The 139,433-nt window shown below is 43.6% G+C and overlaps 1 protein-coding gene across 1 annotated transcript; it reads left to right on the forward strand.

Moving 5' to 3' along the window:
* Positions 1-25,469: 25,469 nt before the first annotated feature.
* Positions 25,470-121,305, forward strand: LOC128901902 (uncharacterized). Its single transcript, XM_054184050.1, is given in 4 exon segments — positions 25,470-25,613; positions 26,669-26,833; positions 120,344-121,094; positions 121,097-121,305. Coding segments are annotated over 4 exon segments (1,269 nt in total).
* The last annotated feature ends 18,128 nt before the right edge of the window (positions 121,306-139,433 follow it).

Raw genomic sequence — 139,433 nt, forward strand, 5'->3', positions numbered from 1 at the left:
CCTCTACTCTGCTCTCGTGAGACCCCACCTGGAGTTCTGTGTCCAGCTCTGAGGCTCTCAACATAAGAAGGACATGGACATGTTGGAATGGCAGGGGGTTGGAACAAGATGATCTTTAAGGTCCCTTCCAACCCAAACCATTGTATGATATGATTCTATGATCTTTCCAGTATTAATAATATATTTAAAGAGGAATTCAAAGAATAGTGGTGTATAAATGGCCATCATCATCATGAGTCAACTCTTAGAGCATCTCAAATGGACCCATCCTGTTTTCCCTTCACTTCATGATCTAGACTTGGAGAGGTGATGAGATGAGACTGGCCCTCTTGATGCAGGTATATGGATGACAGTCATTTATGTATCTTGTTTTCCACAGATGTGACTAACTACTACAGGGATCTCAGTGTCCAGATAATGACAGCTGGTATGACATCCACTGCCTTATTTCCGATTAGCTCAGAATTAAACTGTGTAAAACTGAAGTAAGGCTGGTCAGAAGGGAAGGGTTGCTTTGAAATATAAACTGTCTTAATTTACCATTTCTATTACTCTTACATTATAGGCTGCTCCAATAAGAGAATTAATGATGAAAACTGAATTTTTGTGGATTTAGGATATTCCTCCTTAGAGAGGGAGGTGCCTAAAGTCAGGATACGCAACATTCCGCCAATGTTCCTACTATTGGTATGGGGCAACTTTTCAGATTGTTAATGGAGCAGATTCCATTTACATCAGTCACTGAGTGACCCACGTGGACTGCTGCACTACTTAAGAGGTGACAGTTCGCAAAACCCAAAAAAAGGATGGAGTTAAAAGGATGCTGCAGGTTCCAAGCAGAAGACATTTGATTCATCCATAATTTAATCATTACTAGGGGCTACTCCTACAGTTCTTTGACAAGACTTGCTTGTTGTTAATGACATCATAATGAAAATAGAAAGAAAATACAGAAATAAAATTTATTCACTGTTCAAAAATCCAACCTTTTGTCCTGGTTCCGGTGGGGATAGGGTTAACTTTTCCTGGTATTCCATGCCATGTGAGCCACGCCCACCCTGAGCTGCCGGGGGAGGGGGCAGGAAGTTGCTGCTTAAAAGCGGGCTGGGGCGGCCCGGGTCCGGCCGGCGAGCGGCGGCGAGCGGCAGGGGAGCGGCGGTTCCGTAATCGCGTTTGTATATTCCCCTATCCGTGTTGTTGTTGTTGTTGTTGTTGTTTGCCTGTTCCCTTTGCTGTTCTATTAAACTGCCTTTGTCTCAACCCAAGAGTCTTGCCTTTTCTTACGATTCTTCCTGTGTTTGGAAGGCACGAGCGAGCGGCACGTGGTTCTTTGTTGCCGTCTGAGGCTAAACCACGGCAGTCCTTTTTGGCGCCCAACGTGGGGCTCGAAGGGTTGAGATAACGACAGAATCCAACTAGAACGTGGAAAAAACGGTTTTGGTTTTTTTTTTGTATGCATTTATTTTATTAGGTAAGTAGTCACTGGTCATCATGTTGCTTGGTTTGTTCTCATGGCTGTGTTACATAAATTCCTATATGGCTTATGTACTCCCTGCGATGCTGTTTACCATGTCTGGAACAGGGATGAGGATTATCATTCTGCTGTCCTGTGCGATATCTGTTTATGATATGATAACATCACTGTTCAGACGGCTATTTTGGGGTGTTTATGCAGTTTTGCTGTCCTGTCCGTACATTGGACACCGTCTCTCAGAATTTGTTAATAATTTCCCCAGCCCTTTTGCCTCCCTTTTCTCCTTCGGGTCAGGTATGACAGCTTTTGAGAATTTTGAATATCCTTGGGATACTCAAACTAGCGTGTTCGTAGTGCTATGTCTCCTGAATACGTTCCAGGTCTTGTTTAGGGTTAAGCGACTATTTAAGACTACCACCCGGAGATCTGCTCCGAGGCTGGATAGTCAGGGGTGGCATGGCATGTGGGAGAGCATGGGCAGGTACCTAGAGAACTACTCACCTCCAATGGTCTGGGACTTCACCCCTGAACAATTACAGGACCCTGATAAAGTGGTAGAATATTTGAAGGGAAAATGCTGTGGCTATTCTAGAGAGGCACAACTCACCGCGCTGTGCTGGGCCCTGGCCAGTATCTACCAGGCACTGCTCAGAATTATGCAGCACCCTCAAGGGGAAGAGATGGAAACCAGACCTGCGGCGGCCCCTGCGGCTGCTGCAGCCCCTGCTGCAGCCCCTGCGGCGGCCCCTGCGGCTGCTGCAATCCTTGCGACGGACACTGCGGCTACTGCAGCCCCTGCGACAGACACTGCGGCTACTGCAACCCCCGTGGTAGCCACTGCCACTGAACCAGGGAACCAACCCATGCCAGTATCAGTTGCCCCCATACAGAAGAAGAAGTACACAAAGAAATCAGTTCGCTTAGTAAGAGATGATGATGAACCAGGGCCATCACGAGAGCAGGAGGAAGAGGCAGAACCAGAGATAATTACTCGATCCCTATCCTTGAGTGAGCTGCGGGATATGCGAAAAGATTTTAGCCGACTTTCAGGCGAGCACATTGTCACCTGGCTGCTCCGGTGCTGGGATAATGGGGCCAGTAGCCTGGAATTAGAGGGTAGGGAGGCCAGGCAGCTGGGATCCCTGTCTAGGGAAGGCGGTATTGACAAGGCGATCGGGAAAAAGACCCAAGCCCTCAGCCTCTGGAAACGACTCCTGTTAGGCGTGAGGGAGAGGTACCCCTTCAGCGAGGATGTTGTATGTCAGCCAAGCAAGTGGACTACCATGGAAAGAGGTATCCAGTACCTGAGAGAATTAGCCGTGCGGGAGATGATTTATTATGACTTGGACAATGCAGACTTACCCACAGACCCTGATGAGGTGCGATGCACAAGGCCCATGTGGCGGAAGTTTGTACGGAGCGCACCATCGTCATATGCCAACTCCCTGGCAGTAATGGAATGGAAAGGTGAAGAGGGACCAACGGTGGATGAGGTAGCTGGCCGGCTCCGGCGATATGAAGAAAGTCTCTCTTCCCCCCTTGTCTCAGCTGTGGAGAAACTGTCGCGGAAGGTCCAGCAACTTGAAGAGAATATGTCCTACTCCCCACCTGCACGGGCCAGCATCTCAGCTATTAGAAGCAGGCATTTCCCCACTCAAGAGAGAGAGTACGGAGGGTACACACCACGAGGCACCCTGTGGTTCTACCTGCGGGACCACGGAGAGGACATGAGGAAGTGGGACGGACAACCTACTTCGATCCTGCGGACACGGGTACAGGAGTTGCAAGGAAGGACAACCACAAAAGGGGATCCCTCCAGGAAAAGTGCCGCCCCAGTTTCCAGTGGGCCGTTCCCCAGACAGAGCAGAAGGCTTGATCTTGCTTCTGATCCTCTTGAAGGAACTTCCAAGTCATTTCTGCAAGAAGTGAGTAATGGATACTATGACCAGTATTAGGGGGGCCCTGCCTCCGGCCAGGTGGAGGAAAGGGATAACCGGGTTTATTGGACGGTGTGGATTCGATGGCCTGGCACATCAGACCCACAGGAGTATAAGGCTCTAGTGGACACGGGTGCGCAGTGTACTTTAATACCATCAAGCTATAGAGGGGCAGAACCCATTTGTATTTCTGGGGTGACAGGGGGATCCCAAGAGTTGACTGTACTGGAGGCAGAAGTGAGCCTAACTGGGAATGAGTGGCAAAAGCATCCCATTGTGACTGGCCCAGAGGCTCCATGCATCCTTGGTATAGATTACCTCAGGAGAGGGTATTTTAAGGACCCAAAAGGGTACCGCTGGGCCTTTGGCATAGCTGCTTTGGAGACAGAGGAAGTTAAACAGTTGTCTGCCTTGCCTGGTCTCTCGGAGGATTCTTCTGTTGTGGGGTTGTTGAGGGTCAAAGAACAACAGGTGCCGATTGCTACCACAACGGTGCATCGGCGGCAGTATCGCACTAACCGAGACTCTCTGATTCCCATCCATGAGCTGATTCGTCAACTAGAGGTTCAAGGAGTGATCAGCAAGACTCGCTCACCCTTTAACAGTCCCATATGGCCGGTGCGAAAATCTAATGGAGAGTGGAGGCTAACTGTAGACTATCGTGGTCTGAATGAAGTCACGCCACCGCTGAGTGCTGCTGTGCCGGACATGCTAGAACTCCAGTACGAACTGGAGTCCAAGGCAGCCAAGTGGTATGCCACGATTGATATAGCGAATGCATTTTTCTCAATCCCTTTGGCAGCAGAGTGCAGGCCACAGTTTGCTTTCACTTGGAGGGGCATCCAATACACCTGGAATCGACTGCCCCAGGGGTGGAAACACAGCCCCACCATTTGCCATGGACTGATCCAGACTGCACTGGAACAGGGTGAAGCTCCAGAACATCTGCAGTACATTGATGACATCATTGTATGGGGAAACACAGCAGAAGAAGTTTTTGAGAAAGGGAGTAAAATAGTCCAAATCCTTCTGAACGCTGGTTTTGCTATAAAGCGAAGTAAGGTCAAGGGACCTGCGCAGGAGATCCAGTTTTTAGGAATAAAATGGCAAGATGGACGCCGTCAGATTCCAATGGATGTGATCAACAAAATAGCAGCTATGTCTCCACCAACTAGTAAAAAGGAAACACAGGCTTTCTTAGGTATTGTGGGTTTTTGGAGAATGCATATCCCAGATTACAGTCAAATTGTAAGCCCTCTGTATCAAGTAACCCGGAAGAAGAATGATTTTAAATGGGGTCCTGAGCAACGACAAGCTTTTGAACAAATCAAACAGGAAATAGTCCATGCAGTGGCCCTGGGGCCAGTCCGGGCAGGACAAGATGTTAAAAATGTGCTCTACACTGCAGCCGGGGAGAACGGCCCTACCTGGAGCCTCTGGCAGAAAGCACCAGGGGAGACTCGAGGTCGACCCCTAGGGTTTTGGAGTCGTGGATACAGAGGATCCGAAGCCCACTACACTCCAACAGAAAAAGAGATATTGGCAGCATATGAAGGGGTTCGAGCTGCTTCGGAAGTGGTTGGTACAGAAGCACAGCTCCTCTTAGCACCTCGACTGCCGGTGCTGGGTTGGATGTTCAAAGAAAGGGTCCCCACCACACATCATGCAACCGATGCTACATGGAGTAAGTGGATTGCACTGATCACGCAGCGAACTCGAATGGGAAACCCCAGTCGCCCGGGAATTCTGGAAGTGATCATGGACTGGCCAGAAGGCAAGGATTTCGGAATGTCACCAGAGGAGGAGGTGACGCGTGCAGAAGAGGCCCCACCATATAATAAACTGCCAGAAAATGAGAAGAAATATGCCCTGTTCACTGATGGGTCCTGCCGTATTGTGGGAAAGCATCGAAAGTGGAAGGCTGCTGTGTGGAGTCCTACACGACGGGTTGCAGAAGCCAGTGAGGGACAGGGTGAATCGAGCCAGTTTGCAGAGGTGAAGGCTATTCAGCTGGCTTTGGACATTGCTGAGCGAGGAAAATGGCCAGTACTTTATCTCTACACTGACTCATGGATGGTGGCAAATGCTCTGTGGGGATGGTTACAGCAGTGGAAGCAGGGCAACTGGCAGCGCAGAGGCAAACCCATCTGGGCTGCTGACCTATGGCAAGATATTGCTGCCCGGATAGAGAATCTGGTTGTGAAAGTACGCCATGTAGATGCCCACGTACCAAAGAATCGGGCCACGGAGGAACATCAGAACAACCAGCAGGTGGATCGGGCCGCTAGGATTGAAGTGGCTCAGGTGGATCTGGACTGGCAACATAAGGGTGAACTATTCATAGCTCGGTGGGCCCATGACTCCTCAGGCCATCAAGGGAGAGATGCGACATATAGATGGGCTCGTGACCGAGGGGTGGACTTGACCATGGACACTATTGCACAGGTCATCCATGAATGTGAGACATGCGCTGCGATCAAACAAGCCAAGCGTTTGAAGCCTCTTTGGTATGGAGGGCGATGGCTGAAATACAAATATGGGGAGGCCTGGCAGATTGATTATATCACGCTGCCACAAACCCGTCAAGGCAAGCGTTATGTGCTCACAATGGTGGAAGCAACCACTGGATGGCTGGAAACATACCCTGTGCCCCATGCCACTGCCCGGAACACTATCCTGGGCCTTGAAAAGCAAGTCCTGTGGCGACATGGTACCCCAGAGAGAATTGAGTCGGACAATGGGACTCATTTCCGAAACAGCCTCATAGACACCTGGGCCAAAGAGCATGGTATCGAGTGGGTGTATCACATCCCCTATCACGCCCCAGCCTCTGGGAAGATAGAACGATACAATGGACTGTTAAAAACTACACTGAGAGCAATGGGTGGTGGGACTTTCAAACACTGGGATACGCATTTAGCAAAAGCTACCTGGCTAGTTAACACCAGGGGATCTACCAATCAGGCTGGCCCTGCCCAATCAAAACTTCCACGTACTGTAGAAGGGGATAAAGTCCCCGTAGTGCACATGAAGAATATGCTAGGGAAGACAGTCTGGGTTAGTCCTGCCTCAGGCAAAGGCAAACCCATCCGTGGGATTGCTTTTGCCCAAGGACCTGGATGCACTTGGTGGGTGATGTGGAAGGATGGGGAAGTCCGATGTGTACCTCATGGGGATCTGATTTTGGGCGAGAATAGCCAATGAATCAGATTGTGTGCTGTTAATTGCTAAGTAACACTGTCACTGTATGTCCTCATTGCTATCAGTTGTACTACAAGTAAGGCACAGGGATGATGGGATAAGAACTGATCTCAGCAGCCGGCGCCCAGCAGTTTCCTCAAGATCTACATCTTCAGCCTACAGACTGCGTGCATGAGCCACACCAGGTGCACCAGTCACAAGCTCCGAAAAATACAGCATGCAACAGACCAGCACCACCCAGCATCTCACCTGCCCTGAGAGACTGTTCTAACAGATGGAGCCCAAAGCCGTGGATTAAAAGAACTCAACGGACACTTTGGAGGGATGACCCATAAACTAAGGGTATTATATGTGTGTATATATATATATATATATAACAGGGGAAAGTGGTGGTAATTCATTGGAACCTGCTGGGCATGGCATAGATGGTATGGAATAAGGGGTGGATAATGTCCTGGTTCCGGTGGGGATAGGGTTAACTTTTCCTGGTATTCCATGCCATGTGAGCCACGCCCACCCTGAGCTGCCGGGGGAGGGGGCAGGAAGTTGCTGCTTAAAAGCGGGCTGGGGCGGCCCGGGTCCGGCCGGCGAGCGGTGAGCGGCGGGGGGAGCGGCGGTTCCGTAATCGCGTTTGTATATTCCCCTATCCGTGTTGTTGTTGTTGTTGTTGTTGTTTGCCTGTTCCCTTTGCTGTTCTATTAAACTGCCTTTGTCTCAACCCAAGAGTCTTGCCTTTTCTTACGATTCTTCCTGTGTTTGGAAGGCACGAGCGAGCGACACGTGGTTCTTTGTTGCCGTCTGAGGCTAAACCACGGCACCTTTAAATGACTTATTCTATATTCTTCCTTACTGACTCTGTAAAGTCACAGAGCTCTTTTGATATAGGGTTCACGCTTTCACCAGGGCACTGCATCATTTAGGAAAACATGTGATTAGTTTATACTACTGTTTTATGGAATTAAATACTCACTGTTTTTTTCAAGCAGGAGGTAATAGTCACTTTTATCTCATTTTCAGTTATAAAAAATGAGTTCTAAATGTTTTAAACTCTGCTCCCTGTTATCCACCATTCTTTGTGTTACAGTTCAGAATTTTGTCAAGTGCTTTCTCCAATCAAGATTTCATGGCTTTTTATCAGATAAAATGTCCTATATGAAGTAGAAAAGTAGCACTCCTCTTCCCATGGCATATGCTGGTTCCAGATATGTGACTATGTGCTTACCCTGTAATTTATCTACAGCTAAGTCTCACAGGAAGAGCTGCTTTCTCATATTATGGGAGAAAGTGAGTTTAAAGAAATATTGATTATAATAGTAGTCTTGCTGAGCCTATGCTTTTCTTTTCCCTTTACTCATTTATTAATGTGGACCTTCTTCCTGTAAGTGTTCAGTTTCTTCTGAAATGCACAGAAGAAATACTCTCCCACATGGTCCTGTTGCATTCTAGCTCCATAGTTCTGTCTTCATAAGCCCAAAGTCTTGTTCAGGAAACTACTAAAGCATCTCAGTAGAAGGAGAGGCAAAAGTGCCAACCTAAGACAATGTCTGTTGAGCACCTGTCACTTTGAATAAGGCTAGCAAACATGTTTTTTCAAAGGAACAATTTTCAGACAATAACAGCTAGATAGAAATATCAGTTTTGTGTGGTTTTGGTGCAAGCCGGGTGGATAGGCCATCTGACTCTTGCCATTTCATCTGTTAAGCTCAGAGAGTTTCTGCTTTCCTGACAGTCATGAACTTCCCAGTTCCCTGCTCCTGGCAGCTTGCCCATCCTCCTCTAGCTTGGCCATCCCCTATGCCAAGTATTTTGTGGGCAGGCAGCAGGGACAGGGTTCTGGCTGGCTCTTGGCTTATGGCTTTCTTCTTGTCCTGGCTCTCAGGGCTTGCTCAGTGAAGGACCTTTACAGGCCAGGTGGTCAGACTGCTTGTTCCAAATCTCCTAAACTGTAACAGACAGCTGTCAAGTCTGCTGAACACCTTTGGAGCTAGACAGAGGGTTTATGCACCATTTCCAAAGCACCATATATCTAGCTTTCTACCCCAGTCTGTAATTTCTTCTTTTAAAGGAGAATTTTTCCACACAGTGGAAATATTTGTTCTCTCACAATTATACTCTTGTTCTTTATCATTCCAAATGAAGTAATTTTACCAAGGTACTGAAAGAAAAAATACTCCTCATAGCTGAAATATGATTTCAAACATATCATAGATTATAGAATCAGAGAATCATAGAATCATTTTCGTTGGAAGAGACCTTTAAGATCATCAAGTCATAGAATCATAGAATCATAGATTGCCTAGGTTGGAAGGGATCCTTCAGATCATCCAGTCCAACCATCAACCTAACACTGACAAAAACCATCACTAAACCATGTCACTCAGCACTACATCTACTCGTCTTAAATACCTCCAGGGATGGTGCCTCAACCACTTCCCTGGGCAGCCTGTTCCAATGCTTAATAACCCTTTCAGTGTAAAAATTTTTCCTAATATCCAGTCTAAACCTCCCCTGGAGCAACTTGAGGCCATTGCCTCTTGTCCTATTGCCTGTTACTTGGGAGAAGAGACCAACCCCTACTTCTCTATGACCTCCTTTCAGGTAGTTGTAGAGGGTGATAAGGTCTCCCCTCAGCCTCCTTTTCTCTAGGCTAAACAACCCCAGCTCCCTCAGCCGCTCCTCATAAGACTTGGTCTCTAGACCTCTCACCAGCTTTGTTGCCCTTCTCTGAACACATTCCTGTACCTCAATGTCTTTCTTGTAGTGAGGGGCCCAAAGCTGGACACAGTACTCAAGGTGGGGCCTCACCAGTGCCAAGTACAGGGGGACAATCACTTCCCTGGTCCTACTCACCACACTATTCCTGATACAGGCCAGGATGCTGTTGGCTGCCTTGGCCACCTGGGCACACTGCTGGCTCATATTCAGACGGCTGTTGACCAACACCCCCAGGTCCTTTTCTGCCAGGCAGCTTTCCAGTCACACTTATTAGACCTGGAAGCTATGCTCATAAGCAAAAAATGGCAAAGACTCATGAATCATGGAGATATTAGAGAATGAAATAGCAAAAATACTGGACTGTGTGGTAGTACTGCTAAACAAAACAGGAACCTTAACTAAATTGTAAAAACTTATTATCTTCCATATAGGCTTTGCTCTAGATTAACTTATAAAGCTGTATTTCACTCGGAAGAGATCTGATTTATAACCTTGTGTGAATTGCCCAGCCTGATCAAAATGACTCATGACTTATGACTGAACCATCCAGCTACTGCACCTCTTCCACTAGGGAAAATTGCATTTAATACCAGTTGATTGGGATAGGTCACATGGGAAAACTCTTATGGTACTTTGTTGTCCTGGTTTGAGGTAAAACAAAACCAATTTTCGGTTCAGTAATTTTACTTTTTAGCTAAGCCTCTTTTAACTAACTAAAGTCTCTTAAATTAACAGCATATTGTGCAGAAATTGTTCACTCTCAAAGTGATAAGACCTAAGTTTATAATTTATGCCAAGGGATGCTATGCAGAGAGGATCTTGCTTATACTTATTGCTATAACAACCAAGGTCAGCTAACTTTGTTTTGTGCCCCATTAGAGGGTCAGAAGTGGAAAAGCGTAAGGGGTCCCACCTGCAGGGAGGAGCAGACAGGACAGGGGACCCAAAACTGACCAACAGGGTATTCCATCCCATCTGCCTCATGCTCAGTATAAAAGCTGAGGGATCAAAGGGTCAGCCCTCTTTCTTCAACGGCTGGTGTCCAAGGAGGACTCTGTTCATCTGCCTTTGATCCCAATCCGTGCATTCCTGAATCCAGATCGGGAATCCAGTTCCCCTGTGTTGCTGAGTCCAGTCTGGGACTTTCCCTGTGCCTGCTGGTGACTTGATCACCATCCTGGGAGCTTGATAGGGGTTTGTATATACTGTATCTATTTAATTATTTTATTTTTATTATTAATATTTTAATTGAAGTAGTTTAGTTTCTTCTAAACTCATAAGTCTCTTTCTCTCTCTCCCTCCTCTCCTTTGAGAGGGACGTGGGGAAGAGCATCTGTCATTCATTTCAGTGGCCAGTCCGGCCCAAACCACAACAAATACAAATGTCATGGTTTGGGCCGGACTGGCCACATTTGTATACATCCTGATTTTCTTCTTACCTACATGTGACTGCATTGGGTTTGTGTAGCAAGGTTTTGGTAGTGGGGGGCTGCAGGGGTGGCTTCTGTGAGAAGCTGCTAGAAGCTTCCCCTATGTCCGATAGAGCCAATGCCAGCCACCTCCAAAATGGATCCACTGCTGTCCAAGTCCGAACCAATCAGGAACTGTAGCGTCTCTGTGATAACATATTTAAGAAGGGGGAAAATAACCTGTGCAACTGCAGATGAAGAGAGGAGTGAGAATATGTGAGAGAAACAACTATGCAGACACCAAGGTCAGTGAAGAAGGAGGGGGAGAAGGTGCTCTAGGCACCGGAACAGAGATTCCCCTGCAGCCTGTGGTGAACACCATGGTGAGGCAGGCTGTCCCCCTACAGACCATGGAGGTTAATAGTGGTGCAGATATCCACCCTGCAGACCATGGAGGACCCCATGCCAGAGCAGGTGGATTCCTGAAGGAGGCTGTGACCCTGTGGGACGCCCGTGCTAGAGAAAGCTCCTGTGGACACATGGAGAGAGGAGTCCACGCTGGAGCAGGTTTTCTGGCAGGACTTGTGACCCTGCAGGGGACCCACGCTGGAGCAGTCTGTTCCTGAAGGACTGCACCCTGTGGGAGGGACCCCACACTGGAGCAGAGGAAGAGTGTGAGGAGTCCTCCCCCTAAGGAGGAAGGAGCAGCAGAAACAAGGTATGATAAACCGACCGCAACCTCCATTCCCCATCCCCCTGTGCCGCTTGGGGGGAGGAGGTAGAGAAAATCAGGAGTAAAGTTAAACCCAGGAAGAAGGGAGGGGTGGGGGGAAGATGTTTTAAGATTTGGATTTATTTCTCATTATCCTACTCTGATTTGATTGGTAATAAATTAAACTAATTTCCCCAAGTCAAGCCTGTTTTGCCTGTGACAGTAATTGCTGAGTGATCTCTCCCTGTCCTTATCTCGATCCATGAGCCTTTCAGTATATTTTATCTCCCCTGCCCAGTTGAGGAGAGGGAGTGATGGAGTGGATTTGGTTGGCACCTGGCATCCAGCCAGGGTCAATCCACCACAGTCACAAAACATGTTACACTAACTGGCTTTCTAGAACCTAGAGATTTAATTTCATTTGAGCTTTTTATCCCTTTGTGATAGTGTTATCAGTGCTTGACTGACCTGAGGATATTACTACCCAACTCTTAAATTTTAGACTGTATTTATGAATTGCTAATTTTTTATATTATTAAACATTTCAGTGTGAAGCAGTGGCTCTCACAACTAGTCAGGACATGTCCCTTTCTTCCCACTGTTAACTGGTCTGGGACGTTACTGCTGGTTTTGAACCTGATACAACATAGGCAGCAGGAACCTTCTGCTGCTGCAATCACTGCAACCACTGCCTTTGTGGAAGATGAATGTAATTCAGGAATGAACACAGACTAGCTCTGAGCTTGGGGATAATTCAAACTGCACTGAGGCAACTCTGCAAAGCATGAGCTAAAGGAATCCAGAAGTGCTGGAGTGGGGAAGAAATAATCAGAAGTTGAATTATAGGGTCCTTAATGGAGTACTTTCAGTCACAGCTAATTTCATATGTAAGAAGGTGCTAAAACTTCGAATGCTTGGGAAACTCTGTACAAACATCACAGTCAATTAATTAACACTAACCAAAAAACAGGTCATGATATACCGTGAATGATTCCATGTTGTTCCATCACAGAATTAGCCTGGTTCTGATTGGAATATGAATTAGCCCTGATCTTAACACAAGAAAGCCTCATACAAAATAAACTCATTTACAATGGCAGGCCCTGGAGTTTTGTTTCAAAACAAACACCCTCATTTTTACAACTAACACAGTATTAATCCTCTGAATCCTATGATAATTGAAGCCTTGGGAAATACTATAGATTTAAAGGAGCAGAGAGACAAAAGGAAAAGTATGGTATTTGTTGACTATACCCCTAGCAAACACACAGTCTATATAAATATAGAGGGCTGGAAATTGCTTCTTGATAGTGAAGCTTTATATAATTGTATCTCACATTAATTTTATTTTACTGCTCACAATTAGCAATTTTTCAGTCTTAAATATGTGAAATTAAAACCATAGATTATTTCTTAATTGTGCAACTCCTCAGTACTCAATTAGCATCGCTCTCCTTTCCCCTAAAAATGTAATACTGTACTAATGAAAAACAGGGCTTCTTTATTTGCTATGGCCTTGGGGTAAATTAGCAGTTTATCATTGTATCCTGCATGTTTAAAATAAAATACTCTGTGCAGTGTAACCATTGTACAAAATTGACATTAAGTAGATTCTGCAATTATGGACTTAATAAAAAATACAGAGTGCTGCCTAAAAGGGTTCTACGCCTATAAATTCTATTAGGCTGCTTTTAATATAGGACAGTAAAAAACTGCAAAACTAATTTAAAGGTTTTTTTTTTCTTTTACTGTCTCTGTATATTCTGTATGAGAATAATCAGGAAAGAGGTAAATTAAAAATAGCTTCAGTTGTATTTGAAAGATTTCTTATTATTTCAAACTGAGCTTTGGTAATAAAAATGTAGCTGTTGCTCTTAGTGAATGATAAATTTAAAGGCTCTATCTTATGTCTGTTAAATACTGCTATATATTAATGTAGTCACAAGTCAATGAAAAATTACTTAGATATGTGAAGTATTAAAACCATCCTCTTTAAATTAGACAAGCAGAAAGTAATTAATTAGAAATAACATTTCTTATTAAAGTAAACACCTGGTTAGGAAGTTCATTTGTAGTTCACTTACTGTAAAAACTCCATCCCTATAAACTCCAGAATTGCCCTTTCTTTATATAGCTCTGGTCTAGGAAGGTGGATTGACACGTGCTACTACAAGGAACTTGGGTGCTGCTTCTACAAAGAAGTGTTCCCAGAACTAAGATTTAATCTTGTTGGCCAATGCTGAATCTTTGTGGGACTTATCTATTAACTGTGACATTAAGCCTGGGGCCCCATATTTCAGCACCTAGCTTGGTCCATATCTTCATCCAAAATCTTCTCATCTTTGCTTGCTCTGTGAAGAAAAATCTAATTTCAGCCCTCTTAAATCTCAGGACAACACGTATTTCCTTTTTGTTTCACAAGACAGCAGCAAAACCTGACTGTCACCTTAAAGAAAAGAAGCACTAGGGAGTTTGGCTCAGGACTGAACCTTTAGACTTGAGTCTATTAGCAGATTCCCTCTGCTCTTTCCTCTTACTGACCAGCCTTTGCCATACAGTCCAGCCTGTCTTCACACATTTACATAAAATACTCAGGTACCCATGATAGCTGGTAAAATATCAGTGCAGCTTTGCCACTGGTGTGAGTGCCACTGCCTGCCTCTCTACTGCACACTGAGCCATTCCCTGGTGATGGTGGTTTTCTGTGTGGGTCAGGGATGCTCTCCCAACACCGTCAGAGTTGAAAGATAGAAAGTACCACTGAAATTGAAACAGTAGCTGGTGATACAGTAGCCTTGAACAGCTCAAAATGCTGGGGTGGAAGGCTCCTCAGGCCTTACTGATACTGAGTTAAAAAGAACATATAGTTCCCTCCTTACTGGAATAATGTAGCTAAGTTTGAAATGCTTTGTAAGCAGATGGGTTAAACATCTGCTAGGCTTAGTTTGATAGAAGGAAGCCTTGAGACATCGTATCCTTGAGTAGAATAGATAGGGAGAGATGCTAGAATAAGCTAGTTTTGTGAAAACGAGAGTTGCAAACTAGGCCAAAAGAAGAACTGAGTATGCACGAAGACCGAATTCAATCAGCGGACACGGTGAGGAAGACTATTGACGACCACCAGAGGACCCTGGAAGACCACCAATGGACGTGGATGCGCATGCGTCAAGGACATTTACATATATTAATGAGTTCTAGGTGATAACACAAATATGTTAATCATTTCTGGGAAATGTAATGAATATGTATATTCTGATTCCTTATATCCTTTGTAGTTGAGCAACTCGGTGTGCACAATAGGCAGAGTGATCCCCTGTGCACTCAGTGCTGCAATAAAGAATGCCTGCTTTCTAACACTCCAAAATTGAGTCTTAGGAGTCCTTAATTGTCGGCTTATGGTAACAAAATAATAAGACTTTGTCATGCCTTTCTTTTCCCCTTTCCTATTTTTAATCTTGGAGCCAACTATAATTAATCCTGTTTTCCTCCTACTCTCCTGGGATGCTTTTCTGCCCCTCCATTATGCTATGGCTAACTCTCAGTAAACTCATCAGCAGCTACACAAGTACAAAGAGGTGGTGGAAGAGAGGCAATGCTGAGAAGTAGTTTTTCACACCAGACAGGTTTTCCCACCATATTCTCATAGATCTAATTCATGCCTCTTGTGTCAACAAAAGCTTGAAGTGTATATCAATATTTTCATTCTTGAAACTAAACCAGCAAATATCAAAAAAGGATAGTAATTTTTCAACTGACACCTTCTTTTGTGGCAGCACACAATGTGGCGTGACTGAGATACAGCCTGTTTGATTCATGCACTTGAGAGAGGGCTGGTTATGGTCCGGTACAGATCATTCTAAACATTGACAAATTACCACCTTTGTGTGAAATGGTTGAGGTGGGACCACTGCCCTTTGACAAAGCAGAAAATGAAATTATTACTATTAGATTCTATTGATTTGTCTTGTTAGAGCATTTGTACTTCTTCCCAAAGGTTAATTGGACTTGAACTCAAGAAATTAAGAGGTCAGCTAGGGTCACAATGACAGCAGGCAAACATTTAACTTACCACTACTAATATTCGTCGGGGAAAGTACATACTGGAGTTCTTCAGCTCAAGGATTTGCTATAAAAAATAATTGTTTGTCTACATTATTATATAAGCTGTAGGTGTATGTGGTAAATATGCTCATTAACATTCTGATTTTCATCAGATACTGTAACTCAAAGATCAAGAGTATGACTCTAGGCTCAAGACAATTTGTTTTAATAACTTGCATGAATATGTCAATGTGGGTCACAAAATTTTCCTTTTAGAAATGTTAAGAAATTCAATGCAAAATGACCTGAAAAAAATTTCAGTGAGTATAGTGTCTGTGGCATGATTTTAAATCTCTTTACTTTGGGAATTCTTATGTTAACTTTGTTATTGTCGTGATTTTCTGTGTTTGATTCTTTCTGAATTTGCAAGTGCAGATTAAGAGTAATTGTAGTAATTCCCTAATATTCTGTTGGTGAAAAAATCAGCATTAGTTATGACAGGATTGAGCTCTTCTCTCACACATTTTCACTGTTTTAAAATATATTATAATAAATAAATATATTATTTAAATATATTATTCACATATACTTCTACATCTATGTCTCACTCTCTGTGTATATATATGGGATATGTGCATATATATACATACACTTCTTTTTCAAAACATGTTATATATTGTTTATATTTCAAGATACATGAGGATTAATACTATTTAGTGAAAGGTCAAAATTATACTCTGATGTGATATGCATTTATTTTAGTTTATCAGATTAACGGGCCAGATTTTTTTACTTCATCAAATTTATCCTTAGCACAAGAAAAGAAGAGTATAACAGTTTTGTGGCCTTCACAGGCTGGAATTTATTGTGAACTGGAATAGTTGTATATACATATAACTGCAGAACATTTTCTTTGTATATTCAGCTGATTTAGAGAACGGGGGAAAGATTATGATTGGGATGGAAACTGAGTATGAGTCAGAAAAAAAAAAATTTATGATTCATTAAATACTAATTCCATTGTTTTTAAGTGTGTGGATGTCGTGGTTTAACCCCAGCTGGCAACTGAGCACCACACAGCTGCTCGTTCACACCCCCCCAGTGGGGTGGAGGGGAGAATCAGAAGGTTAAAAGTGAGAAAACTCATGGATTGAGATAAAGACAGTTTAATAATTTTTTTTTTTAAATTAAAAATGTAAGAAAAAAAAACAAACAACAAAAAAGAGAGAAGAGAATAAACCCCAAGTAAAACAAGTTATGCAAAAGAAAACAACTGCTCAGCACCAATCAAGCAATGCTCAGCCAGTCCCTGAGCAACTGCAGCCCCTGCCAACCTCCCCTCCCCCCCCAGTTTTGCTGAGCACAATGTCAATATGGTATGGAATATCCCTTTGGTTAGTTGAGGTCAGCTGTCCCAGATGTGTCCCCTCCCAACTTCTTGTGCACCTCCAGCCTACTCCCTGGCTGGGCAGTCTGAGGAGCAGAAAAGGCCTTGACGCTGTGTAAACACTGCTCAGCAATAGCTAAAACATCCCTGTGTTATCAACACTATTTTCAACACAAATCCAAAACACAGCCCCATACTAGCTACTATGAAGAAATTTAACTCTATTCCAGCCAAAACCAGTACAGTGGATTTGGTAAATGGCAAGGTATGAAACTATATTATATTGCTTAGAAACTGACATAATACTGAGCTGATTAATTTTCCTGGATATATTTGTAGTGCATGCAATGAAACAGAGAGTCGAATATGGTGCAATCTGACACCATTCCATTGAGAAAATTGTCCCAGAGATTTTCAGATAATTCTCTGAAAAGACAAAAATGTGATAAGATTAAGTTAATTAAGGAAGAGTATGATGCTCTCCTGCAGAGATTGCTTCATTGTGTATACAGCCAAGGAGACGCCTGCATTTTGGGTGTTAATTGATTTTTTTTGTTTGTATAGCAAGCCTTTTTCTCCATGACTGATATAGGCAGAAATTACTAAAACGAACAAGAGCTGGGGGAAAAGCAGGCAGAGATGCTAACAAAGATCCACTCAATCTCCTTCTTTCAAATTGAATATTAAATCATATCCACAATCTTACTTTCTACTTCTTCCAGTAATGTTATAAAACAAAGGCATCAGAAGAAAAAAAAAGGCTGAAAAAAAAAAGATCTGATAACTAGAAAGGTATAGACTGAATTTGGACACTAGTAGTGACTGCTGTGGTACCGATTATAATCAACTTTTCTGGAAATATAAAGGCACCAGAAGAATTAGTCTAGAAACACTTGGCCTTTGCTTATTTACTGCAAAGCCTAAGAAAAAGATTTTTTTTCAATTAATGGTTTTAATGCCTTTTTCATCAAAGATTTTTCAAATGTCAGAAAATAAGGACCTGCAAAACAGGCAGAGGCAATCAAGTTTGAAGACATTTGTTGGGGAGGCAGTTGCAGGCCCCTCATGTAGCTGGATGTGAGTCAGTCAAGTGCAGACAGAATGGAATCAACTGATTTGGTGAAAAGGCCTTCATGTCAAAATAAAATATGTGTATCTGTCTCTTCAATAGATACACACGGGTGAGCAGGCCACATGCAAGAATTACTAAAACAGAGATCTAAGGAACAAGAGAAAATTTTTACACATTCTGAGACACGTTCCCTTAGGGTCTTTTTTCTACATAAATTTGGTTAAGGTTTTAACTTGTCAATGTAAATCGTAGCATGGTGCATCATATGAATGGCAGTTAGTGACCAAATTATGTCTCCTGATGTCAATATAGGAGACAAAATTAGTTTGCATTCACACAGAAAAAAATAACCTGTTTATATATAGTTTAATTAGTTTTGCAAATCTCCCACAAACAACAAAATCATTGGTTTTAAGTTTTGTACATTTTATTTGTAAAAGCTTTAAGTAAAGAAAGATAAAACAATCATAGCAGATTGTGAGTATTCTGCTCATGTATAACAGGTTTTTTTTCTGAATGAAACAACATTGCGAGTATAGTACTGAACTATTTATGTATGCATTTATTTAATGTGACTTCTGCAACTGTCGTTTTTGATAAAAAAATAGAAGCCTTCACTGTAAAAGCATTTTTCTTCACTCTTTCTTGAAGAAGATTTGGATATATTTTTTGAAGAAGCGATTTCCTTATTTCCCTCTTTTGCCTTTTTCACATCCTGTCTTCTTTTCTAAATTCCTGTTACCTCAGATTTTCCTGAGTTTTGGTCTCATGTTCAGACTCAGGTTTAGACACATGAAAACTGGGTTGTTCCACATAGTTTCATCTCATCCATTCAGAACAACCAATTCTGACTGTACTTAAATGAAATCAAACTGTTATATCACAGATTGTGCTGTGAGTGGTGGAAGTGCAGTCAGAAAGAAAAGCTAACTCAAGATCTTAATCCTGCTATTGACATCTCTCTGGACATCTTTTATAAAATTGACTTCTCAAATCAGATTTCCAATTCATAGTTTATGATGGTTTTCATAGTCAAATACCATTAACACTTTAAAGATGCCAGGATGCAATCATGACACACACAGGACAGAAATTACTAAAATTATTAATAAATATAGTAGTAGCCCTGGGCCTACTGTCAAACTTAGAGCAGTAGGGACAGGTATTTGTGTTCACCAGACCTATCCATTACAAATGTTTCCTGAAATATTTTTCAATCTAAAGTGAGATTAATAGTACTATATAGAAGTTAAAATGCATCTGTGGTGTCGTATAAAAACCACAATGAAAGACTATGTCTGTGTGCCCATGGTGGGTCAGGTGCTCTCAGCATGCTGCTCCGAGCCTTGCCACACATTGAACAGCAGACCATGGGGTTTCCTTCTCGCCGAGGAGCCCAGGACTACCTGAAGCGTGCACAAGGGGCAGGCCTGTGCCACGGTCTGGCACACAAGAAACTGCTTTAACCATTTTAGTTTGATATACATAGCAAATATCACTTCAGTGATATCATGAACATATGCCAATGAAATAAGGAGAGAAATAAGCCTCATAACTGACCCCATTTTGATAATATTGTAGGGTTATTCTTTCAAAAAGAAAAGAGTCTCCTATGACAATAACCCATCTTTATGGAAGTGGTTTTGATGCAGGGTGTAGGCTGACTTAACCTTGGTGACACCTCCAACCTAGATGGACCATTATCCTCATCATTGTTTGGTTCCACTTGCAGAGCCTCATACCTATTGTACAAGGGCACCTGGGAAGGTGAGGTAGTCACAGTGGAGATGCGCCTGCTGTGTCAGGCAGGAAGCTGTTGCCATTCCCCCCTATCCCTTGACTTACATCAATAAAAGGTAGATATTATCACCATTCAAAGTATTTTCTGAAGGGTTGAACACTCAGTAAGCCCTACCAAAAAATTAGTGGGTAGCACTGCAGCCAAAGCTTTTCTGAATCACATATTAGGAGATCAATGTAAGTTTTGGAAATCTTGGCTTAGAATGTGGGAAATACAAACTGAGTTTACTGACTCAGTGACGAAGCCTCCTTCAGTCTTTTCTCTTTGGAATCAAAACTTCTCTAAGGCTATAAATCTCCCTTCCCTGTTGCAACAAAACATACAGTCCTTCTGGAAAGGTTATAGACAATTCACTGGATTTAATGGCTATTCTTCCTGGGAAAGGACTTCCAAGTCTGAATATCATGTATATTCCTGAGTAGTATCTCTAGCAAAATTTGTGGATTTTAATCCATTCTCACTCTAAGCAGAGGTTTAGTGCCTTTCCCTTTCCCAATTGTAAGAGTTATATTAAAAATTCTTGTCTTTTTTTCTTTTTACAAATGGCACTTCAGCACTTCTATGGCAAAGTGTTTCTTGCAGTGCCGCTTATCCCGGTGTCAGCCATACCATTCCCTTCTCAGGACAAGGAGAGGCAGAAAGAGCTGGCAGGAGGATCAGGGGATGCTTATTTTTTGCTCTGAGTCTTCCTACACTGCTATGTGCATGGTAGCACATCATTTCAATCTGTGAGCATCCCCTGAGTGATACTCAGTCAGCCATAAGCCTGTGTGTTGGCAGAGGATGTCCTTTAACAACACCCAATCACTCAGTCAAGCAGACTAAATGGGGTAGCAGGCAGCACCTTCACACCAGTGTATGCTAACTGAGCTCTCTGTTGATGTGTCTTGACCTCGTAAGAAGACACAGCAAAAAGGCCAGAGTGAAGAGTAGAGAAAGGCTAACCTTGCCTTGTCTGCTAAAAATGGCAGTTTCCTTTACTCCATTCAGTCAGAAACAAACATATTTTATATATGTGTGTGTGTTTACATGAGAGTGTGTGTGTGTATATATATATAAGAAAAATAAAACTTCACACACAATTTCCTTTTTGCAGTATGGGAATGTAACCACTATATGACACCAAGAGATAGTTCCTACAGACCTGATTTTTTATTCTTTATTCATCTGCCTGTTCAAAAGGTGACATTCTTGCTGAGATTGTAATTAAGATTACAGAGCTAGGCAAATTAAGTGATCTGGCAAGTATTAATAGTTACCTTACTTTAATATTACCAATTACTGTCCTAGTGTGCAAAGAGCTTGGAATTTATGATCATTTGGACAGTAGATCTCAAACATCACCTCTCCTTCCCTGCTGTGTTTACCTTTAATTGGTTATTACAGAAGCATCATTTCTATTGCCACAGCCAAGAATCTGCCAGTGCTCCTACAGCAAACTTCCCAGTTGTGGTGGCTTACAATTCATCTCTGAGAATCCACCCAAGGTGAAAACCTGGTTTTGTCAAACCTCGGTGCAGGATCATGTATTTATACCAGTCCTTCTTTGCCCTTCTCTATTACCTTCATCTTTCTCTCAAAATGAGCTAAAGCTTCAAGGTTTGATAATAAGAATTAAGAAATGTTTTTCCTTGCTGAAAGGAACGTCAAAATTATCAGTATGAATTTCTGAGATTTATTTTTTGGTAATGGAAAAGAGGAAGCATGTTTGAAATTATCCTCTTCTGTTATTTTAATAATTGTCAGTTACACTACCTTTTCAACCAAAAAATTTATAAGTATCCAAGGCTGACAGGTCTGCATGGATGTTACATTAACACAAGATGGCCCAAATCTCTAAGTGGTGGACAGAAATTTAGTCCCATCTGTCTGTGTATAAATTCATAAAAGCAATATCATATGACTAATGTCACCCATTAATGTCAATTAGAGATGTAGAGCCTGCTTGGTAATACAGAGATTTGGTTTGGTCATGCAAAAAATATGCAAGTCTTTCTTAGAGAAACAATACTCTTGAAATCTTTTAGTAACTCCTTCAACCTCCTCCCACCATCTCCAAGTACTAATATAACTAAGCAATAACCTTTCAATGAAAGCAATCACTCATAAACATTCATTGGATTACAACAACAAAAAAATGGAGTAGAGTAGTTTTTCTCATATGAGCGTGTTTCAATTATGCCCATGTGTTTCATACACCTCAATATTATTACTGAGAAATTTGAACTAAGGGTGGTTGTCATTAAAACTTTAGCAGTTCCCTGCTGTGTATATTGTAGTCATCACAGTAGCAATAATAACTGGACGACAGTACTTATGAAGATCTTACTGGTGAACTCTACATATATAAGCAGCAACAGAGAATACAACATAAACTCCTGTTGAGAATATTAACGGGTGTGGGAAAGCAATGGAAGATCAGCGAGGAGGATTGTAAATACACTCAAGGGACTCGCACCTGGGGTACTGGAAAACACATATATCACACCAATTGTTATTCAGTCCTGGGTGCTTGCAAGGAAAACACTTGCACTTAGGTAACAGAAGTCTTCGATGGACTCAGGGACACCTTATCTAGCCACTTGAGAATCCTGGCCTGTTGTGGAAGAAGATCAAAGCACAGTGAGAAAACTATGCCTGTTTGAACCTTATAAATACCAGCAAGAACAGGGAGTCCATGTGTGCTCTTGCTAACAAGGACTCTCTCGCTGACAAGGACTCTTGCTAACAAGGACTCTCTCTCGCGCTACAGTGCCCGTGGTCCCTGCTTGCGTGCCTCTGCCCGGGTGTTGCTTCGGAGATTCCCCGGTCTGCAAGGTATCAAGATTAAATTTGTTCTTTGCCTTTCATCTGTGGTTTTGCGGTTGTTCCTGTGTCCTGCCTGCATTGGCTCACACATTTGGCGTAGTTGGCAGCTCCAGGAGCAACTATGCCATGGCTGAGGAAAAAATGGTGGGCTGGGGGGGAAACTGAGATGTCTTCCTATATTTCAGGATGGCCCAGTACTGAATATTGGACTCCCATTGCTGCTTTTCTGGGTCAATTGACTCTGCCGCAGGCATGGCCTGAATTAGATGACAGAGCAGTGATTACCCCCCAGGCAATTGAAACAGCTATGCATCGGTTGGCATGGAAAATGGCATCGCATTCTTCATGTGAATTAGCAGGGAAATTAGGATGTGTAACCAGTTCTTTTTACAGAGATTCCAACGTACAAACCAGAGCTCACACAAAGAAAAAAAAAGTTAACTCAGCTTTATTGTGAAGCCTTGCTAAGCAGTTCCCAAATGTCCCAAAAGCTGCTTAAGAGAGTCTTACCAACCCATAGATCATAGTAGCACCAACGAGCAGCAGGATAATGAGGAGCCACATCAGTATGGCAGAGGGAGGTAGGCACAGTGCCTTCAGGGCATCCCATGTATCTTCAAAGTGCACTCATGTCTGTCTCTCTCTCCGGCCCGAGACAGTCCCCCTTATATCCCGCACCGGATTGAGTGGAAAAGTACAGGCTAGAGTTGCTGCACACGTGGCCAGCGCATGCAGCGAGCCCCACCACACTCGTGATCCAGCTTTGCTAACGGCAGCTGTCTGATACGTGACTACATTGTTGCACTCCCTTCTTGTTGTTTTCTTCTTTGAAAGTCAGGTTCTCATGGATACGCACGTAGTTTTTGCAGCAACAGTACTGAGGTCCTTTTTCTCGGCACGTATACTGGGTTTGGTTCAACTAGTAATTTTCCATTGTGTCTCACTCGGACCATCCTCTATTATCCCTTACACAGGATGGCTTTTAGCTACTGGACTTAGAACTCTTAATCGTGAAGTTGTTGCATTACGTAGTAAAGTGAGAGAATTGGAAAAGGAATACAGGAGTTTACAGGATGAAAAGGTGATTGCGCAAGAAGTAATTACTGTTCAAGCAGAGCGGTGCCAGGAGCTGCAAGATAATGTAGACCGGTTGGTAGCATGTACTGTTAATAAACAAAGGGAGAAATATGGGAAAAGTAAGCTTTCAATTTCCCAAGTTTGTGCTCTCACCACAAAATGGTCATGGGATCCTGAGGAATGGGATGAAAATATTTGGAGTGAGCCCTCAGACTCCAAGACTGAGTTTGAATTTGATGTGGACTTAAAAAGCAGTGAGGTGGTGGTAGCACGACCCCTCATTCAAATGAGGGGGGAGCAGGAACAAGCAGACAGGGGAGTGCAGATCACGCGTACTGACACTCCGAAAGAGTTAAGGGAATTTTTAGAGATTTAGCAGCAAATCTGGCATGGATTCTGCCAGCTTGGGATAGTTGTTGCATGAAAGGGGCAAAGCGGTTTTGGCAGAAGATAAACCCCCTTGCGTTCTAACACTCCTCACCGAGGTGGGAGGCTAGGTGCAGCTAGGTTTAAATTCTGAGTGATGCCCAATTCAGCACTATCAGTCCAATCGCGTTTAATATGTATTAAACTATTACAATTTGGATACATTAATAGTGGACTGCACCTTCAGTCTAGTCATGCTCATGAACTAGCACGGCCACTCTCCAGTCTTTGGTCACGTTCAGTGAGAAACCGAAACGACTAGCTACTTAAACAGTGCAGTTTATTTAAACAACAGATATATAGGTTCTCAGGATTGCCGGTGATAAATACACTGTCTGCAAAGCACGTGCAAATGAAAGTATTGTTACATATACAAAACGCATGACAAAGTTATAAACGATACAGCCTGGCTATAAATGTAGGAAAGAGATTCTCTAGAGAAATTTCTAAGTTCCTCGAGAAAGCACTCGGTATAATCTAAGTCTTACCCAAAGGCATCCCTATTGGGGGGAAGAGAGGCTCAGCCCGTCGACTGATCCCAGAAGTCAATGATGGAATTCTTTGAGATGGTGTCTTCCCTGGGTATCCCCCCTCTCTCGGGCTATTTTTACACTATTTGTTATCTTCCAGGTGGAGTTTGAGTGACTTTAGTCATACATACTTTTATCATGATTGGTGTAAATTTCTCTCGCTTCACAATTAAAGGTATAGTTTACGAGAAATTCAGGGCGCAGACTCAAGAAGGAGTGCTCGCACCTTGGAGGTGGGTAGCCTTCGGGATGGAGGTGTGTTTTGGTATTATAATGACATTAGAATGAGCAAAGTTCGCACAAAGGACAGCATTTCATCAAAATTTGACAAAATGTTGGCTCCGAGTATCGAGCGGGCAGCTAATTGGCAGCTTATCTGTTTCATGGTATCATCCCATTCCCGTATCCGCTATACATCATAAGGTAAAGCCACGGAATAATTGCATCCCGCCCCATACCTCTTGTAGCTTCACAAGCATCCTTATCAGGGAACCACAGGTGTTGTATTCTTCATGCCAGCTGTGGCTATTTTCTACCTCAGAAGCCTCTTGATTTTATACTTGTCCTTAATGTGTGAACAATGCTGTACTTTTGTATTTTTAGCCAATTTAGTAATTATTCCACAATAGTGGAGATGCATCTATCCATTTATCAGAGAGTGAAAAAGATTTATTAAGCCCTATCCCCATTCGTGATCAGATATGAGGATATGCTCAGCTGCAAAATGTCAGAGGTCCTGATGGGCAAGACATTATTGCACCTGTGTTGTATCAGTGGTTGTGTGCAGCAGTTTTAACAGCATATACAGAACTTGTTGAATTAGTGTCGTCCCTCGGAAACTGGTGTGCAACCAAGAAAGGTATTAATTTGGTGCGGCAGATGGGGATGGCTCACGTGTTGGTTACAGGATGCAATCCGGACAGTGTAGCAGTGACGAGAAGTATCAAAATGCAGTTTTTGAGAGGAGCGCCTGCCTCACTAAATCCCTTGGTTATACCAACAGTGACAAATGCTATGGGTACTGTAGGTGCCCTAGGAAATACCTTGAGGGAAACTGAGACTGTGATTTCGGGATCATCTGTGTGGGTGGTCAATAAAGGAAAGCCGACAAAACAGAAAGCAGTTACAGCATGGGTGACAAGGAAACAAATGTGGAATGATTTTTGTACAAGCTGTTAGCCCACAATCAGAAAGAGATGGGATCACAACATCAGAAATGTTTCCCCGGTGGCAAAGGTTAGCATTTATGCAAAAAAGCCGACCGCCCCCAGCCCCACCACCAACTCCGCACCCCCCCTCCACCCTGCCTGACACCTCAGTGCAAGATGTGACCCGGGAACAAAAGCAATATACTTTCCAAGTATTGCCTCAGGGATACACACACAGTCCCTCCATTTGCCACCTAATGATAGCAGCTGATGTAGCAGTATGGTCGGGTACCATTACTGTTTACTATTATATTGATGGTCTACTGATTATGGCAGAGTCACAACAAGAAAATGAAGCAGCTGCCGAATTGCTGAAAGCGCATTTGCAGGACCGAGGCCGGGCAATTAATCCAAAGAAAATACAGGGCCCTAGTGCTACTGTACAATTTTGGGGAATAGTTTGGTGTGGACAGATTAGAGAAATATCAAATCAGGTACAGCAAACAGTCCAGCGATTTCTTGTACCAATCACAGTAAAACAGTTACAGATCTTTTTTGGGACTTTTTGGGTATTGGAGGACTTTTATCCCACATTTAGTGATATTAATGTGCCTTCTGCAGAAATTAACTAGGAAGAAAGTTGTCTGGCAGGGGACCAAGCAGCAACAAGGAGCCTTTGATGCCTGCAAAAATGCTTTGATTGAGCATGCACAATTATACACTCCTAAGCAAGGATACCCTTTTGAATTAGAAGTAACAATTCCAGACGATACAGTCTTGTGGGGATTGTGGCAGATGACTGGGATGAAAAATCAGAAAGAACCTGTAGGATTTTGGTCCAAGGCATTACAAGGTTCCCCTATACATCATAACCCAACTCTTATTTTACATCCTTTGTTGATATCAGATTCTGGAGTTCTTGTATTTCAGGCGTCCTCAACAAGTACCTGTGCCTTATCTAGAGGAGATAGCATTGGAACAGTGTTATTGGTATCGCGAGCCCAGTATCGAATTGAAGTCCAATCTGAAAAAGCACAAGCCACAGCTTCCCAGTCTGTGTGGGCAGTTACCCTGCATCAGGTCATCAAACCTGGGGTAATATTGGCTGAAGGAGCTGGAGCAATAGCATATGTATTGCTGGAAAGTGATGACACTCCTGTATTCCTCCCCTATCACAGGTTGGCTCGCCATGCTTTATAGTCTGGTACTACAAGTACACACCCTGGATACATCTCTGCAAAAGCAACACGTAAATACTTGGATGTGGTTAGTCTCTACTGTAACTAACTCATTTGCCTTTTATATATTAAGGGAAGGTCAACAGCTGCAGATATTTAGATAACTTGTTTTCAGTGGTGCATCAACCCCAGCAGCTGTATTACAGAATGATACTATGCTAAGTGATTTTTGATATTCATGTCTTTCATTGCTATCTTTTCTGAGTAGGTAACGGCTGTATGCCAATGAATATTACAACATCAACTGAAGGTGGACTATTTCCCCCCCCGACACCAGAAATGCCGCTTCGACTGTGACGGCATGTGTTCCCTCAACGTAACTGATGAAACAGCCAGTATGGAGCACGACATTCAGCATTCTCTGGGACTTAACACACCAAATGAACCAAACTACTGGTAGTGTCTGCCTGGCTGAGTGGTTTAATCCCCTGACAAGAGGAATGGGACACCTCATTCAAAGCAGTATTGTAGAGATATGTTTATTCCTTTTTCTATATATATGTTTATTGCATGCCTTTGTCAATTACTCTGTGTTATACCCCACGAGACTAAATGAACCCCAGCAGAAGTGGTCTCTTGAGCGAGGGGGTGGAATGTGGGAAAGCAATGGAAGATCAGCGAGGAGGATTGTAAATACACTCAAGGGACTCGCACCTGGGGTACTGGAAAACACATATATCACACCAATTGTTATTCAGTCTTGGGTGCTTGCAAGGAAAACACTTGCACTTAGGTAACAGAAGTCTTCGATGGACTCAGGGACACCTTATCTAGCCACTTGAGAATCCTGGCCTGTTGTGGAAGAAGATCAAAGCACAGTGAGAAAACTATGCCTGTTTGAACCTTATAAATACCAGCAAGAACAGGGAGTCCATGTGTGCTCTTGCTAACAAGGACTCTCTCGCTGACAAGGACTCTTGCTAACAAGGACTCTCTCTCGCGCTACAGTGCCCGTGGTCCCTGCTTGCGTGCCTCTGCCCGGGTGTTGCTTCGGAGATTCCCCGGTCTGCAAGGTATCAAGATTAAATTTGTTCTTTGCCTTTCATCCGTGGTGTGTGGTTGTTCCTGTGTCCTGCCTGCATTGGCTCACACAGGTAGAAAGGAGGACCCCGGGAACTACCGCCCTGTCAGCCTCACCTCTGTGCCTGGGAAGATCATGGAACAGATCCTCCTAGAAGCTATGCTAAGGCACATGGAGGACAGGGAGGTGATTTGGGACAGCCAGCATGGCTTCACCAGGGGCAAGTCCTGCCTGACCAACCTCATGGCCTTCTATGATAGAGTGACTGCATCAGTGGACAAGGGAAGAGCAATGGATATAACCTATCTGGACTTCTGCAAGGCCTTTGACACGGTTCCCCACAACATCCTTCTCTCTAAGTTGGAGAGATATGGATTTGATGGGTGGACTGTTCGGTGGATAAAGAACTGGCTGGATGGTCGCATCCAGAGGGTGGTGGTCAATGGCTCGATGTCCAGATGGAGAGGGGTGACAAGTGGTGTCCCTCAGGGATCCATACTGGGACCAGTGCTGTTCGATATCTTCATCAATGAGATAGATAGTGGGATCAAGTGCACCCTCAGCAAGTTTGCCAATGACACCAAGCTGAGTGGTGCGGTCGATGTGCCAGAGGGACGGGATGTCATCCAGAGGGACCTGGATGAGCTAGAGAGGTGGGCCCATGCAAACCTCATGAAGTTCAACAAGGCCAAGTGCAAGGTCCTGCACTTGGGTCAGGACAATCCTCGTTATCAATACAGGCTGGGGGATGATGTCATAGAGAGTAGCCCTGTGGAAAAGGACTTGGGGGTACTGGTGGATGAAAAGCTGGACACGAGCCAACAATGTGCACTTGCAGCCCAGAAGGCCAATTGCATCCTGGGCTGCATCAAAAGAACTGTGGCCAGCAGATCGAGAGAGGTCATTCTCCCCCTCTACTCTGCTCCCATGAGACCCCATCTGGAATACTGTATCCAGTTCTGGAGCCCTCAGCACAAGAAGGACATGGACCTGTTGGAGGGGGTCCAGAGGAGGGCCACAAAGATGATCAGAGGGCTGGAACACCTCTCCTATGAAGACAGGCTGAGAGAGTTGGGGTTGTTCAGCCTGGAGAAGAGAAGGCTCCGGGGAGACCTTATAGCAGCCTTCCAGTACCTGAAGGGGGCCTACAAGAAAGCTGGGGAGGGGCTGTTTGCAAGGGCATGGGGCGATAGGACGAGGGGCAATGGTTTTAAACTAGAGCAGGGTAGGTTTATATGAGACATTAGGAAGAAGTTCTTTACCATGAGGGTGGTGAGACACTGGAAGAGGTTGCCCAGAGAGGTGGTGGAGGCCCCATCCCTGGAGACATTCAAGGCCAGGCTTGATGAGGCTCTGAGCAACCTGATGTAGTTGAAGATGTCCCTGCTTACTGCAGGGGGGTTGGACTAGATGACCTTTAAAGGTCCCTTCCAACCCAACACATTCTATGATTCTATGATTCTATGATTCTATGACTGAGGGAGCAAAGTCCCTCCCAGTGTTAGTGAAGACAAGGTTCGTGACCACCTGAGGAACCTGAACATACACAAGTCTATGGGACCTGAGGAGATGCACCCCAGAGTCCTGAGGGAATTGGCTGATGGAGTTGCCAAGCCACTCTCCATGATATTTGAAAAGTCATGGCAGTCAGGTCAAGTCCCCGGTGACTGGAAAAAGGGAAACATTGCACCCATTTTTAAAAAGGGGAGAAAGGAGGACCCCGGGAACTACCGCCCTGTCAGCCTCACCTCTGTGCCTGGGAAGATCATGGAACAGATCCTTCTGGAAGCTATGCTAAGGTACATGGAGGACAGGGAGGTGATTTGAGACAGCCAGCATGGCTTCACCAGGGGCAAGTCCTGCCTGACCAACCTAGTGGCCTTCTACAATGGAGTGACTACAACAGTGGACAAGGGGAGAGCTATGGATATCATCTATCTGGACTTCTGCAAGGCCTTTGACACGGTCCCCCCACAATATCGTGCTCCAAATTGGAGAGACATGGATTTGATGGGTGGACTGTTCGGTGGATAAGGAACTGGCTGGATGGTCGTATCCAGAGGGTGGTGGTCAATGGCTCGATGTCCAGATGGAGAGGGGTGACAAGTGGTGTCCCTCTGCGGTCCGTATTGGGACCAATACTGTTGAATATCTTCATCAATGACATAGTGGGATTGATTGCACCCTCAGCAAGTTTGTGGACAACACCAAGGGCGTGGTGCAGTTCTATTATGCTTTGAGAAAACCCATAATAATTTATTGTCGTTTAGACAATTATTGTATCACCTGATGACCCCTCCCCACCCGGAAAGGGGTATCGGGGAAAGCAAGGAAAAGGAGGGTTGAAATATAAATAGATTTAATAGGATAAGAATAAATAATTAACCATAATACTAAAGAACCAGTATTAATCCCGATACTAATATAAGATATACAAGAATTATACTGAGACAATTATATCAGTAGGAAGCTGTGCACTCCCAGCAGTGGACAGAAAATGTCGGACACTGCAAACGCAATGGCTTCGGGAGGAAGGGAAGGTCTCAGGGGTCTGGCACCGGGGCAAGGAGTTTCTCTGGACTGCCACCATCAAGGGAAAGTGAAACTATGCAGCAAACTTTCTAATTTATATCGAATGTGACACTCATGGTATGAAATAATCCTGTTGGCCAGCCTGGGTCAAATGCCCAGCCCTTGCTCCTCCTCATCCCTGAACCTGGTAAGGCTTGAAAACACTGAGACCTTGAATCCCACATAGCCTAGCTGGCTATAAAGTAAATATTTTCCTGAATTCAGGCACTAGAGTCTTCCAAAAGTGGAGTTTTCCCCAGCATTACAAGAGAAATTAGTCCTGTGTCGCTCAACCCAGGACAAGTTCACGTGCCTGATAGATGGGATGCCATCCAGAGTGACCTGTACATGCTCAAGAAGTGGGACCGTGTAAACCTTATGAGGGTCCTGCACCTGGGTCAGTGCAACCCCCGGTATCAATACAGGCTGGGGAATGAAGGGATTGAGAGCAGCCCTGCTGAGAAGGACTTGGGGGTACTGGTGGATGAAAAGCTGGGCATGACCTGGCAATGTGTGCTCGCAGCCCAGAAAGCCAACCATATCCTGGGCTGCATCAAAAGAAGCATGGCCAGCAGGTCGAGGGAGGTGGTTTTGACACTCTGTTCCATTATGGTGAGACCCCACCTGGAGTATTGCATACAGTTCTGGAGCCCTCATCACAGGAAAGACTTGGACGTGTTGGAACGGGTCCAGAGGAGCACCACAAAAATGATCAGAGGGATGGTACACTTCTCCTATGAGGAAAGGCTGGGAGTATTGGGGTTATTCAGCCTGGAGAAGAGAAGGCTACGGGAACATCTCATTGCAGCTTTTCAATACTTAAAGGGGGCTTATAAGAAAGATGGGGACAGACTTTTTAATAGGGCCTATTGTGATAGGACAAGGGGTAATGGTTTTAACTAAAAGAGGGTTTAAATTAAGACTAGAAATAAGGAAGAAATTTTTTACTATATGTGTGGTGAAACATTGGAACAGGTTACCCAGAGAGGTGGTAGATGCCCCATCCCTGGAAACATTCAAGGTCAGGTTGGATGGGGCTCTGAGCAACTATATGACATTTAAAGTTCCCTTTCAACCCAAACTATTCTGTGATTCTATGATAATGGCATTTCTCGATTTCACTGACTAGATAAAAGTGAGAAAGGGCAGCAGTAGGTATCATGGTAGAGAGAATATTCATTGAAGTAATGACTAATTGCAAGGATGTTATTGTCCCAAAGGAAACAGCTGGAGGCAGTGTCAGGATGTCGTGGTTTAGGCTGAATTGGCCAATGACGAGACAGATGCTTTCCCCCACCTCTCACTCCAAGGAGAGGAGGAGGAGAGATAGAGATTTACAAGTGTAGAAGGAACTAAACTACTTTAATGTAATATTAATAATAAGATAAAAAGGAAATAACGAAATAGATACAGTATATACAAATCCTTATCAAGCTCCCAGGATGACATCACCAGCAGGCACTGGGGAAGTCCCAGGCTGGATTTAGCGATGGACGGGAACTGGATTCCAGAGCTGGAGTCAGGAACACACAGATTGGGATCAAAGGCAGATGAACAGGCAGGGTCCTCCTCAGATGTCAGGCATTGAAGGAAGAGAGCTGACCTTTTGATCCCTCAGCTTTTATACTGAGCATGGGGCAGATGGGATGGAATACCCCTGTTGGTCAATTTTGGGTCCCCTGTCCTGTCCGCTCCTCCCTGCAGGTGGGACCCCTCTACGCTTCTCCACTTCCGACCCTCCAATGGGGCACAAAACAAAGTTAGCTGACCTTGGTTGTTATAGCAATAAGTATAAGCAAGAGCCTCTCTGCGTACCATTCCTTGTCACTATTTGTAAACGTTGGTCTTATCACTCTGAGAACAAACAGTTTTTGGCACAATATGCTGTTAATTTCAGAGAGTTAGAAGAAACCTAGCTAAGAAGTAAAATTACTGAACAGAAAGTTGGTTCTGTTTTACCTCAAACAAGGACACAGGGGTATCCCACCTTCCTCTGCCAGAATGTTGAATGCTCTTAATTGACTGAATCCAGTGTGGTGAAAGCAGCTGATGGGAAACAACTCTCATGCTAGAAAAGGTGTCAGTTTTCTATAAGTCTCCTGCAGAAGAAATGGAAATGCAAATTCTCAGTTACTTTGATAATTAATTATATAACACATTCCATGCATTTCAAGTGAATTGCTGAAAATGTATCTTGAATTGAAAAAAAAATCTTGAAACTGATGCAGTTTGTGTGGAGAAATAAGAACCAAAATAACTGTTTACAAAACATAAATTAAGTCACAAGTGTCACAAATAAGGTCATTGAATATTGAGCTAATTGCCATGAAAGAAAAGTTCATACTAAATGTGGTATTTGCCAAATGTAGACAATTTAGTTATGTAATTACAACTGACAGTAAATGGGTGTCACGGGTGGATTGATTAACTTCACTTGTAAGAAAGAAGTAGTGAAATGTTTATTAACATAAAACAGTGATTTAACAAAGTTAGTAGTGAATGCGACAGTGTTTTACGAGATTCTATGCCAGGGTACACTTGATTATTTACTGCATAGAGGCCAGGGTCAGACAAGCTCTCAGGGAGACCCTCCCGTTGAGTCACGAGGTTCAGAAAGGACCCCCTTGCTTTCTAAACTCCTTCTCAGAGGAGTCTAGGTGCGGCTGGATCCAATCCTAGTCCCAGACTTGGTCAATGGTTTATGTCTAAAGGATTATATATGCACAATCAATCCTTATATCACTCAGCTAAGATTTCAAAGTTTAGCATGCTATTAGTCACTTACCGAGAATCTGTTGCAGCAAGGAATCTCTCAGCCTCGAGGAGAAGAACCTTAAGCGAGCGTCCCCACTCAAGGGGAGATCCTGTCGTGCAGCCCGCTGCCGTGCAGGAGAGCTCAAAGGGCTCTTGGGCTGTCCACTATTTATGGAGTAAGATAATTGACCTATAGTCATATTCTCATGGGAACAAGATGCCTAGGTTCCCACTCCAGACAGTGTTTTGGTTATGTTGCCAGCCATCTCCCACAGTTCAAGTGCAACTCATAACAACTCCTGCTGATGGCCGTGGCTTGAGCAGGAGCTGGGAGGGGAAGGGGGAAAAGGGGAGAGCACACTGCCACAATGACTGAACTAATTAAACTGGAGCTCTGTAAGCAATTTGCCTCATTAAATGTTTTACAGTTCTATATCTGCATCAAAGTTATTTCGTGTTTAGTTTAAATAATAATAAAGGAGGGAAAATCAAGGTTTATTGGAATTTTGAGTATCTCAATTAAAATTATCTTATCTACAGAAAAGACTTCTGTAAATAATTACAGTGTTCTGTATTTTTTCCGCAGTTTGAAGAACAGAATTGTTTGAAGAACAGTTGCATTTGAGATTCTCTTTTTTAAAGAAGAAAGTAGTGTTGTTAGGTAACATGCTCCTACTGGATTTTTAGGTGCTTTGCTCTAGATTCCAGATGGAGAATGATATATATGTTAATTTCTTGTACCTGAGCATTTCAGTCTGCCTAGGCATCAATGTAAGTAGTCTGGATCTCATCCCAGTTTTAACCACTGAAGCTGTTTCACCTTTCTGAATACTGTATTTCAGAAAAAAAAAAAAGTTGCTGTTCTGAGTTAGACTCTAGGATGGAGCTGCATTGCAGAGAGGAAACTAGAACTGTTTGCATATGGTTAATGTGATAGTGGTATAAAAGAAGAATTACAGAATTCTATGCTAAATTTATCTTCAAGTTTGCTGAATAGACTAAAGCTGTTTCTGCAACCATGCTAACTTTCTGCTGAATATATGAAAAGGGTACCTGCTCCTTAGTCCTGAATCAAAGTCAGAGAAATGAGGCTTAGTGTCTGCCAACAGCATAGAATAAACCTTTTCAGTTTACTACTTTAATGTGGCCAACTGCCAATCAGCAACCAAATTTTGCTTGCTATTTTAACATTAACATTATTTTAACAAAACACTCAGAAATAATTGTGATACTTGATAGTGAATAAATCTTTTAGTGACCATCTGCCAAAATATTCTTATATAGCAGGAGATAAATTGCTTCCAAAATCTCAGCTTTTTGCTAAGTTCTTAATGCTTCACAGTGAAGCTCCTAGTGAGTATTACCCTGGTAGCTTCATAGAATACTGTGGGGAAAACTGGGGAAAACACTTAGTTATGGTGCATCATCTGCAACATTTGGGGGGGAAAAATTATTTCAAATTCTTGGTAGATTTTGTTGTTTTGAAAGACACTGCTGACTGTGGAGCAAGTATTCCACTTGCATTATTTTTTTCATATCAGCTTTGGAAGATAACTATACATTAAAATCTGCAAATATTTTTTCTCTTAACCCATTCAAACATATGAGGCAGTTCACAGTTTGTACATTTTAAATTATCATTTACCACTGTACTAATAAGAAAAATTAGACTGTAACCCCCTCCTGAACTTTTAAATAAATTTGCCATTTATACTGGTTTTGAGTGGGATAGTTAAATTTCTTCATAGTACCTAGTATGGGACTATGTTTTGGATTTGTGCTGAAAATAGTGTTGATAATACAGGGATGGTTTAGTTATTGCTGAGCAGTGCGTACACAGCATCAAGGCCTTTTTCTGCTTCTCACAACTGCCCTGCCAGCAAGTAGGCTCGGAATGCACAAGAAGTTGGGAGGGAACACAGCTGGGACAGCTGATCCCAACTGACCAAAGGGATCTCCTATACCATATGACGTCATGCTCAATAAAGCTGGGGGAAGAAGGAAGAGGGGGATGTTTGGAGTTATGGCATTTTTCTTCCGAAGTAACCATTATGCGTGATGGAGCCCTGCTTTCCTGCAGATGGCTGAACACCTGCCTGCCAATGGGAAGTAGTGAATTAATTCCTTGCTTTGCTTGTGTGCATGGCTTTTGCGCTACCTATTAAACTGTCTTTATCTCAACCCACGAGATCTCACTTTTACCCTTCTGATTCTCCCATCCCAATTGGGGGGAGTGAGTGAGCGAATTTGTTTTATAGTCAAGTGTGCTAGGGCATAACTGTATGGGCTGCTGTCCTGAGGCCTTCTTGGAAATGAGAATTTCCTCCTATTTCCTCCTACGAGAATTTGCTCCTATTGAGCAAATTTTTAAAGAAATAAATACTGTATGTGCCAAGAGTGCTTACTGTAGGCAAGTTTATTGATTCATTAGTTGGGGAAACCCACACTGGGGGTGGATAAGAGGAATAGTCATGTGAGATCACTGCAGCAGGCCTAGTAACAGAAAACAGTCTCAAGCCTATATTTGATGTTGAAATTTGTAATGTATTTAGAAATCAGTTAAAATGATCAGTGAGCATAGAATTAGGCTTTTAGCTTAGAAGTATTTGTGAAGGAAATTAGTCTGTCCCAGGGCTACAGTTCTCCCTGCAGTGCATTTACAGACAATCTCTTTCTTGTGAAAAATAGTAAAATTAAAAAGGTAGAAACAGAACCCAAAAGGATGTCTCTAAGGTGTCAAAGGAGAATATCTGACTGATTAAATCCTAATCACAGTGGACTTGGAGAGGGTTTTAAACTAATTTCAGTAAGTTTCAGGTTTTTCTGTGTCTACAGAACAGATTCAAGATTACAGTGAGAGAGCGTAAGGGCTTTGAGCCAAGCGACTTCTTGTTGCTCTGTGGTGATACAGCATCAGACACAGCAGCATCACAGAGTATCAGTGAAAAAAGCAGTATTAAAAAATAACTATAGGATATCTTTTCATAAACTTGTTTTTACTGTTTGAATTCTTAAGCAAGGTACTGCATACACTAATTAAATTCACTTAAAGATATATAACAAGTTCTCTATATGAACATAATCGATCTTACTGGTACTGACTTCTTCAAGACTTGTGGGCACATCATCTTCAAGACTAAAGCCAGAAAGAACTTCACATTTCAGTATGTTTTAATACGTTAATATAAAATACATATATTGTTTGTTTATTGTCAAGATACACATAATCTTGTAATTGAGTTTTTTACATAGACAGAGTGCGGGCAGTGCTAAAAAAGTTCTTGTACAACATTGTGCCTCAAATAAGCTGAAAGCTATTGTTTGATCTTCCTTTTATAGAAACCTTGAAAATTAAAAATAATGATGACTGACACATCTGTAGCCTTGCACCGCTGTCTCTTCTCTCTAGATGAACACTATGTCTCTCGTCCTCAGGCTCTCTCCTATCAAAGGCATAATTTCAGTTATTCCAACTTTTAGAGAAGGATCTGCATACAACAGACCACTTAAGTGTTTCTTTCTGTACCTACTGGAGGCATGCATTGTTTTACTACTTAGAGCGCTGTGTTAGTGCTATAAACTGGCCAACAAACTCCTCTAAAACAAATGAAAAAAATATTTTGAAAATTAAATTTAACGTGAATTTTGGTCCAAAGAATTATGAGAAAAATGGAAAGTCTGGACAGGAATTACTGACAGTCTTCGGTGTAAGATGTAAAGGGCATCTGATTCGTTTAACAGAAGGTAGGCGCAGAACAAATTACGTTTTTTTCATGCAGAGTGTATTGGAACTCTGTCATGGTTTAGCCTCAGATGGCATCCAAGAACCACGCGGCCGCTCTCTCAACCCCCCCACGGCCATGTGGGAGGATCGTAAGAAAAAGGCAAAACTCGTGGGTTGAGACAAAGGCAGTTTAACAGAACAGCAAAGGGAAAAGGAAAAAGAACAACAATAACACTGATAGAGGAATGTACAAACGTGATTAATGTACCACCGCTCACCAACCAGAACCGGGACAAATCAACTCGCTCCCAAGCAGTGACTTCCTGCACCCTCCCCAGTCCAGCTCATGGCTACATCCTGGGTGTGGCGTTACAAGGTATGGAATACCTGTGTCCACTGCCAGAGCCTGGGGAAAATTAACCCTATCCCTGCCGGAACCAGGACATTATCCACCCCTTATTCTATACCATCTACGTCATGCCCAGATCTTACAGGTTCCAATGAATTGCCACCACTTTCCCCTGTCATATATATACGTATACACATATATATTAATACAGTCTATGGGCCATCACTCTAAAATATCCGTAGAGTTCATTTAAATCTTGACTTTGGGCTCCATCTGTTAGAACAGTCTCTCAGGGCAGGTGAGATGCTGTGTGGTGCTGGCCTCTTGCATGCTGTATATTCGGAGCTTGTGGCTGGTGTATCTGGTGTGGCTCATGCCCATGGTCCATGGGTTGAAGATGTTGATCTAAAGGAAGTTGCTGGGCGCCAGCTGGTGAGGTCAGTTCTGATCCCATCACCACTGCGCTTTACTCAGTTTTTCATCAAAGTCCATTTGTCATTAGTTTGGGTGATTCTTACTGTAGTACAACTGACAGCAATTACAGTAATGAGGACATACAGTGACAGGGTTATTTAGCAATTAGCATAATATAATTTGATTCATTGGCTATTCTCGCCCAAAATCCCATGAGGTACACATAGGACCTCCCCATCCTTCTGCATCACCCACCAAGTGCACCCAGGTCCTTGGGCAAAAGCAATCCCACGGATGGGCTTGCCTTTGCCTGAGGCAGGACTAACCCAGACTGTCTTCCCTAACATATTCTTCATGTGCACTAGGGGGACTTTATCCCCTTCTGCAGTATGTGGAAGTTTTGATTGGGCAGGGCCAGCTCGATTGGTAGATCCCCTGGTGTTAACTAGCCAGGTAGCCTTTGCTAAATGTGCATCCCAGTGTTTGAAAGTCCCACCACCCATTGCTCTCAGTGTAGTTTTTAACAGTCCATTGTATCGTTCTATCTTCCCAGAGGCCGGTGCGTGACAGGGGATGTGATATACCCACTCGATGCCATGCTCTTTGGCCCAGGTGTCTATGAGGCTGTTTCGGAAATGAGTCCCATTGTCCGACTCAATTCTCTCTGGGGTACCATGTCGCCACAGGACTTGCTTTTCAAGGCCCAGGATAGTGTTCCGGGCAGTGGCATGGGGCACAGGGTATGTTTCCAGCCATCCGGTGGTTGCTTCCACCATTGTGAGCACATGGCGCTTGCCTTGACAGGTTTGTGGCAGTGTGATATAATCAATCTGCCAGGCCTCCCCATATTTATATTTCAGCCATCATCCTCCATACCAAAGAGGCTTTAACCGCTTGGCTTGCTTGATTGCAGCGCATGTCTCACATTCATGGATGACCTGTGCAATAGTGTCCATGGTCAAGTCCACCCCTCGGTCACAAGCCCATCTATATGTCGCATCTCTCCCTTGATGACCTGAGGTGTCATGGGCCCACCGAGCTATGAATAATTCACCCTTATGTTGCCAGTCCAGATCCACCTGAGCCACTGCAATCCTAGCAGCCCGGTCCACCTGCTGGTTGTTCTGATGTTCCTCAGTGTCCCGATTCTTGGGTACATGGGCATCTACGTGACATACTTTCACAACCAGATTCTCTATCTGGGCAGCAATACCTTGCCATAGTTCTGCAGCCCAGATGGGTTTGCCTCTGCGCTGCCAATTTCCCTGCTTCCACTGCTGTAACCACCCCCACAGAGCATTTACCACCATCCATGAGTCAGTGTAGAGATAAAGCACTGGCCATTTTTCTCGCTCGACAATATCCAAAGCCAGCTGTATGGCTTTCACCTCTGCAAACTGGCTTGATTCTCCTTGTCCTTCACTGGCTTCTGCAACTTGTCAAGTAGGACTCCACACAGCAGCCTTCCACTTTCGATGCTTTCCCACAATCCGGCAGGACCCATCAGTGAACAGGGCATGTTTCTTCTCATTTTCTGGTAGTTTATTATATGGTGGGGCTTCCGCATGTGTCACCCTCCTCCTCTGGTGACATTCCGAAATCCTTGCCTTCTGGCCAGTCCATGATCACTTCCAGAATTCCTGGGCGACTGGGGTTTCCCATTCAAGTTCGCTGTGTGATCAGTGCAATCCACTTACTCCATGTAGCATCAGTTGCATGATGTGTGGTGGGGACCCTTTCTTTGAACATCCAGCCCAGCACCAGCAGTCAAGGTGCTAAGAGGAGCTGTGCTTCTGTTTCATGGAATGACCAGCTTTCAGAAGGATTCGGACTATTTTATTCCCTTTCTCAAAAACTTCTTCTGCTGTGTTTCCCCATACAATGATGTCATCGATGTATTGCAGATGTTCCAGAGCTTCACCCTGTTCCAGTGCAGTCTGGACCAGTCCATGGCCAATGGTGGGGCTGTGTTTCCACCCCTGGGGCAGTCGATTCCAGGTGTATTGGATGCCCCTCCAAGTGAAAGCAAACTGTGGCCTGCACTCTGCTGCCAAAGGGATTGAGAAGAATGCATTCGCTATATCAATTGTGGCATACCACTTGTTTGCCTTGGACTCCAGTTCATACTGGAGTTCTAGCATGTCCGGCACGGCAGCGCTCAGCAGTGGCGTGACTTCATTCAGGCCACAACAGTCTACAGTTAGCCTCCACTCTCCATTAGATTTTTGCACCGTCCATATGGGACTGTTAAAGGGTGAGCGAGTCTTGCTGATCACTCCTTGAACCTCTAGTTGACGAATCAGCTTATGGATGGGAATCAGAGAGTGTCAGTGCGATATTGCTGCTAATGCACCGTTGTGATAGCGATTGGCACCTGCTGTTCCTCGACCCTAAGCAGCCCCACAACAGAAGGGTCCTCCGAGAGACCAGGCAAGGTAGACAACTGTTTAACTTCCTCCGTCTCCAAGGCAGCTATGCCAAAAGCCCACCGGTACCCTTTTGGGTCCTTGAAATGCCCTCTCCTGAGGTAATCTATACCAGGGATGCATGGAGCCTCTGGGCCAGTCACAATGGGATGCTTTTGCCACTCATTCCCAGTTAGGCTCACTTCCGCCTCCAGTACAGTCGACTCTTGGGATCCCCCTGTGACCCCAGAAATACAGATGGGTTCTGCCCCTCTATAGCTTGATGGTATTAGGGTGCACTGTGCACCCGTGTCCACTAGAGCCTTATACTCCTGTGGGTCCGATGTGCCAGGCCATCGAATCCACACCGTCCAATAAACCCAGTTGTCCCTTTCCTCCACCTGGCCGGAGGCAGGGCCCCTCTAATCCTGGTCATAGTATCCGTTACTCACTTCTTGCAGAAATGACTTGGAAGTTCCCTCAAGAGGATCAGAAGCAAGATCAGGCCTTCTGCTCTGTCTGGGGAACTGCCCGCTGGAAACTAGGGCGGCACTTTTCCTGGAGGGATCCCCTTTTGTGGTGGTCCTTCCTTGCAACTCCTGTACCCGTGTCCGCAGGATCGAAGTAGGTTGTCCATCCCACTTCCTCATGTCCTCCCCGTGGTCACGCAGGTAGAACCACAGGGTGCCTCGTGGTGTGTACCCTCCGTACTCTCTTGAGTGGGGAAATGCCTGCTCCTAATAGCTGAGATGCTGGCCCATACAGGTGGGGAGCAGGATAAATTCTCTTCAAGTTGCTGGACCTTCCGGGACAGTTTCTCCACAGCTGAGACAAGGCGGGAAGAGAGACTTTCTTCATATTGCCAGAGCCGGCCAGCCACCTCATCCACCGTTGGTCCCTTTTCTCCTTTCCATTCCATTACTGCCAGGGAGTTGGCATATGACGATGGTGCGCTTCGTACAAACTTCCGCCACATGGGCCTTGTGCATTGGACCTCATTGGGTTCTGTGGGTAAGTCTGCATTGTCCAAGTCATAATAAATCATCTGCCGCACAGCTAATTCTCTCAGGTACTGGATACCTCTTTCCATGGTAGTCCACTTGCCTGGTTGACATACAACATCCTCACTGAAGGGGTACCTCTCCCTCACGCCTGACAGGAGTCGTTTCCAGAGGCTGAGGGCTTGGGTCTTCTTCCCAATCGCCTTGTCAATGCCCCCTTCCCTAGACAGGGATCCCAGCTGCCTGGCTTCCCTACCCTCTAATTCCAGGCTACCGGCCCCATTATCCCAGCACCGAAGCAGCCAGGTGACAATGTGCTCTCCTGGACATCAGCTGAAATCTTTTTGCATATCCCACAGCTTGCTCAGGGATAGGGATTGAGTGATTATCTCTGGTTCTGCCTCTTCCTCCTGTTCTTGTGATGGCCCTGGTTCATTGGCATCTCTTAGTAAGCGAATTGATTTCTTCGTGTATTTCTTCTTCTGTATAGGGGCGACTGATACTGGCATGGGTTGGATTTCTGGTTCAGCTGCAGTGGCTGTCACCAGAGTTGTAGTAGCTGCAGTGGCTGTTGGCCTGGTTTCCCTCTCTTTCCCCCGAGGCTGCTGCATAATATTGAGCAGTGTTTGGTAGATACTGGGCCAGGGCCCAGCACAGTGCAGTGAGTTGTGCCTCTCTAGAATAGCTACAGCATTTTCCTTTCAAATATTCTGTCACTTTATCAGGGTCTTGTAGTTGTTCGGGGTGAAGTCCCAGACCATTAGAGCTGAGAAGTTCTCTAGATATCTGCCCATGTTCTCCCACATGCCATGCCACCCATGACTATCCAGACTTGGGGCAGAGCTCTGGGTGGTGAAAGAGCTGGGGAAAGTATTCCCCCCTGTTTCCTCCATAGATTGATTGTGATTATTAATAGAATTCTGAGAGACAGTGCCCAATGTACGGGCAGGATAGCAGTACCACATAAATACCCCAAAATAATTGTCTGAACAGTGATGTTTTCATATCGTAAGTTGATATCACACAAGACAGCAAAATGATGATCCTGATCCTTCTCTCAGAAGTGATAAATATCATCACAGAGATTACATAGAGCATATAAGAATTTACATAACACAGCCATGAGAACAAACGAAGCAACATTGTGACCAGCGACTGTTTAACTAATATAATAAATGCATATAACAAATTTGTGTTAACATGCTCTGGCCAGATCTGTCATTATCTCATCCCTTTGAGCCCCACGTTGGGTGCCAAAATGGACTGTTGCGGTTTAGCCTCAGATGGCATCCAAGAACCACGCGGCCGCTTTCTCAATCCCCCCACGGCCATGTGGGAGGATCGGAAGAAAAAGGCAAAACTCTTGGGTTGAGACAAAGGCAGTTTAACAGAACAGCAAAGGGAACAGGAAAACAACAATAACACCAATAGAGGAATGTACAAACACAATTTACGGTACCACCACTCACTGACCAGACGCAGGATGCCCCAACTCATTCCCAAGCAGCGACTTCCTGCCCCCTTCCCTGGCCAGCTCCCAGCTATAGACTGGGCATGGCTCACATGGGATGGAATACCTGTGTCCCCTGCCAGATCCTGGGGAAAATTAACCTTTCCCCACCGGAACCAGGACAGACTCCTTGCTTACAGCTGTTATGGATCCTCTGTGTAGTTTCAGAGGAATGTAGGAGGGGTGATGGACAAGAAATGGAAGACAAAGCTGTGGAAGGGTTGTAAATGATAGAATCATAGTATCATAGAATGGTTTAGGTTGGAAGGGACATTAAACATCATCTAGTTCCAACCCCCCTGCCATGGGCAGGGACACCACTCACCAGACCAGATTACTCAAAGCCCCATCCAACCTGGCCTTGAACACTTCCAGGGATGGGGTATCCTCAACTTCTCTGGGCAACCTGTTCCAGTGCCTCACCACCCTCACAGTAAAGAATTTCTTCCTAATATCTAATCTAAATCTCCCTTCTTTCAGTTTGAAACTGTTACCTCTCGTCCTATCACTCCACTCCCTGATAAAGAGTCCCTCCCCATCTTTCCTGTAATCCCCCTTCAGGTACTGGAAGGCTGCTATAAGGTCTCCCTGGAGCCTTCTCTTCTCCAGGCTGAACAACCCCAACTCTCTCAGCTTGTCTTCATAGGAGAGGTGCTCCAGCCCCCGATCATCTTCATGGCCCTCCTCTGGACTGGCTCCAACAGGTCCATGTCCTTCTTATGTTGGGGGCTCCAGAGCTGGATGCAGTCCTCTGGTTGGGGTCTCACGAGAGCGGAGTAGAGGGGTAGCATCACCTCCCTCAACCTGCTGGCCACAGTTCTTTTGGTGCCGCCCAGGATAGAAATCGCACCTGACCCTATCCATAAGCCACTTGTGGTTTTAAAATGCTTAGGCATCAAATCTTATATTCTTTCCTAGGCATCCATAGGCAAAGACTTCTGGCTTAGATGGTTCTTTGGATTGGAAATACACACTATTCTTATGTTTTATAACATCTTCAGTATGTTTTGGAAAATGGTAGCTAAGATTTAACTTACCATGCGTGTGAAGCATAACCAGCTAAACCTTTTCAAAAGCAGACAAACAAACCCCCTATATCAGGATACTGACAAAGGTTCCCTCATCACAACCATCTTTGTTAGAAATTAAATCATGCTTTTTTATATATGCTTCATTTTTATGGCACATTATTTTTCTAGAGGGAAAATAATATTGGCTTTCTTTTATACAAGATTCTTCTTTCTTTTTGGAAAACAAGGGCTAGAGCTTGGAGCTTTTTTTGAAAGGATTCAGTGCTACCTCCCTAACAACTGTATTTCAAAATTGGGTAGTTTTCTTCAAATGCATATGGGGTTTAAATGCCTCCAGTGAGTGGTCTAATCCACATTAGATATTTACCTATTTCAGTATAAGGAGTCAGCAGGTACTGTTATATGCCTACTATACGCTCAGAGTTCAGCAAAAGAAGCTTTCTTCTATGAGTCTACCTATGAGCCTAAACAGCTAAGCTCAGAGTGACCAGCAGGGAAGTAGGGAGGTCAGCACAAGAAGTACCGCTTTGGTGCACAGGGACCTTCTGCAGATCATGAAGCATTCAAAAGGGAATAATCTCCCTCCCCTTTCCCCCTATTTCTGCACTTTAAATTGAGGTACTGCAGCTGCATATGCAAGCATTGTGGAGCTAGAAGAAAAGCAGGCAAGAGCATTTGCACTCTGGTGAGGGCTCTCAGTTGGACAGGTCGACAGGTAGGCACTACAGCATTAGATACGGATTAGATCTCTGCTTAGCCACATGCTCTTCTGTATGTGTTTAGGGATTTATTTTTTGTATGTGGGAATCCTTCAGTAAGATAGTTAACTAATTTGATTGGAACAACTTTCCCTTTATGCTTTATACTGTAACTTCTCAAAACTGAAGAAATAGAGAGAGCTTGGGAACATTTAGTGGTATTCATACTTATGTTTAAAGTCATAAAATTATTCCCAATATGGAAACACATTATAGCTATAAACCAAGTCTTGCACTTGTGCATGCATGTTTTCTATGGGTTTGTCTGCTGAGAATGTTAAATTTACATGATTAACCAGCAAAGACCAGTAACATTGCTTTAAGAAGAAATACCAAATATATCCTCCATGACACCTTATTTCTGAAGCAAAAGGAGGCTCAGTAGTAGCATGATACATTTCAGGGAGGAAATAGGAGATATACTGTTGAATACTGTTGCATACTGTTGAAGAAGAGCAGCTCTTCAAGCCCCACCTCTCCCAGAAACCTTGACCCCCTCACATCCTACTTATGCAAACTGTTGCGGGAGCAGGTTTCTGCTTTGTCCTCCTGGATAGTCCTGGTGACAGTAGGGCCTTCCTGTGGCCCTGCAAAACACTGGACAGTCTTCCTGCACCCAATCTACAGTTGGAGGCCATTGCCCTTGAAAGTAATTTCTCTGGATAGGACTTTCTTTATGTAAAATGATCTAACTGAAGAACAGCTCTTTGGCACAGAAAGATTTCTGTGTTTTCCATGCCTGGACATCCAGCGTACAAGATATGAGAAAGCAGCAGCAGAAACTCATCATGATCTTGGATAACACCAAATACAAATGGAACAGTTTTAAATACTTACGAATCCAAAGGAACTTGGTCTTTATTACCCAACTTTCCACAGATGTTTCCAGATACTAATTCCAATGGTATAATTTCTTGCTTTATCAAAATATCTAATAGTCAGTACAGCTGTAGTTCAGTTTAATGAAGTTCTTAAAGGACATATCAAAACTTTGACAAATGGAAAGCAAGAACTCTTCTTCAAATATGTCTGTCAGTGTATAAACCAGTATCTCATAAGAAACCAAAAGCTTTCCCTGCGTTTTTTTCTAGAAGATGCATTACAGGTCATGTACTATCTTTAAGTGTCTGATGTAGAAGATGGTGTGCCTGCCATGATTTTAAGAGATATTTTTATTTAGAAGTGCAGTCACTGGTTGATTGCCATGTTTGAGGACACATTACTTTTTATTTCTGAGACTAGAAAAGTCCTTTATTTCTTTAAAGCCTGACTATAGGGGTCTCCTCCACTCTTCTGCATGTATGGAGAAGTTGTCGTCCTGTCCATCCAACTGATCTTTCTCTAGCTGCAAGTGATTTACCCTCAAACTATTCAAGGATATGTGTGTCATTGTCACATTTGAAAAGAAATGAGGATAGAAAGTCAGTGAAGTGTTCCAGCAATCAGAGGTCTTCACAGCTTGCATAACAGCAAAATGTCTGCTAAAAGAATGGCGGGTGTTTGAAGATTGAACTGGAGGCATCACAAACGCACGCGCTCAAGCAGCAGCAACTGTCCCACACTGTTGAAAGATCAAGCAGAGGCAAGCAAAGGCTGCCCTCCAGGTGTAAATAGGCATTCATCAAAAAACACCTTGGTCACCCTAATGAACTCTGTGACTGGGAGGGGGTTAAACATGAGCGTTTGTAAGATGTAGACATGTAGACATCTTCTATAGGGACTGGAAGATTTGGTCTTTTAGTATGATACTCTGCTTCCACATCTCAAGTTGTAGAAGCAGAAAGACCACTCTGAGGCAACGGCAGGTCAACTCATATTAGCACCTTTCTTGTTCATATGAGTAAGTCTTCCTGATGGCTCTTTTCCTTATTCCTCAGCAAAAGTCACTCATGCCTTCACCTCCTTTATATTCTTTTAAAAGCACCTTGTCTAGATTTTAGGTCTTTTCTCAAGACCTAGGTCTTCCACATGCTGCTTGTAATTGTATTTATGAATTTTCTTGTAGCAAGTGGTGCCATAGTTTAAACATGCATTTGGTAAAACACTTCTGCAGAGGGAGATGGCTTAAAATAGTTTTTATTTGAATGCTAACCTTGATTCATGTCAATAGCTGCAGCACTGAAAATATCATCACTTCTCTAGTGAATCTACAGTATCTTACAATAGAATATTCTACCCCATAAAATTTATTTGGGAGGTTGTTTGATACATTCTCTAGTCAATGAACAGAGCATAGTGCAGATGATAGTTATCATATCTGTATGTCTACAAAACTAGAAAATTTTTAACTGAATTCTTTAAATGTGAAGAACAGAAATCTGTCTGGGCCTCATGCATAATGTTGAGATTCAGGATACATGAATTTACTCATTACTCTATTTTGTTTTGTGAACTTGTATTGCTTTATATTAGTATGATCAAATGAAGGCATAGTCTATCTGTGAAGTAGTGTTATTGTCACTGGTGGCACTCATATAGGAGAAGAAAGGCTACAGCTCTCTTCCCTCTGGTGGTTAATCTGCATTTGATTAAGGCTATGTTTATAGTTCTTAAAATCCATCTACCTGTATCAACCCACACTTCCATTTTGGTTAACCTTTTATTAAAAAAAAAAATCTCCTTTGAGCACTGTGCTGTGTTTTCATTATGAAATTCTCAAGGTTTGTTTTTAAAAAAAAAACAGTTTCTGGTCACAGATAATGCTGGAGAGGAATAATAGGTTCATGTTAACATCCTGTTGTGGTTTGGGCTAGACTGGCCACTAAATGAATGACAGATGCTCTCTTTTAACCCCTCTCCCTTCCCAAAAAAAGAAGGGAGAGATAATAAAGGAGAGAGACTTATGGGTTGAAAAGAAAACTAAAACTACTTTCATGAAATGTTAATAATAAAAAGAAAATATAATAATATCAATAAGAAAATAATGAAATATATACAGTATATACAAAACCAGTATTGAGCTCCCAGGATGCCAATCACGCCACTGACAGGCACTGGGAGAGTCCCAGACTGGACTCAGCAATGGATAGGAACTGGATTCAGGAACACATGGATTGGGATCAAAGGCAGATGAACAGAGTCCCCCTTGGACGCCAGCCATTGAAGAAAGAGGGCTGACCCTTTGATCCCTCAGCTTTATACTGAGCACGATGCACATGGGATGGAATACCCCGTTGGTCAGTTTTGGATCACCTGTCCTGTCCGCTCCTCCCCGCAGGTGGGACCCCTTTACACTCTTCCACTTATAGCCCTCCAACGTGGCATGTAACAAAGTTATCTGACCTTGGTTGTTACAGCAATAAGTATAAGCAAGAGCCTCTCTGCATACCATTCCTTGGTATTAACTATAAACATCAGACCTTATCATTCCAGAAGCAGACACTGTCTGAAAAATATGCCATTAATTTCAGAGTGCACCATTAGTTAGAAGAGACTTAACTGAAAAGTAAAATTACTGAAAAGAAAATTGTTTCTGTTCTACTTCAAACCAAGACACATCCTACACTTATGTAAATACTGCTTAAGGGGGGCGATTAATTTCTATTCTATACTTTATCCTCTGCACAGTGGTTCAGTACATGGTTGCAGCAATGCACTCTGCTTGCAGATACAGCCATTTCTCACTACAGTCCCACAGATCTGTGCAGGAATGTCAAGGCAGTGTCTTTAAATTGTGGCACAGATCTCTACTGTTAGCAAAAAGTTTTTAACTGGGGCAGGGGGCTGAAGTCACAAGAAAGTTAAAGTATTAATATACAACTAGATGACCTTCAAGGTCCCTGACAACCTAAACCATTCTATGATTCTATGATTCATTATGCCTGCCAGAAGAAACATATTGTTTGGCAGATTAATGTAAACATAACCTGATGACTAAACTACTTATCATAGAAAATACACTAGCGCACATATGTGCATATGTACAGTACAGGAAACTTCTATTTATGGTTTTACACTTAGATAGTATATGTGTGCTGCAGTAGGTAGGACCTTAATATATCTCAAAACAGTCTCTACAGCTGTGAGCTTTAAAAAGCAAGCTTGGAGGGTGGAACTTTCCAAAAGGTTTTTTGTTCTTCTTCAACAGTGGTGAAAGACCAGTTTATTGATGGCCCTTTTTCAGAAGCAGAAACCTAGGATTATGGATGTCACGTGCTTTAATTTCTTCTCATGATAATATTTGTACTCCTACATGTGGTTATTTTGGGGGTTTGTGTCTGAGGTTTGTTGAGAGTATATGAATATCCTTCATGTAAAATAGTTATCGATATCAAAGTGGTACTTGTGTTGCTTCTGGAATGTTTCCATTTTCTGCAGTTAGCCTGTTTGGGCAGAGTTTGGGGCTTTGATTTCTCTGAATTTTACTTCCAGATATGCAGTCCTTTAGGAGGGATGCAAATTTTGTGCTATGATTAAATTCTTTTTTTTTTCCAAAACAAAGAATTTTCAAGGATTTCTCAAATTGCTAAACCTGCAGTTTGTGGAAGATAGAATCCAGAATATTTAAATTTAGCCAACAAGAAGCCAGAAAACAATGTTAAAATTTTATGGGTGAAGAGCTAGGTGGGTAAATATTGGATTAAATGCAGAGGGTAGTGGTTAATGGGTCATACTCTACCTGGAAACTGGTAACAAATAGAGAACCATGTGTCTATCCTGGAATCTATCCCTCTTAACATCTTTCTCAGTGACCAGGAGGTGGTGAGGGAGAGCTTGCTCCTCAGGCTGGCAGGTGACACCAAACTGGAGGGACTAGCCGACACATTGGAGAGCAGGGCTGCCATCCAGAAGGACCTGGGCAGGCTGGAGGAATAGGCCTTGTGAAGTTCAGCCTGGAGAAGTGCCAAACCCTGCCCCAGGAAGGCAGAGTCCCAGGCAGCAGTCCAGGCTGGGCATTGCCTGCTTGGGCAGCAGCTCTGCAGAAAAGTCCCTGGAGCTCTGGGGATAGCAAGCTGCACAGAAGCATACTTGGGGCTGGTAGCAGTGAAGGCCAGCAGCATCCAGTGCTGTAGGAGTAGGAGCACAGCTAGGAGATGGAGGGACATGAGGATCCCTCTCAACTCCACACGTCTTAGGCCACACCTAAATACTGCATCCTCTGATTTGGGCTCCCCAGTCCTGGGAAGACATCGCCAAACTGGTGCGAGCACAGTGAAGGCCCACCAAGATGCTCAGGGGCTGAAGCACCTGCCCTGTGAAGGGAGCCTGAGGGATGGGGCTGCTTCTGCCTGGAGAAGGGAAGGCTTTGGGGGCACCTCAGAGCAGCCTACCTATGACCTGCATGTTGTGAAGATGGAGCCAGGCTCTCGGCAGACTGACAGTAGCACAAGAGACAGTGGGCATACATTGAAACAAGACAAGTTCAGACTGGAGATAAAGGGAAACCTGTTTCCCCATGGGGACAGTCCAGAGTGGAGCAGGTTGCCCAGAGAGGCTATGTGGTCTGCATCCATGGAGGTTTTCAAGACCAGGCTTGAGAAAGCCCTGAGCCACATGGTCTGACCTCCTCAGTGATGGTGTTTTCAGTAGAAGGTTGTACTGGGGACCTCCTGACAGCCTTTCCAACTTGAATTTTTCCATGTTAAAAGGACAATAGTAAGAGACCTTCCTCCTCCCACAAGAATCAGTGATTTAAGGACTGAAGTAGAAGGAGGGCCACAAGGATGATCAGAGGGCTGGAGCACCTCTCCTATCAAGACAGGCTGAGAGAGTTGGGGTTATTCAGCCTGGAGAAGAGAAGGCTCTGGGGAGACCTTATAGCAGCCTTCCAGTGCCTGAAGGGGGCTGTACAAGAAAGCTGGGGAGGGGCTGTTTGCAAGGGCATGTAGCGACAGGATGAGGGCCAACGTTTTTAAACTAGAGCAGGGTAGGTTTAGATGAGACATTAGGAAGAAGTTCTTTTTACCATGAGGGTGGTGAGACACTGGAAGAGGTTGCCCAGAGAGGTGGTGGAGGCCCCATCCCTGGAGACATTCAAGGCCAGGCTTGATGAGGCTCTGAGCAACCTGATGTAGTTGAAGATGTCCCTGCTTACTGCAAGGGGGTTGGACTAGATGACCTTTAAAGGTCCCTTCCAACCCAACAGATTCTATGATTCTATGAACTGTTTCACATGGCAGCTTCCACACTTCATTAACAGCCAAGACAGAGCTTTCACATCAGTCGTTTTCTGTGAATACCCAGGTGAGACAGAAGGCTCCACAATCATACTTGCTGGTTCTGCCTAGTTCCCTGGAAAGTTTGAAAATTTAGTGCATTTTCAAAACGAGAACTTTGCAGAAAAGACTGCACTTCGATGATTCAGGCTACACTGGCTTTTCTATGCATCATTTTTGTGGAACAATATAATTGGATATTGGCTGAGGTTTGTTGAACGACTGATATATTTATGGAGTATATATAAATAATGTAATACAGAATACTAAAAAGTTAGTGCCATGAGAATTTGTATGCTCAGGGAAAAATAATGCTCGGGGAAAAACAAACACATAAAATAGGAATTCAGCATTACTTTACTTTTAAAGGCTAATATAATTACCTGAAAATACATTTTTATTTTATTTGTAAAAATTATGATGCATGCAAACTACGTATTTATGTATATAAACCACATGTATATAAATATATACATGTGTTAATATATACATGTGTATATAAATATATACACATATATATTATGTATATAAACCACATTTATGTATATAAACCACAGCATACCTGCTAATCAAGGAATTCTGTAGTCTTCTATGTCTCCAATGTGACAAGCACTGAAGTAACTGAAGTATTTTGCGATACATTATTTTGTTTTCTTCCGGAAATTCACTGTAGATTATTCACAAATCATGGTCTGATGCATTTCACTCAGTATCCTGAGTGCCCAGTGCCCTACAGTTTGTGAAAAGGTATATATTGTAAAAGCAATGAACAGTTCTCTCAAGGTGCTGAGTACCTACAGCTCCTGCTGGAGTCATATTTTTGTTTCTTCAGGTCATCCTGCAAGATACATATATCTGTGAAACATTATTAATTCTTAAACCTCATTTTCTGTGGTTGTTTTATAGTGTTTGAACGTAGTGTTACTTCTTGCACAGCCATTATGTTAAAAAAAAATAAAATTAAAGCTGAAAGATTAGATCACTATGAAAAACATTTTTGTGTTTCCATGTTTCCCCTCCAGAAAACGACAGGGTATTTTATAGATATATTTGGTGTCTGAGGTAGGGATGGAAAATCACAAAGCAACTGATACAGGTGTTTATCATCTTAACACTTTTCTAGTTGAAATAACAAAAGCTTTTTTTTTTTTTAAGAAGACAAATATTTAAAGGGTGTTGATATATATAAATCAATAATTTATCAACTTGTTCTCTTTCTCCACTGCCAACCAGATGCTCCTAGCTTTGCACTGCCGGATGATATCAGCTGCAAAGCATAAAGGCCTTGTGCTTCATGGAGAAATAAGAACATAAATATTTTAAAAATCCTGCTACAGGAAGTGAGGAGGAGTTAGGGTGGGGGTGAGATATTTTGCTGGTTTACTGTGAGAGCAATGCAAGTCTACATATTTTATGGGCTGCTTTTATCAGAAGTGGAGGCAGGGACATTTCAGTCTGAGTTTCATCTCCTAACAACACTGACAGACCCAAGTTTTTTATGGCAATTTGTTGAAGACATCTGGTGAAGCTTTCTAGGGGATGAACACACAGCAGAGTGTCCCTCTGGTATCAGTTGGCATAGCAACTAGTAAAAGACTATTCAACATACATAGGTCTCAAAAAGGTTGAAGCCTAGTTGAAAATCCATTTGGGCTCCTATCTGCAAAATTCTCCTTTTGAAAATGCACTAAATCTTTTTTCAGGTAACTAGGCTGAACCAGTAAGTACAATTGTGGAGCCTCCTGTCTCAAATAATTCCCAAAGCACAGTATTAATGATTCCAGGAAGCAGAGGCCTGAGATGATAGACAGTATTAATGGCACTGTTCAAAACAGAATATTACCAGAAGGCTGTTAAAGACTGCTGAAGTCTGGGGGTAGTGCGGGGAAAGATGAGATGAGACAGAGAGGAGGGAAAAATGCTGTTATCAAAGTTTATTGCAGTAATTATCATGAGTCACCACAGGCAAATGTCTGATTATGCTTCATCATTATATACTGCTAAGTAGTATAAAGTTTATTCTACATAAGGCACTCTACTCCCTGTTTGGCAGGGTCATATCACTTGAACACACCCAACACCTATGCTATATAGGTTGTTTATTTAAAAAGACTGACTGAAAAAATATCTTGAAAAGTGGTGTTCATGTCTCCTGCATCTTTGATGGATAATTTTTTTGAATATTGAGAAGAGAAGGAATTTACCACCCTGGGCATTGTCCTCCCATAGGCATTAGTCTAATCTCTGCAATGCCTGTGCAGGATATGCATTTGGGAAACAGATTCATTAAGAGTTTGCTTTTCTTTCTGCAACCTGTCCTTTCACAAACACAGTGATCTAACAGCTGTACCAACTCTGTAGAGTTTCTAGATCTAAAATGGTTTACATAATGGAGTTCAAGGGCTGATTAACTGGGAGCACACTATAGCTGGAGTTGTAACCAGAGAAGCATGTGGAAGACGAGTGTGGATCATCACAAGGTGCAAGCTTAGTTATGGAAACATGATATTCTTTCATTTCTTTAATGCTGGTGTATACAAATTGTGAACGGAAACCGGTTAAGAGAGTCAGTCTAGGACAGAAAACCCCTGTCTACACACTTTGCAACTAATACAGCAAGACTACATTTTCATAGGGCAGAGAACTATGGAATACATACTGTCTATGGCTTGTGCCTTCTTTTCAGGAAAACAAAGTATGGTAATACACCTCTGGAATCCAGGATAAACACACTGTTGAGAGATGCTGCTTTCAGCGTGTTTGAGACCATGCACTAAATGAGTAAGATAAGAATTTCTGTAGAGAGTGTGTGTGCACATGTGTATGTATCTGTGCTTATATTTGCTTTTTATGCATGTATTTTTGTCTGTTACTAAATTATATAGGATATTTGGGAATTTATTAGTGAAATATACTTTCTCCTTGAGTATAAACTTAAAAAAATTAAAAGAAATTGATTACCAAGTCTGTGTTCAAAATGCTAAGCTTGACTATGCTGCTTCCCCTTTACCTGGACCTCCTTAGGAAACCAGATGTAAACCTTAACAAGGGTTATCCGGGTTAAATACAATTCCAGTGAACTGTACAGCAATGGGTAACCTGGCTTTAATTAAAGTTAAAACTTTTTCCTCTTCCCCATCCCCAAAAACTTTAACTGTGATCTTTTCAAATATATAGCAGGGAATAAAAGAGAATTCCTGTTCAACTTATTCTTCCTCACCCCCAAATTATGATTATATACTCTTCTTGGCTGTGATAAAATGATGAATATGGATGTGTTTATGCATGACTTAAAAACTTGCAGTTGAAGCACAAAGTTCATAATTTTTCTCCACTAATGAACTGACATTTGCTATCCTAATATTGCTGTTTTGTGAGATAATATGGATTGTTTCAGTGAGATCCCTCTTCAGACATCCAGTCTCCAGTGTTTCACTTCAGATTTTTGGATCTATGTAGGTGGTTCAGAGAAGATGGATTCAGTCTATAAATACTTGTTATTAAAGGAGTTCTCTAGCAGTGAGTTCCTTTATTAACCATAAAGTTGGAAGAAATGGTTATTTTGCCGCTTTCTTACTTGGATCGACCACATACAAGATCATGTGTATATAAGCAGAACAGTCAAGGGCTGGTGCCACTCTGATGTCCTATTGACATATATTTTGGAAGCGAAGGATTTACAGCTTGGATCAGGCTCTAGGACACTTCATTTCAGGAGGGAGTGAAGACTTGCATAGACATTCACAGAATCACAGAATGGTTGAGGTTGGAAGGGACCTCTGGAGATCATCTGGTCTACCCCCTCTGCTTAAGCAGGGACACCTAGAGCAGGTTTCCCAGGTCCATGTCCAGACATCTTTTGAATATCTCCAAGGAGGGAGACCCCACAACCTCTCTGGGCAACCTGTTCCAGTGCTCGGTCACCCTCACAGTAAAAAAGGGTTTCCTTATGTTCAGAGGGAACCTCTTGTGTTTCAGTTTGTGCCCATTGTCCCTTGTCCTGCCACTGGACACCACTGAAAAGAGCCTGGCTCCGTCCTCTTTGCACTCTCCTTTCAGGTATTTATATACATTAATAAGATCCCCCTTTCACATTCACTGCTGCTAGAGCCTGTGATCCTCTTTGTTCTTCTGAGGGGCATGCATTTGCTTGCTTTTTAATTCAGTGAGAAGCCTCCCACTTGCATCTACATTATTTGGTTATTTTTAAGGTCAATTACTTAGCAAGCACTCTGTATGCTTACTGAGTTCAGTATGGATGAAGCTAGCCCTGTCATAGTTCCAGGAGAAGATGATGACAGAACTTCAAAATGCTTAGTCACTATATTATGGGAATGACTGCAGAGGTTTTTTTCTGTTTCATTTGGGGTGGTTATTTCTTTTAGGCAGCAATGGCTTTGAGTCTTGAATAGGTCCTCATATGCCATAGTATTTCCAGTAAATGGATAAAGGTTGATCTAAAGTGAATCCAATTAGGTTTAATTTTATCTTTTTTTTTCATATATCAGCATAAATTCCATATCAAAGAAAACACCTTATTTTCCCGCTATATATCTGCTTTTTTGGTCAAGTAAATCAATTTATACTTCTTTGCAAGATGTTGTGTTTTGAAGAAACAAGCACCTTCTTCCAAATTGAATCATCAACACTGAAGGAAGCCCATGGGCTTCAGCCTCCATGGATATGTAGACAGCCCACCTACAGTAACTAGTTTACAATGCCTACGGGTAGCTCATTTGTTCAGTTACAGTTCACTGCTTGATTACATCATGTCCTCTGTATGAAAATCATATCAGCATGTTGTTATGAGTGCAAGTGTAAGGAGTCAGTTACACCAATTTGAAATTCATGTTAGCATGCACGATACTAAAACTTTGGGAACGCTCTAATTAAAGGGAAAAAAAGACAAAGGATCATCTAGTTCCATGCTTGATTTGATGAAAAAATTTCGTTCTTCCTTTTTGTTATTCTGCAATGTCAAGTGGTTGTCTGCACTTCAGAAAAGGGATTCTAGTTTTATTCTTTCTACTTACAGTACTGAAGTATTAGGCTAAATTATGATGCAGGCTTTCTTTCAAGATATGCCTACTGCAATCCATGAGCTTGATCCAATAAGTGAAAAATTTTACTCAGTATTAAATATCTATACTTTTTGGATGTTTCTTATTATTTTCATATGCCTGGTTCTAAGAGTCCGTCTTTTTATTTTATTCATTTTATACATAAATAGATGGGACCTCTCCATTTAAATTACTCCTCGTGTGTGTTGCTAGGAGTCTTCACTATCAATGGATGCAAGCAGATTCCTCTGTCATGGACTCTCTCTTTTTCTAGGAGCACTAAATGCCAGAGTTATCAATTGATTTGAATGACCTGTTATGTTGTTATTGCAGAGCCTTAATAAATCAAATGGGGTGTTGCCTGTCTGTACCATGTTTTCCCCATTTGTAAGCAATGCTCCTTTATCTCTAAAGAAATAGCAGAATGGCTATTTTTTATTATTTAAACATTTCTGACTTGATAAACTTTTTACAGAAACATTAACATTATATATAATCTTTTGACATCTTAATTTTAATTGGCTACTGATTAATAACTGAATAAGTAACTGACCTACAACATAAAGTATACATACAGTATACTTAAAATGAATTGTATTTCTATAATATCAATTACCTAATAATGTGTGATTTAAGAAAATTATTTAGAAGAGCAACCAGACTTACACAATAATGACCCTCCTAAAAAAAAATCCTACAGATGGTGAGTTCCAACCAGTCATGGCAGAGAGAAGCTATTACTTTATTCTACAATAAAGTTAATTCTTTGAAGGTTAAAGAAAAGTGAATGGTATAACTCACTCCAGTGGCTTCTTCCCAGCTTACTCCCCCAGATTCAACTGTTCTCCATTTTAAACCCAGATTTCATTTTTAATTAATACATATCAAGCTGTCCTTAACCTGTTTTCAACAGAGTACTCCCAGTCACACTTTAAACTTCAGTTATCCTTTAATAAAAATAAGCTGTGTTAAGATCTCAGCCATCTCAGTCAGTCACATACACCCAGAAAGAGACCCACCGGCTGGAGGACGGCTCAGCTGGACTGAGACCGGGCGGATTGGGTGGCAATCCGGAATAGAGGAAACAGATGACGTGGCCACGGACACCCAGAGAGAGGTGAGCAGCCGGGGCAGGAGATGGGGCAACAAGTAACAAAAGAAGAAGGGGCTATATTAAGACTTCTCCTGCATATCCTCTCTACGAGAGGGGTGAAATATGATGAGCGTATGCTCCGAAGGCTGTTAACCTGGTGCAGAGACAACGGATTTGCACCAGAGCCCCAGACAGCTTTTAAACCAGAAATATGGGAGGCTGTTGGGAAAAAACTGTGGGAAGTGATAAGTAAAGGAGACAAAGAGGCATCACCGTTAGCGACGACATGGCAGTTGGTTTTATCGACCTTACAAGATATGAAGGTGGAGCGAGCCACGGCGGCCGGGGCTTTTGCAGCATTACAACCCACGGGAGGGGGATTGAACAGGCCAGGTCCGAAGGTCTGGGACAATCCCCTGCTGATCCCCTCTGCTCCACCTGAGGCCGAGGGAGGAGGCAGAATGTCAGCAGAGAAGGACAGAGCCGGAGCTGTTTGCTCCTGACATTGCCCGCCTCGCCCCCTCCCCTCCCCAGTCGTCTCCCTGAGATAAAAGTGCTGGTTTTGTATGTCTGCTGTGTAAGTGTGTGTGTGGGTGCCAGCTTATACCTGCTGATCAGCATGTGTGCTACTGTTTGCTTTTTGTTGTGTGCAGTGTCGTTAGGTGACTCCACTTGAGCAGGTGTTCTGCCCGGTGTGGTACTGTTCTCGTATGCAACTAGGGCTGACACTCCGTCAAGTGAAGAAGTTTGTATATACACAATGTTTAGACGTAAGGCGAGCGCGCCCCAGGTAGATACACCAGGATGGGCCATAGAACCGATGGAAGTCCTGAAATATTGGGGGAGTTTTCACCAGCCGACACGTTTACAGTCTCGGGAACGGCTCGCCCGTGCAGGGTGTATCGCTGGTTGTTTGTTGTTTGTCTATAAGATCATGGTTGATTGGGAAAAGGAGTTGAGCCAAAATCTATAGGATGCTCTGTAGGAAAATGAGAAACTTAAGGAAAAATGAGAACCTGAGCTCTTGTTGCAAAGGCAGACTTTTATGTCAGTCGTAAGCGATGGAAAAGAAAAAAAAAAGAAAAGAAAAAAGAAAAAAAGCAAAATAAAAAAGAAAAATAAAAAAAGAAAAAAGAAAAAAAAGAAAAAAGAAAAAAAAAGAAAAAAAAAGAAACCAAACAGGAACAATTAGATGGGAAATGTGCCACGTTAGCACAAAAGTATGCCATAAGCATTACGAGAAAGCATCAGAAAAAGAGAAGTAGGACACCTGATTCAAAGCAGTACCATAGATATATATTTTTGTTTTTTTCCTATATGTGTCTATGTTATTGCATGCCTTAGTAGATTGCTCTGTGTTATACCCTGCGAGACTAAAATGAACCCCAGCAGAAGCGGTCTCTTGAGCAAGGGGGTGGAATATGGGAAAGCAACGGAAGATCAGCGAGGAGGATTGTAAATACACTCAAGGGACTTGCACCCGGGTGCTGGAAAACACATATATCACACCGATTGTTACTCAGTCTCGGGTGCTTGCAAGAAAAACACATAGATGAAATAAGTCTGTAACGGACTCACAGACACCTTATCCAGCTGCTTGAGAATCTTGGCCTGTTGTGGAAGAAGATCAAAGCACAGTGAGAAAACTATACCAGCAAGAACGCGGAGTCCGCATGCGCTCTTGCTAACAAGGACTCTCTTGCTGCCAAGGATAAGTTTAGTAATGGTACTAGTACAGCTATTTCTGAGGTATTGCTAGATGTAGATAGTATTCGATATGCGATGTTGCAAAACAGAGCTGCTACTGATTTTTTGCTTTCAGCTCACGGACATGGTTGTCAAGATTTTAAAGGACTGTGTTGTATGAATCTAAGTGAGCACTCCAAATCCATCCATGCCCAGTTGCAGGAACTGCACCGACCGAACCAGCAACTTGTGGAGACCACTGGGTGAAATCTCTTTGCTGGATGGACTTGGGGGTGGGGTTGGTTGAAGCAAATTATACTCATTGCCTGTGTGGAAGGAATTTGTCTGTTATGTTTAGTATGCTGTTTACCGTGTTTAATAAGCATTATACGATCAGCTGTAAATGCCACTTTGCATCGTACCCTTGTATGAGTTGTAGAATATGTTGCTCTAAAAACTGTGTGTGTATCCATGAGAACCTGACCTTCACAGAAGAAGATAGCAAGAAGGGATCACAACAATGTAGTCACGTATCAGACAGCCACTGTTAGCAAAGCTGGATCATGAGTCTGGCCACGTGTGCAGCGACTCTAGCCTGTACTTCTCCACTCAATCCAGTGCAGGATATAAGGAGGCTGTCTGGGTCAGAGAGGGGGAGAGAGACATGAGCGCACTTTGAAGATACAGGGGATGCCCTGGAGCCTGTGTCTGCTCTCCCCCTCCCCCCGTAGGTTCCACATTCATTAAGCCCAACAGCTCAGAAGGCATTACAGCACGTTGCAGATAAGATATAGTCTACTACTGCTGCAAGACGCATTGAACACCTTCCTACAAGAATTTCAACCTTACGCCCTGATAGGACAGTGGGATGATGCACTCGCAAAGAGCCTGACTGCATTAGAGTGGGTATTTTTGCCACATACCTTTTCAAAACCAGTAACTATGATGATTGAAATGTTACTGCGATTGTTTTTCCAGGGTCGCTTGTGCTGTCACCAGCTTTCTGGAATGGATCCAAGCCACATACATGTCCCCATCAAAAAGGATGACCTTGACCCTTGGTTATCACAAAGTCTTAACCTAGAAATTGCCTTAGTAGATTATATTGGGCAAATAAATTATTCTTTCCCCTGGCACAGACTATTACAGTCACTTTCACAAATTGCTTTACAGCCACGCATCCTGCTAGCACCAAAGCCTTTTGCTGGCACCCTTATGGTGTTTGTAGATGGTTCAGGGACACAGTAAAGGCTTTTGACTTATTTCAACAGGAACCGTTAAATGTAGTGGCAGACTCTCAATATGTTACTGGTATTGTTCAAAGACTTGAAGGAGCATTTATAAAACAACTAGAGAACCAATTGTTATTTAATCTCTTACTGCAAATAATGTTGCTTTTATGAAAAAGACAGTTTCCTTATTTTATTGTCCACATACGCGCTCATGTTTTAAATTTTCTAAACATTTCTTCTTTGTCATCCACAGCAGTAGAGCGACATTTCGTAAGAACTGTTGAATGGCCTGAACAACCGAAGGTGTATTATAAGCACCTTAAGTCGGGGTGCATGCTAACCACAGATAATACTGCAACAAATAGAAGTTGTGAGCAAGACAATTCTGTAATGATTTGTACTTCTCATCCGTCTGTTTGCTTCAGCTCAAAATGCAAGTATACAAGAATGTAATCAATCTCATTGTGTAAATTTAACGCGAGTAAGGTATAAAACAGCAGTAATATGGATAGGGAATCGGCAAAATGCATTAAAAACACATCTTTCTCTGTATTGTGTTTGGGAGTACAACTCTCGAAGACTTTGTGTTACATCTCTCCCCTGGAATACGTCGCTACATGGCTGAGAAATGGTTAAACACCATCTCCAAGGTGCTTTTGACATGTCGTTGCAACAAAATATTCGTCCTTTCCATGATCAGCTAAAAGCTCAAATACTAAAGATTCAAGACTTAATGAACCGCAATGTATTTGAAATATTACAAAAGGATTTCTCGTGGGTAAATCCAAAGAAATTGGCTTTCTGGGCTAAATTTAGGAATCTGGGTATTTATTGCCTTAGCAGGGTTCTTTTTGATTCTGTTTTTAATTGTGTTTAGTATATAACCTGCTAAGAGCGTCACAACGAGTAGAAGCACAAGTCATGGCGACCTTGTTAATAAATGGTCTGGTGTTAAACAAAAAAGGGGGAGATGTGGCAGATCTATGAGCAGAGGCCTGCGTACGGCCAAAGACAGAGTGAGCAGAGCACACAGTAAACACAGAGCCAAGAGAACAGTTCATACTTTCACTCCATCCTGTGACGACCCTATAACATTTTCAAATCTCGGACAAAGAATAGGGCTAAGTATTCTCCCTTCGCTAGGAACAGCAACGGCATTAAATATGTTGAATAAGATAGGGTGTTGGCTGGCTAAACAGACCAATGCCACGTCATTAGCGTTAAGTGGGTTATTAGCAGATGTAGACGCTATTCGGCATGCTATGCTTCAAAATAGAGCTGTCATTGATTTTTTTTCCTTTTAGCACAAAGCCACGGGTGTGAAGATTTTGAAGGTATGTGTTGTATGAATTTTTCTGATCACTCTGAGTCTATCCATAAAAGTATCCAGCAATTGAAAGAAGGGTTTAATCAGCTACAGATTGATAATGAATGGGACTGGCTAAAAAACCTGCTGCGCAGTTGGGGGTGTTTCTAGATGGCTATCATCAATTGCAAAAGCTGGATTGTTGTTGCTGTTCTTTGTGTGTGCCTTAATGCTTGTTGTGCCCTGTATCTTAGGCTGCCTACAGAAAATAATGCAAAGAATGATTAATCAAGCTTTTGTAGTAGAAAAACAAAAATGGGGGAATTGTGGGAATAGAGAGCAGCATAGGTCTGTTTGACCTTGATGAGATAAAGCTGCGTCCTTGAGAGAGGGCTTGAGAGAACAGAAAAACAAGTAAGAATCAGCAAGAAACAGGACGCGAGAATGAAGTTGCTGCTCCTCATGAACAGACAGCAGAAACCAATCGGAAGAAGCAGAGAAGCGCGTGGCAGTCGACCCTCAACCTATCAGCAGGACACAACTTGCGCGTGGAGAGTGTGTATAGCTATAAAGCCTGTCAGATTGTTGGAATAAAGGTCTTTGGTCTGTACCCCACCAGAGTCCGTGAATCCATGCTCCACAACTGCATGCACAATCTCCCGTTTAATTTGCTCAAAGGCTGATTGCTGCTCAGGGCCCCATTTAAAATCATTCTTCTTTCGAGTCACTTCATAGAGAGGGCTCACAACCTGACTGTAACCTGGAATATGCATTCTCCAGAAACCCACAACACCTAAGAAGACTTGTGTTTCCTTTTTGTTAGCAGGTGGGACATAGATGTTATTTTGTTAATCCCATCCACTGGGATCTGTCAATGCCCATCTTGCCACTTAATTCCTAAAACCTGGATGTCTCGTGCCTTGACGTTACCTCTTTTTACAGCAAAACCGGCTTTCAGAAGAATCTTCTGCCCAAGTACATCTGCCCAACTGAAGCTCTTCAGCGATATCGGTTAATCAGCTTATAGTAATAGTAAACACTTATTCAGAACTACCTCAAGAATTTCTGCATGATATCCTATTTTGATATATTGGTGTGTCCTTCAGGGAGCTGAAAGTCAGGCAAAGAAGTATCTGAAGCATTTAGAAATCTGGAGTAGCGGAGGTGAAATTTTGCATCAATCTCGACTTAAATTTCTCAGCTTCACCAAAGGCTTGCTTGGGCACAGAAGTCCTTTACTGGATGTTTTAGCAATTTCTTGACCTAGAAAAGTGGGATCTCAAAAGGAGGAAATATTTATTAATGTCATTGCTATTGCTATTAGTGATAGATTTTGCTTAGTTATGCATATATGCTATATTTTATACACAGTGCAACTTGATTTGAAGCAGCTGCTTTTAATTCCTGCAAATGCATGAGATATAATTTATTATAATAATATACTGTATTATAAAATTATGTTATTGAAATTATATATTCTTCCCCAGTTTTTAACATCAGTATCACTCTACTCTTTTTAATGCTCAATGCTTCAAGGTACCCTTAAAGTACTTGAGTTTGGGAAAGCCACAGAAAAGAATAGGTAAATGCACACTAAGAGTCATCAGCTGTTGAAAGCTAAAGCTATAAAAAATCAAGCTAAAAATAATGTATACATTTTTAATAGGCTTAGCTGCTGGAGTAACCTACAGAAAAGTTTGGTAAATTCATTATCAATTGAAACCAATATGTCAACACTGATTTTTCTTTTTTTATTTCCTTTCCACCGCCCCCCAAATGTGTGCTAATGCTTATCCAACTATTGGATAGATAAAATAATTCTGTGTCCTTGTCATGGTTTAATCCCAGCCAGCAACCAAACACCACACAGCCCCTCACTCACTCCCCTCACAGTGGGATGGAGGAGAGAATCAGAAGAGTAAAAGTCAGAAAACTCATGGGTTGAGATAAAAACAGTTTAATAGGTAAAGCATAAGTTGTGCATGCAAGCAAAGCAAAATAAGGAATTCATTCACTACTTCCCATTGGCAGGCAGGTGTTTAGAGCCATCTCCAGGAAAGCAGGGCTCCATCATGTGTAATGGTTGCTTCGGAAGAAAAATGCCATCACTCTGAATGTTCCCCCTTCCTTCTTCTTCCCCCAGCTTTTAATTTCTGAGCATGATGTCATATGGTACGGAATATCTCTTTGTTCAGTTGGGATCAGCTGTCCCCTCCCAACTTCTTGTGCTGCACCCCCAGCCTACTTGCTGGCTGGGCAGTGTGAGAAGCAGAAAAGGCCTTGACACTGCTTGGCAATAACTAAAACATCCCTGTATTATCAACACTGCTTTCAGCACAAATCCAAAAATCCATGCAAGTTACTACGGAAAAAAATTAACTCTATTCCAGTAAAAACCAGCACAATCCTATACAAGGTGTGAAGACAAATTAGATAATACTACCAGTCATTATTATAAATATATAATAGTTTATGATTAGAAAATATAGTTTAATTAACATAATGCCTAATTTTAGGTGTCTATGGTGTTATTTAAGTCATGTATTGTGGCTCCTAATTTGCATCTGAACACCTACTTTGGAAGTGAAGTTCCAGAGCGACGAGTATTTCAGATACAGGGGACATTTATGAGATTGTGGTTAAGATTAAAAATGGTGTAGATTATTCCCCAGATTAAATGAGTATGTGAACTAAGTTTTCAATTAAGGTAATGATATTTAGCACAGAAACAGATAAGATTAAGGAAGGTCTGGGAAACAGAAATTGTTTCATCTCAAAGCTTTTTGAATTTTACTATATCTTCAATAGTGGCAATCTTTGTGCCAGAATCCTGAAAGATCTGGCATTGCATATTCAGCAAGTCTAAGCGTTCAATAAGTGCATTAACCTCAAGATGATATTTTTTACTGGAGAGGAGTAAACACCATGGTTATAAAGAAAAAGTAATTAAAGTGAAAACAAGCTTAATAGCCTGACCTCAATAATGTGCAAAGCTTTTGAAAGAAAAACAAAAAAAGGAATAAGAATAAATGTAGGGAGATAAATGGAAAATGGGATGAAATGCAAAACATCTTTGTCAAAGGTCGGTCATGTCAGATCAACCATGCTGTCCGAGGTTTTAAATGACAGTTGACAGAAAAAATGTGTTCTGTGTAGTCAGTCTAGATTTCACTACAGCATTTGATAGGGTGCCATACGGGAAATTATCAATTGAATTTGATAATATGGGGCTAGTACAAAAACTTTTGAAGTGGATAAGATGAGCTAAGTGGGAGGTGATGATGGATTATGCTGCAAAGGGAATTACCAGGTTGGAGAAAAGTAATGCCATGAATAACCCAATGACCCATTTTGAGACCAGTCTTATTAAATGCTCCCTTCAATGCCATGGGCAAAACCAGATTCCTAATGATGGTTTCTGACAGGAATATTGCAGGGCATCATCAATACAGGACTCAATTGGACTATTATATGAGGAAAATCATATGATTTATAATATGACAGAGATGGAAGTAGTTGCATTGAGATAGAGTATTGGCCATTTTTCTTGTTTAGTAGTACCTAAAGCCAGCTGTATGGCTTTTACATCTGCACATTGACTCAATTCACCTTGTCCTTCAGCTTCAATCATCAATACAGGACTCAACTGTATACAAACTTCTTCACTTGACGGAGTGTCAGCCCTAGTTGCATACGAGAACAGTACCACACCGGGCAGAACACCTGCTCAAGTGGAGTCACCTAACGACACTGCACACAACAAAAAGCAAACAGTAGCACACATGCTGATCAGCAGGTATAAGCTGGCGCCCACACACACTTACACAGCAGACATACAAAACCAGCACTTCTATCTCAGGGAGACGACTGGGGAGGGGAGGGGGCGAGGCGGGCAGTGGCAGGAGCAAAATGGCTCCGGCTCCGTCCTTCTCTGCTGACATTCTGACAACACACCTCAATACCCCGATTCCGGCTGCACACGTATAAGCAGTTGATAAGGAGGAACAGATGTGGTACCTGGTGCAAATGGAGAAGGGTTAAGAATGGAGGAGCGCGATAACAACTTTCATTGCTGTTGCTGTAAAATCTCCTCTGCAGTTGGAGCAGATGCAGCCATAGCTTTAATTGGGGTTAAAGGTGGATATAAATCAGGTTCAGTCTCTGGATTTATTGGACCAGGATCAAAGGGGTTCCCATGATCATCCTCAGGGCTATTACAGAATAGGGTAGAGTGAACTTGAGTGCCTCCTTTCCCTTCGGCTTGTTCTAATCTCGGCAAAACCGGAGGGCAATCGTCTGCTTTAAAATTAGGAGGTGCAGCGGTTACCCCAGATGGTGCAGCATCGTTATTGCTTGCAGCTTGTCTGATGTCCTCCTGTTTCCGTATCATCTCTAGAATTTGCCGCCAATCGGTCTGATAAGAGAGAGATCCCACTCGGTTGCAAGCTTCTATCATATCTATTAAGCCTGGATTCTTTAAGGCTTGTTAGATACGCCTACCCATAAAAAGAACTCGCTGTGTTGGGGTAGAAATAACTTCGGCTAGCTGCTTGATATCGAATGGAGTTAGTATGTGTCCTTTCATAATGTTATTTAATAGTCCTTGTGCATAAGGAGAGGTTAGTCCATGCTGCATAATCGTTTTTCGCATTTCTCTAACCAGCTCCCACCTTATCGGTTCCTAAGTATTTGGTCCGTTTTGATTAAGCAGTACCGGACAGGCGATGGCAGTAGCAGCTTCCATATCGCTGTCCTGTAATGCCTGTTTACGTAAGTTCTGCCAGTGTTGAGCAGGATAGTAAGTTGCAGTGACCACCAGACTTGGTGCCAGACTTGGCAAGGAGTCGCCCCAACCCGGTAACACAGGAGACCGCGGCGGTATCAACGTCACATCTAGCGGGGGTGCTAATGGAGCAGCCGGACAGCTCGGGGGTTCAGGTTTCCCCCCCCACTGTCTGAGTGGTAATCGGGCTGTCCAGTGCCATAGCTGCAACTGTGGCTGCTGTGGCATTTCGTTCAGATTTTACCTGCTGTAAAGTATCTTTAATCAACCTCCAGGTTGTCAAAACCTTTGTGGCAGTCGCATCCCCTTTTGTTGCAGCCTCAAATAAAGTTTCGTCCGCTTGCTCCCAACTTGATAATTGGAAAGCCATTGTAGAATATGCGGGAAGACCCTTGCTTTTTAGCCACGCCAGTAAAAGCTGAAGAGTTCCTTCATCGTATTGAATACCCCTTTTACTTAAAAACTTTTCTAATATACATACAATTGCCTTTTCCTCTGAGGACTCTCTCGATCCCATCCTCACACATCCCCGGCTGCTCACCTTTTTCTGGTGATTATTCATCCGGACTGCAGCTCTGCTATCCCGCTGCCTTTTTTCATTCAGCCGGGCTGCTCCACCGGTCGTACATTCCTACGATTTTAGTCCCTGTTTGGGCGCCATTTGTGGAGCATGGATTCACGGACTCTGGTGGGGTACAGACCAAAGACCTTTATTCCAACAGTCTGAAAGGCTTTATAGCTATACACACTCTCCACGCGCAAGTTGTGTCCTGCTGATAGGTTGAAGGTCGACTGCTACGCACTTCTCTACTTCTTCCGATTGGTTTCTGCTGTCTGTTCATGAGGAGCAGCAACTTCATTCTCACGTCTTTTTTCTTGCTGATTCTTACTTGTTTTTCTGTTCTCTCAAGCCCTCTCTCAAGGACGCAGCTTTATCTCATCAAGGTCAAACAGACCTATGCTGCTCTCTATTCCCACATGCAGTAGCCCTTGGACCTGTCCAAACAGGATGGGACATTAAAAATGTTCTCTACACCGCAGCCAGGGACAATGGTCCTACCTGGAGCCTCTGGCAGAAAGCACCAGGGGAGACTCGAGGTCGACCCCTAGGATTCTGGAGTCGAGGATATAAAGGCTCCGAGGCCAACTATACCCCAACTGAGAAAGAGATCTTGGCAGCATATGAAGGAGTGAGAGCTGCTTCAGAGGTAATTGGTACTGAAGCACAGCTCCTCCTGGCGCCCCGATTACCAGTGCTGGGCTGGATGTTCAAGGGTAAAGTTCCTTCTACTCATCATGCCACCAATGCTACCTGGAGTAAATGGGTTGCCTTAATCACACAGCCAGCTCGAATAGGAAACCCCAGTAGTCCAGGAATTGTAGAAGTGATCACAAACTGGCCCAAAGGCAAAGACTCCAGAATGCCACCAGAGGAGGTGGTGACTCGTGCTGAGGAAGCCCCACCATATAATGAACTCTCAGATAATGAGAAACAGCATGCTCTGTTCACTGATGGGTCTTGTCATATTGTAGGAAAACATCGAAAGTGGAAAGCTGCTGTGTGGAGTCCTACATGACAAATCGCAGAAACTACTGAAGGAGAAGGTGAATTGAGTCAATTTTCAGAGGTAAAAGCTATCCAGCTGGCCTTAGACATTGCTGTATGAGAAAAGTGGACAGTACTCTATACTGACTCATGGATGGTGGCCAATGCTCTGTGGGGGTGGTTAAAGCAGTGGAAGCAGAGCAACTGGCAGCGCAAAGGTAAACCCATCTGGGCTGCTGAATTGTGGCAAGATATTGCTGACCGGCTAGGGAAACTAATCGCGAAGGTACGCCATGTAGATGCCCACGTACCCATGAGTCAAGACCCTGAGGAACATGGAAACAATCAGCAAGTGGATTAGGCTGGATTTTCCAGACAGATTTATACTATTTTTAGCTTAGTGGGCCCATGACACTTCAGGTCATCAAGGAAGGGATGCAACATATAAATGGGCCCATGACCGAGGGGTGGATTTAACCATGTATGTTATTGCGCAGGCTATCCACCACTGTGAAACATGCACCAAAATCAAGCAAGCTAAATGGTGGTACCTTTGTGGTATGGGGGACAATGGTTGAAATATAAGTATGGGGAGGCTTGCAAACTCACTACATCACACTCCCTCAAACCCGCCAGGGTAAGCGCTACGTGCTTACGATGGTGGAAGGAAGCACCAGATGGTTGGAAATGTACGCCGTACCCCATGCTACTGCCCGGAATACCATCCTGGGCCTTGAAAGGCAAGTCTTGTGGTGACATGGTACTCCAGAAAGAATTGAGTCAGACAATGGGACTCATTTCAAAACCAGTCTTATAAGTACTTGGGCAGAAGAACATGGTATCGAGTGGGTATATCATATCTCCTATCATGCATCAGCTTCAGGGAAAATTGAGCGATACAATGGATTGTTAAAAACTACCCTGAAGGCAATGGGGGGTGGATCCTTTAAAAATTGGGACAAGCATTTAGCACAAGCTACCTGTTTTTTCCTGCCTCAGGCAAAAGCAAACCCATTCGTGAGACTCTTTTTGCTCAAGGACCTGGATGTACTTGGTGGGTGATGCTGGAGAATGGAGAAGTTCAATGTCTACCTCGAGGAAATTTAATTGAGAATACTCAATTTTTAGCTGCATGATGTTAGTTGTTATGTAATACTAGCAGTGTTCAATAAGTGTTTTTCAGGATAACATAGTGGTGATGAACCTGAACTAGCTTCATGAAGGGACGTCCAGCAAACTCTTCAAGGTGGGCATGCTACCTTTGGGCACGAACCATGATGAATTTCATACCACCTTTCCTGCCCTTAGAGACTGCTATGATAGATGGAAACCTGCAATTATGAAGTGAATGAACTTAACGAGCTTTTGTGTAGAAAGATAAATCATAATTTAGTAATCTCTGTATATATATATGTGTATATATTTGAAGACAACAAGCAATAGTGACCTGAGCATGATGTAAAAGGTATGGAATAAGGGGTGGAATGTCCTGGTTTGAGGTAGAAGAGAACCAATTTTCTTTTCGGTAATTTTACTTTTCAGTTAAGTCTCTTCTAACTGACTGTACTCTCTGAAATTAAAGGTATGTTTTTCAGAATGTGTCTGCTTCTAGCAGTGATAACGTCTGATGTTTATATTTAATCCCAAGGAATGGTATGCAGAGAGGCTCCTGCTTATACTTATTGCTATAACAACCAAGGTCAGCTAACTTCATTTTTTGTCCCATTGGAGGGTCAGAAGTAGAAGAGTGTAAAGGGGTTGCACCTATGGGGAGGAGCGGACAGGACAGGTGATCCAAAACTGACCAGCAGGGTATTCCATCCTATGTGCATCATGCTCAGTATAAAAGCTGAGGGATCAAAGGGATGACGCTTTTTCTTCAATGGCCATCATCCGAGGAGGACTCTGTCTACCTTTGATCCTGATCTGTGCATTCCTGAATCCAGTTCCCATCCATCTCTGAATCCAGTCTGGGACTTTCCCAGTGCCTTTTGGTGACATGATCGTCATCCTGGGAGCTCAATATTGGCTATGTACGTATCGTATATATTTCATTAATTTCTTATTGATATAATCATCTTTTCTTTTATTATTAATATTTTATGAAAGTAGTTTTAGTTTTCTTTTCAACCCATAAGTCTGTCTCCCTTATTTTCTCTCCCTTCTCTTGGGAAGGGAGAGAGGTTAAAGGGAGCATCTGTTGTTCATTTAGTGGCCAGCCCAACCTAAACCATGACAGGAAGAAGCGAGAATATCTTCGTATTTTTGGAGTTGTCTGGCCAATCCATCCATAGTTGGTGCCTCCTTGTCCATCCAGTGCATTATTGCCAGGGTGTTGGTGTATGACATCCGTGCATTGCCTATAAACTTTCGCCACATGAACCGTGTGCACCGGATTTCATTTTGGTCTTCAGATGCCTGGTCGTCATCCAGTTTATTATAGATCACCTCCACCACAGCTGATTCCCTCAGATACTGTATACCTCCCTCAGTGGTGGTCCACTTCCTTCGGGAATTTTCAGGTTCTTTCTTTAAAGGATACCTGTCCTTCACACTGGACAGGAGTCGCTGACAAAGACTGAGGACTCCTGCCCTTTTTCCAATCCCTTTGTCAATGGTGTTATCCTTAGCAAGGTATCTCACCTGCCGGCCTTCCTTACCCTCTAATTCCTGACTATTGGCTCCAATATCCCAGCATCAGAGCAACCAACTGAGAATTAGCTCACCTGGTTGATGGCTAAAATCTTTTTGCATAACTTTCAGCTCACTTAGGGATAGAGATCAGGTGGTTTCGGACTCATTTATGATTTCAGTCTCTTCCTCCTCCTGTTCTTGTGACTGCTCTGCTGCAGAACAGGTTGCCTCTTCTGATTCTTTTTCCCGCTCCCTCTTAGGAGAAGCTTCTTCATCCCTTATTAAATGAGTTGACTTCTGCTTCCATTGTGTTTTTTTAGTTATAAGGGCAACTGTCTGGTTTAGCCATATTGTCTGTTGGTACATTTTCAGATCCAGAGATGCTCTCTTCTCCTTGAGGGTGCTGAATAGTATTGAGCAGTGTTTGGCAGGTGCTGGCCAGACCCCAGCATACTGTGGTAAGTTGTGCCTCTTTGGAATCACCAAGGCATCTTTTTTTCAAACATTCTATCACTTCATCAGGATTCTTCACTTGTTCGGGAGTGAAGTTCCAGACCACTGGAGGTGAGACATTTTCTAGATACCTGCCCATATTCTCCCACATGTCTTGCCACCCATGACCATACTGTCACAGGGCCAGGGTCATATTCCTAAATAGCTTGTTAACCTTAGTAAAAGCTGAAACAATATACCTAAGAAATACCAATAGAAGTATTTTGACTACCCAAGGATGTTCAATATACTGAAAAGTTATTGTAACGAGGGAGGAAACATCACAGAAGATGGTGGAGAAGGTTCCACTCTGTATTTCCTCCACAAAAAAACCTCTCAGAGGAAGAAGTATAATTGTTAATTGCCTCCATGAGATGATACCCAAAGTACAGTAATGCCTTCAGTACAGAGCCCAAATATGAGATTAAGCTCAAGGACAGTGTTTTAATAATAAAACTCCCAGGCAAAATATCACTAAGCACTACAAAGCAGAGAAAACTGCAAAAGTCAACACCAATCTTTAACATGTACAGCAAATAAAAGAGCATGTCACAGATCGGATAAACTGATATCGAGAACAGATGAATCAATATCGTGACCTGCAACTGTTAACAGATATAAATCTCTTATAATATGCTCTAGTCAATCTGTTATTACGTCAAACCCTTTGAGCCCCATGTTGGGCACCAAAAAGTACTGTCATGGTTTAACCCCAGCCAGCAACTAAGTACCACACAGCCGCTCTCTCACTTCCCTCCCCTGCCCAGTGAGATGGGGGAGAAAATCAGAAAGGTAAAAGAGAGAAAATTCATGGGTTGAGATAAAAACAGTTTAATAACTAAAAAGAAATAATATTTTTTTTAAAAATGGTAGGGAAAAGAGGAAAAAATAACAGAGAGAGGAAAATAAAACCCAGGAAAGAGAAGTGATGCAAATGAAAGCAATTGCTCACCACCGACTGACCAATGCCCAGCCAGTACCCGAGCAGCGGCCCCCCATGCCAACCTTCCCCCTGGTTTTATTGCTGAGCATGTCATATGGTATGGAATATCCCTTTGGTCATTTGAGGTCAGCTGTCCCAACTGTGTCCCCTCCCAACTTTTTGTGCACCTCCAACCTACTTGCTGGTGAGACAGTGTGAGAAGCAGAAAAGGCCTTGACTCTGTGTAAGCACTGTTCAGCAATAACTAAACCATCCCTGTATTATCAACACTGTTTCCAGCACAAATCCAAAATATAGCCCCATACTAGCTACTATGAAGAAAATTAACTCTATTCCAGGCAAAACCAGCACTTTCTGCAGAAAGTTTCATTAGGTAGCTCAGAGGGGTGAACTGTTGCATTAAAAAAGGAAGAAAAACAATTTAAATTCCGACAATTTAAAAGTCACTATTAGCTTTTTCATTATTGATCTACCTAAAAACAGCAAGCTGATGTGCTCATTTTGCAGTTCTACATTACTGCTAACAAATAGCAAAGATTATAAATACCTCTACCCATCTGCCAGATCCTCCATTTTTTTCTCTTTCAGTTTGTAGTGCACTCATGTGCTGAATACAAAAAAACAATCCAATATAATAAATATAATATGATATCGTATACATTAAGTATATTCATAGCATATATAAAGCCTATTAAAAAAGACACCACATATGGACTCCTGCTTAATGTGAGGCCCTGCGCAGTTCAGAATAAAAGGCACAGAAGCAGGAGGGGGGAAATGGGAGGTGAGTCAAACCCTAGTCCAGGGTTTGAGTCACTGACTAAGGAGGGAGGTTCTACAGCTTTCATGTCCTTTCTGGGTAGGAGTCTGGTCTCAGGATGGAGAGAGACTGTGTTACCTACTGCGTACCCAGTAAGAAACAGGATCTTGTGTACCTAAGTGGCTGTCCTGCTCCACTGTGCAGCGGGGTCTAGATTTCCTGGAAAACCAATGTTTTCCAGGAAATACCATGGAAGACGGGTGTTTCACCTGGGTGCTACCTTCATTTACTCTAATGAACTTTATGTGCTAGGACATGGCATTTTGGGTGGGGAGGATAGGGGGAGGTGTGTTGAAACTTAAAAAATTGAGTACCCTGAGTAGTCTGTCTGAATTTGGTCCACACTCCCTAAAAGAGCGAATTATATCATTCTATTTTTCATCCATTTCTAAATTATGAATGTTTTTATTGAATTGAATCTAGACAGCTTGCTTTTGGCTAGTATCTTTTTATGGTAGCGCAAAAAATTTCACAAATGTTACAACTGGGTTAGTTACAAAACACTGAATCCCTCTGAACATTTTTGTTGAGAATTATATGCCATAGGCACTCACATTGATGTGTGTGATGTGTGTAATGATGATCCACAGTAATTTTTTATGTGGTTCTTACCTAAGTCCTCAGATGGCCTTGTATTTGCCATGTATGCATACAAAATGCTGACATATGGTAACTGAACCCTTCATGGCTTAAGTCTGATTTAGTTTACTTCCCTTTGGAGGTGAACCAATCTAACTGAACTACTACCACCTTAGGTGCCTGCACACATATTATTGCAGTTCAACTAATTAATTTTAATGTTATTTCACTTATTTTCTTAATTCAGGCTAATATTTTCCAAATGTCTCCATACAGACAAGTTTTAAGCAATAGGCTGAGTCTTACATTATATATAGTTCTGATTTTTTTGTGGGTTCCCCCCCAAGTTCTGTCTTTGTATTTCCTCTTCCCAACTGTGGATAGTCTCTCTGTCACTATCTAAGGCTGAGCTCCTTGCATAAATTACCCAGGTGTCCATATTTCTCTTTTGTCTTGAACAATCATGGCATACAGTCTCTACTGGTTTTGAATTAGTGTAAAAACAAAGGTTACGTTGTTAATTTGGAATGTTTTTGTAAACGCTCTTGATAAGGCTATGCCAGACTTGACTCTATGTAATCTGCAATGCATATATTGCTCATTTTAGTTACATGGAAAAAGAATCTTTCATTTTAAAACTGAGTTCTGCTTTAACACTTGCTGGCTTTTAATATTTGTGTTTATGATCACTAAACCCACAATCTTGTATATCACTGGTCTCTCATACACTTACACACATACATGTTTATGTTTGTATGTAACAGATCTTAGAAACTAATGCAACTTTAATCTAGAATTGACTATCATATGCTAACAGATGCTGTATCGCTCATTAAATTTATTTTTCTACACTCACACACTTCTTCAGTACATCATGAACCTTTCCTTTTCTTGTAATTCTGTTATTGACCTCCCTTTAAAAATGCCCCCAGTATCTCTAATGAGTGCAGCTGAGGAAATGTTGGATGCTGTTTGATGAAATTTAAGGTCATTTGAAAAAAAAGACTTTAAAGAGAATGAGCCAAATAAATTATGGGTGCTTATCATAGTTGCACAATTTTTCATATTTTTTCCCATACTCCAGATGCAAATATATCTGAGCAAGCTCAGACGTTTGTTGGTGAGATGTCATTACACATTAATCAAATCTTTCTTGTTGAAAAATATATCCAATTAATAACATAGATCTTCAGTATCAAATGGTCCCAGTGAGTTTGAGGTTCTAATATACTTTACAGACTGCTCCACTTCGAGCATCCACTAGCATAAAGCTGCCTGTACAGAAAATTTTGGAGGAGTGGGTCTGCTCAAAGAGTCCACAGGCACCGAGCTCCTGCACAACCACCCTGCATGTTCTTGCAGGCACTCCAGCACTAATGAGTCTCTCAGGGCTCTTAAGCACTGTTAATTTGCCCAGCCACTTGAGGCACTGACACAGAGCTGCCTGCTTGGCATGTCTATGGGACAAATGCACTTCAGAGACCAAACAAAATGATAAGAAACATGCTCATTAGCCATGTTTTACCCTGTATGTATTGCACCAGAAAGGTATAGATGTCAGCTTAAAGATGGGGAAAAAAAAATATTATTTTGTCACTTAATTGCAACAGTAGTGTCAAAAGATTCTGGAAATAAAGTAGGTGCAAAAAGAAAGTCCTAAATTGCAAGTGGAGAAATGACAAGGACCTTCATTCTCCTGACAACTTGCTTTGGGAAACGGAATTGTTCTAAGGATGGATTAGGCAGCACTGGCAGCTTGTCTGTCTGATGTGCGCAAAGCACTGCCTCATTCATCTTGATTTTTCTCTATAAATTTTTTCTCAGTTAAGTAATTAGCAGAAATGCTTATTTCCATATAGTAGCGGTCAGGTGACTTAAAAGAAAAAAGAAGGAAGAAATTCTCATTTTAAAAGCAAAAGATCAAGTACTGTTAGCAGAATATGGAGTAAATTAATCCATAAATAATACAGTTTTGCAGTTAATATTGCCTCAAAAATTAGTTTGTTTATTCAGATTTATTATCTTGTCATATTTATTTTCTTCCCTGAACACTTACCAAAGCTTACCAAAATTGAACCCCGTCAATATTGCATTGAAATCAAGTAATTAACTGAAGATAGGTAAATGAAATTCCGAAAGTTTTTTTGTTAAAAAACAAGTTTACTTTGAAGAAAATTTGTCCTACATAATGATTTATAGCAAGGTTTGAGATTGTAGACATACCACAATAGCCGCTTCTGACATCCTGACAGCCATGACTTTTGATTATAACATATGGATAAGGATATTGGACTGCACTAATTTGACTTGAATATAGAATGTTCATAAGACTATATGTACAAATAACTCATGAAGTTTGTTCAGTAAATGAGTACATTTTAATTAATTTCAGAGCTTGTTGAAAAAGAAAATAAATTCTGTGTGGTATTTGCTCAGAGCCCTTTACTTTGGAACTTGATTCTTCCATTGATCCCAAAATTTAGCTGGCCCTAGGTCACTCTGCAAGACAAATTTATTACCTTCTCCTGTCTGAAGAAACCTCTTAGAAGTGAGGTGGAATCTGTGCTCCCGTTGTGAAGGATTACTGGGATCACATCAGATTTCACTGATTTTTCCAAAGTTTAAGTATAAACCTAAGAGCTCAGTAGCACATTTTTTAAATCAGTCAATAAAACACTATACTGCTTAACATTTTATTTTTTTTAGTGAGCCGTGAGTTATTATCAGGAACTTGGCTTGATCTGACAAGTCGTTGGAATTATTATTTTTTTTAGTTACTTTCTAGCTGAATTCTTCTAAGTCTGCTCTCATTAGCAGCATACAACTCTTTTCAATAGATATAATTTAATAGTATTTTGTTTGGTTGTGCTGTAGGCTATGTGTTCTTTGATGAGAACAGATTTGAAACTTCTTTATAGAGCTAATTGGATTTCTTGATTATTTTGCTGAAGCTAGCCAGAATGAACTTCACGCCAAGTGGAAGCCTGAAAGATTTTCTTTCTGAAATAATACTCTTTTCTTCCTGATAACTGTGTATTGCTTCAAGTTGTCTAAATATTCTTTTTTTCCTTTTTGTGTTATTTCCCTGAAGTGCAGTTTTCTTCTATTCAAAAAGAGTATTTCTGTATTATAAATTGTTTGAAATGAGAAGTAAGCTAGTGTGCACATGAAGCAAACACTTTAAACTGATTTTAGTCTAGAAGACATTTTTTAAAATGGCTTAAACAAGCTTCACAAAATGTTTATAAGACAGGCAAGTATTATTAGTTGATATAGTACACGAAGCGAGACACAGGGAAAAGCGTAGAAAAGGATTTTTGAAAGCTCTCATTAGCACAGCCCGGTTTCCACTGAAATTAATCATTGAGCTTAGTATATGTAGAATTAAGCCATTTGAGTAGTCCCATCATACATGACTGTAGCAGGATTATAACACAGGGTGAGTCCTGGAAAAAATATCCAGTTTATTGATTAATACTGTACCCCTGAAAAAGATAATCAGATATCCTCCCATGCACTTCTGTGGTACTGATGGCAACTTTAAAATTCATTTTTCATTATAGTTTTCCTGTGTTGTTTTTATGTTACTTGTTTAATTTACTTTTTTCAAGTTCCACATTGAAAGAGTCTTTCAAATTCATTGGCAAATGTGCTCATTCATATATTTCCCTCAGAAACATACACATGAATGTGTTGCTCAAAACAGGTTGAGATGAAAGTTGGTAAATATAGGAATGGGACAACTTGCCAGAGAAAACAGGACTTGATGACCCTGCAGTCCCTTGCTGGTTTGGTTTCTACAGACCTATAAGTTCTTCCTATTTTCCCCTGATCTTCTATAACAGACTTCATACACTATTCTTGAACCAGTTAATATTCAAAGAAAAGTTTTAAAATAATATCATCAGGCCAAAATGCATAAATATAGGTCACACCATCATGCTAAGCTCCAGAACGTGTAATTAGCACATACAATCTTTTCTTCTTTTCCCCTTTTCTTTTTTTTCTCTCTTGCATCCTTGACCTCTGTGTGTCTTCATAGAAACTCTAATAGCATTAACATTATGCTACGATTAAAAAGCTAGACAGCACAACAATGCTGCTTGACAAGATATTTTTACAATCCTTTTTGATGTAATTCTGTTGGGATTGAATGTCCTTTGAACTCTTACAAATTAAGTGGATGTTCAGTGGATGTATTCCCATATGGTATCTCTTTGTGTTATCTGTTAGGTCTCTTCTGCTGTTTGGAATGAAGGATTGGCTTCCACCTATCCTAGCACCTATAATTTTGTTAAACAGTAGTTATTCATGCATAACATGGATTTTAGAATTAGGTTTTAAAACTGGATTTACTATCTCTTTGCAATATGTTAAATGTATGTTTTAAACAAATTGTATAAAGTCTGTGCAAGCTAAGCTGATAAAAATGCACGAGCTTTTCTTTCCTCAACTATTTTCATCAACTAACATGAGAGTTTACCCATTAACATGAACCCAGCCCCCAACATACCAGTAGTGTAATATCATTACTGGTTGTATCATGTTGTGTGTTCTCTAGTCATGTTATACAGGCATAACAACAGAAAAGGGGTAGAGACTGAAAAGTTCTGCATAAATTAAAAGTATGTTTGCATAAATTAAAAGTATGTTGTCTAGAAAAAGTATCAAAGCTCTTAGTGGGGTAAAAAGAAGGGCATTATTATAGCATTAATTTTCCCTTCCATAACTAGGTTAGTGCAGAGAAGGATGAGAAACAGGTTTAGACAGTAATTAATTTATGCATAATACTAGAAAGTAGCAGCTCTCAGAAAAACACACTAGTTCTATGATGATACATTTTTATTACGTATGAAAGATATCTGCTAACAGGATGTTATTGAGCATTCAAAAAATAAGGTTTATATTGCCTTCCCTTGGTCCTGGTTTCTGCACCTGCGTTGGGATACAGTTTTCAACTGGAGAGCTCAGATTGTGTTTTTTCCTCCCTGAACCAGTTGCCTATTTGCACAAAAGATGGAAATTTTAATTTCTTCTCATTGTTCTATGTGATATCTTGTGCTTCTCCAGTGCACAATTCGTCCTCTGCATTGAAGACAGACTTACTAACTCAGACTTTTTCCAACAGTCATCAGTTTAAGTGCATCACAAACTTTACTGGCTTAATTTGTCAGATGAAAGGCTATTATTTCCATTTTACAAATGCCAAGCTAGTGCCTAAGGAATTATTTTCTCAGACAGATTTCTATTTCCAGAGAGCTGAATAAAGATTAGATTCAAGCATGTTTACTTGATTTCAAGCTCTGAAAGAGTAACCTGTAGTATGCACGTATTTTTTTTTTCCTCTTGCATTGCACCTTCTGTTTCAACTGCTCCAAATGATCCATCCTCCAGTTTTTTCTATATTTTAGCACTGTCTCTTCACTCCAATCTCATTTGCTTTATATAATCTGGCCCATTCAGCATTTATCAGGCTTCAGATCTCACTTAAAATCTCCTTCCTCACTGAGGTTTCTCCTAACCTAGTTTCACCATTTAAACACCCCATTGCCTGCCTGGGATTCATGAGGACTGCTGGATATCCTTTGTTCCCTTCCTTGGGTCACTCTTTGGGCTGTGGTGTGGGAGAAAACACTGCACAGCATACCCATCAATTGCAAGGCAAATGAGCTGTGGTTGGAAGATTACATAACAGTGTGCGAGGTTCCTTGCAAAGTGGGGAAACCTCACAGAAGGGTGGAGCAAGCTGGCTTCAGGTTTCCTATCTATCTGGTAGTTAAGGTAGTAGCCTTCCAGTACCTGAAGGGGACCTACAAGAAAGCTGGGGATGGACTGTTTGCAAGGGCATGTAGTGACAGGATGAGGGGCAATGGTTTTAAACTAGAGCAGGGTAGGTTTAGATGAGACATTAGGAAGAAGTTCTTTACAATGAGGGTGGTGAGGCACTGGAAGAGGTTGCTCAGAGAGGTGGTGGAGGCCCCATCCCTGGAGACATTCAAGGCCAGGCTTGATGAGGCTCTGAGCAACCTGATGTAGTTGAAGATGTCCCTGCTTACTGCAGGGGGGTTGGACTAGATGACCTTTAAGGGTCCCTTCCAACCCAACACATTCTATGATTCTATGATTAAGAAACACCATGATCAGGGGCACTTCCAGAAGAAGGGTGTGCAAAAAAGAAGCAAGGCAGCATAGCCGCAGCTAGTATGTAGAGGTTCATAGTGGTCCCAGAGGCCCTGCTAGCAGAAGGGAGACACCCAGGTGTGAAGTGGAGATCAGATCTTGTGGCGTGTCCTATCCTGGCTGGTGCAGCCACTTCTGGTACTGTACAACCCCTGAAGGTGGATGCTTCTGTGCGGGTCATGATCTGTAAGGAATGCCTCAGGCTGGGGCCAGGAGTGATGGCAGCAGCCTCCCCTGTCACAAGCAAGTGCTGATAGTTGTGGCAGTGCAAGTCAGGAACTGCAATAAGAGGTGAACAGGGTTTGATGCATCCAGAGGGGATCAGAGGTGATGAACGTGAGGTCAACAGGAGGGACGCTGCAGAGACCGTAGCTTAAGGCCCCCCAGGAAAAAAAGGCAGGTACGAGTGAGGTAAAACAGGAGCTCTCAAGGAGGATGCTACTTCTGGCAGCAAGAGCAAGGTTCCACGTCCATGAGCACCTAGTCACCTAGAAAATAGGTTCAGGGATGTGGCATCAAGGACAAACACGTTCTCCTGGGGGAAATCCAGGTGGACTGCTCGGTGCACTGGGTTGGGATCAGAGCTGGAAAGAGGAAGCAAAAAGTCATAGCTTTTGATGACTCTTGTGTGGGCGGAGGCACTCATCTGTCAGTCTGAATTACCATCCAGAGGGGTGGCAACCAAAATGACTGGGAGATTCATAATGGGGAGGAATAGCTACCAAGTTATCAACTACTCGTAATTATTTACTAACAGCAATAGACAACTGGAGACAACTAGAGAAAAGCAAATATAATATTAAGAATCTAAAAGGTATTCTTCAGTAATATAACTACAATTCCTGCAATAAATACTAAAGGAGAGGCACATTTTTGTATGTGTTTTGGAACAATAGCATGTATTAGTAAAGATGAGGTCTCAGCTGTTTGCTGATACAATTGCAAAGTTAGTGCATGAAAGCAATACGAAAAGTTTTAAGTAAATCATCATACAACTACTACACTTTGTTCCAGCATAATTTGTCTGTAAAGCCTGTCTAAACTGCTCACAGTAAATTGTTGCACAGCAAGAATGATCTAGCAATTATATAGAGTCAGAACAGTCTTGTTTGTCTTTCTTGCCAATTTCTTCTCAATTTAGCAAGAGAAGAACTGTGTTTTAGTGAAAAGTTGGTACTCATGGATAGCTCTGATCCCAGACTCTGCTTTTTCAACAATATATGTTCTGAAGTCCCAGCCTCTGGGGTGGAAATTGTAAGCCATATAGACAGTTTATACACACATTAAAAAGTCCCACAACAGAAGGTAGGAGGCAACCTCAGTGGAGGGTGTTTGTAGTTTCTGCTTCTCTTCAGATGTGTATTTTCAGAATCTTCTCATCACTGATCCTTCCTGGGAAGTCTTTGGGCATCCAACTTCCTTGCAACTCAGTGGCATTGCAACTTTGATGTCTTAGTCTCTCTACTTGCCAGAGTTTTGCAATGTATATATCCACATGAACAAACTAAAGGGAGCTAATAGTTGGCATCCACTTTAGCATGACATACCCAGCTAGAGGGCAAGATTTCTGTATATGGATGTGAGCTATACCATTCAGCCTGAGGCTGAAGAATGGATCTGCTTTATTTATCATGTAGTTAAATTTATCATGTAGTTAAAATCTGTTGTAAACTCAAGGAACTTGGATACTTTAGGAATATTTCAAGTGATTATGTTCGCATTAGGAAAGTATTAATAATTGTTTATAACTGTTATAACTAAAATCAAAGACAGTTCATCAGCACGGATCACTCTCAAATAGTCCCAGAGGGATTCAAGGCAACTCAGTCAGCCTGGTAGCCCTGGTACTTTGTCTCCTCTCACAGATACTGCCTGATCACACACAAGCAGGTACATGAAGTATGCAGACTGGCTTTGCTGCAGCACCTTTGGCCACACACTCTGGGGTAGACTAATACAGAATCACAGAATGATAGGGGTTGGAAGGGACATCTGGAGATCATCTAGTCCAACCCCCCTGCCAGAGCAGGGTCACCTAGAGCAGGTTGCACAGGAACGCGTCCAGGCAGGTTTTGAACGTCTCCAGAGTTGGAGACTCCACCACCTCTCTGGGCAGCCTGTTCCAGTGCTCTGCCACCCTCAAAGGAAAGAAGGTCCTCCTCATGTTTAGGTGGAACTTCCTATGCTCAAGTTTGTGCCCATTACCTCTTGTCCTGTCGCTGGGCACCACTGAAAAGAGCCTGGCCCCATCCTCCTGACACCCCACCCTTTAAGTATTTATAAGTGTTGATAAGGTCCCCCCTCAGCCGTCTTTTTTCCAGACTGAAGAGACCCAAGTCCCTCAGCCTTTCTTCATAAGAGAGATGTTCTAGTCCCCTAATGATCTTTGTAGCCTTTTGCTGCACCCTCTCCAGCAGTTCCCTGTCCTTCTTGAACCGGGGAGCCCAGAACTGGACACAGTACTCCAGATGCAGCCTCACCAGGGCAGAGTAGAGGGGGAGGAGGACCTCCCTCGACCTGCTTGCCGCACTCTTCTTGATGCACCCCAGGATGCCATTGGCTTTCTTGGCCACAAGGGCACATTGCTGGCTCATGGTCATCCTGTTGTCCACCGGGACCCGCAGGTCTTTTTCCACAGAGCTGCTCAGCCCCCAACCTGTACTGGTGCATGGGGTTATTCCTCCCCAGGTGCCGCACCCTACACTTGCCCTTGTTGAATTTCATAAGGTTCCTCTCTGCCCAACTCTCCAGCCTGTCCAGGTCTCGCTGTATGACAACGTGGCTGTAGGGTGGCTGTAGCTTTTTCTAAAGACGACTGTGTCAGTCAGCGTCAGGCCCATCTTTACTTTGTCATGGGAAAGCAGTGACCTCAGTAAAACAACAAAAAAACCCCCACCTCTCTCAATTTCTTCCTAACATTTGCTTTAGCTTAGAAGAAAGTTATGTTTGGAGTAGATGGAGGAAGATGTTCAGTTCACTGGAGCACCAAATTCCCCTGCTGATTATTTTCCTTCCCAGTTGTGAAAGACACCCTGTAGTGGACCAACAATTCACCCTGTTTCTAACCCCAGGGGCTAAGGCAGACCTTTCAAATGGGTTGTTACTACTGATTCATATTCCTTATTCTCTCTTAGAAAGTTTTGTCTTTTAACAATACCTGGTAAACAGCATATTCACTTTCTTATATAAAGGAGATATAGGACCTTAATCTTTCTTTAAAATGTGTGCTCAGTACTTATTTTATCAGTGTTGTTTTAGTTCTAAAAAATAAAATAGAAACTAGAGCATTGCTGAAGGTCTTAAGACCTAAAGCATCATATAGTAAAAATTATTGTAGTTTTTAACTGCGTGTATACAGACATTTTACCCTACCAAACTGCTTGTGTTCTTGCTTCTAGTTTGTAAACACAGGACTGGAAATACTTTCTGGGTCACTGAGTCCAGTTGCCTCTCATAACAGACATTGTTCCTTCACAGTTGTTTTAAGACCTATCTTAAATATGGGGTTTTCCACTGTTAGAACCTTTTAACACTGAAGAGTTCACATATTTTCTTCAGTCTTCATTTGGCTTGTTGAAAATACTCTTGAATCAGTTTGAAAGAAATTATTATTTCCTCTGATTAGTAAATTCCTGCATGTTTTTTTTTTCTTTTTTTTTTCTCCTTGGTGGCAAGGAGTAAAGAAAATACTCATTTAGTCTCTTTTGATAACATAGTCTAATTCCTTCCAATCTTCTTAATAGCCCAGTCATCCGAAGAATCTTGGCAGCTGATGTTATATTTGCATATGACAGGAATTTGTTACTAATCCCAAAATCAATGACCTTCCATTTTGCAATATTTCATCCCTTTTCCAATACCTTAGTCACTCAAGATCATCCGGTTATTCCTAAATGATATCTACATACACCTTTTTCTTTGATAACTCAGTTTTCCTCATCAGTAAGTTTTACTCATACTCCTTTTTAGAATTTTTTTTTCTTTTTTTTCTTTTTTTTTTAAAATGTCATTAATGGAAATAAACGGATTGGTCCCAAGATTTATCCTTGAACTCCCCAAATCACCTCCACAGAACCCAATAGTTCCTCTTCATTAAGTTTTTGTTGTCCTCTACAGTTCTTTATCCACCTTACAATTCTTGTCTTAATCCCTGCATTCTCTAGCTGAAGTAGTAATTTCCTATGTGGCACCATATCAAATACTTTAGTATACCTAGTTTATATTTCCCTTGTGTAGAAAAGATCATTATCAAAAAAGAATATCAGATTAGTCCAGCATGATCTGCCTTGAGCAAACCTGTTTTGCATTTTCTACTGTTTTATCTCAATGTCTTTTTATTCAACTCTTTAAAAGCTAAAGCCTAGCATAAAATTGAGATCAGACTAATCATATGCCTCCCCCTTCTCTTCCACCCCCGCTCCTTTATATCAAGTCTTACATTTCCTGTCCTGTAATCTTATGGTAGTACCACTGACTTGACAGATTTCTTTAAAATACTTACACCCTCCACATTCAGAGATCAGAGCTCAATGTAGCCAATGACTTTACTAATGAGTTAGAATCATAGAATCGCCTAGGTTGGAAGGGGCCTTAAAGATCATCTAGTTCCAACCCCCCTGCCATGGGCAGGGACACCTCCCACTAGACCAGGTTACTCAAAGCCCCATCCAGTCTGGCCTTGAACACTTCCAGGGATGGGGCATCCACAGCTTCTCTGGGAAACCTGTTCCAGTGTCTCACCACCCTCACAGTAAAAAATTTCTTCCTGATATCTAATCTCAATCTACCCTCTTTCAGTTTGAAGCCATTACCCCTCATCCTATCACTACATGCCCTTGTAAAAAAATCCCTCTCCAGCTTTCTTATAGGCCCCCTTCAGGCACTGGAAGGCTGCTAAAAGTTCTCCTCGGAGCCTTCTCTTCTCCAAGCAGAACAACCCCCAACTCTCTCAGCCTGTCCTCATAGGAATCACAGAATCACAGAATCTTAGTGGTTGGAAGGGACCTCTGAGATCATCGAGTCCAACCACAAAAAAAAAAAAAAAAAAAAGCACCCACCTACTAAACTCCACACCCACAACCCCACACACAACACTCCACCACAAACAATAATCTTGGGCACTAGAGCATGCCCTGAAGTGCCACATCTAGACGTTTCTTAAATACCTCCAGGGATGGTGACTCCACCACCTCCCTGGGCAGGCTGTTCCAGTGCCTGACCACTCTTTCAGTAAAGTAATTCTTCCTAATAATCTAATCTAAATCTCCCTTGCCGCAGCTTCATACAATTTCCTCTGGTCCTGTCGTTATTCCCTTGGGAGAAGAGGCCAACCCCTGCCTCTCTACAGTTTCCTTTCAGGTAGTTGTAGAGGGCAATAAGGTCTCCCCTCAGCCTCCTCTTCTCCAAACTAAACATGCCCAGCTCCCTCAGCCTCTCCTCATAGGACTTGTTCTCCATCCCCCTGATCATCTTTGTGGCCCTCCTCTGGACCCGCTACAACAGATCATGTCCTTCTTATGTTGGGGGCTCCAGAGCTGGATACAGCACTCCAGGTGGGGTCTCACCAAGAGTGGAGTAGAGGGGCAGCATCACCTCCCTCGACCTGCTGGCCATACTTCTTTTGATGCAGCCCAGGATGCGGTGGGCTTTGTGGGCTGCGAGCGCACATTGCCGGGTCATGTTGACCTTCTCCTCAGGGCTGCTCTCAATCCATTCTCCACCCAGTCTGTATTTGTGTTTGGGATTGCCGCAACCCAGGTGCAGGACCTTGCACTTGGCACTTCATGAGGTTCGCACAGGCACGCTTCTCAAGCTTGCAAGGTCCCTCTAGATGGCATCCCTTCCCTCCAATTATTGAGTTCCCTCAATTTATTAAGTTTTGCCCTTTTGAAACCTGAGCTTTCATTACAAACCTACTATAGTTAATTTTCCCTTTTAATTTAAACTGTATCAGTTCACAGTCACTCAATCAAACATTATTTGTACTTCCAGCCCTTTTTATAGCAACTTTATTAACATTTTGCTGTGAGTGAGGATGCTACCTGACAAGCCCACAGAGTCTTTAACAGAGGAACTGAAAATGACTGGCACAACGCTGAGAGTGTCCAGCTCAGGGCTGAAATAATGTCAGAGTGAAAGGACTGTGATGTGGAAGGGTTTTAGAATAAGCAGACTGTCAATGAGGGAGTTTTCTTGAGATATAACAGAAAGAGAGAAAATGAATGTGAGTCTGGAAGAGAAACAGAAAGAACATGAGGCAACTTTGAGACGATTATTTTTCCAGATTTTTTCTTATGTATTCTATGACTAGGCAGAGATATTATACTAATTGCTCCTAACTGTCTCCTTTTAGTCTTCTGTTTAAAACTGCTCAGTCACAGCAATTATGGACTCATTTACAGGTGTTTCTCCAGAATGCTCCTCAAGACTACTGCATGGGACTTTCTGATCCAGATGCAGAGTTTTTAATTTAATATCCCATAATGTACTCCCCCCCGTACTTTTCTGGATTTGTCCAGTCAATTTTTCAATCCGTGTACATTGATAGCACCCATAGCCTTCTGTTGCAAGGTGGTTTACAGCTTAACTATGTTGCATGAAGAAACATTTCCTTTCTTTGAAAACACACAGTCATAGTTGCATTTGATAACTGCTAGTTCTTGCCTGGTGAAATATAGTGAGCAGTCTCATTCTTACTGTCTTCTCAGTGTCACTCATAATGTTTTAGACTATCTTATCTCTCTGTGGTCATCTCTTTTCCAGCACGAAGATATCTCATCTTAGGTATTTCCTGCTACAGTAATTATTCCACATTCTTGAGTTTCAGCAAATATGTACCGCATTTAAAGAATTATGTGTATAATTTTAAAAGGAAGAGAAATAAAAAATATCTTCTACTAGAGCCATGAAATATTACAGTCAATCTTAGTTCTTAGCGAGCAAAGAGATGTTTTAAGAACCCAATTACGATTAGTATTTTTTGGTTTTCTGTGTGCTCTTATTACCGTTACTTATGTCAGTTTGAAAATCTGTAGTTCAAGCAAAAGACATGACAAATCAACTGTGTTTCTGAAAGATGTAAACAGAGATGGCTTGCAGGTGTATTGCCTCTCTGCAAACAAATAGAATTGCAATAGCAGTTAAACACGATCAGTCCATCCTCAGCATCCACCTAAGATTGGAACTGTTCTGATTCACCAAAACCAGCATCATCAAACCATTCTTGACTAAGCCCATCTTTTTTTGGCCTAAGATACGTACTTCAGCAGCACAAAATAATCACCAATGACATCTGGGATTTTAATACATTGCCATTAATAACCAAACTGTTTGCCTACCTGAATCCTTTAGAATTGTTGTAGCATTTTCATCCCACACTACTCCTTTTCCTTTGACAAAAACAATTCCACAATAGTGAAAAGACTCAGAAGAGTACTGAGCAAGAGCCTCCAGGTGAAGCCCTGTGGAGCATTACACGAAAAGTTCTCAGCACAAGCTTTCTACTGAGCCAAAACTAAAGTGAACGAACAAGCAAATGGCCCAAGCCTCTTCTTTCATGAGATCAGTTCCTAAGTATTGTATGCATGGAGAATACTGAATTTAAATCAAAAACATTTACAAAGTAATTTGCCTAGCTACAGCTTTGTGGCTATAGGCTAGAATTTGAGATACCAAGTGTATAAAATTTAACATAGACATTTGAATAGCATTATTAGCTCATGAAAAGGAAACAGACGTACACTTTATTGGCACTGAACAGGTGATCTATATTTGGAAGGTTACCCTGTTCTTCAGCAGTGCCATGTATAAGAAACAGAAGGTGGGATATCATAGAATCATAGAATGTGTTGGGTTGGAAGGGACCCTTAAAGGTCATCTAGTCCAACCCCCCTGCAGTAAGCAGGGACATCTTCAACTACATCAGGTTGCTCAGAGCCTCATCAAGCCTGGCCTTGAATGTCTCCAGGGATGGGGCCTCCACCACCTCTCTGGGCAACCTCTTCCAGTGTCTCACCACCCTCATGGTAAAGAACTTCTTCCTAATGTCTCATCTAAACCTACCATGCTCTAGTTTAAAACCATTGCCCCTCATCCTATCACTACATGCCCTGGCAAACAGCCCCTCCCCAGCTTTCTTATAGGCCCCCTCAGGTACTGGAAGGCTGCTATAAGGTCTCCACAGAGCCTTCTCTTCTCCAGGCTGAACAACCCCAACTCTCTCAGTCTGTCTTGATAGGAGAGGTGCTCCAGCCCTCTGATCATCTTTGTGGCCCTCCTCTGGACCCCCTCCAACAGGTCCATGTCCTTCTTGTGCTGAGGGCTCCAGAACTGGATACAGTATTCCAGATGGGGTCTCATGAGAGCAGAGTAGAGGGGGAGAATGACCTCTCTCGATCTGCTGGCCACAGTTCTTTTGATGCAGCCCAGGATGCAATTGGCCTTCTGGGCTGCAAGTGCACATTGTTGGCTCATGTCCAGCTTTTCATCCACCAGTACCCCCAAGTCCTTTTCCGCAGGGCTACTCTCTATCACATCATCCCCCAGCCTGTATTGATAATGAGGATTGTCCCGACCCAAGTGCAGGACCTTGCACTTGGCCTTGTTGAACTTCATGAGGTTTGCATGGGCCCACCTCTCTAGCTCATCCAGGTCCCTCTGGATGACATCCCATCCCTCTGGCCTGTCAACCGCACCACTCAGCTTGGTGTCATCTGCAAACTTGCTGAGGGTGCACTTGATCCTCCTGTCTACATCATCAATGAAGATATTGAACAGCACCAGTCCCAGTATGGATCCCTGAGGGACACCACTTGTCACCCCTCTCCATCTGGACATCGAGCCATTGACCACCACCCTCTGGATACGACCATCCAGCCAGTTCCTTATGCACTGAACAGTCCACCCATCAAATCCATATCTCTCCAACTTAGAAAGAAGGATGTTGTGGGGGATCGTGTCAAAGACCTTGCAGAAGTCCAGATAGGTTATATCCATAGCTCTCCCCTTGTCCACTGATGCAGTCACTCCATTGTAGAAAGCCACCAGGTTGGTCAGGCAGGACTTGCCCTTGGTGAAGCCATGCTGGCTGTCTCGAATCACCTCCCTGTCCTCCATGTGCCTTAGCATAGCTTCCAGGAGGATCTGTTCCATGATTTTCCCAGGCACGGAGGTGAGGCTGACAGGGCGGTAGTTCCCGGGGTCCTCCTTTCTCCCCTTTTTAAAAATGGGTGCAATGTTTCCCTTTTTCCAGTCACCGGGGACTTGACCTGACTGCCATGACTTTTCAAATATCATGGAGAGTGGCTTGGCAACTCCATCAGCCAATTCCCTCAGGACTCTGGGGTGCATCTCATCAGGTCCCATGGACTTGTGTATGTTCAGGTTCCTCAGGTGGTCACGAACCTTGTCTTCACTTACAGTGGGAGGGACTTTGTCCCCCAGGTCCCCGTCTTGCGGTCCTTCAACTCGGGAGGCGTGAGGAGAGAGGCTGGCAGGGAAGACCAAGGCAAAAAAGTTTTTGAGAACCTCAGCCTTCTCCTCGTCTGTTGTTACCAGTTTGCCATTCTCGGTCATCAGGGAGGGTACGCTTTCTTTAACCTTCCTTTTCTGGTTGACATACCTGTAGAAGCCCTTCTTGTTATTCTTAGCATCCCTTGCCAAGTTCAGCTCCAGCCGCGCCTTGACCTTCCTGACCTCATCCCTACATAACCAGGCAGCATCCCTATACTCTTCCCAGGACACCTGATGCTGCTTGAACTGCCTGTGCAGTTCCTTCTTGCCTTCTAGTTTGACCAGCAGGTCCCAACTCAGCCATGCTGGTCTCCTCCCTTTCTTGCTTGATTTCTTACACCTGGGGATCGAGGTGCTCTTGTGCTCTGTGGAAAGCATCCTTGAAGATCTGCCAGCTCTGTTCTGCCCCCTTGTCCCTGAGGACTGTTTCCCAGGGGGTCCTATTGACTAACTCCTTGAAGAGCTGGAGGTTTGCTTTCCTAAAATTCAGGGTCCTGACTATGCTCCTCATCTGGCACGTATCCCTTAGGACTGTGAACTCCACCAGCGCATGGTCACTGCAGCCCAGGCTGCTTCCAATCTTGACATCCCCGATGAGCTCACTTGCATTGGGTGACTATGAGGTCCAGTATGGCATTCCTTCGGGTAGGGCTGTCTATTTCCCGTCTTAGGAAGTTATCGTCAAGGCACTCCAGGAACCTCCTGGATTGTCTACAGCTCACCGTGTTACTTTTCCAGCAGATGTCGGGGTGGTTGAAATCCCCCAGCAGGACGAGAGCCTTTGAGCGCAATGCCTCCTGTAGCTGGAGGAAGAAGGCTTCATCAGTAGGCTCCCCTTGATCAGGCGGCCTGTAGTAGACACCAACCACAGGGTTCCCCTTGTTGCCTCGGTCTCTAATTCCTACCCATAAGCTTTCGACTTCCTCTTGGCTGTTCTTTAGGGACATCTCTTCACACTCTATCCATTCCTTAACATAGAGGGCAACACCTCCACCCCTCCTTCCTCGCCTGTCCCTTCTGAACAGCCTGTAGCCATCGATAGCCACGTTCCAGTCATAGGATTTGTCCCACCAGGTTTCAGTAATGGCCACTATGTTGTAGCTTTCCGGCAGCACGGTAGCTTCCAGCTCCTCCCGTTTGTTGCCCATGCTGCGTGCATTCGTGTAGAGGCACTTCAGCCGGGCTGTTGGCTGTGATGCCTTCTTAGAGGAGCACCCTTTGGGGTGTTTCTCGGGTGTTTCCCTGCTGACTCTGACTACCTCAGGAGCCCCTGTCTCGTCTCTGTAAGACTTTGACTGTGATGCAGCATCCCCAGCATGCCTCAAGGCAACAGGTCAAAGGACCTTACTAGCGCCCCATCCCTCTAACCCCGATGCGTTATCCCACAACTTGTCACAGACAAGGCTGATATTATTATCCCCCTCCCCCTTCACATCTAGTTTAAAGCCCTGTCAATCAGCCCTGCAATCTCTTGGGCAAAGACCTTCTTCCCCATTTGAGAAAGGTGTCTCCCATTTGATGTCAGCAAGCCCGGTGCCGTGTAGGGCATCCCATTGTCAAAAAACATGAAATTGTGGTGGCGACACTAGCCACGGAGCCATGTATTAATGGACTGGATCCGTCTGTTCCTTCCAATGTCACTGCCTGCAACTGGAAGGAGTGAGGAGAAAATAACCTGTGCCCCAGAATCCCTCACCAACCTTCCCAAGGCGCTGAAGTCCCCTTTGATTGCTCTTGGTCTACAAGTCACAGCTTCGTCTCCACCTACATGGAAGATCAATAATGGGTAATAGTCTGAGGACTGTATCAAGCTAGGAAGTTTCCTGGTGATGTCCTTAACCCAGGCTCGAGGAAGACAGCAGGCTTCCCTGTGAGGAGGGTCTACCCGACATATTGGGCCCTCTGTTCCCCTCAGGATGGAGTCACCAACAACTATAACCCTTCTTTTCTTCCTTGTGGGTGTGGTGATGATACAGGAGGTATGCCTTTCTGACTGTGGAGATGCCTCTGTTGTAGATTTCCCAACATCCACATCCTCATTCGACTGGCCTTCCTCATCCAGTACCTCATATCTGTTGTTCAGAGGTATTGGGGGGGGGGGGGCGGGGTGGGCAAGGAGAGAGCTCACCCACTGCCCCGACCGTGAACTTGCCTCCATTCACTCCCTTCATTTAGGCTTCTGCCTTCTGCCTGACAGCAGCAGGGTACAGGGGCTTCTTGATCCTCATTACTTTCTGCTAGGTGCTCCTGTTTCTGTTTCAAGGAGGGCAGAGCCTGGCTCCACCAGTCTATTTCTTCTTTAGCCTCCCTAATGCTCCTTAACCTTTCAACTTCCTCTCGCAGTTCTGCCACCAGGCTGAGCAGATCGTTCACCTGTTCGCAATGTACACAGCAGTTCTCATAGCTGCCTCCCGTTGCCAGTGAAAGGCTCTGGCACTCCCTGCAGCCTGTGACCTGGACGGCTGCATGTTCCTGTGGGAGCTCTGTCTGGGTTCCCACATCCATTCTGGCTAAGGTTGAGCGCTATCAAACTAGGGAGTTTCCTGGTGATGTCCTTAACCCGGGCTCGAGGAAGACAGCAGACTTCCCTGTGAGAAGGGTCTACCCAGAATATTGGACCCTCTGTTCCCCTCAGGAGGGAGTCATCAACGACTATATCCCTTCTTTTCTTCCTTGTGGATGTGGTGATGATATGGGTGGTACGCCTTTCTGACTGTGGAGACGTCTCTGGTGTAGATTGCCCATCATCCACATCCTCATTTGTCTGGCCTTCTTCAACCAGAACCTCATATCTGTTGTTCAGAGGTATTGGGGGGGGGGTGTGTGAGGTGGGCAAGGAGAAAGTTCGCCCGCTGCCCCAACCATGAACTCGCCTCCATTCACTCCTTTCATTTAGGCTTCTGCCTTCTTCCTGACAGGGGCAGATTGGAAGATTTTAATTATCAGCATCGACTTCCCATTAACTGTCTTGCCTGATGCTCCCAATTTACCCATCCATACCAGCAATCTTTCTTCTGTTACTCTTCCCAGTACTCAAGACCCTAGCTGAAAACACACCTTCAGCTTCTCCCCTTTCTTCACCCCACTCATCCAGTCCTTTAAATCTTACTATTTATTTTTTCACATTTTTAAGGTAAACTTTGTTTTGCTGTCCCTACAATCAAGTATTCTATCTGGGCCCCCATTCATATCTTAAAAAATCAAACATACTTCCCTTTGGCCTTCTCAGAGAAAACCTTTGAGTATACTTCAACCCTTGAAAACAAGTGTAGTATATTCTTGGTCTATCAGTTGGTTTATTTTGACTCCTAAAATCTCTCTCCTTTCTTCTAAAACGTATAAAATTTAAGAATATTTTATTCCCAGATTTAAATAGTAACTTGAATAGCAATGTGCCTTGGTCATAGCTTTCAATTGATCAGTGATTCCAGCCTCAAAAATTCAGTTGCCTGCTTTCCTATTTTTTCCTCCACATCACTTTTTAACTCCTAAGTACCTTGCCTGCATGATCTTTATAATCCTTTCTTCAGTCCAGTAGCTGGGTAACAACTACTTCAGAAACAGCGGCTACAAGAAATGGATTTAATATTAAAGTGGTTATAGCTGTGATGATCTTACCATTAAAAAAAATACCCCTATGCAAAAAAAGACACGGCCTCTTCCTATAACTGCATCAGCTAATGTAGTTGAGACTCAAGGCCAAGTTTTCAAGCACGAGGACATGTGTCCCTGAAGGCTCATCTGCTTATTATTTTTCTCTATTCTAAGTTTAAAATGAACAATTGTGTACCTTCAGATAACTCCTACATTTACATTTATACATCCTAAACATTTTTAAAATGTGCATGTGATTGACACAGTCTGATCCACCTGTAACTTTACTTACTGCAAAGCAATGTACCCCAGAAAACTACTACAGATAGTTTTTAAAAATGACCTTGTCAAAGTGCTACAATAACAGGATTTTGTAGCTTTGCTGGAATCTTCTCTTTTCATTGTTTTTTTTTTGTTGGGGGGCAGAAGAGAAAGGAGTATGGAGACGTAGGAGGTACTGCTAAGTTTAAATTGGTGTCTACAATATATCAAATTTCATTGAAATTTAAATCAGATAATACATTTTTTGGGGAAAAAAATCATGTAAGAGATTTATTTTTCTTTCCACTCTGATGAGACAATTTTCATGCCATTCAGAATTGTGCAGCTGTTTGTGTTGGAAACCTGTCATAAGTTGATACCAACATGCCTTAAAATGGATAAACTCAAACTCTGTCTTGGTATAAATAAAATATTAACTTAAATAAATAAATAAAATATGTAAACAAATAATTAAAATAATGTAAATTATAAAAATATTAATTTAAATAAATAAATTCTATTTACTATAAATAAAATATTAACTTATATCTCACGTAAAATATGAGATTTAACTTCATACCTTCTAGAGGTTAAACCTTTTGTCATGGTTTCAGTTGGGATAGAGTTAACTTTCTTACTAGCAGCTGGTATAGTGCTAAGTTTTCTATTTGGGATGGGAAATAGTGTTGATAGCACACTGGTGATTTTGGTTGTTGATAAGCAGTCAAGGCCTTTTCTGCTCCTCATACCGCCCCACCAGTGAGTAGGCTGGGAGTGCAGAAGAGCTTGGTAGGGGACACAGCCGGGACAGCTGACCACAACTGACCTAAAGGAATATTCCATGCCATATGACATCATCATGCTCAGCATATAAAGCTGGGGAAGAAGGAAGAGGGGGACGTTTGGAGTTATGGTGCTTGTCTTACCAAGTAACCGTTACGCGTGATGGAGCCCTGCTTTCCCGGGGGTGGCTGAACACCTGCCTGCTGATGGGAAGTAGTGATTGAATTCCTTGTTTTGCTCGGCTTGCATGCACAGCTTTTGCTTTACCTATTAAACTGTCTTTATCTCAACCCACAAGTTTTCTCACTTTTACTCTTCTGATTCTCTCCCCCATCCCACCGGGAGGGAGGGAGCAAGCAGCTGCATGGTCCTAGTTGCTGTCTGGGGTACCATAGACCTCCATAGACCCTTCCTTGAACTTTGCTCCCATTGAAATCACCCTGCTGATTTTAGGGATGGCAGAAGCAGACATTATCTGGGAGTGCCACAGTGAAAATAAATGCACTTGCTTTTTCTAAAATAAGCAGAGATTTAAAATGTTTGCAGAAGCATAGCACTTCTTGTAGAGAAGTCTTTAGGAAGTTGACTGGCAGCGACAGAATTATTGGGTTTGCTTTTCTTTTATTAAGGAGAACAGGCTTCTGGGCAGAAAAGGTGATTATGCCAAAGATTTGCCCCTTCTGTGTTACATGTTGTAAACACCATTGAACACAGAAAAGGATTTTCCATATTGCCTATTTTCTCCAGATGAATTTGAGCAGATAACAAAATGGAGATGATAACTCTCTCTTTAGGAAATAAGGCAAATGACTGTCATCTAAACTTTAACACAAGAAAATGTATTGCATTTTAAGCACATATAAAGATACTAGAATAAATTTGTTATGAAATTAATGCAAACATGTTTATCTGAATGCAACTTGTTTATTCTCTTGTAAAATATTTAAGTTCTATTTTTCCAAATAGCAGTCTAAATTATGTTATAAGAGAAGCAGGAGCCAACCTTTTTTTAAAACTGGAGGCATTTCTACATGGTTCTTTAGGGATTTTTTGTCAGCAGATGAAGGACGAAAATAGTCTCCTCACCCTGCAAAACTCATAGATATGCAGCTCAAGAATTAAGCATTGATGCATTTTTAGTTCTTCATATGCTTAATTACTTAATCCTTTAATGTGAAAATATTAGCATTTAGACTTAAATAACCTGGTGTTCTTCAGATGTGTTTTATTTATTGTTATATGTGTCTTTAAAGGTTCAGTAAGAATGGCTTTATCATTTTAAGTTGAAATAAAATCACTTCTTCAGCTTTGGGAAGAATAGGCCTGAACTAAACTGTATTTCCTTTCCTTAACATGTTTAGAACATCTTAAGATTTTATGTGCCATTAAAACATTCTTTTGATGTTGTGGAAATGCAAACTGTCAGGACAACATTTTCAAGAATTCCCTGACACTAAAAATCACTGACCTGTGCTAGTTTCAATACTGTTCATAACTTTTTTTCCATTAAGATTCAATAGCTCTCTTTATCAATGTCCATAAGGCATTTGGATGAATCAATAATGATGATGAAAAGCAAGCTGTAATTCTATGGAAAAAGTGCTGCTAAATAGAGCTGTCCTGGTTTGAGGTAAAACAGAACCAATTTTCTGATTTGTAATTTTACTTTTTAGCTGGGCCTCTTCTAACTGACTAAACTCTGAAATTAACAGCATATTGTTAGGAAACTGTTCACTCCCAGAGTGATAAGACCTGATTATACCAAGGAGTGGTATGCACAGAGGCTCTTGCTTAGACTTATTGCTATAACAACCAAGGTCAGCTCACTTTGCTGTTTGCCCCGTTAGAGGGTCAGAAGCGGAGAAGCGTAGAGGGGTCCCACCCATAGGGAGGAGCAGATGGGACAGGTGACCCAAAACTGACCAACAGGGTATTCCATCCCATCTGCATCATGCTCAGTATAAAAGCTGAGGGATCAAAGGGGCAAGGGGGCTCCGGCTCATTTTTTCTTCAATGGCCGACGTCTGAGGAGGACCCTGTCTGTTCGTCTGCCTTTGATCCCGATCTGAGCACTCCTGACTCTAGTTCCGGAATTCAGCTCCTGTCCGTCACTGACTCCAGTCTGGGACTTTCCCTGTGTCTGCTGGTGACACGATCGTCATCCTGGGAGCTGGATACGGCTTTGTATATATTGTATACTTTTCTTCCTTTAATTTTTATTATTTTATTATTATTTACTATTTCCTTATTTATTATTATTTTCATTAAAGTAGTTTAGTTCTTTTTCTAAACTCGTAAATCTCCTTATCTCTTCCTCTCCTCTCTGAGGAGAGAGGGGGGGAAGGGCCATCTGTTGTTCTGATTGGCCAATCCGGCCAAAACCACGACAAGAGCAACATACAAAGTTGATACAACTTCTTAATAGTTTTCCTTTCATTATTCTAATGGTTTGTATTTTCACCTGAGTTAATGAAATGCCCTTAGATACCTTGATAACAATTTAATGTATTTTTCTGTGTTCCGATCTCCTGAAGCATTATCTTGCTAAATGTATAGGAGGACACATTACTAAGAATCACTGAATGTTTGCCAAACTGCAAAACATGGGGGTTTTATTTATGTTTATTACGAATAAATTTTTCAAAGTTTTTTTACTCTATATTTACTCTATTGCTATCAAGTAGTCATCAAATACTGCAGCAGAAAAGCAGTGTGTGTGTAATTGCTAAGATACAAAAGGAAGTTTATGAAATAGTCAAAGTTGGAATATATGGTTTCATTCTGGTATTTAACTGCCAAAGTTGAATGTGATGGAAGGCATCTGTGGTTGTGTTTGTGTAAGGTTGTCTTCAGTGGCAGAGTGTATTATCTAGTGTCACTTTATGAAACTTTCAGTGGTACAGCCTTTTTCTTTTCCAGTATGTGTGTAAGAATTACTTTAAACATTTTTCTCTATGAGAAAAAATAAATATTATCTGCTGTATATACCTGATGAAAAACTTATCTTTTGGATAATTAATGACTCCATTTTAAGTCCACGTTATGCTATCCATCTTTTGTTGTACTGAAATGGATGACAGTGTGATTATATCTATGAAAGAAAAGTAAATGTGTGTGCTCTTAGATCATCAGGCTTTAAAGAAATATTAATAATATAATAAAAAAAGAAATTATGAAATACATACAATATATACAAAACTGTATCAAGCTTCCAGGGAGATGTCACCAGCAGGCACTGGGAAAATTCCAGATTGGACTCAGCAACGGGTGGGAACAGGAACACACTGACCGGCATCAAAAGCAGATGAGCTTACAGAGCATATTGTTGAGCATATTGTTAAGCATATTGCGTTTTAAATGCACATCAGATTTCACAGGCCTGTGCAAATGATTGTATTAATATTTTATGTTCCATTTATGCCTTTTCCCTGCATATTGACAAAATAATAAATATGTAATATATTGAATATTACATGATTGAACATTGATTTTTATACCTATGAAATAAAAGTAAAGAGCAAAGAATAATGCTATAATTTTACATGAAAATTCTCAATGCCACTACAAGTCAAGCTTTGAATTATATTTCAGTATTCTTGTCAATATACACTGGCTTACAAAGATACATTTAGAATGATAATTGATGGATTTCTCAAAATACCTTTCTCATTGAAGAAAAGTATATACTTTGAATTTCATTATTGTAAAAGTATATTTTGAAGAAGTCAAACATATCCTCTTAAGTGTTTTAAATGGTATAATTTTGACCATCTGTGTTACAATATGGAATAATGTCCAATTATCTCATTTATCATGGCTTCTGGAATAGCTTACACTATAAATTCTGTTTATTAAGGGCAAAATTATACTGTCAGATTCACACATGCTTATCTTTGAAAAGTGACTTGCAGACCACACTTTACCCTTTTAGAGGAGGAGAAAAGAATTTATATGGGGAAAAGTCAGTGGATCTCTGGACATTTTTGTCCTGCATGCTATTTGATTCTCCTGTACATCACTTATAGGCACCAGTAAAAAACTGCTGCAGCTTGGAGGCAGTATATAGCTACATGTAGGCAATGAATTTAAACAAGAGTCAATCCAAGGCCCTTTCTTTTGGGATTATGGCTGCATGTGAATTTTCTGGATTCGCGTTTCCATCAGTTGTAGATGGCACTTTGCATCATACCCTTGTATGAGTTGTAGAATATGTTACTGTAAAAACTATGTGTGTATCCATGAGAGCCTGACCTTCAAAGAAGAAAACAACAAGAAGGGATTACAACAATGTAGTCATGTATCAGACAGCCACTGTTAGCAAAGCCGGATCATGAGTCTGGTGAGACTCGCTGCACGCGCTGGCCACGCGTGCAGCGACTCTAGCCTGCACTTCTCTACTCAGTCCAGTGCAGGATATAAGGGGGCTGTCTCAGGTCAGAGAGGGGGAGAGAGACATGAGCGCACTTTGAAGATACAGGGGATGCCCTGGAGCCTGTGTCTGCTCTCCCCCTCCCCCCGTAGGTTCCACATTCATTAAGCCCAACAGCTCAGAAGGCATTACAGCACGTTGCAAGATAAGATATAGTCTACTACTGCTGCAAGACACATTGAACACCTTCCTACAAGAATTTCAACCTTACGCCCTGATAGGACAGTGGGATGATGCACTCGCAAAGAGCCTGACTGCATTAGAGTGGGTATTTTTGCCACATACCTTTTCAAAACCAGTAACTATGATGATTGAAATGTTACCGCGATTGTTTTTCCAGGGTCGTTTGTGCTGTCACCAGCTTTCTGGAATGGATCCAAGCCACATACACGTCCCCGTCAAAAAGGATGACCTTGACCCTTGGTTATCACAAAGTCTTAACCTACAAATTGCCTTAGTACATTATATTAGGCAAATAAATTATTCTTTCCCCTGCCTTTAGAGCCACAGGAGATTGATATTCTAGACTCAATTCAGATGGATGCTTGTAAGTATTTTAACTTTACCAAATATCCTCAAAATGCAACATATCTCCAAAAGGTCACCCCTCTTGATTATACATATCGGAATCAATCAAAATGGTGCAATCAGACATCCACTCACGTTGCCCCTGGGGATCCGGTGCCCCGGAAACTGCCCCAGGGCGTGTTTTTTATTTGTGGACATCGTGCATGTTCAGGGATTCCCTCTCGGATTATGGGAGGGCCTTGTACTATAGAAAAATTAACCATGCTGACACCTAATATCACAATGATATTAAATCACACTCATGTGAACGACTACCATAGAAATAAAAGATTGGTAACTCATGCTTTCGGGTCAAATTGTGACGACCAGGTACACTTTTGGCAACTGCCTGTGGTTGCCATTTCTTCTTTCTTTGCTCCCGGCGTGGCTTCTGCGAAAGCGCTAACGCTCTTAAAAAAGCTAGGTTGTTGGCTTGCGAAACAAAGTAATGCTACTTCATTAGCTCTTTCTGGCCTTTTATTAGATGTAGATTCAGTACGCCATGCAACTTTTGCAAAAATTCCTGTTATTAGCACATGGCCATGGATGTGAAGATTTTGATGGCATGTGCTGTATGAATTTATCAGACCACTCTGAATCAATCCATAAAAGTATACAACAGTTAGAGCAAAATGTGCAGAAATTATGAATGGGGGGAAGTTGGGGATGGCTGGATAACCTTTTTTAACAGTTGGGGCTTAACTGGATGGTTGCAATCAGCTCTAAAATTCTTGCTTTTTTGCATAAGCATATTCTTGTGCATTATGCTTTGTATTCCCTGTATGCTACAGTGTACGCAGCGTCTTATAGACAAAACCTTAGCCACTGTTTTTGTAGTAAACAAAGAAGGGGGAATTGTGGATGCCGAAGAACCTGCCCAAACAAAAGACCATGGCTCAGAAGATTGTTATGTTTTAAGACTGGCCAAATTCAAACTTGGAAACTATGTTTAACAAGAAAAAAAAGGGAAAAAATGATTGAAAGGTTAAATGATCTACAGCTAGATTTCCATCTAGAAAGATAAGGCACAGTCTTTTCCTAAGGCTTCTCCATTGAACTTTATTTTCTAATTCTTGTTTCTGCACTTGCGAAAGTGCCAGAACATCTTATCTGAAGGCATTTGGGACCTTCTGTGTCCAGATTAATAACATTTGCCTTGACTCCTGGCTCCTCATCAGAAAGATAATGCTTAACTATGGACACTTTATGATCACAAATATTGCTATGTTAATCATGACAAGGGATAATTAGGAAACACATATGGTTACAATCATGTTTATTTAGATCCATATGTTGTCATGAAATATGAATGGTACTGATCAGCCACCATAGTAATTTATGAATAATTTGTTCCTGCACACAAATTCCTTTCAAAGTTTTAACTATATTTGTTTACTTAATTCCTTAGCCCATTAAAAATTGAAGTAGTGCATTATTTAGCTAACCAATATATAGAAACACCTGAGATATAACTATGGCATTTGGAAAAAAAATACATGATTGATTTTAATTCCATACTTTTAATTGATTTTAATTCCATTTCCAAGAAAAATTTATTTCCAAGGAAAGAAATGTCTGTGTCAGAAAAGTTAGTGAAATAAATAAAGATTTTGGACAACTATGAATGTTAATGGTTATGAAAGAAAATTGTAGGTTTTATGAGAATTAGCTAGTATACCCTTCACTAACTTATGCCAATTTGGCAGTTCAGGTTGCTGTATATATTCTGAATTAATGATATATTTAAAAGGTGGAGCAGCCTGACCAGGATTTAACAAAAACAGTGTGTGGATGCCGAAGAACCTGCGGACGCGGCACCCGGAACGAGCCCTGGAGATCTCATTGCTCTCACTGGCGGCAAACCATGGGATAAGTAAACAAGCCCTAGCTGCACAGGACCTGGGCCATGAGTAGAGGAAGAAAAGGAGAGAGTGCTGACAGCCAGCTGGGTTGCTAAAGATGAATAGTTTGTCTTTGTTTACACCATGTATGGTATGTGGTATGTGTGGTATGTGCTGTGTAATCATATGATAAGGATGTAGCAGTGGGAAATTACTAGCTCTGTAGCAGAAGGCATTTAAGGAGGCTGTTGCCTAAAATAAAGCGATTTCGTTTGTGCACCGAAACAGAGTCCGTGCCTAATTGCCACACAGTGAATCATTTATTTATTTTGTTTCCTCCACCAAACAGGTATGTTTTGGATAGTACACTATAGTCATTAATCTTTTCAATTAGTTTCTATTAGAAATGACTTGATGAATATATCTAGTCTCTGGAGATCTGGGGTATGTAAATTTTAAACTCAAATGGTTAGACTCTGATGGCTATTTTCTGTACAGTTCAGTAGCAGAAAATTAAGTCCATCTATGGATTGACAAGTACCTTCTTAAAGAAGCATGTGCTCTTATTTGTAAAATAAGTAATTGCCAAAAATGCAAATAATTCACATTTGTTAAGCATATTGCGTTTTAAAGGGACAATATCTTAAAAATGTATGTATTCTTCACAACCAAAAAACCAAGCTATTGCCACAAATGCTGCACAAATCTCCCAAAAAGTAATCATTGAACTTCTAACTCTTTATCTGAGCAAAGTTCATGATGAGTACAGCTTTTATCTCCAACTCAGTAAGTATATAGTATATATATGGTAACCGAATATAACTGAATGTGTGATTCATATCACTTATGGAATGCTAACTTTTTAAATATATATAAATTGCAGCAATTATATTTTTTAGATTTTCAGTAGAGTAATTATTTGAATTTTCTGTCTCAGGATGGTTCCAGATATAAGAAATCTTATTTTAAATCCTGGGTCACATTAAGTCAGCCTAATTGCAATTATTGAACCCATGAAATGACCGGGTGTGTGCTTGCTAACACTTGCTGGGGTTTGAGCGTTGTGTGCAGACTGAAATTTTGCAGAATTTACCCATAGTCCTGTTGCTGTGGATATTTTTTCTCAGAAAGAGGGATTTTTTCTTGATTCTAAAAACTACATTTGTTGTGACTTTTCTTTTGCTTGACTGTTATAGTGGGAATCTCTTTGGACTCCTTGGTTGTAATCTTATGTCCTGGTTCTGGTGTGGACAGGGTTAATTTTCCAAAGGAGCTGTCACTGGACACAGGTATTATCATAGAATCATAGAATGGTTCGGGTTGGGAGGGACCTTAAAGATCAACTAGTTCCAACCCCCCTGCCATGGGCAGGGACACCTCTCACTAGACCAGGCTGCTCAAAGCCTCATCCAGCCTGGTCTTGAACACTTCCAGGGATGGGGCATCCACAACTTCCCTGGGAAACCTGTTCCATTGTCTCACCACCCTTACAGTAAAGAATTTCTTCCTAATATCCAATCTAAATCTCCCCTCTTTCAGTTTGAAACCATTACCCCTCGTCCTATCATTACACTCCCTGAAAAAGAGTCTCCCCATCCTTCCTGTATTCCATAACATGTGATGCCATGCCCACTTGGGAGCGGGCTGGGGCTTCTCGGGTCAGGTCAGCGAGCAGTGGTACAGTAATTCCTCTATCAGTATTATTGTTCTTGTTTTCCTCTTTCCTTTGCTGTTCTGTTAAACTGCCTTTATCTCAACGCATGAGTTTTGCCTTTTTCTTCCGATTCTCCCCCACAGCTGTGGGGGGGTGAGCGAGAAGCTGCGTGGTTCTTATATGCTTTATATACTCCCCACGAAACTGTTTATCACCTCTGGGAGAGGGATCAGGATCATCATTTTGCTGTCCTGTGTAATATCAACTTATGATATGATAACATCACTGTTCAGACAGTTATGTTGGGGTGTTTATGCAACATTGCTGTCCTGCCCATATCTCGAGCGCCGTCTCTCAGAATTTATTAATAATCACACTCAATCCATGGGGGAAACAGGGGCGGATACTTTCCCCAGCTCTTTTGCCTCCCTTTTCTCCTTCAGGTCAGGTATGACAGCTTTTGAGAATTTTGAATATCCTTGGGATGCTCAAACCAGCATGTTCCTATTGCTATGTCTCCTGAACGTGTTCCAGGTCCTGTTTAGGGTTAAACGACTATTTAAGACTACCACCCAGAGATCTGCTCCGAGGCTGGATAGTCAGGGGTGGCATGGCATGTGGGAGAGCATGGGCAGGTACCCAGAGAACTTCTCACCTCCCATGGTCTGGGACTTCACCCCTGAACAATTACAGGACCCTGATAAAGTGGTAGAATATCTGAAGGGAAAATGCTGTGGCTATTCCAGAGAGGCACAACTCACCGCGCTGTGCTGGGCCCTGGCCAGTATCTACCAAACACTGCTGGATATTATGCAGCACCCTCAGGGGAAAGAGAGGGAAACCAGACCAACAGGCACTGTGGCTACTCCAACCCTGGTGACAGGCACTGCGGCAACTGCAACCCCGGTGACAGGCAATGCGACTGAACCAGAAATCCAACCCGAGACAGTATCGGTTGCCCCTATACATAAGAAGAAATACACAAAGAAATCAATTCGCTTAGTAAGAGATGACGATGAACCAGGGCCATCACGAGAACAGGAGGAAGAGGCAGAACCAGAGATAATCACCCGATCCCTATCCTTGAGCGAGTTGCGGGATATGAGAAAAGATTTTAGCCGACTTTCAGGCAAGCACATTGTCACCTGGCTGCTCTGGTGCTGGGATAATGGGGCCAGTAGCCTGGAATTAGAGGGTAGGGAAGCCAGGCAGCTGGGATCCCTGTCTAGGGAAGGGGGCATTGACAAGGCGATTGGGAAGAAGACCCAAGCCCTCAGCCTCTGGAGGTGACTACCCCTTCAGTGAAGATGTTTTATGTCAACCAAGCGAGTGGACTACCGTGGAAAGAGGCATCCAGTACCTCAGGGAATTAGCCGTGTGGGAGATGATTTATTATGACTTGGACAATGCAGACTTACCCACAGACCCTGATGAGGTCCAGTGCACAAGGCCCATGTGGCGGACGTTTGTACGAAGTGCACCATCGTCATATGCCAACTCACTGGCAGTAATGGAATGGAAAGGTGAAGAGGGACCAACGGTGGATGAGGTGGCTGGCCGGCTCTGGCAATATGAAGAAAGTCTCTCTTCCCCCCTTGTCTCAGCTGTGGAGAAACTGTCCCGGAAGGTCCAGCAACTTGAAGAGAATATGTCCTACTCCCCACCTGTATGGGCCAGCATCTCAGCTATTAGGAGTAGGCGTTTCCCCACTCAAGAGAGAGACTACAGAGGGTGCACACCACGAGGCACCCTGTGGTTTTAACTCTGTGACCATGGAGAGGACATGAGGAAGTGGGATGGACAACCTACTTGGATCCTGCGGACACGGGTACAGGAGTTGCAAGGAAGGACCACCACAAAAGGGGATCCCTCCAGGAAAAGTGCCGCCCCAGTTTCCAGCGGGCAGTTCCCCAGACAGAGCAGAAGGCCTGATCTTGCTTCTGATCCTCTTGAGGGAACTTCCAAGTCATTTCTGCAAGAAGTGAGTAACGGATACTATGACCAGGATTAGAGGGGCCCTGCCTCCGGCCAGGTGGAGGAAAGGGACAACCGGGTTTATTGGACGGTGAGGATTCGATGGCCTGGCACATCAGACCCACAGGAGTATAAGGCTCTAGTGGACACGGGTGCACAGTGCACCCTAATACCATCAAGCTATAGAGGGGCAGAACCCATCTGTATTTCTGGGGTCACAGGGGGATCCCAAGAGTCGACTGTACTGGAGGCGGAAGTGAGCCTAACTGGGAATGAGTGGCAAAAGCATCCCATTGTGACTGGCCCAGAGGCTCCATGCATCCCTGGTATAGATTACCTCAGGAGAGGGCATTTCAAGGACCCAAAAGGGTACCGGTGGGCTTTTGGCATAGCTGCCTTGGAGACGGAGGAAGTTAAACAGTTGTCTACCTTGCCTGGTCTCTCGGAGGACCCTTCTGTTGTGGGGTTGTTGAGGGTCAAAGAACAGCAGGTGCCGATTGCTACCACAACGGTGCATCGGCAGCAATATCGCACTAACCGAGACTCTCTGATTCCTGTACATAAGCTGATTCGTCAACTAGAGGTTCAAGGAGTGATCAGCAAGACTCGCTCACCCTTTAACAGTCCCATATGGCCGGTGCGAAAATCTAATGGAGAGTGGAGGCTAACTGTAGACTGTTGTGGCCTGAATGAAGTCACGCCACCGCTGAGCGCTGCCGTGCCGGACATGCTAGAACTCCAGTACGAACTGGAGTCCAAGGCAACCAAGTGGTATGCCACGATTGATATAGCGAATGCATTCTTCTCAATCCCTTTGGCAGCAGAGTGCAGGCCACAGTTTGCTTTCACTTGGAGGGGCGTCCAGTACACCTGGAATCGACTGCCCCAGGGGTGGAAACACAGCCCCACCATTGGCCATGGACTGGTCCAGACTGCACTGGAACAGGGTGAAGCTCCAGAACATCTGCAATACATCGATGACATCATCGTATGGGGAAACACAGCAGAAGAAGTTTCTGAGAAAGGGAGTAAAATAGTCCGAATCCTTCTGAAAGCTGGTTTTGCCATAAAAAGAAGTAAGGTCAAGGGACCTGTGCAGGAGATCCAGGTTTTAGGAATAAAATGGCAAGATGGACGCCGTCAGCTCCCAATGTATGTGGTCAAAAAAATAGCAGCTATGTCTCCACCAACTAGTAAAAAGGAAACACAAGCTTTCTTAGGCATTGTGGGGTTTTGGAGGACGCATATCCCAGATTACAGTCCAATTGTAAGCCCTCTGCATGAAGTAACCCGGAAGAAGGACGATTTTAAACGGGGTCCTGAGCAACGAAAAGCTTTTGAACAAATCAAACAGGAAATAGTCCATGCAGTGTTCCTGGGGCCAGTCCGGGCAGGACAAGATGTTAAATATGTGCTGTACACCGCAGCCAGGGAGAACGGCCCTACCCGGAGCCTCTGGCAGAAAGCACCAGGGGAGACTCGAGGTCGACCCCTAGGGTTTTGGCGTCGGGGATACAGAGGATCCGAAGCCCGCTACACCCCAACAGAAAAAGAGATATTGGCAGCATATGAAGGGGTTCGAGCTGCTTCGGAAGTGGTTGTTAAAGAAGCACAGCTCCTCTTGGCAGCTCGACTGCCGGTGCTGGGCTGGATGTTCAAAGAAAGGGTCCCCACCACACATCATGCAACTGATGCTACATGGAGTAAGCGGATTGCACTGATCACACAGCGGACTCGAATGGGAAACCCCAGTTGCCCGGGAATTCTGGAAGTGATCATGGACTGGCCAGAAGGCAAGGATTTCGGAATGTCACCAGAGGAGGAGGGTGACGCGTGTGGAAGCGGCCCCACCATACAATAAACTGCCACAAAATGAGAAAAAACATGCCCTGTTCACTGGTGCTGCCGGATTGTGGGAAAGCATCGAAAGTGGAAGGCTGCTGTGTGGAGTCCTACATGACAAGTTGCAGAAGCCAGTGAAGGACAAGGTGAATCGAGCCAGTTTGCAGAGGTGAAAGCCATTCAGCTGGCTTTGGACATTGCTGAGCGAGAGAAATGGCCAGTCTCTATAATGGATGGTGGCAAATGCTCTGTGGGGGGTGGTTAAAGCAGTAGGAGCAGGGCAACTGGCAACACAGAGGCATACCCATCTGGGCTGCTGAACTGTGGCAAGATACTGCTGCCCGGATAGAGAATCTGGTTGTGAAAGTATGTCACATAGATGCCCATGTACTGAAGAATCGGGCCACTGAGGAACATCAGAACAACCAGCAGGTGGATCGCGCTGCTAAGATTGAAGTGGCTCAGGTGGATCTGGACTGGCAACATAAGGGTGAACTCTTCATAGCTCGGTGGGCCCATGACACCTCAGGCCATCAAGGGAGAGATGCGACATATAGATGGGCTTGTGACCGAGGGGCAGACTTGACCATGGACACTATTGCACAGGTCATCCATGAATGTGAGACATGCGCTGCAATCAAGCAAGCCAAGCGGTTAAAGCCTCTTTGGTATGGAGGACGATGGCTGAAAAATAAATATGGGGAGGCCTGGCAGATTGATTATATCACACTGCCACAAACCCGTCAAGGCAAGCGCCATGTGCTCACAATGATGGAAGCAACCACCGGATGGCTGAAAACATACCCTGTGCCCCATGCCACCGCCCGGAACACCATCCTGGGCCTTGAAAGACAAGTCCTGTGGCGACATGGCACCCCAGAGAGAACTGAGTCGGACAACGGGACTCATTTCCACAACAGCCTCATAGACACCTGGGCCAAAGAGCATGGCAATGAGTGGGTATCCCCTGTCACACACCAGCCTCTGGGTACATAGAACGATACAATGGACTGTTAAAAACTACACTGAGAGCAATGGGTGGTGGGACCTTAAAACATTGGGATGCACATTTAGCAAAGGCTACCTGGCTAGTTAACACCAGGGGATCTACCAATCGAGCTGGCCCTGCCCAATCAAAACTTCCACGTACCATAGAAGGGGATAAAGTCCCCGTAGTGCACATGAAGAATATGTTAGGGAAGACAGTCTGGGTTAGTCCTGCCTCAGGCAAAGCCAAACCCATCCGTGGGATTGTTTTCGCCCAAGGACCTGGGTGCACTTGGTGGGTGATGCGCAAGGATGGGGAAGTCCAATGTGTACGTCATGGGGATCTGATTTTGGGTGAGAATAGCCAATGAATCAAATTGTGTGTTGTTGATTGCTAAGTAACCCTGCCACTGTATGTCCTCATTACTATAATTGCTATCAGTTCTACTACAGTAAGAATCACCCAAACTAATGAAAACCAAGTAAAGTGCAGCGGTGATAGGATCAGAACTAACCTCATCAGTTGGCACCCAGCAACTCCCTCAAATTGACATTTTCAACCCACGTACTGTGGGCATGAGCCACACTGGATTCACCAGCCGCAAGCTCCAAAAATATAGCATGTAACAGTCCAGCACCACACAGCATCTTGCCTGCCCCGAGAGACTGTTCTAACGGATGGAGCCCAAAGCCATGGATTAAATGAACTCAACAGACGTTTTAGAGGGGTGGCCCATAGACTTAGGGCATTATATCTGTATGAATATATATGTACATATATATATATAAATCTCAAAGACAGGGAAATGTGGTGGCAATTGATTGGAACCTGTAAGATCTGGGCATGACATAGATGGTACAGAATAAGGGGTGGATGATGTCCTGGTTCCGGCGGGGAGAGGGTTAATTTTCCCAAGGAGCTGGCACGGGACACAGGTATTCCATACCATATGGCCGGAGAGGGGGGCTGGGGGCGGGGGTGGTGGGTGGAGCAGGAATTCGATTCTTGGGAGCAGGCTGGGGCTTCCTGGCACAGGTCTGTGAGTGGTGGTAAAGTAACTGTGTTTTGTACGTTCCTTTATCAGTATTATTATTGTTGGTTTCCTCTTTCCTTCGCTGTTCTGTTAAATTGCCTTTATTTCAGCCCACGAGTTTTGCCTTTTTCTTCTGATTCTCCCCCACAGCTGTGGGGGGGTGAGCAAGTGGCCGCGTGGTTCTTTGTTGCCGGCTAAGGCTCAACCACGACTTCTCACATCTGTTCAAGTGCATTCTGCAGCCACCACCATTTTCCTACCTCAGTGTTTGGAGTTGGTTTCATACCAGACAGGCTCATCTTTGTTCTCATTTCTGAAATATTTTCTTTTGCATCTGCTTCTTTCTTTGTAGATTCTTGTTGCGTGAAAAGGGGCAAAGCGGTTTTGGCAGAAAATAAACCCCCTTGCGTTCTAACACTCCTCACCGAGGTGGGAGGCTGGGTGCGGCTAGGTTTAAATTCTGAGTGATGCCCAATTCAGCACTATCAGTCCAATCGCGTTTAATATGTATTAAACTATCACGATTTGGATACACTAATAGTGGACTGCACCTTCAGTCTAGTCGTGCTCATGAACTAGCATGGCCACTCTTGAGTCTTTGGTCGTGTTCAGTGAGAAACCAAAATGACTAGCTACTTAAAAAAGTGCAGTTTATTTAAACAACAGATACATAGGTTCTCAGGATTGCCGGTGATAAATACACTGTCTGCAAAGCACGTGCAAATGAAAGTATTGTTACATATACAAAATGCGCGACAAAGTTATAAACGATACAGCCTGGCTCTAAATGTAGAAAAAAGAGTCTCTAGAGAAATTTCTAAGTTTCCTGAGGAAGCACTCGGTATAATCTAAGTCTTACCCAAAGGCGTCCCTATGGGGGGGAAGAGAGGCTTAGCCCGTCGACTGATCCCAGAAGTCAGTGATGTAATTCTTTGCAATGGTGTCTTCCCTGGGTATCCCCCCTCTCTCGGGCTATTTTTATACTATTTGTTAGTGGAGTTTGAGTGACTTCAGTCATACATACTTTTATCATGATTGGTGTAAATTTTTCTCGCTTCACAATTAAAGGTATAGTTTACGAGAAATTCAGGGCGCAGACTCAAGAAGGAGTGCTCGCACCTTGGAGGTGGGTAGCCTTCGGGATGGAGGTGTGTTTTGGTATTATAATGACATTAGAATGAGCAAAGTTCGCACAAAGGACAGCATTTCATCAAAATTTGACAAAATGTTGGCTCTGAGCATCTAGCGGGCAGCTAATTGGCAGCTTATCTGTTTCATGGTATCATCCCATTCCCGTATCCGCTATACATCATAAGGTAAAGCCACGGAATAATTGCATCCCGTCCCGTACCTCATGTAGCTTCACAAGCATCCTTATCAGGGAACCACAGGTGTTGTATTCTTCATGCCAGCTGCGGCTATTTTCTACCTCAGAAGCCTCTTGATTTTATGCTTGTCCTTAATGTGTGAACAATGCTGTACTTTTGTATTTTTTATCCAATTTAGTATTTATTCCACAATTCTCAAACCTACCTTTTCCAAAATGTCTTTTAAGTAGTGTACTATTTTCCAAATTTATATTAGTTATTAATTTCAAAAGTTCATAAAATAGTAAATAACTATATCGACACCGCATTCCATGCACTGATGGGATTTGTTACCATTTTGCCTTTTGGACAAATAGAGCAGAGGAAGGGGTTGTGTTTTCCTCTTTACCGTGCATAGCCCTCTCACTCTTCTGAACTAGGAAAATCTTGTCATAGCAGTTGATCACAGTACGGGAGATCAAAGTTCAGTTATTGACTGTATTACCGTATAGTTATATGATCTCATGCCAGGTATCAGTCTAGTAAAGTTTAGGCCACCAGACATAATTTGAAACAGCAAACAAACAAAAATTCCTTTGCACAGATTTTGCAAGTATGAATACACGCTCCTGGGTGTTTGTGTTTTGCTTAGATCTAGGTTTTTTGAGCACACGCTATCTCTTATTATGTACATGTAAATCATCTAAAACAATGGCATGCCTTATGTATTACCTTTATGATTATGCACAGTTACTCTAATTAATGTTAAACAATATAATAAAATATATATTAATATGAAAATCTGATTTAAAGCAGGTTTATGCAGCATACATACACATTTTCAACATATTCTGAAGTACTGTTCTATGCATAACTTTCTTCACAATTATAAATATTTTGCTGACCAAGTATAAAAGTCTGTACTGCTAAACCGTGATAAAATGCATTAGACATGAGAGTTATACATCTGTTTCGAAGGAAGAATATCTCACATCATTTATATATATACAGAGTGAGCACAATAAGCAAAGATTAATATCAGCAACTGGATGATACATTAACCAAAACATCTACATAAGTACAATAGCAGCATAAAAGTTTAAAAAACAGTAGCCCAGTGAGATGCTAGGCAACAGCATTATGGTCACTAAATAAGAAATCCTATTTGGCTGTCAGGCACTTTCCTTGGGTGCTTTGGTTACTACTTCGAGTCAGGCAAGAAGAAATCTTTCACTGGCTAATTCAACACCTGTTGCAGTACAGCTCCAAATTACATCATCTCTCTAACAGTTTTAATAGCAAGAAAAGTGGAAAAAAGAATAAAGTGGTCTTCCAGTAAAATGAATTGCAGCATTTTAACCAGGCAGGGCAGAATGGTGATCAGAGGAAAAGATTTTTGCTGTGTGTAAAATTGTGCACAATTACATTTTTTTCATTATAATCTTTTGGGAAAATTAAACAAAAAGTTTTCATAACAAAAAATAAAATCAACACCATTTAAAGCATAATTTAGTGCTTTTGACCTTATCAGAAACTTTGCGTGTTTATCATTGATTACAAATAGTCTCCTGCTCAGCAGGGATCTTTCTGAATATCAGAAAGTTCCTATCCCCGTGCCAGTTATAATGGTAAATTCCTTTGAAAAACCTGTATGGAAATACCTTGATTTCCATTTTTGTTCACTTGTAAAGCAAAGAGAGTGTTACCATTCTTGTACTCTAAGGATGTGAGGTGACACATCTGACAAGCAGAAATAGATTGGAAGTAAGTCCATTAATATATCTAAAATGAAGTGATCATTTTTAATATACATGAGGCAGTTAGACCTACAAATCCAGGGAAGAATATACTCGCTTTGAACGTGTCTCATGTCCCCCTCCATTGCATATAATTAAATCCTTTCTGGTTTTTTATTACTGTTGTAAAGATCCATTAATAGAGCAGCAGGTTAAAGAAAGAATGTGCCGTGAACAGGGCTACCTAACAGGAGAAAATACCCTGATCTGTCCTGTGCCATTCCTAGTAAAAATGACAGCATTGTCTCCCTAGAAGTTCTTGCCTAGCTCCTTTATGAAACTGTGCTAACTTCTCCTGTTTGTTGACCTTGGAAATTTATTACATGCATTAATGGGTCCTTGTGCAAAGAAATTACTCTTCTATGCCTTATGTTTGTTGCACTTTTATTTCCTTTTCTCCTGTCCAAAAGGCTTTGATGTCCCCTTGTTAACTTTTTCTTTCAATATAAATTCTGCTACATATTAAATATATGTTTAAAAAAATTAAAATATAGCAATGCCAATAACTGAGAAAAAGGAAATGCTGGAATTTTCTATCTGTAAAACCTTTGGTTAGTATACATGCATTATAGTATACATGCATTATAATGCAGACCTTAATTTCATTATCACATTCTAATTTATCCTTAAGAAATGTGAGGCCATATACTGTGCAGGACTGACGATCCTTAGTAGATGAAAACCTGTTCAGTATTTCTTCTTAGCCTCACTGCTTACGTATGATGCTAAAAAATACTTCTGGTGTTCAAATTCTGCTTTTAAGATAGAGCTTTTTTAAAATTCAGAATGGTTGAGGTTGGAAGGAGGTCTGGAGGTCATCTGGTCCAACCACCCTGCTCAAGCAGGGTCACCTAGAACCAGTTGCCCAGGACCATGTCCAGATGGCTTTTGAATATCTCCAAGGTTGGAGACTCCACAACCTCTCTGGACAACTTGTTCCAGTGATCAGTCACCCTCACAGTAAAAAAGTGTTTCCTGATATTCAGATGGAATCTCTTCCATTTCAGCTTGTACACATTGTCCCTTGTCCTGTCACTGGGCACCACTGAAGAGCCTTGGCTCTGTCCTCTTTGCACCTTGCCTTCAGATGGTGCAGATCTCATCACATATTGATGAAATCTGCCCTGAGCCTTCTCTTCTCTAGACTAAACAGTCCCAGCTCTCTCAGCCTTTCCTCATAGGAAAGATACTCCGGTCCCTTAATTATCTTTGTGGCCCTTTGCTAGATTCTCTCCAGTATGTCCATATCTCTCTTGTACTGAGGAGCCCAGAACTGGACACATCAAAGTTTATCATACTTGCAGCATATAAGTCTTCACACAAGCAGTGGATCAACGTATGCAACGTTGTTTCAAGGTTTTATGAATGGCTAATTTAAATTCAGTTCTAGCTAATAGGCAGGTCCTGGTGTGAGAGACTGGAACCTCAAAATAATCGTCTCAAAGCTTGCTTAAGCTTCTGCAAATCGACGGCAGGCTTGCGGCCCAATAAGAAGCTTGCTTGTGTCTATTTAGCGCTTTCTGCAGACCATTCTTTTGCTTATCAGTCACCACCCAAGATTGCCACCAGCTGAAAAGGGTGTGTTGCCACCAGCTGAAAAGGGCGTAGGCCTTTGGTTATCAGAGTGGCCAGACCCTGTCTACCCCAAACTTGCTGAGGCACGATGACTGTGCTGAACCAACAAAGGCAGGAAGAGCTCATACGGCAATCGTGTGAAACGACGATTAGCTGGGCAAAGGCCACCGTCACGCAACCAGGTCAAGCTATGGACCGACCTAGACTATAACTGGTATGGTGACCTGAGGAGAAATAACTGGACTCCAGACGATCCAATGTGAATCAACAGAAGCCGTTTATTAAGCACAGATCATCATCTTTTATACCCTGTGTTGTAGCCGTACACGTGACTCGCTTATTTCTGATTAGCTAGTTACACTGTCCATGCGCTGTGCATGCAGTTCATTCACACATCAGATTGGTTACAAGAATTCACATAGCAAATTGCTTAGTCATTAGCACAACATGTTTTCTGCCTTCTCAGTTCCCGTTTTTCCCATGTACTAATTCCGTCTTCTACCACCTGTTTTGCCCTTAATCTAATCTCTCATAGTAGGGAGGCTGGCTCACGTGACCATTTTCTCTCAGACACATTCCTACAATACCCCCTTTTTCTTCTTGAGCCAGCCAGACCTTATGCATGGCATTTTCTATCATGTCAGTCACTTTGCGGACAACACACGAGGCTACCATAATCAATAATAATATAACCAACAATAGCATGAGCCCTTGCTTTAGGAAGTCTGATAACCATCCCGTTATACCCCATGAGCTTAACCAATCATCGAAACCGTTTTTAACTGCTTTTAATTTGGACATGTTATCCTTCAGATCCCGTAACTGCTTATGAATGGATGATGAGTGGTCAGAAAGGTTCATACAACACATACCTTCAAAATCTTCACATCCATGACCCTGAGCCTACAGCAAAAATCAATCATCACCCCTGTGGTGTCTCCACAAAAGTTCACTAGGGTCGTGTTAAATGTTAGGTAGACTGAATTGAATCCTGCTGTATTAAAAGAAGCCGAAATACCAAGGGTTCTCAATTTTGTGCTCAGCTGCAACTTCCAATCACAAGGATAAGCCCAACACTAATTCTCAGTGGCATCTTCAAATATCAGTACCCTTGCCCTTCTTTCTGCGCTGTAGATGACCGAACCTGTTGCTACGGTGACGTACTACCTGTTCCCACTAGTCCTCCGGAACCGACCAAACCTCTGGCAGTAGCACTGTGTAACAGCACTGTATGCCACACCTTGACCAATCCTTGTGAATGGTAGACTTCCCTAATCTCCTGTCGCTCAGCCAGCTCGTGTTGAGGTGAACCTGACTCTATGTACTCTATTGCAATAGCTAAATGAATTAAACCCGTCACCTTACTTAGTTCCTTATTAAAACACACAGCACACCGGATTTAAAACACACAGCACACCCTGTCACCTTACTTAACTCCTTATTAAAACACACAGCACACCGGAATTAAAATACACAGCACTCCGGATTAAAAACAGACAGCATATCCCGTCACTTTACCTAATTCCTTATTAAAATACACAGCACACTAGAATTAAAATACACAGCACACCAGGCCGCAGCATGTGGTCTTTCAAACCACCACCGGCCTCGACAATCCTCACAAGGCACAAGGATCTATGGGTCACAGTTCCACACCTAGGGCACTGCACTTCTTCAGCCCTCATCGTCGTTGTTGGTATTGTGGGGTAACTCATTTGAATCCGTCTGCTCAAACCAGGGCTTTATCCACTTGGCTGGTACCCATCTGGTTCTGGCATCTGTAACGACACAGGCATATCCTCGACCCCAGGTTAATAGTCTACACGGTCCTTCCCACTTCCCCGTCACACTGTTTTTAACTGCTACCATGCCATTTTCCTGCCTAAAATCTCCCAGGTCTCTCTGCAGGCCTGCGCCGTGCCGCACGATTGGAGGTACAAGGCAGTGTTGGGGAAGGCGTAGGAAGTTCAGGACGTAAACGGCCTTGTTCAGTCGATCTACAGGACTCAGCCCTTGCTCTCCCCCTTTCTGTTTTTGAAGCAAATTTTTTAAAGACTGGTTCATGCGTTCCACTATGGCTTGACCCGTCGGAGAATGTGGTGTGCCAGTCACATGTGTAATGCCTCACAGCTGTAGAAATACCTCTGTTGAACGGGCTACATACCCTGGGCCATTATCAGTCTTTATCACACGCGGTACACATAAGGCCGCAAACGCGGATCGCAAATGCTTTTGTACATGTTTACTAGATTCACCAGTCTGCGCAGTTGCCCAAATTGCAGTTGAATAACAGTCTACACTCAGGTGTATAAATTTCAGTTTTCCAAATTCTGACACATGGGTTACATCAGTCTGCCAGAACTCCAAAGGTCCATGCCCTCGGGGACTGACGCCTGGGTTGAAGTTAGGTATAAATGGTTGACAATCAGCACAAGTTCACACAATATCATGTGCTTGTTGTTGTGTTAAAGAAAAGCTTCCTCAAAGCCTTCGCATTTTGATGAAAAAAAAATCATGTGACATTTCAGCTTGCTGCAAAATGTTCAGAGTTGTTACCAACAGTGTGATAATCCGCAACTGTCTTTCCCTCAGTTAAAGGACCAAGTAAACAGCTGTGAGAACGTATGTGGACAATAAAATAACGAAACTGTCTTTTTCATAAAAGCAACATTAATTGCAGTAAGAGACTAAATAACAATTGGTTCTCTACTTGTTTTATAAATGCTCCTTCAAGTCTTTGAACAATACCAGTAACGTATTGAGATTCTGCCTACATTTAACAGTTCCTGTTGAAATAAGTCAAAAGCATTTACTGTGTCCCGGAACCACCTACAAACACCGAACGGGTGCCATCAAGAGGCTTTGGTGCTCACAGGATGCGCGGCTGTAAAGGAATTTGTGAAAGTGACTGTAACAGTCTGTGCTAGGGGAAAGAATAATTTATTTGCCCAATATAATGTACTAAGAAGGTTAAGACTTTGTGATAACCAAGGGTCAAGGTCATTCTTTTTGATGGGGACGTGTATGTGGCTTGGATCCATTCCAGAAAGCTGGTGACAGCACAAACGACCCTGGAAAAACAATCGTGGTAACATTTCAATCATCATAGTTACTGATTTTGAAAAGGTATGTGGCAAAAATACCCACTCTAATGCAGTCAGGCTCTTTGTGAGTGCATCATCCCACTGTCCTATCAGGGCATGAAGTTGAAATTCTTGTAGGAAGGTGTTCAGTGCGTCTTGCAGCAGTAGTAGACTATATCTTATCTTGCAACATGCTGTAATGCCTTTGGAGCTGTTTGGCTTAATGAACATAGAACTTATGGGGGGGGGGGGGGGGGCGGGCGGGGGCAGACACAGCGCTCCAGGGCATCCCCTGTATCTTCAAAGTGCGCTCATGTCTCTCTCCCCCTCTCTGACCCGAGACAGCCCCCCTATATCCTGCACTGGATTGAGTGGAGAAGTACAGGCAAGAGTCGCTGCACGCGTGGCCAGCGTATGCAGCGAGTCTCACCAGACTCATGATCCAGCTTTGCTAACAGCAGCTGTCTGATACGTGACTACATTGTTGTGATCCCTTCTTGCTATCTTCTTCTGTGAAGGTCAGGTTCTCATGGATACACACACAGTTTTTAGAGCAATGTATTCTACAACTCATACAAGGGTACGATGCAAAGTGGCATTTACAGCTGATCGTATAATGCTTATTAAACACGGCAAACAGCATACTAAACATAACAGACAAATTCCTTTCACACAGGCAATGAGTATAATTTGCTTCAACCAACCCCACCCCCAAGTCCATCCAGCAAAGAGATTTCACCCAGTGGTCTCCACAAGTTGCTGGTTCGGTCGGTGCAGTTCCTGCAGCTGGGCATGGATGGATTTGGAGTGGTCACTTAGATTCATACAACACAGTCCTTTAAAATCTTGACAACCATGTCCGTGAGCTGAAAGCAAAAAATCAGTAGCAGCTCTGTTTTGCAACATCGCATATCGAATACTATCTACATCTAGCAATAACTCAGAAATAGCTGTACTAGTAGCATTGTTAAACTTATCCTTGGCAGCGAGAGAGTCCTTGTTATCACGAATCCTTGGCAGCAAAAGAGTCCTCGTTAGCAAGAGCGCATGCGGACTCCCTGTTCTCGCTGGTACTGCGCTTTGATCTTCTTCCACAACAGGCCAAGATTCTCAAGCAGCTGGATAAGGTGTCTGTGAGTCCATTACAGGCTTATGTCATCCAAATGTTTTTCTTGCCAGCACCCGAGGCTGAATAACAATTGGTGTGATATATGTATTTTCCAGCACCCGGGTGTGAGTCCCTTGAGTGTATTTACAGTCCTCCTCGCTGATCTTCCGTTGCTTTCCCATATTCCACCCCCTTGCTCAAGAGACCGCTTCTGCTGGGTTCATTTTAGTCTCGCAGGGTATAACACAGAGCAATCTGCTAAGGCATGCAATAACATAGACACATAGAGGAAAAAAACAAAACCATATCTCTGTGGTACTGCTTTGAATCAGGTGTCCTATTTCTCTTTTTCTGATGCTTTCTCGTCATGTGTATGGCATACTTTTGTGCTAACGTGGCACATTTCCCATCTAATTGTTCCTGTTTGGTTTCTTTTTTTTTCTTTTTTCTTTTTTCTTTTTTCTTTTTTTCTTTTTTCTTTTTTTTTCTTTTTTCTGTTTTTTTCTTTTTTTTTTTTCCATCACTTACGACTGACATAAAAGTCTGCCTTTGCAACAAGAGCTCAGGTTCTCATTTTTCCTTAAGTTTCTCATTTTCCTACAGAGCATCCTATAGATTTTGGCTCAACTCCTTTTCCCAATCAACCATGGTCTTATAGACAAACAAGAAACAACCAGCGATACACCCTGCACGGGCGAGCCGTTCCCAAGAGCGTAAGCGTGTCGGCTGGTGAAAACTCCCCCAATATTTCAGGACTTCCATCGGTTCTACAGCCCATCCTGGTGTATCTACCTGGGGCGCGCTCACCTTACATCTAAACATTGTGTATATACAAACTTCTTCACTTGACGGAGTGTCAGCCCTAGTTGCATACGAGAACAGTACCACACCGGGCAGAACACCTGCTCAAGTGGAGTCACCTAACGACACTGCACACAACAAAAAGCAAACAGTAGCACACATGCTGATCAGCAGGTATAAGCTGGCGCCCACACACACTTACACAGCAGACATACAAAACCAGCACTTCTATCTCAGGGAGACGACTGGGGAGGGGAGGGGGCGAGGCGGGCAATGGCAGGAGCAAACAGCTCCGGCTCTGTCCTTCTCTGCTGACATTCTGCCTCCTCCCTCGGCCTCAGGTGGAGCAGAGGGGATCAGCAGGGGTCGTCCCAGACCTTCGGACCTGGCCTGTTCGATCCCCCTCCCGTGGGTTGTAATGCTGCAAAAGCCCCGGCCGCCGTGGCTCGCTCCGCCTTCATATCTTGTAAGGTCGATAACACCAACCGCCATGTCGTCGCTAACAGTGATGCCTCTTTGTCTCCTTTACTTATCACTTCCCACAGTTTTTTCCCAACAGCCTCCCATATTCCTGGTTTAAAAGCTGTCTGGGGCTCTGGTGCGAATCCGTTCTCTCTGCACCAGGTTAACAGCCTTCGGAGCATACGCTCATCGTATTTCACCCCTCTCGTAGAGAGGATATGCAGGAGAAGTCTTAATATAGCCCCTTCTTCTTTTGTTACTTGTTGCCCCATCTCCTGCCCCGGCTGCTCACCTCTCTCTGGGTGTCCGTGGCCACGTCGTCTGTTTCCTCTATTCCGGATTGCCGCCCAATCCGCCCGGTCTCAGTCCAGCTGAGCCGTCCTCCAGCCGGTGGGTCTCCTTCTGGGTCTTCCGCCCCTCGCGTTCCGTTGCTCAAGCTAAGTGCCAATCGGTATCACGTTGGGGTCACCATCTGAGGAGAAATAACTGGACTCCAGACGATCTAATGTGAATCAACAGAAGCCGTTTATTAAGCACAGATCATCATCTTTTATACCCTGTGTTGTAGCCGTACATGCCACTTGCTTATTTCTGATTAGCTAGTTACACTGTCCACGCGCTGTGCATGCAGTTCATTCACACATCAGATTGGTTACAAGAATTCACATAGCAAATTGCTTAGTCATTAGCACAACATGTTTTCTGCCTTCTCAGTTCCCGTTTTTCCCATGTACTAATTCCGTCTTCTACCACCTGTTTTGTTCTTAATCTAATCTCTCATAGTAGGGAGGCTGGCTCACTTGACCATTTTCTCTCAGACACATTCCTACAGTGACCCACCACAATTGGGACCGGGACCCCCACCACCATCATGACTTGAGAACCACGGATCAACGGGATGCCGCTGAACTCCAGATGACCGTTGGGACGCCGTTGGGCCTGTGGTGGTGACTATACTCTTGCTGTGCTCCATAATACTGCTTCTCCTTTCTGCCTTTCCTCTACTTCCGCCTTTACTCTATTGTTCGTCTCAGTGACTATTGCTGGGGAATAACAATAAAGCTACAGTAAGCAGCATCTGACCTTGTTTGTGTCTTAATCTCACGCTTGGAATCATTGCGAACCTCTCCCGGGCCCAACGTAGTCGGACCGGGACCTAACATTTTAACTGGCGTCACAGACAGGATTCCTTGATGTGAGAGTGCCGCAGCTGCTATCCGCTTTTGTGTGTACGAGTGTGCCTCTCGGGGACGTAAGGGGGTGGGAATCTGTGTGAACTGATTACTACTGTGGGGCCTCCTCGAGGCGACTACCCCCGTTTTTGTGAAAGTGTTGCACTTTTTGCCCGTTTTACTTTTGGTCTGTTTTACGTGCATGCCCCTCAGGGATGTTCGGGGTGGGACTTTTTATAGAATTGCTACTTGTGTGCTACCTCCCTGAGGCGACCGCCCCTCCCCTATTGTTGAAAATGAACGATGATTACACTGTCCCTGCAGGCAGGGATGTGCTGTATAACCTTTTAGAGAAACACAGTGCACACCCCTCCATACCAGGTAACGACCGGGCACGAGAAAATTGTCATAATCTGCAGAGTGTTACCAAACAAATTGGTGCCTTGCAAAAGGACGCTAAACTCTGACCCGGAAGAGGGAAATCTATAATATGCGCCATCTTAGGTGCAAAATACAGCATTGTTCACACATTAAGGAAAGGTATAAAATCAAAAAGCTTCTAGGGTAGAATACAGCCGCAGCTGGTATGCGAAGAATCTGCGACTATGGAACTGATAAGCTGCGAACTTACTACCCTGAGCCAACAGTCTGTCGAATTTTGATGAAATGCTGTCCTTTGCGCGAACTTTGCTCATCATAATGTCATTATAATACCAAAACACACCTCCATCCCAAAGGCTACCCACCTCCAAGGTGCGACCACTCCTCCTTGAGTCTGCATCCTGAATTTTTCGTAAACTATACCTTTAAATGTGAAGCGAGAGAATTTTACACCAATCATAAGAAAGGTGTTTATGACTAAAGTCACTCAAACTCCACCTTGATATCAGGGAAGACACCATCGTGAACTAGTCAAGGAGGACTCCATCACAGACTGCCTTTGACTTCCGGGACCAGTCGATGGGCTGAGCCTTTCTTCCCCGCTCCCCCCCCCCCCACCATAGGGACACCTTTGGGTAAGACTTTGACTATACTGAGTGCTTCCTCAGGAAACTTAGAAACCTCTCTAGAGAGTCTCTTTCCTATATTTATAGCCAGGCTGTATTGTATATAACTTTGTTGCACGTTTTGTATAATTAACAATATTTTTATTGGCACGTGCTTTGCAGACAGTGTATTTATCACCGGCAACCATAAGAACCCATATATCTGTTGCTTAAGTAAACTGCACTTTTTTAAGTAGCTAGTCGTTTTGGTTTCTCATTGAACGTGACCAAAGACTTGAGAGTGGCCGTGCTAGTTCAGGAGCACAACTAGACTGAAGGTGCAGTCCACTATTAGCGTATCCAGAATCGTAACAGTTTAATATATTAAACGCAACTGGACTGATAGTGCTGAATTGGGCATCACTCAGAATTTAAACCTAGCCACACCTAGCCTCCCAGTGCCTCACTCCCAGTGAGGAGTGTTAGAACGCAAGGGGGTTTATTTTCTGCCAAAACCGTTTTGCCCCTTAACGCAACACCCTGTGAAGGGCTAGAAGAAGCAGCTAGACAAATTAGAAATGCCTCCTCACTCGCTCCAACCCTTGGTCAAGACAGAATATGCATATGACGATGACCAAGACGACTCCCCCCAAATTACTACTAAGGAAGTGCCATACACCGCTATGGAATTAGCCAAACTAAAGAAGGAGTTTGGTCGTACCCCTAAAGAATTGGAAACGGAATATGCGTGGAGGGTGTCGTTGTCAGGCAGGGACCAGATACTACTAAGTGAAAAGGAAGCTGAAGGGTATTGGGGGCCCGGGGTGTTTTTAACTACTGGCAATCACCATGCCCCTTGGTCCCTAACTCAGAGGGCAGCCTATTGGGCTGGAGGTCTCAATCCCTTGGAACGGGGAGACCCTCTCACTATTACGGGATCAGTTGATCAATTGGTAGAAAATGTGCAAAAAGCAGCATGCTTACAAATGATGCATGACCAGGAGCTTAGGCCCCGACAAGAGTCTCCCATGATGATGGCAGTTGACCCTGAACAGATGACTCCCTTGATAAGGGGCCTCCCTGAATCTTTAAAGCCTATTGGCATACAATTGCAGAGTACAATCAAAGCTGTGCCTCAAGGTGAAAGAGTAACAGCAGCACTAGAAGGATTAGTAACCCCCAGTCGCAAACTGCAAAATTTGAAAGTGTGGACTTGGGGAGAAGTTGCCCAGGAATTAATGAATTATGGGAGGAAATATGTTAGTGTCCCCTCTGCCAAACAAGACCCGAAAGGGTTAAGATGGGCGGAATTGAAAACCCCCCCCCGCACCCCAACCACGAGAGAAGGACACCCCTCCCTAAACCACCGGGCGGGAGGGATATACCAAATAGGCGGAGCGCACTATGGACCATGGGATGGAGAAAAGGAATCCCCCGAGAACTTATGGATGGGCTACAAACAGACAAGCTAGAAAAGTTAATTAGGGGATGGCCAAAGAAACTGGTGATCCCTTGAGATTTAATTTTAGGGAAGTCAAAAGAACCTTGGGATAGCGATGTTATCCCTAATGCTCCCCCGGTGCCCCTCATAGATTTAACTGATGGGAAACTGCCAGTGCCGGTGGGAAACTAAGCCCTTCGCTCCCCTACAGTGGGCGGGGGGGGGGGGCGGAGGATGGGTACATGTTAGACAGCTCACTATGAATCAGCGAGGCGACCTTATGCTTACTTGTTTTGTAGGACCTAAGCAAATCCCAATAATGTTTTTGGTAGATACCGGTGCCCAAATTTCAGCTATTAACACAAAAGATGCAGAACGCAGCTGCATATCATTGTCCAAGCGACATTGCCAGCAGGTCGAGGGAGGTCATCCTCCCCCTCTACTCTGCCCTGGTGAGGCCGCACCTGGAGTACTGTGTCCAGTCCTGGGCTCCCCGGTTCAAGAAGGACAGGGAACTGCTGGAGAGGGTGCAGCAGAGAGCTACGAAGATGATTAGGGGACTGGAACACCTCTCTTATGAAGAAAGGCTGAGGGATTTGGGTCTCTCCAGTCTGGAAAAAAGAAGACTGAGGGGGGATCTTCTCAATGCTTATAAATACTTAAAGGGTGGGTGTCAGGAGGATGGGGCCAGGCTCTTTTCAGTGGTGCCCGGGGACAGGACAAGAGGTAACAGGCACAAACTTGAGCATAGGAAGTTCCACCTAAACATGAGGAGGAACTTCTTTCCTTTGAGGGTGGCAGAGCACTGGAACAGGCTGCCCAGAGAGGTGGTGGAGTCTCCAACTCTGGAGACATTCAAAACCTGCCTGGATGTGTTCCTGTGCAACCTGCTCTAGGTGACCCTGCTCTGGCAGGGGGGTTGGACTAGATGATCTCCAGAGGTCCCTTCCAACCCTATGATTCTATGATTCTGTGATTTGTTTGTGGCAGATGCGTTCAGTAACGTTCAGGCACAAGCATTGGCTATGGTCAGTTTACGGCTACCAGGGGAAGAGGTAGCCACTTCGGTGGCAATGGTCATGGGGCTGTTTCCGCTTAAGCTCTTGGAACTTGACATCCTGAAAGGCAAAGTGTGGATAGATGATAAGGGAGGAAGCTGGTCTTTTGGCGCCCTGCTGATAGAGCTACGGCTCTTACAAACCGCGCCATTACTTCCCCCTTCGAAACTAACAAGTATCAAACCCTACTCTTTACCTCTTGGGGCACGGGAGGGAATAGCCCCAGTGCTAGAAGACTTAAAAGAACAAGGATTTGTGGTTCCTACTCACTCCCCTTTTAATTCCCCAGTATGGCCTGTCCGAAAGCCAAATGGCAAATGGAGGTTGACAGTAGACTATCGGAGACTAAATGCAAATACTGGCCCACTAACCGCTTGGGTGCCAAACATTGCCGATCTCATAGCCACTGTTCAGGAGCAAGCACACCCTATTATGGCAACCACTGATGTTAAGGATATGTTTTTTATGGTCCCTTTGCAACCTGAGGACCAAGATTGTTTTGCTTTTACCTGGGAGGGACAGCAGTTTACTTTTACACGGCTCCCTCAAGGATACAAGCATTCTCCCATGTTAGCCCAGCATGCCTTAATGAGAGAATTAGAACAAATCCCACCAGAGGAAGGAGTTAGAATTTACCAATATATAGATGATGTGCTAATAGGAGGGAGCCAGGTGGAAAAGGTTCAAAAAACACAAAATGATATTATCGCTTATCTGGAGAGCTTGGGATTAAAAATCCCACCTGAGAAAATCCAGACCCCCTCTAGTGAGGTTAAATACTTAGGAATTTGGTGAAAAGGGGGAATGACGTTGTCGTGGTTTGGCCTCAGACGGCAACAAAGAACCATGTGCCGCTCTCTCAGGCTTCCCCAATACGGAGAAGAATCGGAAGAAAAAGGCAAAACTCGTGGGTTGAGACAAAGGCAATTTAACAGAACTGCAAAGGGAACAAGAAAACAACAACAACAATAACACGGACAGAGGAATATACAAACACGATTACGGAAACGCTGCTCACCAAGCGGACCCGGGATGCCCCAGCCCGCTCCAAGCCCCGACTTCCTGCCCCCTCCCCCGGCAGCTCACAGTAAGCATGGCTCACATGGGATGGAATACCTGTGTCCCTGCCGGAGCCTGGGGAGAATTAACCCTATCCCCACCGGAACCAGGACATTATCCACCCCTTATTCCATACCATCTTTGCCATGCCCAGATCTTACAGGTTCCAATGAATTGCCACCACTTTCCCCTGTCATATATATATACACATATATATTCATGCAGATATAATGCCCTTAGTTTATGGGCCATCCCTCCAAAGGGTCCGGTGAGTTCATTTAATCCATGGCTTTGGGCTCCATCTGCTAGAACAGTCTCTCAGGGCAGGTGAGATGCTGTGTGGTACTGGACTGTTGCATGCTGTATATTCGGAGCTTGTAGCTGGTGTACCCGGTGTGGCTCATGCACACAGTACATGGGCTGAAGATGTAGATCTTGAGGAAGTTTCTGGACGCCGGCTGCTGAGGTCAGTTCTGATCCCATCACCGCTGTGCTTTACTCGGTTTTTCATCAAAGTCCATCTGTCCTTAATTTGGGTGATTCTTACTTGTAGTACAACTGATAGAAATTATAGTAATGAGGACATACAGTGGCAGGGTTACTTAGCAATCAACAACACGCAATTTGATTCATTGGCTATTCTCACCCAAAATCAGATCCCCATGAGGTATACATTGGACTTCCCCATCCTTGCGCATCACCCACCAAGTGCACCCAGGTCCTTGGGCAAAAGCAATCCCACGGGTGGGTTTGGCTTTGCCTGAGGCAGGACTAACCCAGACTGTCTTCCCTAACATATTCTTCATGTGCACTACGGGGACTTTATCCCCTTCTATGGTACGTGGAAGTTTTGATTGGGCAGGGCCAGCTCGATTGGTAGATCCCCTGGTGTTAACTAGCCAGGTAGCCTTTGCTAAATGTGCATCCCAATGTTTTAAGGTCCCACCACCCATTGCTCTCAGTGTAGTCTTTAACAATCCATTGTATCGTTCTATCTTCCCAGAGGCTGGTGCGTGACAGGGGATGTGATATACCCACTCATTGCCATGCTCTTTAGCCCAGGTGTCTATGAGGCTGTTGTGGAAATGAGTCCCGTTGTCCGACTCAGTTCTCTCTGGGGTGCCATGTCGCCACAGGACTTGTCTTTCAAGGCCCAGGATGGTGTTCCGGGCGGTGGCATGGGGCACAGGGTATGTTTTCAGCCATCCAGTGGTTGCTTCCACCATTGTGAGCACATGGCGCTTGCCTTGACGGGTTTGTGGCAGTGTGATATAATCAATCTGCCAGGCCTCCCCATATTTATATTTCAGCCATCGTCCTCCATACCAAAGAGGCTTTAACCGCTTGGCTTGCTTGATTGCAGCGCATGTCTCACATTCATGGATGACCTGTGCAATAGTGTCCATGGTCAAGTCCGCCCCTCGGTCACAAGCCCATCTATATGTCGCATCTCTCCCTTGATGGCCTGAGGTGTCATGGGCCCATCGAGCTATGAAGAGTTCACCCTTATGTTGCCAGTCCAGATCCACCTGAGCCACTTCAATCCTAGCAGCGCGATCCACCTGCTGGTTGTTCTGATGTTCCTCAGTGGCCCGATTCTTCGGTACATGGGCATCTATGTGACATACTTTCACAACCAGATTCTCTATCCGGGCAGCAGTATCTTGCCACAGTTCAGCAGCCCAGATGGGTATGCCTCTGTGTTGCCAGTTGCCCTGCTCCTACTGCTTTAACCATCCCCCACAGAGCATTTGCCACCACCCATTATAGAGACTGGCCATTTTTCTCGCTCGGCAATGTCCAAAGCCAGCTGAATGGCTTTCACCTCTGCAAACTGGCTCGATTCACCTTGTCCTTCACTGGCTTCTGCAACTTGTCATGTAGGACTCCATGCAGCAGCCTTCCACTTTCGATGCTTTCCCACAATCCGGCAGCACCAGTGAACAGGGCATGTTTTTTCTCATTTTGTGGCAGTTTATTGTATGGTGGGGCCGCTTCCACACGCGTCACCCTCCTCCTCTGGTGACATTCCGAAATCCTTGCCTTCTGGCCAGTCCATGATCACTTCCAGAATTCCCGGGCAACTGGGGTTTCCCATTCGAGTCCGCTGTGTGATCAGTGCAATCCGCTTACTCCATGTAGCATCAGTTGCATGATGTGTGGTGGGGACCCTTTCTTTGAACATCCAGCCCAGCACCGGCAGTCGAGCTGCCAAGAGGAGCTGTGCTTCTTTAACAACCACTTCCGAAGCAGCTCGAACCCCTTCATATGCTGCCAATATCTCTTTTTCTGTTGGAGTGTAGCGGGCTTCGGATCCTCTGTATCCCCGACTCCAAAACCCTAGGGGTCGACCTCGGGTCTCCCCTGGTGCTTTCTGCCAGAGGCTCCGGGTAGGGCCGTTCTCCCCGGCTGCGGTGTACAGCACATATTTAACATCTTGTCCTGCCCGGACTGGCCCCAGGGACACTGCATGGACTATTTCCTGTTTGATTTGTTCAAAAGCTTTTCGTTGCTCAGGACCCCATTTAAAATCGTCCTTCTTCCGGGTTACTTGATACAGAGGGCTTGCAATTGGACTGTAATCTGGGATATGCGTCCTCCAAAACCCCACAATGCCTAAGAAAGCTTGTGTTTCCTTTTTACTAGTTGGTGGAGACATAGCTGCTATTTTGTTGACCACATCCATTGGGAGCTGACGGCGTCCATCTTGCCATTTTATTCCTAAAAACTGGATCTCCTGCGCAGGTCCCTTGACCTTACTTCTTTTTATGGCAAAAAAAGCTTTCAGAAGGATTCGGACTATTTTACTCCCTTTCTCAGAAACTTCTTCTGCTGTGTTTCCCCATACGATGATGTCATCGATGTATTGCAGATGTTCTGGAGCTTCACCCTGTTCCAGTGCAGTCTGGATCAGTCCATGGCAAATGGTGGGGCTGTGTTTCCACCCCTGGGGCAGTCGATTCCAGGTGTACTGGACGCCCCTCCAAGTGAAAGCAAACTGTGGCCTGCACTCTGCTGCCAAAGGGATTGAGAAGAATGCATTCGCTATATCAATCGTGGCATACCACTTGGCTGCCTTGGACTCCAGTTCGTACTGGAGTTCTAGCATGTCCGGCACGGCAGCGCTCAGCGGTGGCGTGACTTCATTCAGGCCACAACAGTCTACAGTTAGCCTCCACTCTCCATTAGATTTTCGCACCGGCCATATGGGACTGTTAAAGGGTGAGCGAGTCTTGCTGATCACTCCTTGAACCTCTAGTTGACGAATCAGCTTATGTACAGGAATCAGAGAGTCTCGGTTAGTGCGATATTGCTGCCGATGCACCGTTGTGGTAGCAATCGGCACCTGCTGTTCTTTGACCCTCAACAACCCCACAACAGAAGGGTCCTCCGAGAGACCAGGCAAGGTAGACAACTGTTTAACTTCCTCCGTCTCCAAGGCAGCTATGCCAAAGGCCCACCGGTACCCTTTTGGGTCCTTGAAATGCCCTCTCCTGAGGTAATCTATACCAGGGATGCATGGAGCCTCTGGGCCAGTCACAATGGGATGCTTTTGCCACTCATTCCCAGTTAGGCTCACTTCCGCCTCCAGTACAGTCGACTCTTGGGATCCCCCTGTGACCCCAGAAATACAGATGGGTTCTGCCCCTCTATAGCTTGATGGTATTAGGGTGCACTGTGCACCCGTGTCCACTAGAGCCTTATACTCCTGTGGGTCCGATGTGCCAGGCCATCGAATCCTCACCGTCCAAGAAACCCGGTTGTCCCTTTCCTCCACCTGGCCGGAGGCAGGGCCCCTCTAATCCTGGTCATAGTATCCGTTACTCACTTCTTGCAGAAATGACTTGGAAGTTCCCTCAAGAGGATCAGAAGCAAGATCAGGCCTTCTGCTCTGTCTGGGGAACTGCCCGCTGGAAACTGGGGCGGCACTTTTCCTGGAGGGATCCCCTTTTGTGGTGGTCCTTCCTTGCAACTCCTGTACCCGTGTCCGCAGGATCGAGGTAGGTTGTCCATCCCACTTCCTCATGTCCTCCCCGTGGTCACGCAGGTAGAACCACAGGGTGCCTCGTGGTGTGTACCCTCTGTACTCTCTCTCTCGAGTGGGGAAATGCCTGCTCCTAATAGCTGAGATGCTGGCCCATACAGGTGGGGAGCAGGATAAATTCTCTTCAAGTTGCTGGACCTTCCGGGACAGTTTCTCCACAGCTGAGACAAGGCGGGAAGAGAGACTTTCTTCATATCGCCGGAGCCGGCCAGCCACCTCATCCACCGTTGGTCCCTCTTCGCCTTTCCATTCCATTACTGCCAGGGAGTTGGCATATGACGATGGTGCGCTTCGTACAAACTTCCGCCACATGGGCCTTGTGCATCGCACCTCATCAGGGTCTGTGGGTAAGTCTGCATTGTCCAAGTCATAATAAATCATCTGCCGCACCGCTAATTCTCTCAGGTACTGGCTACCTCTTTCCATGGTAGTCCACTTGCTTGGGTGGCATGCAACATCTTCACTGAAGGGGTACCTTTCCCTCATGCCTGACAGGAGTCGCCTCCAGAGGCTGAGGGCTTGGGTCTTCTTCCCAATTGCCTTGTCAATGCCCCCTTCCCTAGACAGGGATCCCAGCTGCCTGGCTTCCCTACCCTCTAATTCCAGGCTACTGGCCCCGTTATCCCAGCACCGGAGCAGCCAGGTGACAATGTGCTTGCCTGAAAGTCGGCTGAAATCTTTTCTCATATCCCGCAGCTCACTCAAGGATAGGGATCGGGTGATTATCTCTGGTTCTGCCTCTTCCTCCTGTTCTCGTGATGGCCCTGGTTCATCATCATCTTTTACTAAGCGAACTGATTTCTTTGTGTACTTCTTCTTCTGTATGGGGGCAACTGATACTGGCATGTGTTGATTCCCTGGTTCAGCGGCAGTGGCTGCCGCAGGGGTTGGAGTAGCGGCAGTGGCTGCCGCAGGGGTTGCAGTAGCCGCAGTTCCTGTCACCAGGGGTTGCAGTAGCCGCAGTGTCTGTCGGTCTGGTTTCCATCTCTTCCCCCTGAGGGTGCTGCGTAACACTGAGCAGTGCCTGGTAGATACTGGCCAGGGCCCAGCACAGCGCGGTGAGTTGTGCCTCTCTGGAATAGCCACAGCATTTTCCCTTCAGATATTCTACCACTTTATCAGGGTCCTGTAATTGTTCAGGGGTGAAGTCCCAGACCATGGGAGGTGAGAAGTTCTCTGGGTACCTGCCCATGTTCTCCCACATGCCATGCCACCCCTGACTATCCAGCCTCGGAGCAGATCTCTGGGTGGTAGTCTTAAATAGTCGTTTAACCCTAAACAGGACCTGGAACACATTCAGGAGACATAACACTAGGAACATGCTGGTTTGAGCATCCCAAGGATATTCAAAATTCTCAAAAGCTGTCATACCTGACCTGAAGGAGAAAAGGGAGGCAAAAGAGCTGGGGAAAGGGTCCCCCCCTGTTTCCCCCATAGACTGGGTGTGATTATTAATAAATTCTGAGAGACGGTTCCCAAGGTACAGGCAGGACAGCAATACCACATAAACGCCCCAAAATAACTGTCTGAACAGTGATGTTATGATATCATAAGGCGATATCGCACAGGACAGCAAAATGATAATTCTGATCCCTCTCCCAGAGGTAACAAACATCATCGCGGGGAGTACATAAGCCATATAGGAATTTACATAACACAGCCATGAGAACAAACCAAGCAACATGGTGACCAGCGACTATTTACCTAATACAATAAACGCATACAACAAATTCATTTTTCATAGAATCATAGAATCATGCAGGTTGGAAAAGACCCTTGGGATCATCGAGTCCAACCATCGACCCCACTCTACAAAGTTCTTCCCTATACCATATCCCCCAACACCACATCTAAACGACTCCTAAACGCATTCAGGGATGGTGACTCCACCACCTCCCTGGGCAGCCTATTCCAGTGTCTAACCACTCTTTCTGTGAAGAATTTTTTCCTCATGCCCAGCCTAAACCTACCCTGCTGCAGCTTGGAGACATTCCCTCTTGTTCTATCGCTAATTACCTGTGAGAAGAGACCAGCACCAACCTCTCTACAATGGCCTTTCAAGTAGTTGTACAGAGTGATGAGGTCTCCCCTCAGCCTCCTCTTCCTCAAACTAAGCAGTCCCAGCTCCTTCAATCGCTCTTCATAAGATTTATTCTCCAGGCCCTTCACCAGCTTCGTTGCCCTCCTCTGCACTCGCTCCAGCACCTCGATATCTCTCTCGTATTGAGGTGCCCAAAACTGGACACAATACTCAAGGTGTTGTAGGAATGTATCTGAGAGAAAATGGTCATGTGAGCCAGCCTCCCTACTGTGAGAGATTAGATTAAGGGCAAAACAGGTGGTAGAAGACGGAATTAGTACATGGGAAAAACGGGAACTGAGAAGGCAGAAAACATGTTGTGCTAATGACTAAGCAATTTACTATGCGAATTCTTGTAACCAATCTGATGCGTGAACGAACTGCATGCACAGCGCGTGGACAGTGTAACTAGCTAATCAGAAATAAGCGAGTCGCGTGTACGGCTACAACACAGGGTATAAAAGATGATGATCTGTGCTTAATAAACGGCTTCTGTTGATTCACATTGGATCGTCTGGAGTCCAGTTATTTCTCCTCAAGGTGTGGCCTCACCAGTGTTGAGTACAGGGGGACAATCACCTCCCTACTTCTGCTGGTCACACTATTTCTAATACAAGCCAGGATGCCATTGGCCCTCTTGGCCACCTGGGCACACTGCTGGCTCATGTTCAGCCGCTTGTTGATTAGAACCCCCAGGTCCTTTTCTGCCAGGCAGCTCTCCAGCCACAATTCCCCAGGCCTGTAGCGATGCATGGGGTTGTTGTGGCCCAAGTGCAGGACCCGGCACTTGGCCTTGTTGAAGCTCATACCGTTAGCGTTGGCCCATCGATCCAATCTATCCAAGTCTCTCTGTAGAGCCTCCCTATCCTCATGCAGATCAACACTCCCGCTTAACTTGGTGTCATCTGCGAACTTACTGATGATACACTCCATGTCCTTATCAAGGTCATCAATAAAGATGTTAAACAGAAATGGTCCCAACACCGAGCCCTGAGGAACACCACTTGTGACCGGCCGCCAGCTGGCTTTGGGACCGTCCAGCCAGCCAGTGCTTGATCCAGCAGATCGTATGCTCATGCAGGCCATGAGCCGCCAGTTTTTCCATGAGAATTATATGGGGGACAGTGTCAAATGCTTTTCGAAAGTCTAGGTAGACAATATCCACAGCCTTTCCTTCGTCCAATAATTGGGTCATCTTGTCATAGAAGGAGATCAGGTTCGTCAGGCAGGACCTGCCTTTCATAAACCCATGCTGACTAGGCCTGATCCCCTGCTTGTCCATTATGTGGCTTGTAATGGCACTCAAGCTGATCTGCTCCATGACCTTCCCTGCTACCGAGGTCAGACTGACAGGTCTATAGTTTCCCAGATCCTCCTTTCTGCCTTTTTTGTAGATGGGCGCTACATTTGCTACCCTCCAGTCCATTGGGACCTCCCCAGTTAGCCATGACTTCAGGTAGATCATGGAAAGTGGCTTGGCGAGCACGTCTGCCAACTCTTTCAGCACTCTTGGGTGTAACCCATCCGGTCCCATAGACTTGTGCGCATCCAAGCGGTGTAGCAGGTCGTACATCACTTCCTCTTTCCTTGTGATGACCTCATTCTGCTTCCCCTCCCTGTCTCCTAGCTCACGAGGCTGGGTGCCCAGGGAACAGCTAGTTCCACTGCTAAAGACTGAGGCAAAGTAGGCATTGAGCACCTCAGCCTTTTCCTCATCCTTTGTGACTATGTTTCCCTCTGCATCCAATAAGGGAGGGAGATTTTCCCTAATCTTCCTTTTGTTGTTAATGAATTTATAGAAACATTTTTTGTTACCCTTAACAGCTGTAGCTAGGTTGAGCTCTAGCTGCGCTTTGGCTCTCCTAATTTTCTCCCTGCATAGCTTCGCTATATCCTTATAGTCTTCATGAGAGACCTGCCCCCTCTTCCAGAGGTCATAGACTCTCCTTTTGTTCTTGAGGTCCAGCCAAAGGTCCCTATTTAGCCAGGCCGGTCTCCTTCCCCGCCTACTTGGTTTTCGGCACACAGGGACAGCCTCCTCCTGTGCCTTTAAGACTTCTCTCTTGAAGTATGTCCAGCCTTCCTGGACTCCTATATCTTTCAGGGCAGCCTCCCAAGGGACTTTGTCCAGCAGCCTTCTGAACAGGTCAAAGTTTGCCCTCCGGAAGTCTAAGGTGGCAGTTTTATTAACCCCTCTCTCTCCTTGTTTCTCCAAGAATCAGAAATTCGATCATCTCATGATCACTGTGCCCTAGACGGCCACCAACCTTTACTTCCCCCACAAGTTCTTCCCTGTTCACAAGAAGCAGGTCCAGGAGGGCACCTTCCCTGGTCAGCTCACTTACCAGCTGTGTGAGGAAGTTATCCTCCACACATTCCAGGAACCTCCTGGATTGTTCCTTCTCTGCTGTGTTGTATTCCCAGCAGATACCCGGGAGGTTAAAGTCCCCCACAAGAACAACGGCAAGTGACTGCGAGATTTCTCCCAACTGCTTATAGAAAGCTTTATCCACCTCACTGCTTTGGTTGGGAGGTTTATAGCAGACTCCCACAGCGATATCAGCTTAATTGGCCCTTAACCTAATCCAAACACTCTCAACCCCGTCATCACTATACTTGATTTCCGAGCTCTCATAGCATTTTACAAGCTCTAGTTGGATTCTGTCGTTATCTCAACCCTCGAGCCCCACATTGGGCACCAAAAAGGACTGTCGTGGTTTGGCCTCAGACGGCAACGAAGAACCACGTGCCGCTCTCTCGGGCTTCCCCAATACGGAGAAGAATCGGAAGAAAAAGGCAAAACTCGTGGGTTGAGACAAAGGCAATTTAACAGAACAGCAAAGGGAACAAGAAAACAACAACAATACCAGGGATAGAGGAATATACAAACACGATTACGGAAATGCTGCTCACCGCCGCTCACTGCCGCTCACCGACCGGACCCGGGACACCCCAGCCCGCTCCAAGCCGCAACTTCCTGTCCCCTCCCCTGGCAGCTCAGAGTGGGCATGGCTCACGTGGGATGGAATACCTGTGTCCCTGCCGGAGCCTGGGGAGAATTAACCCTGTCCCTGCCGGAACCAGGGCAGACGTGCATCCCTAAAGATACCCTTTCCACACTAGATCAGGTAAAGATGCCTGAGTCAAAGGAGGAGTTGCAGCATGCATTAGGGTTACTTGTATTCTGGAGAAAACATATCCCAGACTTTTCTATCGTTGCAAGTCCATTATATGATTTATTGCGAAAAGGGGCGTCCTGGGACTGGACTCCAGTCCATGAGGAAGCCTTGCAGCTTTTGGTATTTGAGGCGGCTAATCACCAGGCCCTTGGCCCAATACATCCTACCAACCCTGTGCAAATTGAGTGGGGATTTGCCCAGTCAGGATGGTCGATGCACTTCTGGCAAAAAGGCCCTGAAGGACCCGCTCATCCCATCGGGTTTTACTCCCGCAGCTTCAAGGGTGCAGAGAAACGGTATACTGTATGGGAAAAGGGACTGTTTGTGGTTAGCTTAGCCTTGCGGGAGGCGGAACATACCATCTGCCAACAGCCAACAGTGCTTAGAGGCCCTTTTAAGGTAATTAACACTGGTTTAGCTGGAACGCTTCCCCCTGACAGGGTGGCACAAAGAGCTTCAGTACGAAAATGGTATGCACAAATAGAACATTACTGCGATATCTTTAAGGTGTCTGAAAGCACTATCAAGAATTTGGTTATTCAAGAGGAAGTGGCCCTGGATCGGGAAGATAACACACCCCCTCCTGTCATGCAAGTAGCCCCCCCCCCCATTTTCGTAACAATTGCAAAATGTCTGGTTTACAGACGCTTCTGCCAAATGAGAAGGCAAGAGCTGGAAATATCGTGCAGTTGCACTACAGATAGACACAGACCAAAAAATAGTCACTGAAGGGGAAGGCAGTGCACAAGTGGGAGAATCAGTGGCTGTGTGGAGTGTTTTCCAACATGAAGCTCAATCTACCTCTCCTGTCTACATCTATACTGACTCTTTTGCTGTTTTTAAAGGGTGCACTGAGTGGCTTCCATTTTGGGAACAGAATGGGTGGGAGGTCAATAGGGTGCCCGTGTGGCAAAAAGAAAAGTGGCAAGACATTCTAACTATTGCTAAACAAGGGAACTTCGCAATAGCATGGGTCACCTCCCACCAGGCCAATGAAACTCCAGCTAGCTGATGGAATAACAGAGCCGACGAGCTGGCCCGACTTGCCCCTTTGCAGAACGAACCAGTGGTGGAGAACTGTGAACGACTCTTAGAGTGGTTACATGTGAAAAGAGGGCACTCGGGGGCTAAAGACCTGTATCGGGAAGCTCAAACAAGAGGTTGGCCAGGCACTCGAGAACATTGCCAGACTTGTATCTCAGCTTGTGGCCAATGCCGTATGCGGTTAGAAAGACACCCTCTTAAAGACGGCCCGTTACATGTTCGAACAGGTAAAGGACTATGGGATGCCTGGCAAATAGACTACATTGGCCCATTCTGAAGGTCTGATGGGAAACATTATGTACTAGTAGGGGTGGAAATTGTGTCAGGCCTGGTGCAAGCTGAGGCTTTTACCCGTGCCACAGGAGAAAGCACTGTTAAGGCCTTGCAACTGTGGTTTAGTACCTTCCCTAAGCCACAGTCGATCCAGTCAGACAATGGCTCCCACTTTACTGCCAAGGTCATCCAAGACTGGGCAAAAGAGAAAGGAATTCAATGGATGTTCCACACTCCATATTACCGTCAAGCCAATGGAATAGTGGAACGCACTAATGGTCTCCTCAAACGATTCCTCAAGCCCCATGAGTCAGGATGGGACAGGCTTCTTTGGGAAGCTGTCACGCACGTCAATAGTCAATGGGGAGCGAACGGGTGTCCGAAAATTACTGCCCTTTGCCCACAAGCCCCTACGATAGTCCCGGCGACATCTGGCCCGGACCACCCCACTAAACCTTCACATTACCCTGGACAACCAGTCCTGGTAGAACTACCTACTATAGGGGCAGTTCCCCTAGTGTTGAGCATGCCTCTTAATAAGTATGCCTGGGTAGCGAAGGATGCCCTAGGCAAAGAACATAAAATCAATACTAGATGGATTGTCCCATCTTTTTAGTAACAGTAAGCCCGGTTCCCGAGCTGAACCGAGGACAGTTTTTCTTTTTCTTGTTTGTCTAGGAACAGCCCACCAGAGACTCCATCGCAGACTATACTGAAGATACATGTGGGATACAAGAGGGATAAGAAGCATGATAAAAAGTCGTTGTGGTTATATCAATGGAATCTAAAAGTCAAAATGGAGTAGTGATCATGGGAAGTAAAACATACAGCCAGAGTAATTACTAGGGAACAGTTCACAGAAAATGTGTATAAAACCAAAATGATTAAGAAGCAAAAGAGATTGCAAGTGACAAAGAACAAAAATGGTAGGGAGGAAAGGTTGTAGGAACACAGTGGTGAAAGAAGATGATAAAGGAAATTTAGCTGCATTTATATATCACATGATACTCTACCCCTATCTGTTTAATCTGATGTTTATTAATAGATATGCAGTGGCAGTCAAAGTACCTTAATTAGGCACTTTCTCAATAAAGTATGTTATATATTTAATGTCTAATGATGTGACCTAAGTGCACTTTACATGAAGGAGCAGTAGAAAAAGAAGAAAAAAAAAAAGAAGAAAAAGAGTGTTTCCTCTAGGTATAATCAGTCAAACAAAGTTTACTTTGGAATTTGTAAATTTGTAAACAACTAACCAGCACCATCCCAGTGCTATTAATTATTATCTTCTAGGATGCAAGATTTAATTTCAAAAAACAGAGAAGGAAGCTGTCAAAATAAGAGGACAGTCCGAGAGAGAACACGTTGAGGTCTGTGTGTCCAAATAGCTGTGTCTAATCAACAATTTAAATAATGGAATAAAAGAACAGAGAGAGACAGGCAGTTTACTGGATAATATTAGAATCAGGAAAATGTCAGCTGAGTGGAAAAACGTCAAAAATATACAAGATAAGACAAAGGCAAGATACTACAGTTAGAAAGTCAAACACACACACAAAAAACGAGAAGAAATGATTCTTCAGTGCTATCTGAGAAAAGGATCTGAAGTACCTTGTCCATCTTTAGTAACCACGTTAAGAAGGTTGTCTATGAAAAAGGGTACAGAAGACAATGGCAATAATAAAACACCAAAATGATGAATGATAAAATATTGCAGAATTCTGAGGAGGAAGAGTGGAAGATTAATGCATTTTCCCCTTTCTTTTGCCAGAGCTATATTCACTGAAAATAACTGTAATTCTTCTATAAATTGTTGCAGTCTTAGCCTGCTCTAGGCATTTAGGGAAATGGGGAAAAGGTTGGCATCTATAAAAAATGGTTGATACTGAAAAAAAATCTTTTAGACAAGATCAGTGATTCAACCCCAAAGGTTGCATTTTCATAAAAGTGATGAGAAAACAGGGAGTTTTAATGGAAACTGTTCTATAGTGGGCGTGACCAGATAGCTGCCAAAATAAAATATTTTATATATCTCAGAACGCAATTTGTGGTTTTCACTGCTCTTAAACTTTCTTCCAAAGAATTTTAATAACCTTGTTCAATGTTTCTAAACCAGGCAGCATAACTTACAAAGGTATATTCCCCTTCAGTCTTTGCCCACCTTTTCTTTGTATTTAATCTACCATTTAAAGCACCTAGTAATCCTGTGAGTCTATTAAATGTGAAAAGGTCCATCTGAAAATAATCTTATCTTTCTCTAGAACTCTGTTTCCTGGCAAATGTCATCAGTGTACAATGCATTCTTTCTCACACTTCCTCTATATATAAAAACAAAATTATTAGAATTGCAAAACACTAAACTTTGCTTCATTTTCAATTGAATGAAATTCCACTTACTTCCAAAACCAAGCATTTCTTTTAACCTGTCAAAGTAGCTCTCCTTTTAGACTTTGTTAATGCCTATCATAGATTAGGCTTTTATTTGACAGTAAATCAAAACTTTCCTAGATTGAGGCATGTCTCTTCTTTATCACTTAGGTATATATTATTGAGAAAAAAGTTTTTGTGGTTTCACAAAGATTGTCCTTAACCAAGCTCAACCTTTCAAGTAGTATTCTGTTCTACTGATAGCAGGCAAGCCTGAAAAAGACAAGAATGCCGATTTCTCTTGTCTTTCACCCCAAACAGAATTCCAGATGTTTCAAACAGAGAGGACCAGCCCAGAGCCAAGAGTTCCAACCCGCACGCACAGATGCTCAGAGCGACACTGGCCAGATCGTTCTTCATTTGAAAATACAGTGCCATAGAAACAGAAGTGCTACACAAAATCCAGCCAGTTTCCTTTGTACATTCTGAGAAATTAAGAGAAAAATTAGAAAGCAACTACTACCCGCTGGCGGGGAGCCAGCAGAACTGCCACCTTGGATTTCCGAAGGGCAGACTTTAGCCTGTTTAGGAGCATGGTCGAGAGTGTCCCTTGGGAGGCAGTTTTGAAGAGCAAAGGTGCCCAGGAAGGCTGGTCATGCTTCAAGCAGGTGCTCTTAGATGCACGGGAGAAGGCCATCCCCATGTCTCGAAAAACAAGCCGACGGGGAAGAAGACCAGCCTGGCTAAATAGAGAGCTTTGGCTGGACCTCAGGAAAAAAAGGAAAGTTTACATTCTCTGGAAAAGGGGGTTGGCAACTTATGAGGATTATCAAGATATAACAAAGCTACGTAGGGGGAAAATTAGAAGGGCCAAAGCTCAATCAGAACTCAGCTTGGCCACTGCAGTTAAAGACAATAAGAAGAGATTCTTTCAGTATATCAATAGAAAAAGGAAGACTAGGGAAAATGTAGGCCCACTGACGAATGAGACGGGTGCCCTAGTGGTGGAAGACACAGAGAAGGCAGAGTTACTGAATGCCTTCTTTTCTTCGGTCTTCACTGCTAAAGCTGTCTCTCACGAATCCCATACCCTGGAGGCAAGGGGGGAAGGTCTGGAGAGAGGAAGATTTTCCCTCAGTTGAGGAGGACCGGGTCAGAGAGCACTTGGCCAATCTGGACATTCATAAGTCCATGGGCCCTGACGGGATGCACCCGCGAGTGCTGAGAGAGCTGGCAGATGTTATTGCTAGACCACTCTCCATCGTCTTTGAAAGGTCATGGGGAACAGGAGAGGTGCCTGAGGACTGGAGGAAGGCTGACATCACTCCAATCTTCAAAAAAGGCAAGAAGGAGGATCCAGGGAACTACAGACCGGTTAGTCTCACCTCTGTCCCTGGGAAGGTAATGGAGCGACTCATTCTGGATGTCATCTCCAAACACGTTGAGGAACAGGAAGTCATTGGAAGTGGTCAACATGGATTTACCAAGGGTAAATCATGCTTGACCAATCTGATAGCTTTCTATGATGTTATAACTGGTTGGCTGGATGAGGGGAGAGCCGTAGATGTCATCTACCTTGACTTCAGCAAGGCTTTTGACACTGTCTCCCATAACATCCTCATTAGGAAGCTGAGGAAGTGTGGACTAGATGAGGTGGCAGTGAGGTGGATCGAGAGCTGGCTGTGTGACAGAACTCAGAGGGTTGTGATCAGCGGCATAGAGTCTAGTTGGAGGCCTGTAACCAGTGGTGTCCCCGAGGGGTCAATACTCGGTTCAATTTTGTTCAGTATATTCATTAATGACCTGGATGAGGGGACAGAGTGTATCCTCAGCAAGTTCGCTGATGATACCAAACTGGGAGGGGTGGCTGACACTCCAGAGGGCCGTGCTGCCATCCAGTGTGACCTGGACAGTCTGGAGAGCTGGGCAGAGAAGAACCTAATGAGGTTCAACAAAAGCAAGTGCAAGGTCCTGCACCTGGGGAGGAAGAATGTCAGGCACCAGTATAGGTTAGGGGTGGACCTGCTGGGAAGTAGTTCTGAGGAGAAGGATCTGGGGGTCCTGGTAGACAGTAAATTATCCATGAGCCAACAATGTGCCCTTGTTGCCAAAAAGGCCAATGGAATCCTGGGCTGCATAGGGAAGAGTGTGGCCAGTAGGTCGAAGGAGGTCATTCTCCCCCTCTACTCTGCACTGGTGAGGCCACAACTGGAATACTGTGTCCAGTTCTGGGCTCCCCAGTTCAAGAGGGACAGGGAACTGCTGGAGCGAGTCCAGCGAAGGGCAACTAAGATGACTGAGGGACTGGAGCATCTCCCTTATGAGGAAAGGCTGAAAGAGCTGGGACTCTTTAGCCTGGAGAAGAGAAGGCTGAGGGGAGACCTTATTATGGCATACAAGTAGCTAAAGGGTGGGTTGAAGGAGGATGGTGCCAGACTCTTTTCAATGGTTCCCAGTGACAGGACGAGGGGCAATGGGCACAAGTTGGAACATCGGAAGTTCCGTTCAAATACACGGAAAAACTTCTTTACGGTGAGGGTGACAGAGCACTGGAACAGGCTGCCCAGGGAGGTTGTGGAGTCCCCTTCTCTGGAGATTTTCAAGACTCGCCTGGATGCAGTCCTGAGTAACGTGCTCTAGGCAATCCTGCTTTAGCAGGGGAGTTGGACTAGATGATCTCTAGAGGTCCCTTCCAACTCTGAAGATTCTGTGATTCTGTGATTCTGTGAAAACATTTTTCCCAAGATTTTCCTTCATGGAAAAATGTGAAATTGTGAAATGTTCTGGTTACATTCTTCTGAAACAAAGCAGCTTTTGGACATTTCTAAATCCTCAGTGAAATAGAAAGACCTAGAAATATTCAAAAATTAGTTGAGACACAAAACCTAACCGTGGGAAATTTTGCTATTGATTTTCTGTGCACTAAGGACTTCACATATGTTGAGTATTAGCTTGGATTGTCAGCTGCTGTAAAGCATTAGAGTTGCCAGCTGAGTATATAGCCGATTATATGTTATAGTCTGACGAGTTTTCTAGTATAAATACATGACATCCCTTCCAACGCAAACCATTCTATGATTCTATGTTATACAAATACT

This window comes from Rissa tridactyla, chromosome W, assembly GCF_028500815.1.
Source record: "Rissa tridactyla isolate bRisTri1 chromosome W, bRisTri1.patW.cur.20221130, whole genome shotgun sequence".
NCBI classification, from domain to species: Eukaryota; Metazoa; Chordata; class Aves; order Charadriiformes; family Laridae; genus Rissa; species Rissa tridactyla.